The sequence below is a fragment of the Pinus tabuliformis genome, chromosome 4_2 (genome assembly GCF_031772625.1).
Source record: "Pinus tabuliformis cultivar Carrire ecotype Pingquan chromosome 4_2, CPIR1, whole genome shotgun sequence".
Classification (NCBI taxonomy): domain Eukaryota; kingdom Viridiplantae; phylum Streptophyta; class Pinopsida; order Pinales; family Pinaceae; genus Pinus; species Pinus tabuliformis.
Genome location: NC_142304.1, coordinates 432,808,160 through 432,952,338, shown reverse-complemented (window position 1 = coordinate 432,952,338; position 144,179 = coordinate 432,808,160). Strand labels below are relative to the sequence as shown.

At 36.6% G+C, this 144,179-nt stretch overlaps 2 pseudogenes; both read right to left on the bottom strand.

Moving 5' to 3' along the window:
- Positions 1 to 35,529: 35,529 nt before the first annotated feature.
- Positions 35,530 to 46,943, bottom strand: LOC149169817 (alpha-galactosidase 1-like; annotated as a pseudogene).
- Positions 46,944 to 54,472: 7,529 nt separating this feature from the next.
- Positions 54,473 to 136,547, bottom strand: LOC149169816 (uncharacterized; annotated as a pseudogene).
- Positions 136,548 to 144,179: the final 7,632 nt, after the last annotated feature.

Below are 144,179 nucleotides of genomic sequence, written 5' to 3'. Positions count from 1 at the left end.
CTTCATTTGTTTTGGTGTGGTGAAAACACTGGAACAACACTCATAACCATATCTACTTTGTCACATTCATTCAAAGGTCTCTGCAAAGACAACTATCGGTTTATTGTTTTGATGCTCAAGGAATCAAGAGCACAACCACTCCCAAGGAATCAAACACGTGACTCATTTCATGCAATTTTATGCTCTCAAACCCTTCTCACCTTTTCCGATTTATAGCTAGAGGTATTTGGGACTCGCAATTGCCATGGTTTTATTGTTATCTCTTCTACCTATATATATTTGCATACTTGAATTCTCGTTTAACTGACACTCGCACCTTCCGTTCCTTCTTATTTGTCTTGAAGGTTATGGCCATGGTTTGGCACGCAGATAGGAGCACGCACCAAAGAAGACTATCATAGTGAGGTTAGAAGTAAGCTTTTTGGTGGTAATTCCTTTCTTGTTTTTGGTAATACTCGTTATCCTCTATGCTACTCACATTTCCCTTTTCCGATGTTTTGTAGGTGCGCACGGCCCCACATTGTAGTCTCTTCCCATATCTGTCCAAGTGACATGCTCAATGAAAATATATTGACTTTTTGAGCTCAAGGTAGGTTTAATTTATTTTTTTTCCAATTTGGGCCTGTTCAACTTCACGATGGCACTCCTAGGTGTTAGTGTGCAACCCTATCCAATGTGCACCCTTTGTGAATAACTCAAAAGATAATTTAATAAAGATTTAGTAAATTTTGTAGCTAACTCATTTTGAACCATTGTATGGTTGATCTCGTTCCAGTTACTCCTTGTTTTATGTTATCTTCAGGTAATTTCCTATAGCGTAGCTTCATCCATCTAGGCACAGTCTCCATGGTTTGGGATAGTAGGATTCAGATTGAGATATCTATGGAAATTTTGGACACCTATCTTTTTTGTATTTTGGATCTGAATAACAAAACCCTTGTTAGTTTTTAATTGGTGTTTTATGCTCCTTTGATTAATATAGTGTCAACTATAAATATATCTAATCGAGATCATTTTGTTGTAAAATTATAAAGTAGATAGGTCTTCATTACCATTGTGATTATATTTAGTTACTCTTATAATGAACGATTTAGTATAGAGTTTTTCATATAAATTATGTTCAGTGTATAATTCTTCCTCATCTCGAGAGTGCATACAAATTCACATGCATCCTTATTAAAATTCTAAATTGAATGTAATTGATTTTCTCAATATGTAATGACTCTTTTTAATTGTCGTTAGGCTCACTTAGTTTGGTCTGAATTGAATTAAGGTTGAATTGCATGATTTTTGAGTGCCTAATTTAGGCGATCATCCCTTCTATCTGTTCTTTTTTAAGTGGTGTAATTCTACCCAGGAAATTATCTATGTGTTCTGATGTACTCATTTCACTGTTTCCCATAGTTTCCCCTTTCTATATTGTATAAATGAAAAGATGGCTCCCATGTATTATTGTTAAAATTGACGATGATATTATAAGAGTTAACATGATGGCACCCATGTAATACTAGTAATGATCGTAATTTCATTTATATTATGTTTTCTTATCATTCTTAGTCATCCTTAATCACTAGAGAGTATGACATAATTTATGCTGCTTCTAATTTTTTCTTTTTATTTTTTTTAAGATTTTTCATGCTTTCTCCCTTTCCTTCCAAGTAATATTGGTCTTTTAAAATTATCCTTACTATTTAACTCAGTTAGTATCCTCTGTATAAATAGGTATAGGTGCTATAGATGTTGGGTTTGGTCCTTGGTATACGGTGCCAAGATATTCCTTACTAGCCTTACAGTTACGATTGGCACTAGATTATTAACTTGTTGCTCAAGTTAGTTAGGGAACTAGTAGGGAAGTAAGATTCAATTGAATACTCAGTAGGGATTTATTTATCAACCTTCCAACAAACTTATCCCTTTATATTACCTATCAAAGACTTCCCACTAAATATACACATGTATTTTTCCCATATTAATGAGAAAGATAACTATAACATTACAAAGTGCCACACCCATCACAATATCTATCACTTAAATTTATATCATATTTTCATTAATATAAACTAAACTACTATTAGAAGTTCACCTATGTTATGGAAAAAAATATGAATTCGCATAACTAGATAAACCATCATATTGTACATGCATTCAATAAAAATTAATAACTCATATTCCAACCGAATCGAATTTCGAATTACTAAATACCCCCATGCCCCTTTGGATTATATGCTCAAAATACATTTGTAACAGTGTCAATTCTGAAACTACCACCTCTTATTATATCCATAAATGTTAAATAGTAAAATAACATAGAGGTAAATGAAATCAACTAAAATAAAATGGCATAACATAGATAATCAAACTAGAGTAGCCGATAGAGAGTTACTTAGGAATCTCACATTATCGCCACCAAACCTTGAACTGTTATTCCCCAAGTTCACTCTTGTTCTGAGAAGCTCTTGCTTGGGTATCAACAACCTCTTGTTGAACCCTTCAATGGGTATTTAATTCTCTTCTTTCATGATAAGGTTTTGTTGACAGTGGTGGACTCGCCAACATTTAGGGGATCTACCCAGTATGAAGTCCCAACTCGACCTGGCACAGTTTGGTGTAGGTGTCTCATCTGGTATAAATTCCTGGTTGACATATTCCTAGAGAAATGACGTGGCTCTAGTTGTTAGCGCATGAGAGAAATGCAATGGAATCTTCAACCAAAAAGGTAAGTGTGCATGGTGATTTCATAACGTAACTTGTTTCTCGAGTCTCTTACAGCAAAGGGGGAGAGTAAAGTCAGCCTCTAAGTGAGAGATAATAGTGCCACCCAGGATGAGACACACGCGTACCGGAAAGGTATGTCTGCCATGCAATGGAATAGTCCACATCAGATGCAGCACTCATTAAAACCGACGTGGAAGGGAAAACACATACACCACCTAGTGGAGTACTCCACATGGATGTGTTGGTTGTTAGAATTGAAGTAATGGGGACATCATGTACGCCACCCAACACAGTAGTCCACACAGATGTAACGGTCATTGTAACCAGAAAACAAAGATGGTATGTCAAGTATCCCATGGAGTAATCCACAAGGATGTGATAGTGCTAGTAACCAATACACAAGGATGGTTTGTCTAGTATGTCGCGGGGTAGTCCATATGGATGAGATAACGATGATGGCCAATACAACACATTCCCAACAATGTAAGTACTAAAACAACCAAAGTAGTTCAAATATATTAGTACAGGTGAAACAAAAATGCATTACAAATGCCAAAAGAATAGTCTTACAAACATCTACAAAACATGCATGAAAACGTGTTGGCCTTAACAGGCTTCTGAACTAAGCAAAAGTCATAAGACACATATGTACACCATACATCACTGGTCCTAGTAGTGGGGCATTGTAGCCACTCCTTGCTCCTCAAAGAATTGATTTTCTACTCTCAAGGCTATGTGGGAGGATCCAAGGTGAAAAGTCCTTGATCATACAATGAGAGGGGTATATATAGCCAAGGGTGATGCTTGACCCTTATGACTCTTGGACTACACTCATGCCCATTCAAATTCCTATAAATTTTCAACTGACATGACTCTTCATCTTCATGTGTCTGTCCATTGGATGTCCACTTTACACTACATTTGATTACAACATATATGGCCCATAGTAGTGATGTGGCCATGACAACTCATGACATAACTTGACATGACACTATTGACATGTACTGGCTAGCTATGGTATCCATGTCAAGTTGTTGCACTGCTAAGTGATGGATGCACTATTGGGTAAGCTTTGTCTTCTCCTCTGCATGGCTTGATGTTGTGAGGTCTTCAATAGTCTTGGTCTTGCAGGACGATTGTATGCATGTGTTTCCTTCTCCTCCTCCTATATGTGCTTCCCTTGTCTGTCTAGCTACAAGTACATATTCTGGCTTGTGCACTTCTTCATCATACCGTTAGTCATATTGCCATGATCCATCAGTGTACCTGTTTCTCCAATTCACTCATGATGGGACAACATCAAATCCAAAACTCCTAGTCTGAGATGTGTGCATTATTCTCCATGTTCTAGGCCAAGGAAAAATGATAGGCTAGGAAGAGGGCCCACCAATTACATAATGCGAAATTTTATGACACAGAGAGGTGGATTGGTTACTAATATTATGCAGAACGTAACTCAGGCTTGGTTGGGAACTCCGAGGCACAATCTTCATTGTTAGTTAAAAATGTACAGAGGCCACTGGGAGGCAGGATTGTGTAGTTGAGGACACCAATGGCAGCTTGCAAGGTGGGATCTTGAGGGACATCTCTATGCAGTTTCTAGTGGGAAGACTAGGCTAGACAGAAGAGGGACCAAAGGACAGTTCTATGTAGATATTTTAGAGTAGTGAGTCTCAGCTAAGGGAGGTCACTAAGAGGACACGTCTGTGGAGTTTCTAGGAGAATTGTGAGCTCCATTATCTACACAATGTGGGGTTCTAGAAAGAAAAAAGGGGGTAAGATAATTGAACTTGCGAAGTGCGCAGTTCAGGTCAGGCTTTGAGGAAGTTTTTACGTAGTTACGGGTAGGAAGACATGTTGCTCGCCTATGGGATTGTGCAGTGCAACTGACCTGGAGGAAAACCTACAAAATTGCATAGTTCCACAAGGCATAGAAGTACCACTGACGGTTGAGACTACACAGTTTAGCTTAGTTAGGGTTTGGTGAAAGGGGGGTTGGTCTGGTCGGAAGGATTTTCAGGAAAATGGCTAAGTTTGAGAGGCAAGTGAATTTGTGAGGACTTCGAAATTGTGATCACACACTCAACATAGCTCAAAAACATGAAAAAAATGATCACCAAGACCACATATCAAAACATAATCCTCTGTGAAACTGTCTAGTGCTGAAAGTGACAACTGTGACACTTGGGATAGACCATTGGATGTATGTGATGACACTTACATGACAGTGGTAACAAATTTTAGTATGAGTACGATAGGTGTTCACATGTTTAGGATACTTGTATAAACAAATACCAACCTTCATGGTCACCAGAACAATTTGTAAACATGACATAGGAACAAAACATGTTAAAAGACAACAATTGATCCAATGGGTGAAAGGTAGAATGACATGTAGATGAAACACGTAGAAGGAATTTCAATGCTTGCAACCATGCATATCATTGAAGATGGAATGATATGACAATGATAAGTAGTCCTTCAAACTACACTAGCAGGTGTATTTCAAAAGATGTGCTTACTTTTCCATACCTGTCCTCCAAAGGGTTGTGCATCAGATGGAGTTTTCATGTGGTCCTGATATTCTATCATGCCTTGGGTTCCTTGGTCTGATTATCTTTGTTCTTATCTTCTTGAGAGTCCTCTAGCATGTCATCCTTCTTGTGATCACTGAAAGACACATTTGCACAGTTTTAGTGGGTAGTTACTATTGTGGGATGAGGCCCTAGGAGGACACATCTGCACAGGTTCAGGATTCAAGGAACACTGAGTAGTTGAGCGACGCACTGTACAGTCGTAGGATGCAAGGCACTATTTTCAGATGAGGTCCTATGGGGACACCTCTGTGCAGTTTCAGGAAGTACGGCAGACTGAGCAGCTAAGGGAAAACATTTCACAGTTTTAGGATGCAAGATACTGCTATGGGATGAGGTCCTAGGAGGATACATGTGTGTAGTTTTAGGATGTAAGGTAGCTTAGGCAGCTGAGGGACAACATTGCGCAATTTCTGGAGACAGTGGGTTCTAGATGAGGGAAGGTCACTCAAGGAAACCACTACACAGTTTTGAATGCTAAGGGAGTCTGGGAAGATTCCCCTTTGTAGAAAACAAAATTCCCTTTGCATAACAAGCGATAATCCCCATCCCCAAAGATGACACATATTGTGGAAAGATAAAAGCATGAATGAATTTTAATATTGGAAAGGGGATCTTGAGCTCATCAGCTTGGAAATACATAACTAAGGAAGGATCAATCACAGGTTCCATAGTACGCTCTGAAATTTGAATACAGGTAAACATTTTTGAGGGTGTTGTGGCCTCTACAGCACTTGGGGACACACTGGTTGAATTCTAACTTCTCTATCTTGGCTCCTTTTACTGTAGGGCCTTGGTCGATCAGGAAGAATTGATTCATTGTGTGGATTGCTTCGGCTTCCCCACTTACCCCATGGGAAGACATGGTCCCATTTGTACCTTCTCAGTTAAACACAATGCAAGATTCAGTTAGATCACAATGTTTTGAATTGGGAAGGGTAGTTTAGCTCGCGAGCTTAAGATTTTCATAGTATAGTTTTCATCTCTCGTATTGCTCCACTACCAACAGGGATGGACAATACCCCAATGGAGTCACATAAGAACACAAGAATTTCTCCACCACCATCGAGCCTGGAAAATACCCCGGTTGAGTTGCTTATTTCACCTCTCTGCGCAGGAATCCTTTCTCTTATGTCTCCTTTTTTTCTTAAAGAGGACTGTGCATCGACTCTTATTTATTTTTGGGGAAAAAGAGGGATTCAGACTTCTTGAGAGCACGAGAGGTTGTTGCTTGAGAGAAGCATGTAAATAACTCTAATTTAGGTTTTCTCATTTATATTTTCCCCTTCACTATTTCTACTAGTTGGATAAGCTTGAACACACCAAAGGACAAAAATTAGTATAGGCATGAGGTTCCCAGACTCAACACGGGCTGATGGTTGGACCAAATATCTCCTTACATATGGATCATATTTTCTGTCAAGACTTCATCGGCCGAAAGATACAACCAAACAAAAGGAAGTTGAAGACATGAGTAGCCAAGGGTTGCAGTGTCACAAGACTCTTTGAATTTCAGCCACATACACATTTAGAAGCCAGGATGCAGGTCCACGCACAACACTTATTCACATAGTCAAAACAAATGGAAGAATGAACAAGGAAGGAAACAAAGAAAAAAGAAAGAAAGCACATAACCAAGAAATCAAAATTGAAAGACAAGACAACAAAATTACTAAAGAAAACATGATGAAAGACTGGAATAAGAAAACCATAACGAACTACTACGAGTGAGTGCAAGATGAATCCAAGGAAAATAAAACTAAGATGCACCTAATTCTAATCCTATCATAACATCTAGACGGTCAAGGTTCTATGTAATGAAATCTCGAGCAAAGCCACCATAGTTGTTCCCAACCTACATCCACAAAGATACAAATGATTAAAATAAATAAAAGGTGATGTGCAATAGAAAATACATAAACTTGAAAACTTTTCACATGGGAAGGAAGGTCTTCCATGTGGGCAGAAAGACATGTCACAACCTCTACTTTTACCCAATGCACATGCTTACCTCTTCTGTGGATACCACTTTTCAGCAAACCTCAGAAGTTGCTTGTGGGTGCGTCCTTGTCTACTCTAAACTTCTTAGCAAGTGTGAGGAAGGATTGGAACTTGCTTCCTACAATAGAGCTTGCCAAGTAAGATTGTTCCATCCATTCAAGGATTGGATCGTAAAATTCCTAATGGATTTATGGAAAGCCTCATGATCTTTGAAAGGATAAATTTTTTATTGGAGAGACAGGACCACATTGGGAATATTGTAGAGAAAAATATATATGATCATTATTAGTAGTCATGATGAGACAGTGCGGACCTGCCATAGCCATGAATGAAGGTTGAAGTGCCTCACCTACTTGACAAAAGTCTATCGAGAGAGATGTTAAATGGTGAAGATCAGAGAGCATGAAGCCACTGTTATCAGATGTGTTGATGGGAAAAAAATAATTTGAATGACAGTCACCCATGATAGAGGAATAATCAGATGGGTAGTTGAGATGTGAGAGTCCCAGTTTGCAAAGAAGAAAGAAAAATTCATTCAAACAATCTTGCAAATGCTTTAAATAATCGAACCATGTTTGTTGTGAGCTATATTTGATGGACCACCTTCATACAACTGGTGACCAATTGGGAAAACTTCATACTCATCAAAAGAATTTTAAAAGGATGCTAACGTATTGAATGCATGAAACCTATTAAGGCATGGTGAATGGAGAGGGACTTGATTTGTGTGACAGCTTGTGTATTCATCATCATACAGGGAGATTTCTGGTGTGATGAGAGGACAAATTTCTAGTATAAGACTTGCAAGAAGAGCAAGGATTTGACCTTGAAGGGGAAAAATCATAAGTATGATTGCAGGCAAAGATATTCTTTGAGATAATCAACTTCGCAATTCCATGACTTCATGGGAGACAGACATTCCCAACACAATTTTGATGTCAAAAATTGGTATGAAGATGGATGCACTGTAACAGATTCATGGATTTGGTCATAAGTGAAATTTTAAAAATTTGCAAGATCACATTCAGAATACCAAACATTTTTTACATGGGAATTCACATTGAGTGCTACAATGTAGATAGATAAATTGTGCATAAGAAATCATATCTGGTTTGGTTTGGGGGGCTTACTAGAGTCGTGATGTCCTGACATAACCATCAATGGATCTTGAAGTGCCTCGACTCCATGGTACATCTCGGAGCTTTCAAGAATCGTAGAATTCAATTTTGAAACTTGAACCAGATCATGATGGGTTTAGGGTGGCTACTGCTGCTAATTTTAGAACTTCTCTCTTGATGGCATCCATCTCTGTCATAGGTTTTAACAAGAATCAGATTTCTCAATTGAGGAGGTTCTTATGATGGAACGTCCAAAGATAAATCAATTTGTGATCTCTCATGAGAAAGATGATTTGACGAGTTGTCTTCACGCAACATAAGACATGATGAGGGGTGGGAAGAGTCTTGTGAGATTATACTATTTTCGATTCTATCATGGATAACATCACCGTCTTATGTCAATTGAGGAGATAGCTCTTCAGATGAAGAAGAAAGAGAATGTGGAGTATATCTGCCACATGTAGATGCGTTGTGAATGGTAGGAGACAAGGGAAAGTGAGGTGAATAGGAAGTTTTGATATGGACGTCTTCCTTGATCAAAGCACATTCTAGATCTACTCTAGAGTCTTCATGAGAAAATAGAAGATTAAATGATGTGCTTGGGCATTTGTAATAGCACATGGGAGGATGGGAGTGATGATTTCCCAAGAGTTGGGGTTGATATAAAGGAGTGATTGTACAGGATGTTCCACCGAGATTAGGAGATTGAGATTCATTCAAGAATGGAAGCTCATTGTTTTGATGTGGAAAATTTTGAAACAGATAGGGAAAATTGATGGTGTCCTCACCTTTCTTCTCATCTTTCTCTGTAATGTGACTACCTTGCGTCTGATGAAAATTTGAGCCAAAAGCTTGAGAATAAAGAGAACACGAACAACCTGCTGGTGAAACACATTGATCAAGAGAGTCATGGTACAAGTATTCAAGGCTTGTAGATGATAGAGGATAGAAGAGATATAGATTAGATTCAAGACTTGAGTTATGAATGATGATGTCCTCTTACAAAATGGAGGAGTGAGTCTTCACTGCAAGCTTCCTGATCCATTCTAGAATTTCATCCATTGAAGTGAAATACTGATGAGGAGATGGGTTGGGTACATGCTACAAAGATTTCTTAGCTTCGTAATCACTGCAAAGGTGCACCCATATCAGGACTCGAAAAGGAGGAGGACAAGGAACAAATGGGGTAGTGGGTTCCTCCTCTACGATCTGAGGTGCCTCATGATTCACAAGAGTTTGGGAGGAAGGGACATCAGGGGTTTCATCGTGTTGGGAAGCATTAACCGAGTGTATAAACTCTTGTATCAAGAAATCTGGGTTCAAAAGTTGTTAAGGAATTTCACAAAAGAGGTGGAGGAAGTGATAAAAAAAGTCCTCAACTAATTGATGAGGCTCTATTCTTAAACTACATAATTTTTTTAGAGAGCACGGTGGCTATACTCATCGAACGTTTTAGTCATCATCGCTACAAGTTGTCTAAGTGAATCGATAGAGGAAAAGGGTAATGTATGACAACAATGTTTAACATGACCTTCGAATGTGAGGATGAGTAGTACAACCTAGACATCTTTGGACTATATTTGGTGACGATGACAAAGAGTCATAACTTGAAGCACATTCACATGAAAAGACAATTCACCCTAAGCATTGAACTTCAACTTCAACAGGTCATGAATAACTTCTGCAAGGATGGTACATTTAGAATTTTTAGAAAAAAATCCCAGTATTATGATTTCGGAAGGAGCCATTTCAAACTAAGAGATTCAACTTGTCATCTGGCCCTCCTTCTAGCACTAGAAATGTTGATGGTGCTGGACCCACCAACATTTAGGGGATCTCCGTAGTATGAAGTCCCAACTATAGCTCACACCTTTTGGTGTAATATTCCCATATGGTATAAACATGTGGTTTCCATATCCTTAGATATATTCCTTGGCTCTAGCTATCAGCACATGAGAGTGCTACGCTAGTATCTTCAAAAAATAAGGTAACTGGGCCTGGTGAGTGCATAACGTAACTTGTGTCTCAGTTCTCTTACTGCAAAGGGAGGGAGTAAAGTGAGCCTCTAAATGAGAGGTAATCGTAGAACCGAGGAAGAGACACACATGAACCAGAAAGGTCTATTTGGCATCTAGCGGAATAGTCCATAGCAGATGTGGCAATCATTGAAACCAAGGTGAAAGGGACAACATGTGCACCACCGAGCGAAGTAGTGCACATCGATGTGATGATCATTAGAACTGAAGTAAGGGGGAAAACATGTACACTACCTCCCAGAGTAGTCCACATGCATGTGACGATTGTTGTAACCAGAAAACAAAGATGGTCTTTCGATTATCCTGGAGAGTAGTCCACAATGATGTGAAAACAATGGTAACCAATACACAATGATTATCTATCTAGTATCTTGCGGAATAGTCCATAGGGATGAGACAGCGGTGATAACCAATACAACACATTCCCAACAATGTAAGTACTAAATCAACCAAAGTATTTGAACTATATTAGTACAAGTGAAACAAACATGCATTAAAAATGTCAAAAGAATAGTCTTATAAACATCTACAAAACATGCACAAAAATGTGTTTGTCTTAAGAGGCTTCTAAATTAAGAAAAAGTCGTAAGACATATTTGTACACCATAGATCACTAGTCTGAGTAGTGGGAAATTAGAGCCACTCCATGCTCCTCAAAGAAATGATTGTCTACTCTCAAGGCTATGTGGGAGGAGCCAAGGTGAAAGGTCGTTGTTGATACAATGGGAGGGATATATATAGCCAATGGTGATGCTATAGCATTGTGTTTGTGGACTACCCTCATGACCATTCAACTTCCTACTACTTTTCAACTCACATGACTATTCATCTGCATGTGTGTATCCATTAGACATCCACTTTACATTACATTAAGTTACAACAGATATGGCCTATAGTAGTGATGTGGCCATGACACAACTTGACATGACATTACTCACATGTACTGGCTAGTTGTGGTATCCATGTCATGTTTTTGGGCTGCTAAGTGATGGATTTACTCACAGGTGCACTTTGTCTTCTCCTTTGCATTCCTTGATGCTATGGGGTCCTCAATGGTCTTGATCTTGAAAGATAGTTGTATACATGTGTTCCCTTCGCTTGGTCTTAGATGTGATTCCCTTGTTTGTCCAGCTACAACTAAGTCTACTAGCATGTGCGCTCCTTCATCATCTCGTTCATCATCTCGCCATGATCCATCAGCTTACCTGTTCCTCCAATTCACTCATGATTGGACAACATCAAATCCAAAATATCCTATTCTAAGATGCGTGCATTTTTTTCCGTGTTCTAGGCATGGGAAAGATGACAGGCTGGGAAGAGGAACAACAACTACACAATGTGCAGTTCCAGGGAGGTGGACCAGTTGTTGAGACTGCACATAGTGTAGCTCAAGCTTGGATGGGAACTCTGGGTAATAGTCTTAACTATCAGGGAAAGCTGCAGAGAGGCCACTAGGAGGTAGGATTTCACAGTTGAGGACACTAGTGGCATCTTGCAAGGTGAGAACCTGAGTGAGACCTCGGTGTAGTTTGGAGAGGGAAGACAAGGCCAGAAAACAAAGGGACTAGGGGAGAGTTATGTGTAGTTTTTTAGAGCAGTGAGTCCCAACTAAGGGAGGTCACTGGGAGGACACCTCTATTCTGTTTATGGGAGAAATGTAGGCTTAGGTCTCTACAGGATGCAAGGTTCTAGTAAGCGAGAAGGATGCTTGATACCTAATCTTGTAGAGTGCAATGTTGAGGTTGTGCTTTGACACAGTTTCTATGCAGTTCTTGGTAGGAAGACATTCTTCTCACCTCTCGGATTACGCAGTGCAACTAACCCAAAGGATAGCCTCTAGTACTGTGCAGTTCCAGAAAGAAGATAAGCACCACTGAGGGATGGTATTGTGCAGTGCAGCTCAGTTGGGGTTTGGCAAAACGGGGGTTTTCCGGTCAAAAGGGTTTTCATGAAAATGGCTAAGTGTGGGAGGCAAGTGAACTTGTGATAACTTCAACGTTATGATCACACACTTAACATACTTTGAAAGCATCAAAACACTGATCACTGGGAGAACATATTGAAACATGACCCTTTGTGAGACTATCTAGTACTGAAAGTGTCAAGTTTGGCACTTGGGATAGACCTTTGGACGTCCGTGATGAGACTTACATGAAAATCCTTACAAATTTGTGTATGAGTGTGATAGGTGTTCACATGGTTAGGACACTTGAATTCACAAACACAAACCTTCATGGTCATTAGAATGGTTCGCAAACATGACATAACAACTAAACATGTCAAAAGACAACAATTGATCCAATGTGTGAAAGGGAGCAAGACACATAGACAAAACACATGGAATGAATTTCAATGATTGCAACCATGCACGTCATTAAAGACATAATGATATGACAATGATAAGTAGTTATTCAAGCTACACTAAGAGGTGTATTTCAAAATATGTGCTATGTTTTCCATGCTTACCCTCCAAAGGGTTGTGCATCAGATGGAGTCTTCATGTGGTCCCGATCTTCTATCATGCCTTGTGTTCCTTGGTATGCTTATCTTCATTCTCAACTTCTTAAGAGTCCTCTAGCATGTCATTTTTCTTGTGACCACTAAGGGTGTTGCACAAAATATTTTCACCATGACATTCTGCAATCAGTGTGCGTCTATCACCACTCATACTTTCCTCCTTTGCAAGTCTTAAACCTCAGTTCTTCATGTCAAGCCTTGAAAAATAAGAGAAAGCCCTTAAAAGTCTCTAAAACTCTAGTTCCTCACTTGCTCTTAGCATTACCTGCGGTCTCGCACCTACTAGTCATGTCCCCTGCGTACCTGACCGCTCCGTCTCTGTGTAATGGGTGTGGACCCCTGTAAAAGTTAAAAATGTGCAAATACATTCTTAAAAACTCACTTTGAGTAATTTCTGGAAGCTTCTAGAGGGAATCTTGAGGTGGCAAGTTCACTCCTTTAAGGTTCATGCATCCCATACCTTAAGGAACTAACCCCTTGATGTGAGGAGCTTATCCCTTTGAAGGAGGACTCTATCCCTTCATAGGTGGACCTGTAACCTCCTTCCTTTGCACTATAAAATGAGGCATTGGGTGTAGGAATTTACAGGGTAAGTTCCTCAGACAGAACACAAAAGGACACCACTCACAAACAGATCACAGATCAATACACCAGTGTTTTTGACGTGGTTAAAACCGTCAAAGAGGGAAACAGTCCACGGCCTGAGCCAACATGGCAACTTCAGGCAATTTATTAATAAAAGAGCGAAAATTTACATAAGCTTCTCTCATGGACGGTTAACCTACAGATGACCCTCCATGCTCTTTAAATAGAGATCATGGACCAATCGGGTGTTAAGCCACGGATCAAGTGTCGATAATACCGAGGAGAGAATGAACCATCGGATCACTACAAATCGTGACCGTCAGATTGCAAGTTACAAAAGTACATAGTAAAGAAACACACTTTACCTAACTCTATACTAGACCAAGTTATACTTAACTATTTCCTATGTGTCAGAATATCCTAACATCCCCCCTTAAGAACAACTTGGGATAGGATTGAAGGATTTACAAATATGACACAATAGGAGAAGGAAGGAGGCACTAGAGCTTATCCCCCCTTAGTGAAAACTTCCTGAACTCCAACCATAAATCGAAGTTTAGTAAACTTCGCCTCTGTGAGAGCCTTTGTAAAGATGTCTGCAACTTGATCATCTGTGGAACAATATTGCACTTCAATAACATGGTCATGAATCAGATTTCTAATGAAGTGCATGTGCAGTTCAATGTGTTTGCTGCGCTGATGTTGGACTGGATCTTTGCATAGTTGAATGGCACTTTGATTATCACACCAAAGTGTAGTCGAATGCTGCTGCTGAAAGCCAAACTCTGATAGGATCTGAAGAAGCCACAAGGCTTCCTTACTAGCTTCTACGGCACCACGATACTCTGCTTCTGCTGAAGAAAGAGAAATGGCACCTTGTTTCTTGCAAGCCCGTGTAATAGGTCCTGAACTAAGAGTGAACACATAACCTGCAGTAGACTTCCGATCATCAAGGTCACGGGCCCAATAGGAATCAGTGAAACCAACCAATAGAGGAGATGCTTTGGCACTGTAATGAATCCCAAAATGAACTGTACCTCGAACATAATAAAGTATTCTTTTAGCTGCTTTCCAATGACTTTCATGTGGGTTTTGCATAAACCGAGCGACAAGGCCAACAGCAAAGGAAAGGTCAGGATGAGTATGGGTTAGATACAAGAGTTTTCCTACAAGTTGATGGTATAAGGTAGCATCAACTTCAGGAGAAGTACAAGTGACTAAAAGTTTGACTCCAGACTGAAAGGGAGAAGGGGCTGGCTTACAGTCTTCCATGTGAAAATGACATAGAATATCACAGGCATACTTGGACTGGGAAAGGGAAATACCTTCCTTGGATTGCAAGACTTGAAGACCAAGAAAATAATGTAAGTGTCCTAAGTCTGTCATTTCAAACTTCCTTTTGAGGCTAGACTTCACATGGTTTATAAGGTTGGGATCACTACTAGTCAGGATAAGATCATCAACGTAAAGAACAAGAATGATAAGTGACTTGCCCACTTTCTTGGTGTAGACAGTATTATCAGAATGACACCTAGAAAAGCCAGTTTCTAAAAGAAAGTTATCCATTTTGGCATACCAAGCTCGAGGAGCTTGCTTGAGACCATAAAGGGATTTCTTAAGCCGACATACAAGGCTGGAGTCTGTTTGTATAAAGCCAATAGGTTGTTCCATATAGATTTCTTCATGCAAGTCCCCATGCAAGAAGGCAGATTTAACATCCATTTGAGGGACTTCCCATTTGAAAGAGGCAACAAGGGAAAGAACAAGGCGGATAGAGTTCATTTTGGCAACAGGGGAGAAGGTTTCAGTGTAGTCAATGCCTTCAACTTGTGAAAAACCCTTAGCAACAAGACGAGCTTTATGTTTATCAACTTTCCCATCTGGTCCATACTTGGTTATGTAAATCCATTTGCATCTAACAAGTTTTCGTCCCTTTGGTAGAGGAACAAGATCCCATGTATCATTTGCCAATAATGAATGATATTCTTCATTCATAGTTGCTTCCCAATCTGGATGGCTTGAAGCTTCTGCAAAGGTGTCAAGATCATAATTCACTGAAGCTTGAGCCAATAAAGAAGAGGCTTTATCAAACTGAGAGCGTGTACGTCGCTGATCTGTAGGATCACCGACAAGATCACCTGCTGCATCCTGAGTAGCACGAACCCATTTTGGAAGCTAAGGAGCTGAAGGAGGATCCTGAGAAGGTGGGGGAGGATTTTCATCCTCGCTTTCATCATCTGAAGAAGAAATATTTTCAAAAGTAGAAGAGATAGGGAGAGGTGGCACATCCACTGAACTAGGCTCGTAGGCCGATATATTTTCAATAAACTTTACATCTCTTCTAATGATAACATTCTTGGAATTAAGTGGAATAAGTCTATATCCTTTGACATCTTCAGAATATCCAACAAAAATACATTTTTCACTCTTAGGTTCTAAAGCTTTATGTTTCTCATTTGGAATATGGGCCCATGCTCCACTTCCAAAAACACGAAAATGACTTACATCTTGTTTAATTGAGCTCCATGCTTCTTCTAGAGTGATATTCTTTAAAACCTTAGTAGGAGTGTGATTTATTATGTAATTTTCACAGTTAATTGATTCTACCCAAAAATTAAGACCAAGTCCTTTAGATTGAAGCATACAATTAGCCATTTCCTTTAAGGTGCGATTCTTCCTTTCAACTACACCATTTTGTTGTCGACTATATGGAACAGTATGTTGCATTTGAATTCCATTCTTAGTGAAAAATTTGATGAATTTGTTGTTAACATATTCTCCGCCATTATCAGATCTTAGCTTAAGAATTTAATGTCCAGATTGTTTTTCAACAAAGGCCTTAAAGGCCAAGAACATGTTAAATACTTCACTCTTGAGTTTTAAAAAGTATACCCAAGTGCGTCTGGAGAAATCATCAATGAAAGTTAAGAAATACTTGTAGCCAGAGAATGAAACAACTGGAAGTGGACCACATAAATCACTATGCGCGAGTTGTAAAGGGGCTAAGGCGTGCCTAGAGGCACATTTTTCAAAACTATCCTGATGATGTTTTCTAAGTACACATCCGAAACAAATACCATCTCTGCAAGATAACATTGGAAGACCTGTCATCATATTTTCTTTACATAGATTCTAAAGGGAGCGATAGTTTAAGTGACCAAATCGTTCATGCCAAAGTTTGCTCACTTCATCATTATGAGCAACAAATACTGAGGGAAGATTTGATGACCCAAAGTTGTGAAACTTATACAACCTTGCAGAATCATCAACAATGCCAGTAGCTAAAATTTGTCTAGGATCTGTTAGGTCCTTAATTACAACATCGTGAGGTGAAAATTCAACGATTTTACCTTCACCTGAATGAGTTATCTGATATACAGATAGAAGGTTGCAGGATAAGGTTGGAACACATAATACATCATTAAATTGACCATTGTCTATATGAACAGTTCCAGACCCTACAACACTAAGAGATCTATCATCACCAACATATATATTTTTGGTGTTACAATCATTTAAAGAAGAGAACATGGCTTTGTTTTTGGCCATGTGATAAGAAGCTCCAGAATCAATGAGCCACTCATGAGAATGAGAAGAAGAAGATACATTTAGTGCATAGCCAGATTGACATGCTTGACAACCACATGCAGAAAGTGCTATTCCTGAAGATGAAGTCGAAGTTGAAGAGTGCTTCAAATGGATGTTGTGCTTCTTCATTGCTGCTTCCAAGGCTTCCATCTTCTTAAAGCATTTGGATTCTAAGTGGCCATCTCGATTACAAATGTTGCAATGTCTATCAGTCTTCTTCCCTTTGTTTTTATTTGTCTTATCATTTTGTTGAAATGATATTTCATTTTGAGGCTAAAATTTCTTAGGACCCTTGTTTGGTTTAGGACCATTCCTTTTAGGATAAAACTTCTTAGGATTCTTTGAATTTGGTTGCTACTGGGCGGCTAACGCTTTCTTAGAAGAGTTTTCAAGATTAAGAAGACCAAGGTGTAAGAGTTTTTCTTATTCTCTTATTAAAGAATCACAAAAGGAATCAAAGGAAGGGGTCTTGTAGGCTTGTCCTTGAGAAATGAAGGCTTCTCTTGTAGAATGGAAGGTGGAAACAAACACAGAATAGGCTGGTCCCAACTTAGTAAGAATGGAATAGATAATGCTACTATCTTCTTTCTTAACCTTAACACCTTCCAAGATAACTCTAAGGGTCTTGAACTTGGACAAAAAATCTTGAATGCAAGAAAAATTATTGGGGTCCAATGTAAGCAACTCATTTTCGAGTTGATGGGCTTTAATTTCATTTTTAATTCCAAAAACTTTAGTGATCTGTTTCATTGCTTCCTCAGGAGTATCAAGTTCTGCAATATGGAATCTAAGATCTGGAGAAATAGACATCCCTATCAACCCACGTGCTTGATCTTGCCTATTTTCCCATTTAGCTGCCCTATCTTCATCTTTCGGTTTGGTTTCTTGGCCTGAGGCTATTTTGTAGAGACCTTTAGTTCTAAGTAAATCCACAATGTAGGACCACCATTGGAAGTAGTTGGTGCTATCAAGAATAACTTGGCATGGACTTTCCATTTTAACAGAAAATTAAGATATAGATGCTGAAACTAAGTGTTCCAATGGAAATATCTCGAAAAATTAGACTGGTTCAAAAAAATGGCTCTGAAAACGGCTTCCGGATGAAGAAGTTATGGCTTTTTGAAGAAAAGTTGATGAAGATGCCGACGAAGTGCGGGAATGTGTGGAAATGAAAAGTCCACCCCCACAAAAAGGGGACTTGAACTCAAGACCTCTACTCTCATAAATTATCTTTGGACCAAGTGAGCTAAACTAAAAGTTTGAGAGAGAGAGAGAGGGGGGGTGGGTGTGTTTTTTTTTTAGTCACTGAAGCTTTGGGTTGCGTGCTTGCTTGAGAAAGCTTTTTTCCCTAGAAAACAAAAAAACACAAAACCCAAACACAGACATACAAACACAAACAAGCCTTACGGCTTGAGGTTAGCTTTACCTGGAAACTAAATATTTTCCTCAATGTTTCTGATTTTCCGAGATCACACTAAGGCGTAGCGGAAAAGAGCATACACATGAGAAAAATCCTTCCTCTCTATTTCTGATTTGCCCAAATCACACAGAGTTGCAGGGAAAAGAGCATACGCAAAAATGAAAGGTATAGATCCGGTAATAAAGAAGGTTAAATAAACCGAAATAATAAACAGAGAGAAAATAACTAGAAACTGTAAATAAACACTGTATACCTCCATATCTTAACAATGACGTAGCTAGGGCTACCAGAAACCTTTTCGCGTGAAATGAAAGGGGTTCCTCACTGAAACAGATGCTCCTAACACAACAGAGCAGTCCTCTTAGCTTGAAAGTAGTCAGATTCAGTAGATCTAGGAAACGGTAGTCGGATGCAGTTCTATCAGCTTCAGATTTGGATCACCAACGGACACGGCCCTCAAATAGCTCTGATACCATGTAGGAATTTACAGGGTAAGTTCCTTAGGAAGAACACCAAAGGACACCACTCAAAAATAGATCACAGATCAATACACCAGTGTTTTTGACGTGGTTAAAACCCTCAAAGAGGGAAACTCTCCACGGCCTGAGCCAATGCGGCCACTTCAGGCAATTTATTAATAAAAGAATGAAAATTTACATAAGCTTCTCTCATGGACGGTTAACCTACAAATGACCGTCCATGCTCTTTAAATAGATATCATGGACCAATCGGGTGCTAAGCCACAGATCAAGTGTCGATAATACCGAGGAGAGAATGAACCATCGGATCACTACATATCGTGACCGTCGGATTGTAAGTTACAAAGGTACATAGTAAAGAAACACACTTTACCTAACTCTATACTAGACCAAGTTATACTTAACTATTTCCTATGTGTCGGAATATCCTAACATTGGGCTGGTTACTGAGGAGGTTGAAAGCTGAATATTTTTGAGGTCAAATGCTATTGGAATTTAGTCTTCCTAATTGAGCTTGAGAGGAGAGATTACATACCTTGTTTGATCTCATTGGGAAGAGTGTGAGTCTTGTCAATGTAGAGGAGATTCCTACTTGGACCCTAGGAGGAGCTTGTACAACATCAAGGAACCAAAGGTTGTAAAGTTCTTCTATTTTCAAAGTTAATACAATCAAGTTTATTTTTCTCAATAAGCTATGTTTTATGGTTTATTTCATGGATTCCTTGATCACCATGATGAATATGATTTATTATATTAGCTATGCATGTGTTATTTGATGTGTGCTTGTTTGTGATTGCAAGTTCTCAAAAGGAAACTCATTTGGACGGTCGAAGCATGGTTGCCACAAACTAGCATTGGACTTAAGGTAGGGTCTAAAACACCTCTTGGCTTTTATTAATAAATCACAATATATTTAGAGAAAGGTAGATTTGCTTGTCCTGCTTGTCACTAGATATCTGTTGATACTAGGGAGATCGGTATTGTCCGCAAGAACGATTTATCCGGCTGACAAATTGGTGACTCCACTAGGGACTTGAATTTGGCTTTTTTGCCTTTCCTTTTTCTTTGACTTGAGAAACTTTTTCTTGTTTCTGGTTTTTTCTTGATGTGTGTGGGATTGGGTAGCTTTTAAGATCTGGATTATATTTTGTTTTTTCCGAAATTTTGAAGAGGACCACACTTTCTTTTACAAGACAGTGCGGACATCCCCGCACTGTTCCTTTAGTGCACAGAGTGGTATCACATCTGGTTCTACTGGAAGCCTACAGACCCTGTCAAAATTTTTGAAAAACCTAAATTGTTTTCGTCCAGTTAAGTTTAGTTTTTTATTTTACGCTTTTTAGTCTCTACCCAGATCTGCATGTGTCCTGTCAAAAATTTCTTGTAAGTAAGTTCCATTGGCATTTTGGTTTTAGGTGATTTTCTAGAAGTTTTGCGTGCCTGGATTGATTTTCGCTTGGTCTTTGTAGTGACTCAGAGATTAGAAGCCTAAGAAACCTTAGATTACCCTGGTCTTTTTGGTCTTCTTGATGAGTCTGACTGATTTGTGAAATCTTCCCTTGCTGAGAAATAGATCTTGTTTTCTCTTTGCAAAGCTTTGAACAAACTTGTTTGAAAGTTTTGAATTTCATTTTTTATAAAAGAAAACATAGCTGGGTGTTTTTTGATTAATTTGTTTATCTGAATGAATTAATCCTTAGTTTATTGAATAACTAAGTAAAATGTCCTCAAAAGATTTGAAGCTTTTATTTCCATTAGGTTTTTAGAAATTTTTAGATCTCAAGCTTAGATTTTTATAGTTTTGAGTATTTTCTAGAAATTGTAGAATCTCTTTTGAAAGAAATTGTTTTCTGTAGTTTTTGAGTGTTGAAAAAGAAAGAGATTTTTTGTGAGCATAATTAGTAGTCTCGTTTTGAGTTTATTGAAAAAGACAAAAAAAATTTCTTTTCATTTACATGTTGAAAGAAATATTTGTTTTTCAAAGAATTGCATTTTCAACTCTTTCTTTTAGCTAGAGATTCATTGAAGAAAAAGAATTGTTTATCATCTTAGGTGCATTTTTAGTGTTTTTGGAGTCAAGTCTTCACACCATAAAGTTTTATCTCCATTCCTATTGACTTAAGAAACAACCCATAAAAATAACGCTTAAATTAAAATTGATCTAGCAATCTTTTTATTTCTAGGGCTCTTATCACCAATATAGTTTAGGCTAGTATCTTGGAGTAGGGAGTAGTTAACTCTCCAAGATAGTTAAAACAAACAAGTAGCTATATCTTGCGGTAGGAAAAGTTTAAATTGTTTCATGTATGCTCTGGGAAGCTCCTCTTAAAGGAGTCAAGCACGAGATCATATCTGAATCAGTGATGTAATCAATCCTTCCTCATTTGGAACGATAGAAGATATACACGTATTAAAAACGGTAAATCTCGAATCGACCATTGTCGAGGAGCCTAGGGTCACTTGTTGGTAAACCTTGGATTATGTCAAGGAGCCTTCAAGGGGATTGAACTTTGTTACTCTGCCCTTGTGTGTGTATCAGATTGTAGACTGTTTCCTCAGGTATATTTGTTTCTGTTGGTAACCTTAGTGGCCATAATCTATAGGATTCTTTCCTAAGGCGGCGGTGGAGGGAATATCCCACTGTACCTGGAGCAGATGTCGAGTAGACTCACTTGGACTCTCTGGGGTGTTCTCTTCACTCGAGACGGTTTTGTGAAGAAACTTGTGCCAGTCTGTTTCATTAAGCAGGTTGTTGGGGTAACTGTTCCAAGCACCCTTTGTGTATTGAATTATGCGACGTTGGATTTCATCACCAACTAGCGTTTTTGGTACGGAAAGTTACTCTTTGTGTGTGGTTTGAACTCTTAGATTTTTTAGGCATGTGATTCAATTGTTTGTTTCTTTAGAGACTTTAGGTGATTTTATTGAGATTTTCTTTGTTTGCGTGTGAAGTAATTAAAATATTTAATCGTGGTTGAATTACCGATATAATCCCGTAGACTTCGGGGGCAACCTCCCGAGTATACACCAAGCCAGCTTGAAGGGCTACAAGCTCTTGTAACACCTAGTGACAGTAGAATTGGGTCACCGGAAGCCAGAGAGTCTCCTTTAATTGTTCATCTTGATTATCAAGTTCAAGCAATAGAGTATATTTCTGAACCAATTTCATTTTCCAAAGTTACTGGTAGTATTTCTTCTACTAGTGAATTAGCTGAAGAACCTAAAATTTCTGAGCCTGAAACTGAACCTGCTGCTACTCCATCCTCAGGATTTGCTTCTCCAACTTCTAGTGGTCCTGGTTCACCCAGGGTAGGAAGGATCATTACCCAAAATCTTCCTTCGGGACTCATTTCTATTGAAGAACTTGTTAGTCCGGAAGAAGATATAACTTTCCCTGAAAATCAACCAACTTTAGAACTTAGGGAGCGTGAATCAATTTTCTACAGTCCACCTAGGAGGGACGCTTGGTACGTCTCATTGACCAACTTTTTAGAAAATCTAGGTCTTAGTTTTTCACCACCTTGAATTCCTTTTCATCCAACACCTAGAGGTTATTATCCTCCTTTGAATATGTCGAGACAGTCATCCATGTTTTCCCAATCACTGGAAACATTTTTATATGGCAGTCCTTTTGTTTCTTCTGGGTATCAGTCACTCACTGGTACTTTTTCAGGAGCATCTCCTCAACCCATTAAATATGGGATATCAACTGGTAATAACGGAACTCAACCGTTGAGCGTAGAAGAAATTCTTATGATGTCTGGTACTATTCCAAATCCGCAACCTCAAGGTAGTCAGTTACCGCCTGCAGGGAAACCTCAAGGTACTCAATTACACCCTCGGGGGCAACCTCAAGGTAATCAATTACCGCCTGGGGGGCAACCTCAGGGACAGTACATACCTTTGAGACAGTACATACCTCAAGGTCAACCCCAGACTCAGTACATACCTCAAGGTCAACCCCAGTATCAATATATATCTCAAGGTCAACCCCAGTTTCAGTACATGCCTCAAGGTTATCAACCTCAAGGTCAGTAGCCAACCCAAGGTTTCCAACCACCTTCTGGTCAATCATTTGTACAAGGAGCTAGAAATGTACCTTTTAATTATCAGCCTTATGCTCAACTTGGTTATCGTCCTCAATATGCTCAACCTCCTATGGGTCCATACCCCGGAATGAACATGGTGTGGGATCCATCTCAATCTCAATAGATTTTGCAACCTAAGGTGCAGTTGTCATCTCAATCTAGACAACCTTTGGTTTCTGGTTCAACCCAGCAACCGGTCCAGCCTACTATTCAAATGTCTGCACCTGGTGTACCTCATCAGTTTGGGCCTAGTTCGCCTCGAACTCCCCCTCAAATGACTGCTGCAACCACTGCAGCTTTTGTTCAATCTACCCCACCTACTTCTAGAGTATCGACAGCTCTGGTTTCTACTGTTCCTGCATCAACTCCTCAAGCATCCTTACCTCAGTCAAGACCTATAATTCAGACTTTGGTTCAAATGCCTGTAGGGCAACCTGGTCCAAGTATGGTTGTCAGAAGTCAACCAAAATTCACTTATCAACTGTACCAGGGATAGTATCAATTCGGTCATGCTGTGGAAAGCCCAGTTTACTAGTATCAACTGTACCCTGGATATACTTATCAGCAACCTCGACAACCCCAGTTTGGTCCAGTTAATCCTGGTTTTCCGGGAGGATACAATATTCCAAATGTGATTCCAATTCCAAGTTATCCTGGATATCCTCCTCCTGGGGCTAGTCTTATGACCCAAGGTTTTTGTGACCCTAACCATCAGTTACTATTTATTGCAACTTTGGACTTGCCTAATTTGTCGCGCCTTACGAACGATCCAATTAATTATCTTCCGTTTTGGCCGCCAATGCTGAATAAGTTTCCCAGTGATATCCCAAATTTTGAAGGTAAATCAGGAGAGGAACCATCAAACCATGTGATGACTTATCACCTCTGGTGTGCATCTAATTCCATTATAGATGATTCAATTTGCTTACGTCTTTTTCAACACACTCAGATTGGTCTTGCGGCCAAGTGGTACATTGAGTTACCGCGAGCTTCTTTTTATAATTTTAGTCAGTTAGCCACTTCATTCTTAACTCATTTTCAGTTTCCTGTCAGATATGACAATGGCATGGAATTATTAACTTCATTAAAACAGTCAACATCCACATGTATTTTAGATCATATTCATGAATGGCGATGTAGACGACGTTTAGTGAAAGTTTTTATTCTGGATCAAATTTTAGCAGAATGGTTTGTTAAATCATTATTACCTAAAATCACTGAGGATGTAGCTAAGGCAGGAGTTGTTACTGAAGAGCAAGTAATTTCTCAAGCTCAGTACCTTGACCTTGTTTATACGTAGTTGGGTACTTTACATGAAAAAATCCCCGACTTTCCAAAACAAAATCAAATAACTGCAGCTTCTTCAAGGTCTCATGCCGCTGATGGTATGATTGGTTCAGTTAGAACCAAAAGCAAGAAGAAATCTTCAAATAATTCTTCAACTATTATAACTTTTCCAGATTCCCTGACAGGAGACTCTTCCGCTAAAATTCCTGCCGATATTCATTTCGTAGAATCATCTACAACCAAATCAAAATATAGTGGTAAAAAGAAAGGGAAGAAGAAAAATAAACAAAACTCAAAAGAGAAATTAGATAAAACTGAATCTACTGATGAGAAATGTAAACCTCAATATCCTTGTCTCATTTGTGATGAGGATCATTTTACAAGAGATTGCCCACATCGAGCTGAAGTTGCGAAAATCGTCAAAGGTTCTCAAACGCCTGCTGTCTTGAAGGATCCTTTTCCTAGTCAAGATAGTAAGATGATTGGTTCTTCCTCAAATGCCTCAAAAGAACCCATAATTATGATGTTTCATGTTATGATTGTGATGCGATCACAAGATTATGGTAGTAAAAGTCTTGTTGGTGGTAAGGAAGCAAAATCTTCTAATTCAAACCCATCAACTTCAACTCCTTCCGGTTCTGATCCACTATAGATCGAGAAACCTAACCTAGAATTAGTAAGCAAACTGCCTGCTAAAGGTATACTTCGAAAGTCAGCTTTCAATCCGCATGCGAGAGCTGCTCGGAATTATAACATTGTTGAAGACTTAGCTATTTCCCCTTCAACAATGTCGGCTTTGGAGGTGCTGCAATCATGTCCAGCACAGCGTAAATTACTTTTGTTGGCTATAGGAGTTGTTGATATTCAAGATTCGAACATTATAATCTTCGATTTAGAGAATAGTACACCTCGCCTACCTCATCAAATGGCCTTCCAGATTCCAGTGTTAGTCAAAAACAGACCTTGCTTTAGGACTGTAATTGATGAGGGAGCTTCAGCATGTATTATGTCGATCGAGTGTTGGAGATCGCTTGGTTCTCCTACACTCAATCAATCCCCGACAATTATACTTGTCATGACGATGAACCACACTGGTTGGTTCGAAACGCGTCGACAAATGATATTCCATGTGATTTTCACCAAAGAATCTTTCTCTAATTATAAAGGCTTTTGATGGCCATGGGTTCCATCCTTTTGGCATTCTATAGGATTTACCTATAGAGGTTGAAGGTAAAACTATTAATCTAGATGTGGAAGTGGTTGATGCCCCTTTAGATTACAACCTTCTTTTGGGTCACAGCTGGTCTTACGCTATGACTGTTGTTGTTTCATCAGTCTTTCAGCTTATAAAGTTTCCTCATAACAGAAATATCATAACCATAGACCAGCTAACTTATTTTTCGTCCAACCCAGCCTCTTCTGAAAGTATCCAACATGTCAGTAAAACAACTATCCCTTACAAGGATGTTGGGGTAGGATTGATTAAAGATTTTGGTTTACTAGGAACGTTTTCCTTTCCTCCTCCTAACATGTCACCTTCTACTGCAACTATTCATATGATTTCATCAAACACTATTGATTTTGATGATCCTTGGATCCTACCTTCCGAGTCTGAGATGGATTCATTTGGTGATGTGATCCCTCTAAGTTCCTATGAAATTGCATATCAGGCTATACAGTCATTTTCTGACCCTTCTTTAACCGAAATTGATCTAATGAATGTGGTCCATGGAGAATCACTTTCAATATCAACCTCATATTCAAAAACTCTTTCCGAGCTTGTTCATACTGATGAGCAGATTCATGAACTTTTGTCTCTTGATGATTTTCCATGGGAAGATCTTCATCATCGATCTTTGTTTTTACCTGAGCTTGATCTTTTAGAAAATGATTTTTCATCTATTTTTACTATTGATTATGTCAAAGAACCACAGAATCCATTGCAACATCCTGATTCTGAGTTAAATTTGGGAAATATCTCTCGAACGGTTCCTATTGACATTTTAGTTAAACCAGGAATTGTTGAAAACATTCATATAGGTGCTTCCTATATGGACAATGAACTCCAAACTTATAAAGCCCTATTTCAAGAATTATGTGACGTGTTTGCCTGGTCATACGAAGAAATTCCAGGAATCGATCCATCAATTGTTGTTCATGAAATTAAAACTTACCTGGATGCTAAACCTGTCCGGCAATGTTTACGTCAGATACATCCACGAAAAGCTGCTGCTATTAAAGCTGAAGTTGAGAAATTACTTCGAGTAGGTTTCATTTATCCAATCCCTTTAATGGACTGGGTATCGAATATTGTTCCTATTAACAAAAAGCAAGGAATGATAAGAATATGTATCGATTATAGGGATATTAATCGAGCTTGTCCTAAAGACAATTATCCAACCCCCTATATCGATCAAATCATTGATGATTGTGCCGACAGTGAAATATTCTCCTTTATGGATGGTTTTTCCGATTACAATCAAATCAACATACTCCCTACTGATCAACCAAAAACAACTTTCATTTGTCCATGGGGGACGTTTGCTTACTGCAAATTACCTTTTGGATTGAAGAACGCTAGAGAAAATTTTCAAAGAGCTATGTCTTACGCGTTTCATGACATCAAGCACATTGTGCAACCATATCTCGATGATTTACATGCCCATTCATTACGTAGAGCCGATAATCTCACTCATTTACGAGCAATCTTTATCAGATGTAGGCATTATCGAATTAGGCTGAATCCACACAAATGTGTTTTCTATATAGAAATGGGTCATTTACTAGGATTTGTTGTTTCAAAAGCCGGAATTCGTGTCAATCCATCGAAGGTTGAAGCTATTGTCAAATTGCCACCTCCTTCGACTCGTCGCCAACTCCAAAGTTTGCAAGGGAAAGCAAGCTTTCTACGTAGTTTCATTCCTAACTGCACCGAGATAACAAAGGGTTTTACCAAGTTGTTGAAACAGAATACTCCATTCTCTTGGGATGAGATAGCTGAAAAATCTTTTGATGCACTTAAACACGTGTTGACCCATGCACCGTTATTTCATCCTCCCAACTACAACCAGGATTACTTCTTATACCTCACCGCTTCTCATTCCACCATTGGGATGGTTTTAGTTCAGGAATATGAATTCAACAGTGAACATGTGATTTACTATCTTAGTCGAACTCTGAATCCTACTGAGCTTAAATATTCGCATGTGGAGAAATTGGCCTTGGCAGCTATTCAAGCTGTCCAAAGATTTTGTCATTACATCTTACTATGCAAAACTACCGTAATTTCTGACTGTAACCCTATGATGTATATTTTGACCAAACAATTGCTAGGGGGCAAGTATTCCAAATGGATAGTTATCCTGCAGGAATTTGACATGGAATTTGAGAGATCCAAGGCAAAGAAATCTTTGGCTTTTCTGGAATTGATGTGTGATTTCCCACGTGCTGATACTAAAACTGTGGCGGAAGAGCCCATTGCGGACGAATCCTTGTTTCTTATTAGTACTCTTGTTCCATGGTATGGATATATCATTGTTTATCTCCAAACCTAATCTTTTTGGCCTGAAATTTCATGATCTCAGCGACGAAAAATACATTTCCAATCCCAACAATACAAAATCATTGGAGATACACTCTATCGTTGTGGGGCGGATTCTATTTTCCGACGTTGTTTAACTCGTGAAGAAGCTGAAAAGGTTCTAAATGACTGTCACTCTGGAGCATGTGGCGGTCATATGTCTAGGTATGCCACAGCCCAAAAGATATTGCGCACTGGTTATTTTTGGCCGTCTTTATTTAAAGATTGTATCTATGCGGTCCGAAAATGCCACAATTGTCAAATTTTTTATCGAAATATGCATGCTCCACCTGCTCCTCTCCACCCTATAATTGCCATCGGTCATTTTACAAAGTGGGGTATCGAATTTATTACATGTAACCCTCCCTCGGTCGGGGGCATGCATATATCATCCTTGCGGTAGATTATTTTACTAAGTGGGTCGAGGCGATGCCTACATTTTCGGCAGATGGAAAAACTGCTACAATTTTCGTTTTCAATCATATAATTACTAGATTCGGTGTTCCTCAAGCGATTATTACCGATCATGGGAGTCATTTTCGAAACATCATGATGACTGAACTAATAGATCAACTTGGCCTGTGTCATGATAGTTCTACTCCATATTACCCATAGGCTAATGGTCTGGTTGAAGCTATCAACAAAGTTCTAGTCATTATGATCCGACGAATCATTGGTATTCATAGGTCAAATTGGCATAACATGTTATTTTCAACACTTTGGGTGTATCGAACCTTAGTAAAAACATCAGCTGGTTTCACTCCTTTTCAACTAGTTTACGGTTTGGAAGCTATGTTACCCATTGAATGCAAAATTCCATCATTGCAAATAGCCATAGAATTACTCCCAGCCACTTCCGAAGAGGAGAAATGTTTGTTGTACTTAACTTAGCTAGATGATAATCGGCTGATGCTATATTAGCAATTGAAACTCATGCCAAACAAATTAAGGCTCAGTACGATCGAAATGTTACACCTCGTAATTTTTCGGAAGGAGACCTAGTCTTACTATATGATCAAGCAAACGATAAGCTAGGGGCTGGAAAATCTGCGTTGTTTCAGTGGGATGTTACTACTACAGGATCTGGCCCTGGGAGGACACATATGTGTAGTTTCATGATGTAAGGGAGACTAAGCAGTTCAGGGGCACACTACATAGATTTATGATGCAAGGCACTGCTGCTGGATGATGTCCTGGGAGGACACCTCTACACATTTTTAGGATGCAAGGAAGACTGAGTAATTGATGGATAAAACTACATAGTTTCAGGATGCAAGATATATATGCGGGATTAGGTCATGGGAAGATACATTTGTGTAGTTTCCGGATGCAAGGTAAACTAAGCAGCTGAGGGACAACACTATGTAGTTTCTAGAGACACTGGGTTCTGGCTGAGGGAAGGACAATGGAAGAAATTACTGTGTAGTTTCAAATGCTAAGGGAGGCTTGAAAGATTTCCCCTTGAAGCAAAACAAACTTCCCTTTTCATAAAAAGTGATAATACCCATCCCCAAATATAACACATACTGAGGAAAGATAAATGTGTGAATGAATTTTAAGATAAAAAATGTAAGCTTGAGCTCATCAACTTACCATTACATCACTAAAGAAATATCGATCATAGAATCCACAATAGGCTCTAAAATTTAAGTACAGGCGAACATTTGGGAGGGTGTTGCAACTGGTACAACAAGTTTCTTTTAGCGGTGTCTCGCTTTCATGGATCTTTTTATCCACTTTCCTAGGATCTTCCATAAAATACATCCTTTCTCTCCTGTGGTGATTTTAAGCTTTTATAAGCTTAACATATTTCTCCAACTAAGAAACTTAATGGATCTTTCTCTTCCATCCATTAAGATTATCTAGTATTTCATTCTAGAATACTTATCATGAAGGAATTATCAAATCCCATTTATCAATGAGATTTTATCTTTATTTTATTCTGGAAATAATCTAGTTTCTAGGTGTCTCATTCCCAAGTACATACATTGATCAGCCTTGGTATTGCGACAAGAATGCTGCAGCTCCCAAGGCTACCGACTTTACTTATCAACCCGGGGTTCATAAGAACTTAAGAGGTATCAACACTATATGTGTGGCATACAATGTGTCCTTCCCTAGTTGTTATGATGTAATGGAGTGCATGCATTGAAGTCAAATCCTAAACTAATAGTTGAAAATGGAATGTTTGAAATGGAACTTTAACATATTGCAAGAAAGAAAGTACAAGGAAAGAGAATGAAATCAAATGTTAAAACACACCATTTTCTAACTAACTCCTAAGAGGTTTCACTTCAAAAGAATGTTAAGTTAACATGTATGCAATCTTAGTTTCCTAAGAATGTAGATTCAAACCATCAGTCCTTCTATTGATGTGCATGTAAATGAATAAAATAAATTTGTTTCTTTGTTTGTCCTTTTTTATGTGAGAGTGTGAAAGCTAATATCCTTTGGTGATGTGGGAGGTAGCTTGGAGATGATGATGAATGGTCAGAAGGCTTGGGAGACAAGTAGGGACCCTTTGCTAGCTTCTTAGAAATTTTTTCCTCAATTCGTCCTCAAAACAGGCTTTCCTACAGGGTTCTACAGTGATTTCCCACAGGATCCCCTAATTTCCTACAGGTGTACAAATTTAATATAATTCATCAAATGACCAAGAAAATAAAATCCAAATTGTATGAAACAAATTTTGGTAATAAATAGGCTTTCATATGTCCTCATTCCAAGTGGAATCACTCAAAAGGACCTCTGTTAACCAATGCAAAAAAAATAAAAAATCATTACTAGTCAAAAAATCTAGAAATTTGAGAACTAGTGAGCTAGTAAATATAAAAAATGGCTAACCAAATCAAGTGAAAATGAAATTGGGTAATTTTTTTATGAACTAGAATGATTTTTTGATCTAATGCAAGTGGAACCAACTTGATTGAAGCTTTTTAGAATGCTCTAAAAAATAGCAGAAATTTAATATTCTTTGTTAAAAAGGAGGTCCAACAATATAGATTTGGGACTAAGAAGACTAATCTAAGCATCTTAATTATTACTATGAAATTCCAAAGCTTTTAAAAGGATGAAATAATGCTTTTGATTCTGAAAAATAACTTACATCAACCATTTAACTCAATCCTACAACAAGATATTATTAATCTTAAATGCAGAAATAGAAAGGAATAAAACCTAGAGATGCATATGAATAAGCAATAAAAAGAAGGAAATAAAATGATACAAAAGGGCTCTGAGGTTACTAGGATGGCCAAGCCCAAGGACAGTCAGTGAACTATGGAGGAGAACAAGATTTAGAAGCTAAACATGACACCAATCTTCATTATTTTCATCAATATAATTACATCCCTACAAGAAAATACAATGGAGCTGCAAGAATACAAGCTCTCTCCACAATAACGCTAATGAAAAAATTCCCTAGAGGCAGATTTGACTTGGTACTTATACAAAATGATTCGGAATCATTCCCCATGAATGGAGGAAGCTTTTCCCACCAAAATCTCCTGATTAGTGGATCTAGTCCTCAATACTAGGAATTTGCATTAAATGGCAGGGAACACATTCCTAGATTTTCTCAATCATTCCCTACAAGCAAATTTGACTTGGTACTTATAGAAAATGATTAAGAATCATTCCCCATGAATGGATGAATATTTCCCCACCAAAATCCCTTAATTAGTGGAACACACTCCTAGATTTTCTCAATCATTGGAGTTAAACAATTTGTACCATAATTCCACAATATCTTGTTGACTTTATTATTTATTATTGATCCTCCCGTAGTAGGGAACAAGTCCCAAAATTGTCTCCTCCTCCAACTCTTCATAATCTGCCCAATATTCTCATAATATTCCACAAAAATAAATAATATTCAGCACAAATATTCAATTATTCATAAACCTTCCTAATGAATATTTTAAAGTTAAAAATAAATTATATCATGCAAAAAGAGAGGTTTAATGTGCTGAAGGATGGTCATAGGCCTTAATTTATGTTTTAATTTAGAGGCATGGGCCTTAATTTATTTCTAATTTAGAGGCCCATCACACCCCCCTACTGAAAGTGTTTCTCATCCTCTGAGCAACTTAGTGGCCTCATTGTGCTTCATCCATGACCCTGGTGGCATCTCTCTTGTGCATTAAGAATCTTGGTTGTTCAAAAACATATTTGTTCAAAGAAAAATCATTGTTTCTTCAGACCATTAGTTTTATTTCTTGCCCTTATTCAAGATGAGTACTTGAATATTTTTTTTAGTTTGTCAAGGTCTTCCACACCCTTATCAACCATTTGCTACCTTATTCCATCATTTATTTGCCTTAGGACTGCTTCCTGTAGGATTTCTAGGTCACTGTAATTCCTATAGGATTATCCTGTAGAAAATATAGTCCCTTTGTAAACTGAAGTAAGGGAGTGGAAAAAATGACAGAAATGGTGGAGGAATGAATGGTAATGAGTGTTAAAAAAATTGTGAGTGACATGGATCTCTTTGTGATCCTCCTTTGCTCTTTAACCGTCCTTCTTGCTGAACTGCAAATGGAAATTTAATGAAAATGGAGAGGATGCTCTCTTTATTTATTTTTCTGAAGAATGAAATGGGATGGATGAATGATGAATAGATAGTGAATATGAAGTGGATGGAGAGCTTGGAGTGCTATGGTGACCTTGGACTTTGCAAAAATTTCTTCTTTCAACTACTGTCCTCATTCCTTGAAATCATCACCCTTCATAATTTGACTTTTCAACATTACATGAGTGAAGGAGTGAGTTGCAATCAACTAACTGAGTGTGGTTGAGACTGCTGACCCATCCTTAGCTTATGAAACATCATCTTTCATGCATTGACAACAAATTTCTAACTATAATATGCCTAAGAGAAGAAGTCAAGAATATTTCATACCTTTCCCTAACTGATAGTTGTTGGAGAGACATGCATGTTGCTGCTGAGTTGATCGTGATGTGCAGGTGTTGGATGGTGATGCTGATCATCTTGATGCTACTTCTAAAGTTTGGAGGCGCTTCTTTGACCTCTGGATCTCCTTTAAAACTGCTCGCTACCAATCCTATAGGTGTTGTTCTGTATCGTGTAGGTTTATAGGACAACAATTTGTTTTTTCCATATCTCCCAAATGGTATACTCGATTTAGCTGAAATGTTTTGAGCATATTGCCATCATCATTATGCATCTCCCCATTAAAACATTTTGTTCTATGGATGCACGGATCTTGATAAAATCTAAAAATGGTTGAAGGTGATGGAGGCCAATTTCTTGGAAACCATGCACTCGAATTTGCTAAAATTGCATGGGCTTGTTACCATCATCCATGTGCATCTCCCCATGAAACCACTTTTTAAATGGATGCACGTACATTGAGAAAATTCAAAACTGGTTGAAGGTGATGGAGGCCAATTTCTTGGAAACCATGCACTGGAATTTTGTTGAAATTGATTGAGCATGTTACCATCATCCATATGAATCTCCCCCTGAAATAGCCTGGCAAGTGGATGCATGGTTCTCAAGTTATGGAAAAAATGAATTTCTGCTCTATGTATTTTTGTATCCTATAGTAAAGCAGAGCATCCTGTAGTTTCTTAGGACAACAAGGAAAATGAGTGGTAGAAGCTTTAGAATGATGGGTAGATGGTGAAAATAGGTGAGGGTGATGGATTGGCATGGTTGTGGCCTTGTTGGAGCTGTTAGCACCTAAATCTGCCTTAGGCTGAAGGAAGGCAAAAATTAGGGTAACCATAAACCACGCTCATTCTGGTTGCTAGCCCTACCAGAACAGGAGAGGGCTCTCTCCGGGTCACGCTCAATGAATAGATAATCAAAAATGGTCTGAGATGACTTACAATGAAATATTTACCTTAGGCTAGTAAGTGGATAGGGATTCAGGAAATGATTTTCATGAATGACCGAACTTCTGGGACGATATGGGACCAACAATCCGCTAAGAACAGAGAATTGAATATGAAGGCATAGATTATTCCGTGAGGCAAGGCAGGCGGAAAGTGTAGCAATTTTAGTTTGAGTTAACGCAGAATGAAAAGATTGCTGAAGAAAGTGAAAAGGGCATAGTCACATGAATCGTTTTCAACAGAAGGATAACACTGAACATGAAATTTTCTCATAGGCAAAGCAATAAAATTGAATTCTACCTAATCTCACTCTGAAAATTTCACTGGAAATGAGCGTGAATTGAATTATGAAACATAAAAAAATACATATGAAAACATAAGAAACACATTTGCTACACTCACAACCACAAGAATCTCATGAAACATAGCCACTGCCTTTCATTAATTCTCTATCAAAATACACAATGCAAAAATAGAGTTTCTTTCCCAAAGTCTCCCAGAACTTACAAGCCAACCAACCCCTTGAAAATAGCTTGCATACAATATATAGAATGTGTAATGAAGAGATATAATTCCCAAGGGTTGGGGAGTTACTCAAATCATTAGAAAATGGAGATGAAGAGCGAACCATCGGCTACAGGTGCAGTGTTACAAACATGACATTTGGCCTTGGTGACCTTTTGCCTTCCTTCACCACTTGGATAGAAGCCCATCTGGAGAGAAAATACTTTAAATGCCACCTTTGGTGCCAAAAGAACGAATTGTAGATGAGAGGGCCCACTTGGAGAAGTCACGAACCGAAATTTCGCGAAACGGAAGCAAATTGGCAATTTTTTCCTCTGTGCGTCGCGCCATTTTCTCTGTGCATTGTGCTACTTTAGGGCCTGTTTTGGGGCACTTGCAGTTGTCCAAAATGTGCCCAAGTGGGATTTCTGGAAAGCTTGTCCTGTCTACTTTCTAACCCAACTAGAATTTTCAAATTTGGTGCTAATTTGCCCCTCCAAATATCCATTCTCCCAAGACTGCTTTCTATGTGTCAAAAAAGTGGTAGAGAGGCCATTTTTGGGTGTTTTTTAACCTTTAGGAGACCCAGATATTGTCAAAATTTCTTGCCCAGACACCAGTAGTCGTGATTTTCCATTCTGAATCTGAAAATGCAAACCATTCCTCATTTGGAGCTCTAGAATTTTAGGGTCGCGCCATTGGTGCGACGCACAGGGAGAAAATCCCTGTTTTTTGCCCAAAAAATTACCATGCGACCAAAAATACCCCAAATTCCTTGAAATTTGGGATGGAGGTTCTCTATGGGGTGCTATGATGTGCTAAGCAAGCCTCAGCCAAGATTCAAAGCCGATCTTTCTCTTTTGCCTCTTTTTCCCTTTTGATGCCTTCCTTAAGTTTGCCTTCAAATTCCTTATTCGTGCCTTGCAAACCTTGTTCCGTGTCCAATAGTGATTTTTCATGTGCCTCAGCATGTCCCTGTCCTTGTTTGCTTTCTCCAACAGCTTCTCTAAGTGGATGTGGATGCTCTCGAGCCAAACCTCTCAATCAGCCTCTATCTCCTGTTGAATAGGTGCTCTTTCATTTAGGCTTCTTTTGGCAACCTATTGGTCTTCATAGATGTTTTGCCAGCTCTATGAGGCCTACTGGGTGCATGTACCTCTATTGGTGAATCACTGTGGGTCTCCTCCTCATGAGTGTAGATTTTTCCATCACCCATAGAGTCAACTGAGTTATTTGTTCATCCAAATTAAGGTTGCTAAAGCGATGTGGACCTTCTTTTACACCAAGGTCAGTTAACCATCCAGGTGGAAGCATGTCTAAAACTGGCCAAGACTTCCCCCTTAAACAATTTGCTCGTATCAAATTATATTTAGCAAAATCTCTTGACACATCGAAGTGGAACTCTGCATCGCTCCAGTTATCCCAATCATCATTTGTTATTCGATACATATTGACAAAAGAGTTTATTTGCATGGCCATTTGTGGTGTAGCATCACTTCCAGGTTAGAGAGAGTACACCATATGATGATCAAGCTCTTTTAATCTCAAAATCAACTCCCCATTCAACATATTGGGTATATAATGATCTGAGGAAAACCCTCCCAGCTCCTAGGTTAGTTTGAACATTCATGAACATGCAAGCATCCAGTAGCAAGTTTGACTGATTAGACCAATGTCTTTAGCATTCCAAATCTTCCCACTTTCTTCATAAGGGACACCCTAGTATCCCATGATTGGAGTATTAGCATTAACTACTTTGAGTAATAACTCCACGCTTGACATAAATGCCAAACTTGAGACCCATCTTATGCACATTATCTGCAACCTCCTTGAACCCTTTGCCTCCTTTTGAAGATGGCCATCTTGTGGGATTTGGGATTGGCCTTCCCCATTAATCTAAGATATCAAATCCTGGAGAATTTTGAGATGATACTTCTTTTATTTTCCGCATAACCATGTTGTAGCAGCTTTTGGGAAGCAATCTGCGCATTCTGTACACACTGTTCTTCGGAGGTAATCCATGAAAACGAGTCATATGAATTCCATCCCCTTGGTGGAATATTTGCCTGAACATCACCTGCTGAAACTTGTATCAATGTGAATTTAGGATATTTTTGAGTGAATTTATAATTTTCATGCTTTCCTAGCTATATGCGTCGTGCCTTCCATGTGCACCGCGCCAATGTAAATTTACACTGGAAAATCTCTCCTAGTGCGCCGCACTCCCTCTGTGCGTCACGCTCTTTTCCAGGTGACGTTTGGAGGCCTTCCCTGTGTCCCAATTGGGTGTAGGATAGCTCTTTGGAAAGGTATTTGAGTCCGATTTCGAACCCAATCCAAATTTTGCAATTTTGAGTTCATCTTCCCTATCAAAAGTCAAATCTCCCAAGACTGGTCAAAATGTGCCCAGTGAGGCTGCCTCAAGGCAGAGTGCTGTTACAGTCAACTTTTGAATGTCTTCCTCAACTCCAAATTGAGCTCATATCATCTCATTGGAAAGCTCTTTGTGTCTAGTTATCATTTGACTCATCAAGTAATTCATGTGGCCAACGTAGCTAGGAGAAAACTTGATTTTCCCAAGGTCACTTCAGAGGTGCATCAATTCTCCTGAGGCAATTGTATTTTTGACATTTCTCTAAAACCATGACACATGTGTAAAAATTGAAAGATTTGTTTCTTCCTTGGCCTATTTTGGACAGAAACCTCTCTTAGTTTTCATAAATTCATCTTTGATTGCTCAGAAACATCATTTGAGCGAAACCTACCCCGATGTGTGGAACAAGGGATTTGTCGAAATGAAGCGAAACGAAGGGGATAGGGAGCTTATAAATTCTTCAGGAAATTTTGGAAAGTAAGGAGGGATGTTAGGAAGTAGGTTAAAGTGGAATATCTGAAATTGAGTGAGGGGAAGGGGTCCAAAAGGCAAAACACAGGTCCAACCTAGAAAATTGCCAGGTTGTAGCAAGAAACTAGGGTTTGTGTGAAAATGAGGAATTTTGGGGATCTTAGTGATGGGAAGTGTTTGATAAGGTAATTTAAGGATAGGGGAAGGTGTATGAACATCCAGATACAATTTTTACCTATGATTTGGTCGTTCAAGAGAAATTGCCTTCAAAACCCTAGGAGAGGGAAATGACCTTACCTAGGCGCAACTGAAGCATGAACAAGGTGTAAAATGACCCAGTGGTAGTTGACATGATAATGAAAACTCTCTGAATGATGGTACACTATGCTGAACTATGACATGGACCGACATTTGGCCAACTTTGACAAGGGTAAAATCAAACCCTAGACCCAATGCCTAGTGACCAAATTTTGCTTGAAGACTCACTAAAATGACAAAATTTGACCTTGACACACTAAAATCACTTTGTAAGAGCATGTTTAATCACTGGAGGAAGGCTGTAAAGACTGACACTAACATTGGCTCGAATAGAGATGGTAGCTCCTTAGAGGTGCCAAGAACTACAGATTTTTGGGTGAGCAGACAGTGCCTTCCTCCATTGGGCTATGGAGTCCATTACTGTGATAAACCAACATGACTCAATTTATTGACTGAAACTTGAATCAAACTGACTCAATGTGAACTAAAATGATTGAAAAACTTGACTCTATGCAAAAGGAAATGACTCATGACTGACTTAACTAAAACAAGTGTTTACAAAGCTTGTTCAATGGCAGCAGTCCATCAAGATTTGAGGGTTTCAAATCAAGATGACAACCACCTGCATACTACTGCAGTATGTAAAATCATGTGTAATGTGTCTTCCATTGTAACCAATCAAGTAGATGTGTTGGGCCTTAGTTTTGGTCTTATTTTTGCTCAAAGAAACTTACTTATCCATCTATATCCCATCCATTTTCCCTTCATTTATCCCATTTTGATGTATATTTGATATCCATTCGGGTATTTAATTTTAATTTCTCAATTTCTAAAGTTTTTATGAAAATTTGGTTTTTAGTGCAAAATTGGCAGATTCAGAAATTCCCGTAATAGCTCTATGGTTGATATGGTTGTAGGACACTTGGGCACGAATGGAATGCATGGATGGATAGCTTGGGAACTAGGACTAAGCCAGCTATGCTTAGTTCGAACAGAACAAGCTTTATTAGGCCCATTTGGTGCTAGTCAATCATGACTAGTCATTCAGAAATCCCATAGAAATAGGGCAGTTTTGAGATTCTATAGGATTGGTCATCTTTCTTGGGATGGGAGTAATGAATTCGACTTAGATAGGTGGATGAGAGTAGATGGGTTTGTTTGAGTGAATATAGATCAGTTTGTTTCATGAGACTTCTTATTTAAAGCCAAAACTTTGATGGCTTATGTATTGACTTATTATACTTTTATGCTGTGACACCTTTGGATTGAGGAGTTAATTTGAAGACTCGCGATATTATTATTTTGCTGTTCAATTCCATGGATGTGTGACTAAATTTAAGCTTCTAATATCACCTCTCAAGTGTGCAAGGCAAGGGTGGAGGGCCCCCATTCCAAGCTAAGTACACTTCCTTGTTAACTAGTTTTATTTCCTTGTAATCTGGTTATTGTAGAACTGGTTTTTCAAAGCTTTATTTCAGATTGCTTTATGGTTCATGCATAGTGATTGATTTCATTAGTTAATAGCTTATTCATCACTTTATCGAGTTGGAAAAATAGGTGTTCAAGTTGAGCATCCCATCTACTAAAATGATGAATTAAAACTAGTTTCCTTTGTTTGCATGCAAGTAGTTTCTTATTGAGATTTTGATATTGAGATGAATGAATTATGATGGAATACCTTATGTGTCTCTTAAGTTGAGAGCTTATTTCATTAATAATTTATCCATCTTAAGTTCTTGGTTTTAATCTCTGATTCATTAAGTGGTAATTGAGGTGAAAGTGAACTTCTTGAGTCAAGAACCATTTCAATGTTTTTCCTCTTTTTAAACTGATTGAATTAGAATTATAGAATGTATTACTTCTAGCTTTTGAATAACTTATCTTTCAAGGTTTGATTACATCTAATCTTCACATATAGTGAACTTGCCTCAAAGCATAAACAACCTGGATTGATAAGAAATAATTGTGTTAATTTAGGTACACAAATTAGCTCAACATTTTGGCGCCGTTGCCAGGGAGGCAAATATCGGCATAGTCAATAGAAAGATAAATTTCAAAACAACAAAAACATTAGTTACATTCCTTTTTAGTTATGTTTCTTTATGCCTAGATATAGAGATCCTCAAGGTAGATTTATCAAAAAGCCCCCACAAATAGAGATAGGATCATCAAACACCCCAGTTACTGGAAATCCAATAATTGAGGAATTGGCAGAAAAACAAAGAACTGGACAAATATTAACTTTGATTGAGAGGCAAACTTTGTTAGCTTGGGAAGCAAAGCAAAAACAATCTTCAACTTCCGGAAAACAAAAAGAAATTATCAAAGGAAAACAACCTGTCTTTCCATCCATAAATCCTCCTATCTTCCAACAACCTGAAACTCCACTCAAAATTGAAACAGATCAACCAATGGCAGAAGAGGGACATGGATCTATTATTTTCACTCCTGAACAAAGAGCTGAATATGAAAGACAACAAAGAGAATGGAGAAGAAAGAGAGAGGAGGAGGCAAAACAAGAAAATGATAGAAAGATAGAAAATGATCGGAAAAGACAAGAAGATGGTAATGATCAAGAGACTACCTCTGGCTTTCCAATAGTAGACACAAGTGCAATATTAGGAGAAGAAGTGAAAATGAAAAATATTCCACCTTCTGTATTGCCAAACTTTCATGGAATGTCCACGGAAGATCCTGATGCATTTATGTTTGAATTTGATATTCTATGTAGAACATATGGATACACTGATGACATTTATAAACTTCATCTTTTCCTTGCAACATTAAAAGCAGCAGCTTTGAAATGGTTTATGGGTTTAGGAGAACAAACAATAGCTTCTTGGGATGATATGAGATCCATCTTCCTTAAGAAATATCAAGCTTATTGTAGATCTAGAGATTCAAAGGAAGATGTTTTCAGAATGACACAACAAGAAGATGAAAGTTTAGAAGAATATTTGGAAAGATTTGCATATAATCTACAGAAATCTAAACAACACTCTCTAAATCAAGAAATCGTTTGAACAATCTTTCTCAAGGGTGTAAGGGATGAATACGTTGACATTTTGAATGTGATGGGTAAAGGAGACATTTCAAACCTACCATTCGATGAAATTGTTGAGTTATGTCAAAAATATTCTAGAGGAAGATCAAAAACAGGAAGAAGAGAAGCAAGTTCAAAAGCAGCAAAGTCAGCTGCAGGATAGATAACAAGAGCTGAAATAGGAAGTTTATTGGAAAACTTCAAAACAGATCTCTTGAGTACATTAGGGACACAAGTAGATGTGCTAAAGGCAAACAAGAAGAAAGAAGAACAAGAACAAGCTCTAGCAATCTTTTGTTCCAAATGTAGAAAGAAACATCCATTGAGAGAATGTCCTTTGGATAGTGTTCAGGTTTGTGGTCTTTGTACAGAAAATCATTCCACAGAAAATTGTCTAAGATTGAAAGAATTACAAATGAACTCAATGGAAGAAGTGCCAGGAATAGAAGGTTTCTATTATGTAGCACCACGAAGACCATGGCAACCTAGGATGCCTCAACAAAATCAACAACAATTCCCTCAACAAAATTACCTCTACCCACCTCAAAATCCTTGGACCCCTCCAATGCCATGGCAAGCTTGGCCTCCACAACAATATTCACAACAACCTGTACAAGGTTGGAGAGGATATGGTTATGGAAACCAGCCACCTCAACAGTATCAACAACAATACCAGCAACAATACCAACAGCCATTTGCATATCCACAATATCCACAATCCATACCATTTCAACAACAACATTCTGCATATCCACAATCCATCCCATTTCCACAGCAGAATCCACCGCCATTGTTGACCCAACCACAACAGTTACAGTTACCCACAAATCAACCCAGACCAACTCAATTACCAGCCCAACCAATGGCAAATCCAAATAATAAGGTGGACAAATCCGCATACACTGTAGAGGAAGCAGCATGTTTTCCCACATATTCGATTCTTCATCTTAATGATGTCCATCTAAGGTCTGGAAAAGTGCTTAAAAAGGATTCTCGTCCAATCATAGAAGAACCAAATGAACAAGGAGAATCACCTAAAACATCACAAACTGAGATACAAATTCAGAAAGGAACAAACATTACAACACAAACACCACCTTATCCTGAAAGGTTAATGGAACAACAAAACAAAATAACCCTTCCTGAATTTGATATCTTGGATGAGTTAAAAAATGCTTATGTAAAAATTCCTTTGTTGAAGGCAATTAAAGAAATACCAATATATGCTAAAACAATAAAGGAATTGTGCCTTAAGAAATCAGAGTAAAAGAAGAAGGATCCTACTACAATCCAAGTCATTGGTAAACTAGCAAGTCTCATGTCTACACAAACCATAGTAGAGAAATATATTGATCCTGGTATCCCTATGGTTACTATATCAATATATAATTTCTCAGTACCAAACACATTAATAGACTTGGGAGAAGCTATAAATGTAATGACAATGGAGACAATGAAAACTTTGCATTTAAACAACATTAGATCAACTTCTACAATCTTAGAACTAGCAGATAGATCTAAAGTTGTTCCTGAAGGAATATTAGAAGATATCATAGTCTCTTTGGATTCATGGGAGTATCCAGTTGACTTCCTTATCTTGCAACCAAAAACAAATTTGGGAGGACATCCTCTAATCTTAGGCAGACCATGGTTAGCTACCGCTGATGCCTTCATAGGATGCAGATCAGGAAGCATGATTATTTCACATGGAGATGAAAGGAAACACATTGCTCTTTATTCACCTGCACAATCAACTTCTTTAGAATCAGTGCTTGAAAATCAAGAGAAACAACAAACTAAATCAGTTTTAAGTATAAATCAATTCTTTGATTTTAGAGAAGAAGAAGAGAATGGAGACTTAATGGATCTTTTCATTTCAGAACCAAGTATTTCAGAGCAGCTTAGAGAAGTCCAATATGAAGCTGCAAGTAACCTTTTGAATCAATGATTTTAGGAAACTTGTACTACTCAAACTCTGCAGAAATCTTTTATAGACATCTTTCCTGTAAACACAATCTCCAATCCAACAATAAAAACAATTGAGGTATATCCTGGAAAACATTTAAACATTGGAAACGAGTTGCAATCAGCACAAGAGCAAGAGGTAATTGCATTATTACAGAAATATTCAAAAGATTTTGCCTGGGATTATACTGACATGCAAGGAATCCATCCTAGCACATGTATCCACCACATCTATACAGATGATCAACTTAAACTTGTAAGACAACCTCAAACACGAATGAATCCCATGATGAAAGAAATAGTGAAAGAGGAACTGCAAAAATTGTTAAATGTTCGATTCATCTATCCTATTTCAGATAGTCAATGGGTTTCTCCACTGGATATTGTACCAAAGAAAAATGGAAAGTGGAGGGTATGTGTGGACTATCGGGAACTAAACAAAGCTACACTAAAAGATCATTTTCCTCTACCATTCATTGATCAAGTGTTAGACTCATTAGCTAGAAAGAAATTTTTCTCCTTCTTGGATGGGTTTAGCGGATACAACCAGATAAGAATAGCCACAGAAGACCAAGATGAGACAACATTCACTTGCCCATGGGAAACCTATGCATATAATGTTTTGCTATTTGGTTTATGCAATGCACCTGCAACTTTTCAACGAGCAGTTCTTGCAATATTTGCTGATCTAATTCATGAATGTGTAGAGGTTTACATGGATGACTTCACAGTCTATGGAAACACATATAATGATTGCCTAAACAACCTTGAGAAAGTTTTGAAACGATGCATTAAAACAAATTTGTCATTAAGCAATGAGAAATGCTATATGACGTTGACAGAAGGAATAGTTCTGGGACACCATATTTCTGCTTCAGGAATTAAGGTGGATCCAGCAAAAATCCAAGTCCTAGTAAACTTAATACCTCCTACAACACAGAAAGAGGTAAGAAGCTTCTTAGGCTATGCAGGCTATTATAGACGATTCATTGAAAACTTCAGTAAAATAGCCCAACCTTTGTTCAAACTATTAGCAAAAGATATTGAATTTCACTGGACAAATGATTATCAAAATGCATTTCAAATTCTGAAAGAGAAATTATCAGTTGCACCCATTCTTCGAGGGCCAAACTGGTCTTTGCCATTTCATATATCAACTGATGCATCTGATACCATGATAGGTGCCTCTCTTGGACAGAAAGAGAACTTGTTCAATTATGAAATATACTTTATAAGCAAGAATCTAACACCTGCAGAATTGAACTACACAGTCAGAGAGAAAGAAATGTTAGCCGTTATACATGCAGTAAACAAATTCAGGCACTATATAACATGATATCAAGTTTTCATTCATACGGATCATTCAACAATCAAATACTTGATGAATAAACCCATCACCAATGGAAGAATAACAAGATGGTTATTGTTATTGCAAGAATTTAATATCACAATACAAGATCGGCCAGGCAAGGAAAATCAAGTGGCTGACTTTCTATCCCACATACATTCACCCAACGATCCAAACCCGGTTGCAGATAACTTTCCAGATGAACACCTGTTTGCCATCACAGTAAAAACACCATGGTTTGCAAACATTGCAAACTATTTATCTTCTAGAAAGTTTGCAACTCAATTCACTAAAAAGCAAAAACACAAAATTTTTAGAGAAAGCTCTAGGTATAGTTGGGTAAATGGTGATTTATTTTATACTGGTTCAGATTTGATAATTAGAAAATGTGTGCGAGAAGATGAAATATTAGACATTTTAAGAGCATGTCATGATGAACCATGTGGTGGCCATTTTGCAGATAAACGAACAGCATATAAGGTGCTGCAACTGGGCTATTACTGGCCATCCATCTTCAGAGACTCTAAGAAATATGTCAAGCAATGTGACAGCTACCAGAGAACAGGGAGACCAATCATAACAGATGAGATGCCGCTGAAGCCACAGGTCCTCATAGAACCATTTGAGCAATGGGCACTTGACTTTGTTGGACCTATCAATCCACCATCAAATAGAAAGAGGTACATCTTAGTATGTACAGATTATGTAACCAAATGGGCAGAGGCTAAAGCAGTGAACAGAGCAATAGAAGATACAGTGGTCATCTTTCTTTTTGAAGAAATCTTTGTCAGATATGGAGTACCTAGACAAATTGTAACAGATCAAGGAACACATTTTACATCAAAGCTGGTACGAGATCTAACAGAGAAATACAAGATCAAACACAGGAAATCTACACCATATCATCCTCAAGCAAATGGGCAGGTTGAATCAACAAATAAAGTCCTAAAAAATATCATGACAAAAACAGTACAAATGAACAGAAAAGATTGGTCTAAAAAATTAAAAGATGCACTATGGGCCTACAGAATCACATGGAAGAATATAACTGGTTTTAGTCCATACCAGTTAGTATATGGGAAAGAGGCCTTATTACCTATAGAGTTTCAGATACAAACACACAGACTAGCAGCTGAACTAGGACTAGACTTGACAGAAGCACAACAGCAGCGGATCATGGAACTGAATCAATTGGATGAGCATCGTCAACAAGCCATGGAACATACTACATTGGTGCAACAATAAAGAATGAAGTGGCACGACAGATATATCAAAACAAAGACATTTCGCAAGGGAGACTAGGCATTACTTTTTGACTCCAAATTAAAAGACTTCAAAGAAAAGTTCACAACACACTAACTAGGCCCATATGAAATTGACGAAATCTTTGACAATGGAGCAGTCAAGATCAGGACAATCGACCAGGACTCCACCTCATTTATAGTAAATGGACATAGGCTCAAAATTTATAATAGGCCTATCAGTAAAGAAGCATTTATGAAACAACTGATAGAAGATACAGAACTGGAAGTCATGGCACACCAGGCTCAGCCATCTTCCAGTATTATAGTTGAATAAAAATAAATAAATAAATAAATAAAAACAAAAACAAAAACAACATAAAAAAAACGTAAAAAATAATTTGTTTGCTAGTGAAAACTAGGCAACTGGCACTTAGCAAACATGAATTCATAGGGGAAAACCAGGGAAACTTGGACTCTATGAATTCCTTATTCTTGTTCTATTATTCTCACATAATTTCAATGCAGGCACTCTCCACCAACAACTGACTTGAGGACAAGTCACATCCTAAACAAGGGGGAGACTTGCATCAGATCTTTAGCTGGAAAGCTGAAGTATAGAAGGAACTTGTATTGTCAACAGAGGGACCTGAAATAAGGAATCATTACCGAAGGACCTGAAAGACCTACCAATGTTAAAACAACATGTGCATATTTTGTAAGCAGTGTAGAGGGACCTGAAACAAAGAATCATTACAGAGGGACCTGACTAACAATTCAAGAACCAAAGCATGAAGAACAAGGAGCAGTAATAAAGTTTAATTTTTGATCCATCTACAACATCTGATCAATTGATTTCATCCCACTTGTACAGCCATCATCCAGGGGAGTATATGCATAGTCATTTTGTGCTTGAAAATTCAAATTTTTCTTAGAAATTTTTAGTTTTTGTTAAGTTGAAATTAATACCTGAGGATATTCATTATCATTCATATCCTATATTCCCTATACATATCCTATAACCTTTATACATCATAACCCTATTCCCTTTCATTTCCATACATATTCCCTATTTTCATTAACCCTATTACCCCTAAGTATTTTTCTTTAAGAGCTTAAAAAGACCAAACTGAGACAACTTTCAACCGGCACATACAACTCAAGCATTAGTGATGGTGATAATTTTAAAATATGACCCAAGATGGTCATTTTAAAATTATAAACATATGCTATATAATTCAAACAAAACTCATGCGCTATATGGAAATCAAAGTTAATATATACCATATCAAACCATATACCATAGTCCAAATGGTGTGAATGCGCTATAGTCATATATATATATATATATCATAACCCAAAGCGCATATGATATAAGGTTAATACATATGGTATATGAAACAATGGTACAAAACATATGGTATATGATATAAGTGAAGGCATATAAAAAAGGTGCATATGATATAAAGAATGGTGGACGGCCGCGCGCAAACCATATGGCACGACTGTGCATATAAGCATTGCGGCGGGGTGTTGTCAAATGGTAATTGCATACACATCATTGCAATACAAACAATGCTTGAATATCATTGCACGCACACGACGGTGGCAATAATGTTAAACGCAGCAGCAATGAATAAAACGATATAACCAAAACGACAAACGGCCAGCACACAGGTACGGGTTCAACACGGTGGCATGGCAACCGGTTGTCATTGGGCAGTGCACTGTGCAAGGGTTATGCGCATGCCATTCAAAATAAAACGATGATTTGGCCATCCTCATGACACAGTCGGGCGACTGGTCAAACAGGACGGCCATACCAACCACGCACTGTAACACCAATGAATAAGAAGCACACAGTACACCCATGAAACGGTCATGAACCGACTGAGTTCTTGCGCTGTTTAAACCTCATTCCTCATTGCCAAATAGCTCAGAGAGATGGTGTTTGGAGCTGCAGACTAGTGAAAAGGAGGGTGAAGTGAGTTTAGGCGAATTTAAGAAGGAAATCATCCTGGTTCTAACGTCCAGTGATCACCGATTTTCGGGATTCAATCAGGTAATGGAATAATTGTTTAAGCTCGGCACACAGTGGAGTATAAGTTATGAATTATCTGTTATTAATGGTTACGTTACTCTGCCCTTGCCACCAGTCAATTGAATGGTTGAACAGGGATTTGGAGCGCCGGATATTCCTCAAGCACTCATTGATAACAAGTAACGCCAAAACCACCACACTAAATCAGTTGATTCACTGCGTAAATCTTGGCATAAACTACTAGTGAATCGCGCTGTATTTAAATGTGAATGCATTACATGCATAACACGTTAGGGTGGAGTTTTAATGACGTGTCGTGTTCACAACAAATTCTATGAATAGAGGAGTCACAAAATATGATTGTTATGGCGTGTTTATGTTGCATGGCAGTGATTGTTGATTGAATTGTACACGCTGTTGGTTGAATGCGCACTGTGCCTTGTTTTGCTTACACACTTTGTTTTGTTGTGCGCCGTTCCATTAACACTTCAAACAACAGTCAATCCAATATATCATATGCATGAAACGACATAAGTCTCTGTTATGAACCCTTGCTGCCTATGAGTTGTTGTTTTCATTTTAACTGAAATAGGGGATTGAAGTTTCTAAGGGCTGAACGAGCCATGCCATGTGAAATTTTTGGTTGCCAAAGGGAGTTTGATTGCCGAGCCATTTAAAACTCAATTTAAATGCGCTGTGTTTTTTCTTTATCATTTGTGTTTTGAGGCCAAGAGTATGTTTATAATCTTCAAACTTTCATGCTGAGGCCGAGAGCCTTTTTGCAAATTTTTATGATATAGCCAAGAGCATTTTTTAAATTTTTCATGATGAGCCCGCAAGCATGTTTACAATTTCCAAAATTTTGTGATACAGTCAAGAGAATTTTTGCAAATGTTTTTTATTAGGCCGAGAGCATTTTGGAAATTTAAAAAGCTTTTATGATGAGACCGAGAGCCATATGCATGCGAAACACTCCTTAGTTTTCTTGGTTGTACATATACAGTAAAATGATGGTTTGATTTTGGCAACAATATAAGGCAATGAGCATACATGGAACATTGTTTGCATATGTATTTTGTTTTCAAGAACAGAGATTAGCATATTGACAGGGGTATACAGGTGTTTGCTTGCTTAAACACGGAACTAAAATAGTGCTGTTGCAGAGAGAAGAGTAAATAGAGGTTAAGGAAATCAGAGTTAAGTTGTTGAGAGGAGGAAGGTAAGCTTCTTTGCTATCAAAATTTCATTTTTAAAATGAACAATAGTTATATTTTTGTTGTCAAAATGAAATTAGTAACAGCAGAGGAATTCATTCACTGGTTTTCAGAAACAATGTCAGTCAGAGTAGAGCCAAAATTGCAGATAGAGAGCTGGGGGAAGGAAACTATAGAAAAACTTTACGAAACAGGGATGATAAGCTTTTTACAAAAATTTGATGGCCACTCTGAACAGATAACCAAGGACTTTATAAATAACTTCAGTCAGGACCAGACACGGGTAGGAGATGTCACTATTCCTGTAACCTAGGAATATCTTTCCCAAGCTGTAGATCTACCCATGATAGGTGAGAAGTATTACAAAGGCCTACACTTCAAGGAGAAAGCTTAGACTTTCTTTCTTGAGAAGAACCGGAAAGGGACATTTGATAGAACAAAAGGGATACCCAGGGAATGGTTCAATGAACCATGGGGTGAGTTGGTTTTGGTCATCCAGAAATTTTTGACTTGTGATAGAGGATATAGCGTTGCCCACTTGTATCATGTCAAACTTCTATAGCATATTAAGGGAGAGGATAGGATTAACTTGCCTTATTTCCTATATAGGAGCCTCTTGAGAATGATTGAAACAGTAAAACATGAACACAGGCCTAAAGCAGGACAGATTTACCACCAAGGATTGATCAAAATCCTAGTTGAGTATCAGGTGAGGTCACAGGGCACAGTGTGGAGAGAGTTCATGTCTAAAAATCAGTTCATTGAATAGGTTAATGAAGTACAGGATAAAACAGAGCAGGAAAATAGAGGATTGATGAATTCACCCTTGTATCCCAGAACAAGAGCTAAACAACATAATAACATGGCCATGCAGGAAAATGAAACATCTGTTATGTCTATTCCTAGAAGATTTAGCAATAAAAGTCCCATTGACTTAGACAAGGAAGTAGAAACATATTCCCCAAGACAACAAGAAGAAAATGATATTGCACAAGAAGTATTTGAGAGGGATTCTTCATATAATGATGGAACAGCAGCATCACTAATGAAAACAACACAAGGTTTTGAGACATAAATCAATTTGGGAAGAATCAGGGACTTAACTGACCAATTGGAAATTAGCAAAATCTTGGAGAAACAATTAAAAGAAGAAAACAAGGCAAATAAGAAAGATAATGCTAAATTGGTTAAGGAAAATGAAAAATTAAATGAAGAATTGGGGAGACTGAAAAGGAAAAATGATCTACTTTCTAAGCAAGCATTTAAATGGCTAAAGGAAAAGAACATGTGGCAGGCAAAGTATGAAAAACAGAAGGTCAAAGCAGCTTTGTTCAGGGAAAGACATGACACAGGTTTCGATTGTTAGGTCAAGGCAGCACAACAGGAAGCATCTACAGGTACAACATCTACTACAGAGAGAAGAAGGTCAAAGAGGAGTAAGAAAGCATGGGGACATGCTTGATGATAAGCAAGGGAGAGATGTTGGGTGTTAGTTTTGGTCTTATTTTTGCTCAAAGAAACTTACTTATCCATCTATTTCCCATCCATTTCCCCTTCATTTATCCCATTTTGATGTATATTTGATATCCATTCAAGTATTTAATTTTAATTTCTCAATTTCTAAAGTTTTTATGAAAATTTGGTTTTTAGTGCAAAATTGGCAGATTCAGAAATTCCCGTAATAGCTCTATGGTTGATATGGTTACAGGACACTTGGGCATGAATGGAATGCATGGATGGATAGCTTGGGAACTAAGACTAAGCCAGCTATTCTTAGTTTGAACAGAACAAGCTTTATTAGGTCCATTTGGTGCTAGTCAATGATGACTAGTCATTCAGAAATCCCATAGAAATAGGGCAGTTTTTGAGATTCTATAGGATTGGTCATCTTTCCTGGGATGGGAGTAATGAATTAAACTTAGATAGGTGGATGAGTGTATATGGGTTTGTTTGAGTGAATATAGATCATTTTGTTTCATTAGACTTCTTATTTAAAGCCAAAACTTTGATGGCTTATGTATTGACTTATTATACTTTTATGCTGTGACACCTTTGGATTGAGGAGTTAATTTGAAGACTTGTGTTATTATTATTTTTCTGTTCAATGACATGGATGTGTGAATGAATTTAAGCTTCTGATATCACCTCTCAAGTGTGCAAGGCAAGGGTGGAGGGCCCCCATTCCAAGCTAAGTACACTTCCTTGTTAACTAGTTTTATTTCCTTGTAATCTGGTTATTGTAGAACTGGTTTTTCAAAGCTTTATTTCAGATTGCTTTATGGTTCATGCATAGTGATTGATTTCATTAGTTAATAGCTTATTCATCACTTTATCGAGTTGGAAAAACAGGTGTTCATGTTGAGCATCCCATCTACTAAAATGATGAATTAAAACTAGTTTCCTTTGTTTGCATGCAAGTAGTTTCTTATTGAGATTTTGATATTGAGATGAATGAATTATGATGGAATACCTTATGTGTCTCTTAAGTTAAGAGCTTATTTCATTAATAATTTATCCATCTTAAGTTCTTGGTTTTAATCTCTGATTCATTAAGTGGTAATTGAGGTGAAAGTGAACTTCTTGAGTCAAGAACCATTTCAATGTTTTTCCTCTTTTTAAACTGATTGAATTAGAATTATAGAATGTATTACTTCTAGCTTTTGAATAACTTATCTTTCAAGGTTTGATTACATCTAATCTTCACATATAGTGAACTTGCCTCAAAGCATAAACAACCCGGATTGATAAGAAATAATTGTGTTAATTTAGGTACACAAATTAGCTCAACAAGATGCCTCCTTGATTGATTCTCCTGATCAGATCTTCTGGTCAACAATAGATAATTTTAACTGAGCATCCAAAAAACTAATTGACCCTGATCTCCTTCATCATCGAATACTGCAATAATCACCTTCATGGCTGACTGCAATAAATCTGCCATTGGATCTTGAAGAACATGAAGATTTTCTTCCTGCTGAAGAAACAAGGTGTCCTTTGCTTCAAATTCTGATCTTCCTTCATCATGTGCTTCAGTAAAACTATGCTCCTGGGCTTCAAAAAACTCTGAACAGGTAGATGAATAGATATCTTCTTGGAAAAACATTTCAACACATGAAACATATGAAGAGGAATCTGAATGGAAATCTTGAATGTTTTGATCTTCTGTGGTGTGAATGTATTGAATGAAGGTCTGATCTTGTTTTTCATACACTGACTGGATTACCTCCTCATGAAGGCTGTATTCTAATGAACTAAGAACATTTGGATCCAAAACATTGTATTCTTCATCCCAGATGATTTCAGCAGTAGAGTTCTCTTTCATAGGATTCCGTACTAGGAATTCTTGGTCATCACAGTCTGAATCTGAAACTGAAATAGCTGTCCTGACATTATCACATTCTGAAATTAGAACTGAACTTACTTGCATGCCGTCTTCTTCTATTGACAAATCTGAACTGACACTTTTTCTTTCATCAACTTCAGCCATATGGAACTCTTGAACCTGCTGATCTATTTCATATAATTCATGTTGACTGTCAAGATGCAGAATTCTTTCATCTTCCACCGTACTACAATCTTGATCATGCTGCAAATTTTCATGATCGTCTTTACGCCGCTGAAAGGGATTTTCATACAGGGCTTCCATCGTCTCATCATCCATGAAATTATCATCTTCATAATATTTTTCAAGGCTTTCAATAAAAGTAGAAGCATGTTTGCAATAGTCATGAACTATATTTAATGATGGATAAGATTCTTTATACTTCTCAAAGGATATTGAATTAAAATCCTTTAGACAATAAATGGAAGCAGGTAGCAAACTTTCATACCAGGATCGGGCTTCGTTTTCCGGAGTAGCCATAAACATTTTCATCAAACAATCTTCAGGAAAATCGATCTTTAATTTATGCATGTGAATGTGAAATTTCACCAGATGAAGAGCAGCGTCATTACCTTCCACATTTCTGAACACAAGCAAATTCTTTGACCAATCTACCTTGGGCATTTTATTTGGAAAACTGGGGATGTGATCTCGACTCATGGGAGCATATCTTCTTACAATCCGATCCATCTTAAGAAATCTCAAAAGCTACTGATCCCTCTACAGTGGAGTCACCATGAAGGACTAATTGCATGGATTCTTCAGTGAATGGAGTCGCCAGGTGAATGATTTCAACCGTCTTCTTATGTCTGATCGTTGTTCACCATCAACCATCAGATCTAAGCTTGACAGATGTATTGGGAAAAAACAATCTTCAAGAAAACCATTTTCCTCCCCAGTGGAGTCGCCACTATGTTAGCACCTAAATCTACCTTAGGCTGAAGGAAGGCAAAAATTAGGGTAACCACAAACCACGCTCAGTCTGGTAGCTAGCCCTACCAGAAGAGGAGAGGGCTCTCTCCGGGTCATGCTAAGTGAATAGATAATCAAAAACGGTCTGAGATGACTTACAATGAAATATTTACCTTAGGCTAGTAAGTGGATAGGGATTCGGGAAACAATTTTCATGAATGACAGAGCTTCTGGGACGATATGGGACCAACAATCTGCTAAGAACAGAGAATTGAATATGAAAGCACAGATTATTCCGTGAGGCAAGGCAGGTGGAAAGTGTAGCAATTTTAGTTTGAGGTAACGCAAAATGAAAATATTGCTGAAGAAAGTGAAAAGGGCATAGTCGCATGAATCCTTTTCAACAGAAGAATAACACTGGACATGAAATTTTCCCACAGGCAGAGCAATAAAATTGAATTCTACCTAATCTCACTCAGAAAATTTCACTGGAAATGAGCATGAATTGAATTATGAAACATAACAAAGTTCATATGAAAACATAACACATTTGCTACACTCACAACCACAAGAATCTTATGAAACATAGTCGCTACCTTTCATTAATTCTCTGTCAAAAGACACAGTGCAGAAACAGAGTTTCTTTCCCAAAGTCTCCCGGAAGTTACAAGCCAACCAACCCTTTGCAAATAGCTTGCATACAATATATAGAATGTGTAAGGAAGAGATAGAATGCCCAAGGGTTGGGGAATTACTGGAATCATTAGAAAATGGAGATGAAGAGCCAACCATCAGCTACAGGTGCAGCGTTACAAACATGACATTTGGCCTTGGTGACCGTTTGCCTTCCTTCGCCACTTGGATAGAAACCCATCTGGAGAGAAAATACTTTAAATGCCGCCTTTGGTGCCAAAAGACCGAAGTGTAGATGAGCAGGCCCACTTGGAGAAGTCGCGAACCGAAATTTCGTGAAATGGAAGCAAATTGGCAATTTTTTCCTTTGTGTGCCGCGCCATTTTCTCTGTGTGTCACACTAATTTGGGGCCTGTTTTGGGGCACTTGCAGGTGTCCAAAATGTGCCCAAGTGGGCTTTTTGGAAAGCCTATCCTGTCTACTTTCTAACCCAACTAGAATTTTTAAATTTGGTGCTCATTTGTCCCTCCAAATATCCATTCTCCCAAGACTATTTTTTTTGTGTCAAAAAAGTGGCAGAGAGGCCATTTTTGGGTGTTTTTTGACCTTTAGGAGACCCAGATCTTGTCAAAATTTCTTGCCCAGACACTAGTAGTCATGATTTTCCATGCTGAATCTAAAAATGCAAACCATTCCTCATTTGGAGCTCTACAATTTTAGGGTCGTGCCAGTGGCATGGCGCACAGGGAGAAAATCCCTGTTTTTTGCCCAAAAAATTACCATGCAACCAAAAATCCCCCAAATTCCTTGAAATTTGGGCTAGAGGTTCTTTATGGGGTGCTATGATGTGCCAAGGAATCCTCAACCAAGATTCGAAGCTGATCTTTTTCTTTTGCCTCTTTTTCCCTTTTGATGCCTTCCTTAGGTTTGCCCTGAAATTCCTTATTCGTGCCTTGCAAACCTTGTTCCGTGCCCAATAGTGATTTTTCATGTGCTTGAGCATGTCCCTGTCCTTGTTTTCTTTCTCCAACAGCTTCTCTAAGTGGATGTGGATCCTCTCGAGCCAAACCTCTCAATCAGCCTCTATCTCCCACTGAATAGGTGTCCTTTCATTTAGGCTTCTTTAGGCAGCCTGTTGGTCTTCACAGATGTTTTGCCAGCTCTATGAGGCCTCCTGGGTACATGTAACTCTATTGGTGAATCACTGTGGGTATCCTCCTCATGAGTGTAGACTTTGCCATCCCCATAGAGTCAACTGAGTTATTTGTTCATCCCAATTAAGGTTGCTAAAACGATGTGGACCTTCTTTTACACCAAGGTCAATTAACCATCCAGGTGGAAGCATGTCTAAATCTGGCCAAGACTTCCCCCTTAAACCATTTGCTCATATCAAATTAGATTTAGAAAAATCTCTTGACACATCGAAGTGGAACTCTACATCACTCCAGTTATCCCAATCATCATTTGTTATTCGATACATATTGACAAAATAGTTTATTTGTATGGCCATTTGTGGTGTAGCATCACTTCCAGGTGAGAAAGAGTACACCATAGGATGATCAAGCTCTTTTAAGATCAAAATAAACTCCCCATTCAACATATTGGGTATATAATGATCTGAGGAAAGCCCCCCCAGCTCCTAGGTTAGTTTGAACATTCATGAACATGCAGGCATCCAGTAGCAAGTTTGATTGATTAGACCAATGTCTTTAGCATGCCAAATCTTCCCACCTTCTTCATAAGGGACACCCTAGGATCCCATGATTGGAGTATTAGCATTAACTTCTTTGAGTAATAATTCCACGCTTGACATAAATGCCAAACTTGAGACCCATCTTATGCACATTATCTGCAACCTCCTTGAACCCTTTGCCTCCTTTTGAAGATGGCCATCTTGTGGGATCTAGGATTGGCCTTCCCCATTAATCTAAGATATCAAATCCTGGAGAATTTTGAGATGATCCTTCTTCTATTTTCCTCATAACCATGTTGTAGCAGCTTTTGGGAAGCAATCTGAGCATTCTGTACACACTGTTCTTTGGAGGTAATCCATGAAAACGAGTCATATGAATTCCATCCCCTTGGTGGAATATTTGCCTGAACATCACCTGTTGAAACTTGTATCAATGTGAATTTAGGAGATTTTTGAGTGAATTTATAATTTTCATGCTTTCCTCGCTATATGCGCCGCACTTTCCATGTGCGCCGCGCTAGTGTAAATTTACACTAGAAAATCTCTCCCAGTGCACCGTGCTCCCTCTGTGCGTCGCTCTCTTTTCCAGGTGACTTTTGGAGGCCTTCCTGGTGTCCAAATTGGGTAAAAGATAGCTCGTTGGAAAGGAATTTGAGTCTAATTTCCAACCCAACCAAAATTTTGCAATTTAGAGTTCATCTTCCCTGTCAAAAGTCAAATATCCTAAGACTGGTCAAAATGTGCCCAGTGAGGCTGCCTCAAGGAAGAGTGCTGTTACAGTTAACTTTTGAATGCCTTTATCAACTCCAAATTGAGCACATGATATCTCATTGGAAATATCGTTGTGTCTATTTATCATTTGACTCATCAAGCAAGTCATTTGGCCAACTTAGCTAGGAGAAAACTTGATTTTCCCAAGGTCACTTCAGAGATGCATCAATTCTCCTGAGGCAATTGTATTTCTGACATTTCTCTAAAACCATGACACCTGTGTAAAAAGTGAAGTAGTTTTTTGTTCCTTGGCCTATTTTGGACAAAAACCTCTATCATTTTTCATAAATTCATCATTGATTTCTCAGAAACATCATTTGAATGAAACCTACCCCAATGTGTGGAACAAGGGATTTGTCGTAATGAAGCGAAATGAAGGGGATAGGGAGCTTCTAAATTCTTCAGGAAATTTTGGGAAGTAGGGAGGGATGTTAGGAAGTAGGGTAAAGTGGAATCTCTAGAATTGAGTGAGGGGAAGGGGTCCAGAAAGGCAAAATACAGGTCCAACCTAGAAAATTGCCAGGTTGTAGCAAGAAACTAGGGTTTGTGCGAAAATGAGGAATTTGGGGGATCTCAGTGATGGGAAGTGTTTGATAAGGTACTTTAAGGATAGGGGAAGGTGTATGAACATCCGGATACAAGTTTTGCCGATGATTTGGTTGATCAAGAGAAATTGCCTTCAAAACCCTAGGAGAGGGAAATGACCTTACCTAGGTGCAACTGAAGCATGAAAAAGGTGTAAAATGACCCAGTGGGACTTGAAATGATAATTACAACTCTTTGAATGATGGTACACTCATCTGAACTGTGACATGGACCGCCATTTGGACAACTTTGACAAGGGTAAAATCAAACCCTAGACCCAATGCCTAGTGACCAAATTTTGCTTGAAGACTCACTGAAATGACAAAATTTGACCTTGACACATTAAAATCACTTTGTAAGAGCATGTTTGATCACTGGAGAAAGGCTGCAAAGGCTGACACTAACAGAAGCATTTGGGCGAAGTAGGAGAAAGTAAAAATTTGACTTCTTTTGACTAAGCTTGACCAATTTTCCTTTTAGCACCAACTTGTTCTTGTTGCTTGTAGATGTTGGAGAGTACATGCATGCATGGAGCAATGATTCTTTTATTTTTTCTCTTTTTTTTCTTCTAGGCCTACTAGCCGCCCCAATGAGTTTTTCAACTAGTAGGTCTGCCTAGGCTTCTCAAAGGAGGTTTTCACCTTGGATCTTCTTTCTTTTTCTCCTTTTTTTTCTTTTTTATTTTTTCAACCCATTGATTGCCATATGGAGGTTTTCAATAAATGAGCTAATCTAAGGGACCTCCAAGGAGGTTTTCACCTTAGATTTTTATTTTTTCTCTTATTTTTCATTTTTTTTCTCTTCTACCGTACCTTACCTGAAAAACAAAATCAATTTCAAGCATAAGAATATTTCCAATGGAGCCATGTGCACATGAAGATTATAGACAAAATGATGTGGAGGCTTGAAATGTATGCTTTGACATGTACTTGGATTTCAGAGACAAAATTATTTGACTTTGAAAGGATCAAGCATAGTTGAGGAAGAGAGTGACGCTACAACTTAGTGATTGTCTTGAACCATATTTCAATATAGTTGTGATGTCCTTGGTCCTTTTGCTGATCTGGATCATTCTTCATGTCTTGTTCTACTATGACCTTCAAATCTTCCTCTTTTTGTTGATTTTTCTCTTGAATACATGGAGGATTTGATGGTAATCATGAGAGAGTTCTCTCGATCTTTGATTTTGATGTTTTCTCTCCATCAATCGTAGCCCATCATTCTATGGTCTTCTTATTTGAATTTTATTCTTTTGGATGTGGTCCTTCAATGATATTAAGATGATCTCCTTTTTTCAAAACTCTTCCTGAGCTATGTTGAATACCATTGAGTTCAAGAGGATTTGTTTGGAAGTGTTGTACCTCAACATTGTAAGTGGGCTAAGCTACTTCAATGTGTGGGTTTGGAAATGGTGGTATAGGTAGTTGAGTGGGCGTGTATATTTGAGATGGATGTGAATGGGGTTGTGGTTGTGGTGGAGGTGAATTCTAAGGATAACATGGAGTTTGGTATGGACGATATTAAGGAAAATACGGAGGATATCGTGGATGGCTCCCATCAGTTCCTTGCCAACCTTATTGCCAAGATTAGTTTTGGGGTTGAGATGGCCAATGTTGCCAAGGAAAGGGTGTGTTCCAATTATTCTGAGGTGGATATGCATAAGCTTGAAATTGTGAATTAGGCTCTTGCATCATATCAGGCTGAATAGGCTACCATGGTCCTCTTGGAGCTACATAACATTGTTGAATTGGCAATTGACTTGCTCCATTGCCCTCTTGGTGAACTTCATTCAACCCTAGTAATGAAGAGAAACATTTAACATCATGTGATTGTTCATGGAAAACACAAACATAATATTTTTTCTCATTTTGTATGCTTAACATTTCTACTTGTTTAGTTAGTTTTCTAAGAATTTATGTTTTAAAGTCATCAAAAAAATTTCCATGTTTAGTTCGACTTATCGATCTTGATGTTGATTTACCTACTCTTGTTTTTCCTCTTGATATGTGTTTGCATGTTTCACAAATTTCCTCGAATGATAATTGATATACATCACCTCTACTTATGAGATTAAGGAGATCAATCCACTAATCCTTAATTTTTCTAAGTGAGAGGGTTTTTAGTGTGCCGGATCCTAAATGATGTAGTTTTTCCATCTTAAGATTATACATGAACCTCTCTATTAGATCCTCTGGACTCTCATCTTCTCCTTGATTCATTCTAAAGATTTAATCTTTAAGTTCATGATCTTTATATTTTTCTATAAATATATTTTGCATATCATTCCATGATCTTATTGAATTAGTCCTTAAACTCATGAACCATTTAAGAGTTCTATCCTTCAAAGTTGTCGGAAACAATCTCAGTTCTTGAGTTTTGAATAAGTAACCATAATATCTTCAAATAGTCTCAAGCAACTTTGTCCTAGAATTTCGGTCTCGCAACTACTCCTCAGAATTTTGGCCCTGCAATTTCGACCTCCTACAACTGCAGCTGCACAAAAACCCTAACTTCGCACGTGTGAACAAGGGGAGAGATAGAGAGAGATTTAGCCTAAGAAGCTTTGATTCTTCCTTGCTTCCTTCGTCCTTTAGCTCTTCTTCGCCTTTGCTACTGCAGAACAAACTTGTGATGAGTGATTGATCCAAATGAGGTCCAGCTCCTTGTATTTATAGCCTTTTTGAGGGGTCGAATAGCCCTACCTTAGGCCGACTTGATCTGCTCTTGGGCCGACTTGGTCTTGGGATACAAAATGGCTTTTTCTTGATAAAATAAATATCTTTCTTTATTACAATGAGTCCAATTGGGACTATGATACATGACCAATATTATTCTATCCTAGAAAGACCTAGAAAACCTAAAAGCACGAAGAACATGTTTTTTACTCAAACTTGAGTATGAAACCCATACTCCAAAATAAAATATAATTTCTTTTTCTTTCTTTAGAAGGAATATACAATGACATGATTACAATCAAGTCATTATGAAGACCAAACCTAGTTACAATTTTCAACACACCATGTTTCCAGATCCTTTGACCTTAGACCATGAAATTTTGAAGAAAATATGGAGGGATTTTCTTCATGTGCATATTGATATCCATATCTTGAATGGGAAATCCAAGAGGATCTTCCTCCTTGTCATCTTCTCCATATGTTTCTTCTACGTTCTTTAGCATCTCTTCTTCTTCTTCTACCTACAAAAGTGAATGGTGATGTGGCTCTTACTGCACCACATGATCAATTGGGGGGTGGGTTTGGTGTTGGAGATTTCTTTTTTGTTTTTATGATTGAATGAAAACACTAATGCAATGCATTTTTCTACTTTTGAAATGAAATATGGATAATGAAAATATCTTCCTTTTTTTTTCAAAATGTAAAAAGAAATGAATTAACTAGGGAGGAAAACAATGCATACTTTGACACTTCCTCGGAAATGGCACCAAAAAATGATGAGCCTCAGTATTGCAACAAGAGTGTTTCAACTCACAAGGCTACCGGCTTTACTTATCAACCCGGGGTTCATACAAACATAAGAGGTATCAACCCTATATGTGCGGCATACAATGTGTCTTTCCCTTGATGTCATGATGTAATGGAGTTCATGTACTGAAGTCAAATCCTAAACTGATTGTAGGAAATGAAATGTTTGAAATGGAACCTTAACCTATTGCAAGAAAGAAAGTACAAGGAAAGAGAATGAAATCAAATCCTAAAACACACCATTTTCTAACTAACTTCTAAGAGGTTTCTCTTCAAAATAATGCTAAGTTAACATGTATCCAATTCTACTTACCTAAGCATGCAGATTCAAACCATCAAACCTTCTACTGATGTGCATGTAAATGAATAAAATATTTTTTTTTCTTTTTGTCTTTTTTCATGTGAGAGTGTGAAAGCTATTATCCTTTAGTGAAGTGGCAGGTAGCTTGGGGATAATGCTGAATGGTCGGAAGGCTTGGGAGAAAAGTAGGGACCCTTTGCTAGCTTCCTAGAAGATTTTTCCTCAATTTGGCCTCAAAACAGGCTTTCTTACAGGATGCTACAGTGATTTCCTACATGATCCCCTCATTTCCTACAGGATGTACAAATTTAATATAATGCATTGAATGACCAACAAAATCAAATAAAAATTGGATGGGACAAATTTTGGTAATAACTAGGTTGTCTTAGGTACTCATTCCAAGTGGAATCACTCAGAAAGACCTCTATTGACCCATGCAAAAATAATAAAAACATTACTAGTCGGAAAATCTAGAAATTTGAGAACTAGTGAGCTAGTAAATATAAAAAATTCCTAACCAAATAAAGTGCAAATGCAATGGGGTAACTTTTGTTATGAACCAGAATTTTTTTTTGATCTAATTCAAGTGGAACCAACATGATTGAATCTTTTAGCATGCTCTAAAAAACAACAGAAATTTACTGTTCTTTGCTAAAAAGGAGGTCCAACAATCTAGATTTGGGAATAAGAAGACTAATCCAAAAAGCGCAATGATTTCCATGAATTTCCAAAGCTTTTCCAAAGATGAAATACTTCTCATGATCTTACAAAATAACTTACATCAACCATTTAACTCAATCCTACAACAAGAAATTATTAATACTAAATGCAGAAATAGAAATGAATACAAATTAGAGATGCATGTGAATAAGCAATGAAAAGAAGGAAAGAAAATGATACAAAAAGGCTCTGAGGTTCTTGGGATGGCCAAGCCCAAGGAAAATCAAAGACCTATTTAGGAGAACAAGATTTAGAAGCTAAACATGACAGCAATCATCATTATTTTCATCAATAGAATTACATCTCTACAAGAAAATACAATGGAGTTGTAAGAATACAAGCTCTCTCCACAATAACACTAATGGAAAAACTCCCTAGAGGAAAATTCCACTTGTTACTTATACACAATGATTAGGAATCATTCCCCGTGAATGGAGGAAGCTTTCCCCACCAATATCTCTTGATTAGTGGATCTAGTCCCCAATACTAGGAATTTGCATTAAATGGGAGGGAACACATTCCTAGATTTTCTCAATCATTAGAGTTCCAAAATTTGTGCCATAATTCCATAATATATTGTTGACTTTATTATTTATTATTGATCCTCGAGTAGTAGGGAACAAGTCTCTAAATTATCTCCCCCTCCAGCTCTTCATAATGTGCCCAATATTATCATAATATTCCAGAAAAATAAATAATAATAGGCACAAATATTCTATTATTCATAAACCTTCCTAATGAATATATTAAAGTTAAAAATAAATTACCCAATGCAAAAAGAGAGGTTTAATGTGCTGAAGGATGGTCATAGGCCTTAATTTATGTTTTAATTTAGAGGCATGGGCCTTAATTTATGTCTAATTTAGAGGCCCATCATACATCTCATTTCTTAATTTATTACTAAATAACCATTTATTACTAATTTATGGCTTTTCCACCATTATTTCTAACCCAACTTAGTCTACTTAGAGTGGTTTTACCGCAACAGAGGGATGTTACATTATTGCATATAAATATGGTTTAAAAGGTTACACACTTTCAAACCCAAATAGAAAGGAGGTTGTGTAGAATCACGATGTGGTATTTAAAGAAGTGAAGGATGTCATGAAATAGGAATTCCTACCAAGGAGAAAGAATTGAACTTTACGAAAGAATAGGAATCAGAAGGGGAAGAGGTGCACACTCCAATTTTGAGGAGATTAGTTTGGGAAACAAGGTAGATAGTGAGGTATTCACCATCTAATTTCTGTTCAATTTTTTCTTTATCTATTCCTGATGATGATCCCAGAACTATCTAGGTTCATTCGACTCAAAGGATGACAACTCTAGAAAGAAGCCACGATTAATGAAATATAAGCCTTAGACAAAAATAAGGCTGGGAACTCGTGAAGATCCTAGCTAGAAAAATGCCCATTAGCAATAAATGGGTGTTTAAGAAGAAGAAGAAGAAGAATACATAAGGAAAAGTGGAGAAATACAAAGCTTGATTAGTAGATAAACGTTATTCCCACATGACAGAAACTCATGATGGGGACATTTGTTTCTCATTTTTCCATGTTATATTCCAATATATTAATTTTGTCATTTGTTGTTAATTTTTTTTTTTGAGGTAGTACAGATGGTTGTGATGATAACGTCGCTTCATCAGGATTTGGAAGAAGAGGTCTACATGAAGCAATCAGAAGGATTTTCATTGAAGGGTAAGAAATAACTAGTATACAAGTTAAAAAAGTATTTGTATGGTTTAAGGAATTCAAGAAAGATGTGGTATCAAAAAATTAATACATATATGCTAGGACTTACATGTAGAAGGAGAAAAGTAGATCAACACATTTATTTTGAATTAATTGGTGATCATGTTACATATTTGGTCTTGTATGTGGATGATAGGTTGCTGATTGGAAATGAGAGAGAAATTATTCACGATGTGAAGAAACCATTGTCCCCTAAATTCAACATGAAGGATCTTGGTGGTACAAACTTCATTTTGGAGATAAAATTAAATGAGATCATGAAAAGAGGAAGATCTAGTTAAACAATAGGAATTACTTCGAGAGAATATTGTACATGCCTAATATGTATGATAATAAACCAGCAAATATTCCTATTCCTATAGGTCTAGGGTTATATGTAGAACTGTGTCCCAGGACATAGGAAGAGGAAGAACATATCCTATGTTTCATATGTGAGGGAAGTTGGTATTTTGATTTATTCAATGATCTATATAAGACCAAACATTACACATGTAGTGGGAGTATTGAGTAGGTTTATGTCAAAACCAAGGAAGGAGCATTAGACAACAGTAAAGTCAGTTTTCAGGTATCTACATGGCACTAATGATTATGGTTTATGCTACCAAGGAATGCCATGATTAGACAAAGCATTGACATATGTGGCATTGTTGATGCTAACTAGGCTGGAGATTTAGATCAAAGAGTATCTACAAGTGTGAATGTGTGTAACCTATTTAGAGGAGAAATCAATTAGATTAGAAATAGATAGTCTATAGTGGCACTTTCAATTATAGTGGTTGAATAAATTGTAGCCACTCATGAAGGAAAGGAAGCAATTTGATTACAAATATTGTGTTCTAGTATGGGGTTGAAACAATGAGGTATAAGGATAGATTGTGACAACTAAGGTATTATTTTGTTGTCAAAAACCTACTTATCATTCAAAGAAAAATCACATTGATTTTTGGTACCACTCTATGAGGGATATGGTTGAAGACAAAAGTATGTTGTTGGTAAAGGTGCACACTTTGAAGAATGTTTAGATGGATTGACAAAGTCTACGATAATCGATAAGTTTTCTTGGTGTAGAGAAGCAATGGGCATTGTGGCCCTAGAGTCGCGACTATGTACTCCAATGGTCCCCAATGTGAAAAGGAAAAAAGAAGTGAGAGAATGTTGGGTATATATTATATTGTTTGAAAAAATAGCTTCTTGTGTCATTACAATGTGTCGAGCGTAGTTGGGGGTCAAAGGGCGGGTGGTCCCAAGGATGGTATGGGTGGACCCAAGGATGTTTGGGTAGACCCACCCATGGTTTTACGCATGATGGTTTTTCCCTTGCTATTTGACAGATCTAGTTAAGGAAACTATGATTATGTTCTAATCCAGGGTTAATGGATTGGGGTTTTATGAATGCTTCAACATGTATATAATCTATTGCATCATTGAAAGGAATATAATGAAAAAGAAATCTAGCTTTCTTGACTTTGGGTTACAGGGGAACATTCTCTGTGAATATTTTCTATTCTTGTCATTATATATTTTCTATTTTTTTCTAGAATTCATTTGTAGGTAATTTTTGTAGAATATTAAAACCTACAAATTATTTTCTTGTAAATATGCATATCTTAGCTATTGAAATATTATCATACAACAATATTGTCTCCATCCACAAAACAACATTTTGTTTTGGGCATTTCATCAAACAATTTCTATGCAATGAATCATTAAATCATTTAATCATTTATTCAATCACTTTGCACGGAAAATAATATATCAAATTCTTTAGGGTATATCTCCTAAATGATCACATTTCAAGTTTGAAAAATTAGAACAGATGATTAGTGGGAATTCCCCTTACTATGGTGCATGTTTCAACATTTTGAACCGCTGAGATGAAAAGTTGTAGCATAAATTATACCATGACCTATTGATGAATGATTTTAGGAGTATTGAGGATGCATGACTTCCTCTAGTTATATATCCTAAATTAAAGTTGGACCAGATGATCAATGAGAATTCCCATCACTGTGGACTAAGTTTTAGCATCTAGAACATAAGAGAAGAAAGTTATAACATAGATTCCAACATGAAATATTTAAAGATGCAATTAAGTAAAACATACTCTTATCATATCTCCTAAAATTTCACAACCCAAGATCGAAAAAATGGACCAAAGGATCAACAGGATTTACCATGACTATGGTCCAGGTTTCAACTTCTAGAACCTCCAAGAAGAAAATCTATGAGAAATTGTCATCAAAGATATTTTTATGTCCACATGCAACATATTAACTTGCACAAAATATCAAAATATATCTATTACAACCTCAAGGTATATTTCCAATTTAATCCACAAAAAAATTAATGCATTTTATCCTATTAAATTCACGCAAGAGTTTCCTACATACATGCAAGATTTCTACATAGTTATACATCAATTCAATAAATAAGTAATCATCATTTTCATAGATCATAATTAGTAACACTTATCTAAAGTATAAGAATAGTTGAAACATAAGGTGGGATTTATATTTTCCACCCAACTATAGATGAGCTATAAACTCTATTACTTGCAACAATCAACCCTGAGCTGGATCCACAATCCAAGGGGCTTTCTAAAGAAAACTCAGCTGGAAATCCTGCTCATAAGCTTTCCTCCTTACAAACAATCTAATTCCTCCAACTTCTTTCATTCAACCAAATTCCAACCCCTTTGTCTATTTGAATGCATTTTTATCCCTTTTCTCATGTGTCTCTTAATGTTTCTTCATGGAACATTCTTCAAGATCAAGATATTTTTTTCTAGTTGCACATTTGATTAAGTATTGCTGAAATCTAACAACACTTGGGTTCTTCATTTCTGTTAGGAAACTAGCTCACAAAAAGATCGAAAGGATAGATCAACACCTTACAATTCAGCCTCTTCAAGGGGGCAACCTCCTTTACATTACACAAATGCACAATTCTTGGATGATACAAATGACTAAACCTCCATTCTATATATAGGAGTCCAAGGGGTCACAATATAATCAAGCTGACATAACAGTAATAACATAAGGGCACAAAAATAACAATAGTAGGTTTCTATGGGGCGTACTAATAACATATGGGGACAATAGGGGCACAATAATAACAATAAGAGATAAAATGACAATAGTAATGGGGGAATCACTACTATAATAGGGGCCTAACATGCCCCACCCTGTCCAAAAAGTGTTGTCCTCAACGCCTAAGTAGTTATGGATTCTTATGTATAAAATTCTCATCCTCCCATGTGGAATCATTAGCAGATAAGTTCTTTCACTTGATGAGATAGTCAGATATTGATCAATTTCATAGTTATCGAGTTCTTATTTCTGTGATTGCTTCCGGTTCCAATATGATTTTTCATTCCTCGTCAAGTTCTGGAAATATTCTTTGAACTGGGAGCTTGTCACCCATAACCTTATTTAAACATGGAACATTGAAAACTGGGTGCACTTGAGAAGTTGCAAGAAGCTCCAATTTGTATGCCATAATACCAATCTTTTGCAACACCTTTTATGGACCATAATACTTTGGTGATAATTTATTATCCTTCTTAGCTTGCTTGAGGGACATTTCTTTATATGGTTATAGCTGTAGGAATACCCAGTCACCTACATCAAAACTTCTTTCATTGCGATGTTGATCTGCCTGTTGTTTCATTCTATTTTGCGCCAATGTGAGGTTATCCTTTAAGAGTTGGAGAACTTGTTGTTGATGCTTGATGTGATGTTCCACTTCTTAAACCTTAGAATTTTCTCTTAAATATAATGTGATGGATGGTGGATGATATCCATAAAGTGCCATAAATGGGGTCATTTTTGCTACAATATGGAAGGAAGTGTTATACCACCATTCAGCCAGAGGTAACCATTTGACCCATTGTGTCTATTTATCAGATACAAAGCAATGAAGATATCCTTCCAAACATTTGTTTACTATCTCAGTTTTCCCATTAGATTGAAGATGATAAGATGAGCTATGAGCTAACTGAGTATCGAGACAAGAAAATAATTATGTCCAAAAATTTCCAGTGAAGATGGGATCTTTATCGCTTACAATAATCTTTAGGTTTCCATGTAACTTTTGAATTGTTCCCATAAATGTAGTAGAAACTGTACTGGCTTTAAATGGATGTGATAATGAACAAAAGTGTGCATACTTGGTAAATCTCTCAACTACCACCATGATGACACTCTTTCCTTCAGACTTGGATAAACCTCGGATAAAATCCATTGAAACCTCCTCCCAACGTTGGCTTGGAATGGATAAAAGTTGTAACGGACTTGGGGTCTTAATTGTTTCAACTTTATTTTGTTGGCAAACCAAACATTTCACCACAAACTTTTGAATATCCAATTTAAGGCCATCCCAAAAGAATTCCTTCTTAACCCTCTGGTAAGTTTCTAAATATCTCGAGTGCCTTCCCAAGGGAGAAGTGTGCAATTCCATAAGAATCTTTTGTTTGAGTTTGGAATTTTTACATAGGTATAAGAGATCTTTGTACCGTAACAAACCATTTTTCCAGATAAATGCATCAGATGTACTAGGATCCTGTTGTAACTTTTGAATGAGTGCCCACACTTCTTTGTCATTCTTCCATTCCTCCCTTGTTTTGTTTATCCAATCTGGTTGGATAATAGAAATGGCGCACAACAATGCTTCCACAGCCTCATCCTTTCTTGAGAGTGCATCTGCCACAAATTTTTTCTTCCATTTTTTGTAGAATATTTCAAAGTCATAACCCAACATTTTTATGACCCATTTTTGTTTATCTTCAAAGGATAATCTTTGTTCTAAAAAGTATTTAAGACTATCATGATCTGTTTTTACCTTCAAGTGTCTTCCCATTAGGTAGGGTCTCCATTTCTTAAGTGCGTGTAGTGTTGCCAACGTTTCCTTCTCATAAATAGGTTTGTGTAAATACTTTCCCTTAATTCGACAACTTTCGAAGAAATGGATCTTTCATCTTGCATTAAAACAACACCAATTCCATTTCCTGAAGCATCACATTCCACAATAAATGCTTTTGTGAAGTCCGGTGTAGCTAAAACTGGTGCTTGGTACATTGCCCCTTTAATATGTCAAAGTCCTTTGTTTCTTCTAGAGTCCATGAAAATGCATATTTCTTCAATAATGTTGTTAGAGGTGCTGCTATTCTCCCATAATTCTTAACAAACTTTTGATAATACCCTGTCAACTTGAGAAATCCTCACAGATGCTTTATGGATGTGAGGATTTTCCATTCCTAAATGGCTATAATTTTGCTAGGGTCTACCTTAATACCTTCATGAGATACAATATGACTGAGATATTCCACCTTTTGTACTCCAAAGAAACATTTGGAGCTTTTTGCATATAATTGTTTCTCCTCCAATAGTTTGAGCACCATGTCAACATGTTCAACATGATCCTTCCAAGACTTGATGTAGATTAGTATATCATAAAAAAATTCTAACACAAATTTTCTAAGGAAGGGTTTGAAAATGGAATTCATCAAACCTTCAAATGTAGAATGTGCATTGGGAAGGCCAAAAGGCATCACCAAAAATTCATAGTGACCCTCATGAGTTCTAAATGTTGTTTTCGAAATGTCTTCAGTTTTCATTCTCATTTGATGATATCTTGAATGAATATCCAACTTGGTGAAGTACACTGATCCATGCAATTCATCAAATAATTCGTCAATGACAGGAATGGGAAATTTATCTTTAATAGTGAGCTTGTTGAGCTCCCTATAATCCAGACACATGCACCATGATCCATCCTTCTTCTGCACCAATACTACTGGAGTAGAGAAAGAACTTTGACTAGGTTGAATTATACCAGCCTCTAGCATTTATACAACCATACATTCAATTTCACTCTTTTGGGCATAGGGATATTTGTACGGCCTGATGTTTAGAGGAAGACTTCCTGGAATCAATTGAATAGCATGATCATGATCACGAATAGGTGGGAGGCAATTGGGAGTCTCAAATGCCTTAGAATGATTGTCCAAGAAATTTTGGAGATCTAGAGAAATAGATGATTTCGATGTGGGAACCTCTAGCGGACATAATTGTGAAATTACACCTCATTGTTCCTTCTTTAGAAGCTTTGTCATACTATTAGAGCTTATTATCTTTCTCGGTTTCCCTAAAATACCCCTTAATTTAACTTCCTTTCCTTCCGCACAAAATTTCATGAAAAGTTCTTGAAAATTAAAATTTATTGTACCCAATGATTGTAGCCATTGGACTCCTAGTACAACATCAACACCACCCATTGGAGTGGAAAGAATTGGGCTATTCAACACATATTCTCCCATGGATAGCTTGATATTATGCCACTTTCTAGAGCAATTTATGGTTCCTCCACTTGCAACCATCACTTGACACTCTGGTGCTAGATATAGGAAGAAATTCAATTCCTTTGCTATCTTAAAATGAATAAAATTATGGGTACTTCTTGAATCAATCAACACTATTACATTTTTCTTATTGATATGTCCTTCTATCCTGATAGTTTGAGGAGTGGTAATTCCAGCCAATGCATTATAAGATATGGTTGGATTAATTTCTTTTTCAGCCAAGGGTTTGTTCGTGGAGTATATCCTCTTCTTTTGACATTCTTGTTCCTTTTCTTCCTCCTCTTCGCAATCTATGTAGAATAATTTATTCTTGGCACACTTATGACCTTTAGTGTGTTTTCTATCACAACCATAACAAAGTCTTTCTTCTCTTTTTTCTTCCAATTGTTGTGGTGTCAAACTTGGAGGTTGTGGAAGGCTAGGGGTGACAACACTTCCATCTTTATATTTGTCAATGGTAGGCGTCTTGGTTGCCATAATTTTGATTACCATTTTCTTGCTAACCTGAATGCATTCTCCAATGCATCAGGTTCCCAAAGGTGAATCTCATGTTGGATATTATCCTTTAAAGTCCCTATGAACACAACAATCCTATGCTCCTCTTGAATATCTTTTACCCTTATGTTCAGTTTTTGGAAGTCCTCAATGTGCTCCATCAATGAACCCTTTTTGCTTGAGATTTATCAATTGGCTAAAAAAGGTGCTTCCTTTTGTATCCTCATAATGTGCTATCATTTCTTCCATTAAAATTGCCCAAGTGACAATTGTTTTATGAGAGAGAAGCCATCGATACCATACAAACTGATTTTGTTCCAAATATAAAGTTGCAATATGTACCTTTTGTGTGTTTTGCACATTATGGAGATCGAAAAATTGCTCCATCTGTAGTATCCATGTTGTGAGATCCTTGGCATCAAACTTCCTCATATCGATTTTTGGAACGTGGTGGGTCCTCAATCCAACATTAGAGTCTATGCAATCTTGACTAACATTTCATTTTTTCTCATCATGAGATTCCTTTACTACCCTTTCACCATTAGTGACCATTTCTTGTAGCAACTTATTCAAATTTATCTTCTATTCTTCCATATTATTGACCATGCCATTCATCCTAGCATCCATGCCATTCATCTTAGCTTCCACGCCATCCATCTTAGCTTCCACGCCATACATCTTAGCTTCCACGCCATACATCTTAGCTTGCATGACATTCATATTAGCTTCCACACCATTCATCTTGGCTTCATTTACCTTTAGTGAGAGTGAAATTTCTTGTACTTGGTCTTGTAATTTTGATATATCATGTTGTGTTTCTTCCTCTTCTTCACGAGTCATGCTAGAGGTTTTAGCTTTCTCTCTAGGTGTTTCCATTTTATTTCTTTGGGGAATTAATTAATGCTAATAATTCTTCACTATTCACTTTGAATTCCTTCAAACTAATTTTTCAAATCAATCTTATGCAAAATTTAAAAAAAAACCTACACACCTTTTTTTCACTTTGTAAGAGCACGATATTGAATCTATTGTATCTTTGTAACTGCAAACCTCGAATATCTAAAATCTTGTCCTGTAGTAGCCCTATGAGTCCTCTTTCTAACCCTGCAATTCTGATCAAGATTGTATTCTCTAAGGAAGATTTATGCCAAATCTCCCAAAGTGACCCGATTATAGACTAGTTCAATAGAGCAAACTTGTACGACATCCCACGTGTCAATATTTCGACCTTACTATCTGAAGCTTATACACAGACAATTATCGACCATCTTTTTTCTAAAACTTTTGACGAAATTTCAATCTGATGCTCAAGAAAAAAGTTATGACGATTTTCCCGAGTTCACCTATTTGGAATGTAATTTGGGAGTTTGCAAAAATCCCTAACTTCCTCAAATCATATCTCTACAAATATATGGGACAAGCTCTGAAATTCGGACCCGAAGTTCAGAATGATTTCAGCTCAAATGGGTTTTTTTTGTAGCTTCTGAAGCATTGTAAAAAACAAGTTATAGCGAAAATTCCATGATGAACTCTTTGGAGCAGCGAAACCCTAGAATCCAAAGCTCTCATACCAAATGTTAGGAAAAAAGCTCACAAAAATATATAAAAGATAGATCAACACCTTACAGTTCAGCCTCTTTGAGGGGGAAACCTCCTTTACATTACAGAGATGAAAAATTCTTGGATGATACAAATGACTAAACCTCCATTCTATATATATTAGTCTAAGGGGTCACCATATAATCAAGCCGACATAACAGTAATAACATAAGGGCACAAAAATAACAATAGTGGGTTTCTATGGCACATACTAATAACAATATGGGGACAATAGGGGCACAATAATAACAATAAGGGATACAATGACAATAGTAATGGGGGAATCACTAGTATTATAGGGGCCTAACAATTTTCCCCCTAAAATCGTGGATTTGTGGTCCCACTCTTAAGCCCACTCAATTAAATCTATAATCATATTGCATTACAAAAATCAGGGGGATTATAGCAAGGGTATCACAAGGTCATTTCCCTTAAGTTGGAATGCATTTTAAGAAGGAAAATTTAATCAATTTGCCTTCTTTTTCCAACATCATAGTTTTTTCTCTTTTTTCATAGACAATGGTCTTAATTTTTCAACTCCACAAACAAACATCTAGGTGTACATACAAATTTTCTACAAATATGTAGGTTTTGACATTTCTTGTGGGCATACAAATTAAACCATCAATCAACCATGTGGATTCACAAAGAAATTTGTTCAGACACCCAAACATTCAACCTCAACTTCCTGCATGCTTGTATATGCAATAAATATATATGTAGTTGAAGAAATTTCCAAAATACACCAACAATGGACAACATCATACCATGCTCTTTCATAATCCAACATACATACATATATATTTGTAATAGTCTAAATCTAGTTAATGTGTATTTTTTCAAGATATTGTATAGCACACGAATATATAATTTTCAAAACTAATAGGGAAATGTGCTTTCACAAATACAATTCTCATCATACATGATACTTTAGTTGCATCCAATTTCCATTTTGACACCCATGTATAGGTGAAATATGTTCCCCAAGGTTGCACACAAGCTTCCAACACACATTAACACCTTAGTAGGAAGGGCACACATAATGGATCATAATCTCCTTTAATTCCATGAACCTCCACCTCTTCATTTAGGTCGTATGACCCATATTTTCTAACCATGTTCAAGACCCCACAATCCATCCTTATTATGAAAAATATCCTATAGTTTCTTATATCCCACTTGGATATTAAATGTCCCTTTTATAGAGCATATCTAGTGATTTGAGACTATATTCATGCAACAAATCCTAAAGCTATTTATATACGACTTTAGGTCGTTCATTTCAGCTCCTTACCATGTTAGAGACCCTGAGCACCATACTTGGAACATGAAACTTCCCAATGGAACCCAAATATGAATTAGAGGGAAAATATCCTCTGTAAAGGTCCACTATAGGCATTCAAAGGATCATTCACTACTAAAGAGGCTTATAAGATTTATTTGGGTCCAAAGAAACTTTATTTTATCCCATGACTATAATCAAGGTTTCAAGACCCGCCAATTATGTCTAAATCTTTCTAAGGGTATTCATATCTTATTCAGAAAGAAATGATGATGAACCTAAGCAAATTAATTTATATCATGTATCTCTTTTTTCTTTTTAATGGTTGTGGTAAAGACATGAAGAACCATGCTTAATCTAAAATATATGTTGATGATGCCCATATTCCAACAAGTGGTCAATTCCTAGGTTTCGTATGAGAGCTATTTTAATGTCTATTGTCCTAGAAGCTCCAGTTAGGGCCAAAGGGTGGAGATCTCAACAGCATACATGTCCCATTTGAGGACAAAGGATATTTATAGAATGATTTTGTTTTGGTTTGAAGAACCTTTCATATCTCATGGCATCAATAAATTAATGTAGATTTTAAGGATCTTGTGTTCCTCCCCCAATTGGTGAAGGCCCTAAAAGCCTTCCTTGCTATAAAAAAACACATAATTCTACTCATGTCCTATTCATATTCAAAGAAATCCCCTTTAGAGGGGTTTTATTGTATGTAAGGCATTAACAATATACAACAATCCCATAAATATTCATTTCAATTTTTTCCCATAGGTGCGCCCCATGCCATTCTTAAGACCATAAGATCTTAAGGCACAAAATATCATAATTGTGCCCATATATCATTTGAAGTACAAAATTCACTAGATAAGACATGTTGTGTGATATATGGTATTGTATATGATCATCAATTCCCAAAGGATTCATCAAGAATTCAAACCGCTTGTTTTTATCCATTGGCCTTGTTCAATTCCTTGAGGTGTCATTACTAGTCCACAACTCTTCTAAATAGTACATGTATTCAATTTAGAGGAAAAACATCACCTCTAAAGTTAGGTGTTATGGTTTGAGATCACTTTAATAGCTAATGAACCATGGTGATCCATTTATCATGTAGGGCCCTTATTTGTTTTTCTTTGATTATAGCTAAGGCCCTAAAACCCATCCCTACTATGCAAAATCTATTGACTTTGCCCATATCCCACTTGTTTTCCAAATACCCTCTTTAATTAGTGTATGCCATTGATTGAGGCTTTGATCATGGGCTATTAGCTCAAGAATCTTAATTTAGGAACTACTCCTGAAATCTTCCCCAACTATGTCTAAGGCCTTACCACACACCCTCACTTCAAAAAAGATTCTAATGTACACTTATCCCACTCTAAAGGATAATCATATCCTATACATAACATGATTTCTACTTTATTGGCATACTCATTTCCCTTCATTCTAAGAAGCTTCATCTAAGCTTCATCTAGGGATTAAGGATCTTATTTTCTTCCACAATAATTGGCAAAGTCTTAAGGTCTTAAGAGCTTTTCTCTAATATTGAAGGAATTATAAGAAAAACCATATTCCAATGGAGGTTGAATATCCCTTTATATGGTTCATATGGTGGTTTATTACAAGAAAAATCAAAAGCCAAAGATTCCTGTATATTACAGAAATATACAGTTGATTTTAAGTGTTATCGCTGCGATTTCCAATCAAATTAATATAAGAAATTATTTTAAGAGTATACCTTCTGATTAATACCTTATAACTAACTAGTCTACACCTTAGGGGAAATATCGTTAACAGTCCACTTGGTAGCTGGTGTACAAAGATAAATGTTTACATTAATATTAGATGCAAATTTTGCATTTAGAAATGTTTTCTAAAATGTACATAAACGCTTTTTATTTAGGTTGTAAATTCTACATTTGCCAAGTCCAGTATATTTTATTTATTTTTTCGCATTTTAGTTTTTCTTTTACGAAGTAAGAGAAAGATCGTGCCTCGTGTCACTTCTAACTGATAAATTTTTCAATTAATTTACAGAAAATCACAAAACGAGACTTCTGCGTAGCGTGTGTCAATTGCTGAGAATAATCAATTGAAAGTGAGAGAGATCAAATTAATAGTGTTGATCTGTGAAGGAAAAAACTTAAAAATGAATTTAGATTCTTCTAAAAGTTATATTCAATTATTCAGTTTTAAATGTTTTACTTTGAAATTATTATCTTTTATAATCCAGTAATACTAAAATAGTTTCCAAAATATACTTTGAAGCATGCCTCATGATGTAAATTTGAGGGGCATTTCTACTTAATTAAATTTTATATAATATATCTATTTTTGAACAACCAAGTAATAAATAAACTGATATTTTATATAATATATATATTTTTGAAAGGTCGTGATTATATTTGTTTTATTATATTGATTATATTAATTTGATTATGTTTTTTACCATAGTAAATTTTATTATATAAGTTTTGTATTTTATTTTATTAATTCTATCCATATAAAGTAAAACTCAACTAAGTAAAATTATAGATATATACTTAAAAAAAAATATATCTGTTAATTAGTGTCAAACTAATCAATGATTTGGGCAAATTATATATATTAAAAGTTTATGTACTTTCAAGAATTTTCATGTTACTCTTAAAATGTTAAAATGTTCTCAATTAGTATGCTAAAACTCATCAGTTGTAATGTATTTTGAAGAGGAATAATGATATTAACTTTTAACTTGATGAGTTGAATTGAAAGAGTATTTAATAAATAATAAAATGAATTTGATTTCATTTTTACTTCTAAGTATTTGAGAGGATACTAATATTGAAGAAATAGTAGTATAAATGGAAAAGAATAATAATATATAAGTCATATTGTAACACCTTATGATGTGCAAACATTTACCTTGTTACTAGTTTTACTTATTACTTCAATCCTTTACCTTGTTTAACATAGATTTCTGACAATTAAGGCTGAAAGGGCAAAACTTATCTTGTTATTTATTAATTAAGAATTTAAATGTGTTAAAAGAACTCATAGAAAATGTTAAATAACTTTTGAAGCAGTTACAAAACAATTTTGCTCATTTGATCCTCACAAGGGGGAAAAGAACAAAAGGGGAGACAAGAACAAGGGGGAGAGCAAGAAAAATATTGCCGAGAGTTTCCTTGAGCTAGACGAAAATAGCTAGTGGGAAAAATTGTTGACTGCAGTCAGATAGTATGGGACTTGAGGTTGGACTACATCCTTAGGCCGAAGGTACCTCAGTGCAACAGACTTATTGATTATCAGGAGCAGAAAGAGCTCGGAGGGGGATTGTTGATGTAATTTTGAGATCCGAGGCTAGGAGGAGAGAGCTTCCACGAACAAGAAGGAATTACGTGATAATAAATAGGAAAATAAAAGATAAGTAAATAATATTGTGCTTATTACATATTGACTCACTTACGTGATTATAAATAGGCAAGGAAAGACAAGTAACTATTGTTGTTCTTCTTAAATAATGATTGAAAGGATTAAAATTCATAAACGAATACATGAACAAGTGAATAGTAGAATAGTGTTAGATAAATATTGTGTTTCTTATTTCTATACATATGTCTTTGAGTGATTACAATGTACACGTTATAGTTTGCATATTTCTTCAAAATTCATATGAATCCATGCTAGAGTAATAATATACTTATGGTTTAATAGAATGAGATAGAACCTTTTGTTACAAGTAGGTAATCTATGTAGTATCAGCGTGATAGTTTAAGTCATGGATAGCATTTGAGATATACAATGCATACATTGGAATAAGTAATCATTATTCATAATCAAATATAAAATGTTTTAAAGAAATTAAATGTCATTCAAATCGACTAATAAATGCAACTAATAGGAAATCCATCGATATGAATTGATAAAGAAAAGCATCGTAACTAGATTAGGCTGAAACTGTAACATTCCTTGAATAAAAATGATAGTCAAATCGTAAAGGTTCTTGTGGCACTTAAGTGGTTTTTGAAGGAAAACCCAACAGTCATCCATCCTAGATTTCAACCATTAACATTGAGAATTCATAACCATTAACAGAACTCAAAAAACAAAGTTAAATAATTAAGTTACAACATGGAAATTGTAAAAAAGGGATAAACCCTTAATATTTCATGTCTTATTGGTTCAGAGAGCCATTAATTCTCAAAATAATAAAACAAGAAATAAAATCCTCGCCCATCATGGCCTTTATGGATTAACGTTGGTCTGAATCGAGGCCTACATCCATGCCTCCTCCAGATAAAACAAGCTAAAAATCAAAAGATGGAAGCCCCTCTCGGATAAGCGGAATCTGAATGAATTAACTTCGCTAGAAGACTTGATTTTAGAAACCAACCTGAAAGCAGAGGACAACAACCCATGTAAGGAATACCCCTTATACTCCAAATCCTTTCGTGGAAGCAGTTTTTGAGACCCTACCTGCAATGCATAGATACTGTTTTTATAAAACTATAGGGAGTGCAGAAAAATGAACAATTTTAGTAGAGATTACTTAAGGGTTCCAATCTTACCTGTGATGAAGGAGCTCTGCGTGGAAAGAAGTTGTGGAAACCTGGAAACACTATAACATTTGTTTAAGTGGCTCATGACAGTCAAAATCGAGTTAAAAACCTCCCTAGTAATTGCTTTGGGACAATACCTTTAATAAGGCATGGGTTTTTCATTGTCATATCTACGGGGTGTGTATTCCAACAAGCCCATGATCTATCTGTCACCAAAAACTAGCAATGTTTAAGAAATTGCCTCAACAAAAAAAGAAAAAAATAAGGGACACGATTCAAGGCAATCACTAAAATGAAATTTTTCCATGTTTTCTTACGTGTGTTTTTGCTAGACCATGCCGAGATATAAGGAGTGGGTCAACACCCGAGTTTCACTTCGAACCCTTGTTTGGGGATGCAGAGATGAACCTCTAAGTTTCATAAAGCATCAAATGAAGACCATGTATAGTGAAAGACTAGAAAACGACTATGCGACTAGCATCTGACGAGGAGAATCGTCGGATCGTTATGCTTTGATCCTATTGCGAAAGAACTTCCAAGTGACTGAAGGCTCTGGATCATTCCATTGAGATAACCAAAGCGTATAATAGTCAATAAATGTTGAGCTACGGATGTCATCTCATGCTCCAGTCTTCCCTCCAGCATTAAAGGTTTACATATATCGATGGTGCATGCCAATGAAGAGTTATCCAAGGCAAGGGTGATTTGTGGATATGAAGTATGACACCATAATGAACTCTTAAACCATTGTATTCTCACATTAATTAACTATGTTATTTCTCAGTAATTATGTCGGTTTCTTGTCAATAGTGATGTTGAAGGGATATAATAAACTTTTTATTTTTACTTTCATGTGTTAGGTTGTTATAGGAGGTATGAGAGCACGGTTCGCACACTGAGACTTCTGGGATCAATATATATAAATATAGTTAAAAATAAAAATAAAAGATTAAAAAATATAAATGTATATATATATCTATATATATATATATATATATATATATATATATATATATATATATTACATCGGTAATAAGTAACTGAGTAAGTGTGAATGTGAACACAGAGACAAGAATTAGTACCCAATAGGCAGAAATGCAGAGGAGTCCCACACCACTGAACTAGCTAAAAGCAACTTATGTAGAGACCAACCCAGACATATGGATACCGCTGGGAGAAGAATATTGCCAAGCCAATGCTGCTCTACTCAAGCGAGTCCAACAATTACGTGTAGAGATGACCAACCTGAGAATGGACAATGAATGACTAAGGCGGGAACAAGAAATCATCCTTAAAAGTCTGTCCGATTGACAAAGTCAACAGGGACCCGATCCGAGTGTAGAGGATAGGGAAAAAACTCCAACCATCCATCATGGCGAAGACAATGTAGAGTTAGCCAAAGGGAATGGAGAAGATGAAGAGGGGCATTCAGATAATGTCTCTGACCAACATAAGACAAAGAGACAAAGGATGGAATTGCAAGGTGAGTTTAAAAAGATAAAATCATCACTCTTTGAGGGAGAATCTGAAGAAGAAGCTGAGGCATGGTGAATTGACATGGGAAAGTATATTCATATTATGACTACGCTGATAAACTTAAAGCATGGCTCACAGTTTATCAACTAAGGAGTAAGGCCACCCTTTGGTGGGAAGAAATCAAAACTGTGAGAAAAATTGATGAGGAACAAGTTAGATGGCAAGAGTTTCAAAAGAATTTCAAGGATAAATATCTAACTGAGTGGTATTATGATGAAAAGGCAAAGGAGTTCCATGATTTAAGGTTGGGAACCTTGACCATGGATGAAAATGAGAAACGGTTTACCTCCTGTTTACGATATTTCCTTTATATGCAAGAAGAGAAGGCAAAGATTCAGCGATTTATCAACATTCTTCTCAACTTCATGAAGGAAAAGCTAGAAATTGATTATCCAACAATGATGGATGATGCATGTGAAAGGCCCGTATTTGTTATCAACAAATGAGAGAGAAAAATGAAGTGTTCAAAGGAGTGATAGGCAAGAAAGGGAGAAATTTACCCCTAAACACACAGACAAAGATCACTAATGGAAGGAATACACCATAAATAACCTTCAGTAAATTTTCAAGAAACCAGCCAAAGGTTCCAACCTACACTGAAAATAGACAATCGCAGGGAGTTAATAAACCTATCAATGATCAATAGCCAAAACAACCTTTGCAATGCTCGAGATGTGGAGAATCCCATTACTACAAAAACTTCCTGCATAGGGCCAGAACAAAGAATATTTCAAATATGAAGGAAGCCTCCATCGTTGGAGATGTACCTAGGAGTATGCCTAGGATTATTACTGCTCTCGACGACCATCAAGTAGAATTCCAGCCCACTATGATCGAGTGTGAAGGTATGATTGTTGATCAACTTGTTTCTGTTTTTTCTACCTAGATGCTAGCCTAAGTTATATTAGTCCTAAAGTGGTAGATAAATGTCAGTTGCAAAGAAACAAATTTAAGAAGCCTTGGTTAGTTCAACTAGCCATAGGGAAAAAAGAAGGGTATCAATGAAAACAGAGCACTGTCCTATAATAGTTTTAGGATAATCAATCCATGTCAACCTTAATATACTTCCTTTGGGTTCATATGATGTACTAATAGGAATGGATTGGTTGGAAGGGTGGTGGTCCCTAGTTGACTGTAAGGAAAAAATTGTGAGCTATCTCACGGAATCAGGAAAGAGGAAGGAAATACAAGGAACCAATAAAAATCTTAAGTTACATATATCACCACTAACGAGTTGGGAAAACATATTAGGAAGGGTTGTCATATTTATGTTGTCCAAGTTGGATACACCAATTCCAAGAGTAAAATGACTTCTTTCGAAAATATCCTTGTGATTCACGAATTCTTTGATTTGTTTCCTGAATCCATTCCTAGATTTCCACCTAAGCGTGATATTGACTTCACCATTGAATTAATACCTGGAGTAGCTCTTGTTTCAAGAGCTCCTTAATGCATGAGCATCCTTGAGGTAACAAAACTCAAAATGTAGGTTCAAGAACTTATGGATAAAGGATACATTCCCCCGAGTGTATCCGCTTGGGGAGCCCTCATGGTATTTGTGTGAAATAAGGATAGAACTTTGACACTATGCATTGATTCTCGTCTACTAAATAAACTGATTGTAAAAAAAAATACCCTTTGCCACGTATTGACGATTTATTTGATCAAGTGTAGGGAGATAGTGTGTTCTCAAAAATTGACCTGAGGTCCAGTTATCACCAGATAACAATAAAGGAAGAAGATATTTGCAAAACTACATTTCGAACTTGCTACGGCCATTACAAGTTCGTCGTATTGTCTTTTGGCCTTACCAACACTCTAACAACTTTTATGAATTTGATGCACAATATTTTTGAGCCATTTTTAGATAAGTTTGTACTGATTTTTATTGATGACATACTAATTTATTCTAAGAATCAGGAGGAGCATGAAAAGCACTTGAGAATAGTATTGCAGATTTTGCGGGATAATCAGCTATATGCTAAGTATAGCAAATGTGACTTTTTCAAAAGTCAAATACAGTATCTGGGTCATGTTATATCAACAGAGGGAATAGCGGTGGATCCAGAAAAGATTAAAACCATTATGGAATGGACCACCCCGAAGAATGTTGCGATATTAGATCCTTTTTGGGTTTAGCCGGCTACTATCGTTGGTTCATTAAAGGTTTTTCAAAAATAACTTTTCCTATGACCTCATTACAGAAAAAGGGGTGCACCTTCCAATGGATAGCTGAATGTCAACAAAGTTTTGAGCAGTTAAAACAATTACTTACTACTCCACCTGTACTAAAAGTAGAAGATACAAAGAAATCTTTCGTGGTTTTCATGGATGCAAGTAAGGAAGGTGTTGGTGGGGTATTAACTCAGGAGGGGAAGGTTATAGCCTATGAATCACGCAAATTGAAATAATATGAACACCGATACTCTTCTTATGATCTCGAATTGATAGCAGTGGTACATGCACTCAAAATGTGGCAACACTACCTACTAGGAAAGACATTTCTGTTACTAGTTGATCATAGGAGCCTTAGTAATTTCTTTAACCAATCTAGTTTAAACGTTCGGCACTCCAGATAGACCACATTCTTGAGTGAATTTGACTTTGACTTGAAGCACCTTAAGGGGAAAGAAAATTGGGTTACCTGATGCATTAAGCAGAAAATTACATTGCATTTATGAAGTACAATTCATTCAAGTACAATCTAACCTTTTGGATGTTATTAGAGAAGCATCTCTCAAAGACCGAGAATATGCCTTCCTTTGGCAGCAAGCCTTGGAAGCTCAGGAAAAAGGGGAACAATCTAATTATGGTATTAATCTTGGCAACATGTTAACATTCAGAAACATAATATATATTCCTAATCAAAATTTTGTCAAGAAATTATTATTGGATGAGTTTCATAGGAAGCCTTACACCACTCACTCAGGATACCAAATTTTTTTTTCTACCATCAGAAAAAGTTATCTCTGGCCAGGTTTAAGGAAAGATGTTGCTAAGTATCTATCCAAATGTTTGGAGTGCCAATTGGTGCAGGCAAAACATTAGCATCCCGCTAGTCTATTGTACCCATTACCTATTCCTGAGTGCAAATGGGAAATCATCACTCTATATTTCATCACCGGTTTACCTCATACTAAGAAACAACATGACTCAATCATCGTGGTGGTGGACAAGCTAAGAAAAAATGCTCATTTCATACCCATAAAGTCCACCTACAAAACTATGGAAATTTCACACATATTTATGAGGGAAATCTTTTATTTTCACAGGATATCCCGAGTGCTAATCTCTAACAAGGATGTAAAATTCACATCTACATTTTGAAAAACCCTCTTCTCTAGGTTGGGTACCCATATTCAATTTAGTACGGCTTACCACCCACGGACGGATGGCGAAACAAACAGAGTAAATCAAGTTCTAGAGGACATGTTAAGAATGTTTTTGATGCCGCATAAATGGGAGGACTACCTCCACCTAGTGGAGTTTGCCTACAACAATGGGTATCATGAATCACTGGGCATGAGCCCTTTTGAGGTATTATATGGAAGAAAGTGCAGGGTACCCACAGATTAGAATAGTCCCAACAATAGATTAACACTGGGTCCTGATATGTTAGTTGAAATGGAAGACACAGTTAAAAAGGCCCGTAAGAATTTAAAATTTACCCACGATAGGTAAAAGATTTATGTAGATAAGAACATATCACATAAGGAATTTTAGTTGGGGGATCACGTATAACTGAAAGTCAAACCCTATAAAAGTACCTTACAATGGAAGGGTTGTGCTAATTTACCACCCCAGTACAGTGGACCGTTTCAAATTTTGGTACAAATTGAACTGGTAGCATACAAGTTAGCACTCTGAAGCCATATTCGGGTCGACAATGTTTTCCATGTCTCTTTGTTAAAAAAATATGTGTACAACCCTCAACATATTATTAACTTGGAAAATATACAAGTAATAAAAGAATAAGAATAGGTAACATATGAATTGCTATTTTGAAAATTTCTGACAGCAGATTATAATGTAAGTTGAACCCGAGGGAGAATTTCTGTCAGAGCCTCTTCATATTCTCAATCAGAGAGAAACAATCTTACGGAAATGAGCCATCACTCAGGTTAAAGTGTAGTGGAAGCACCCTGGCCTGGAAGAGGCTACTTGAGAAGAGGAGGAAATTATGCATAAAGCTTATCTAACACTATTTTCTTGAAAGAACACCAGGGACATTGTTCCTCACAAGGGGGGGAAGTTGTAATACCCTATGTTGCACAAACATTTACCTTGTCACTAATTTTTACTTATTACCTCAATCTTTTACTTTGTTTAACATAGATTGTTGAAGAATTAAGGCTGAGAAGCAAAACCTTATCTTGTTATTTATTAATTAAGAATTTAAACAATTTGTCAAAAGAATTGATAGAAACTTTTAGATAAATCATGAGAGAGTTATAAAACATTTTTTCTCATCTCTTCCTCACAAGGCGGAAAAGAAAAGAAGGGGAGAGAAGAACCAAGGGGAGAGGAAGAAAAATGGTTCACATAGTTTCCTTAAGCTCAAAAAAAATAGTGAGTGGGAAAAAATATTCACTACAGTCAGAAGGTATGGGACTTGAGGCTAGACTACACCTTGAGGCCCAAGGTACCTAACTACAATAGACTTATTGATTGTCATGAGGAGGAAGAGCTCAAAAGGCAATTCTGGACGTAATTTCCAAATCCGAGGCTGGGAGGAGATATCTTCCAAGAACAGGAAGGATTTACATGATAATAAATAGGAAAATAAAAGATAAGTAAATAATACCGTGCTTATTAGATATTGACTGACTTACATGATTATAAATAGTCAAGGAAATACAAGTAACTAATGTTGTGCCGCCTCTTAAATAATGATGGAAAGGATTAACATTCAAGAATGAATACATGAGAAAGTGAAAAAAAAATAGTGTTAAATAAATATTGTCTTTCTTATTTATATACATATGTCCTATATAATATGTCCTTGAATGATTACAATGTATAGGTTACAATTTTCATATTTCTTCGAAATTCATATGAACCCATGCTAGAGTGATAATATACCTATGGTTTAAGAGAGTGAGATATAACCTTTTGTTCCGAGTAGGTAATCTATGCTGTAGCGTTGTGATAGTTTAAATCATGGATAACATTTCACATATATAACACATGCATTGGAATAAGTCGCCATTATTCATACTGAAATATAAAATGTTTAAAAAAAAATAAATGTCAATCAAACCCACTCATAAGTGGAACTAACAGGCAACCCATCGATATGAACTGATAAAGCAAAGCATCTTAACCAGATGAGGCAGAAACTATAGCATTCCTGGAATAAAAATGATAGTCGAATCGTAAAGGTCCTCGCGGCCCTCGGGTGGTTTCCGAAGGCAAACCCAGGTGTCATCTTTCCTAGATTTCAGCCATTAACATTTAGAATTCAGAACCATTAACATAACTCCAAAAACAAAGCTAAATAATTAAGTTACAACATGGAAATCGTAAAACAAGGATAAACCCTTAATAGTTCATGTCTTCTCGGTTCATAGAATCATTTCTTTTCAGAATAATAAAATAATAAATAAAACCCTTGCCCATGATTGCCTTTATGGATTAACGTCTGTATGAACCAACGCCTACGTCCATGCTTCCTCGAGATAAAACAAGCTAAAAATCAAAAGACTAGCAGATTTTTAATGCATTAATTTCGGTAGAAGACTTGATTTTAGAAACCAACATGAAACGAGAGGGCAACAACCCATGTAAGGAAGACCCCTTACACTTCAAATCCTTTTGCGAAAGCCGTTTCTGAGACCCTACCTGCAATGCATACATACCGTTTCTAGAAAATTGTAGGGAGTGTGATAAATAAACAATTTCATTAGAGATTACTCCAACATTAAAGGTTTACATATATCGATGGTGCATGCCAACGAAGAGTTATCGAAGGCAACGGTGACTTGAGGATATGAAAGACAGCACCATAATGAACTCTTAAACCATGGTATTGTGACATTAATTAACCGTGTTATTCCTGAGTAATTATGACGGTGTCTTGTCAACAGTAAGGTTAGAGGGCTATAATTTCTTTTTGTGTTAGGTTGTTACATATGTTTTGAAGAAATTCATGATTGTTTAGCATCTTCAGATGTGAAAGACCCAAACTTAGTCATGCTCAAATTCAATTATGATTTTATGGAATGTATAGGAGCCATGGTAGCCACTCTCATTTAATAAAAAATGAGATTTTTCATAAGCATACTAGTATTAAAAATACTACATCAAAATTCTAAAAATGAAACAAAAAATGAAATGTCACTTGAACAACTAAAAGACCCTTAATCTAAGTACCCTATCATGATAGTTTAGAGTTTAATATATCATACATATCACCCATCCATGTGCAAGTGAGTCTCAACCTTCAAAGTTTAAGCTTTATTGTGTATTGTATGGAATTGCATGATGGGACTTAGGTTGGAGACAAGTACCATGCTCAAAGACCAACACTAGGTATAGTGAGAATCATATCCTAACCAAGTCTTGTACTTATGTAAGATTTTGTAAGAAACATGCAATATGTCATTATCTTGAGTTTCAACTTATGCATAACTTCTTTTATTGTCTCTAATCCAATTTTGAATTCCTATATCTAAGATATAGAGTTAAAAATATATATGTAACATATATATTTCTATCATGCACAAAGAAATACACACACACACATCACAAACATATATACACACAAATGGATACCAATAAGTTTTATCAACCCCTATTAACTAGAAATATATATATATATATATATATATATATATATATATATATATATATGTGTGTGTGTGTGTGTCAAATTTGACCACTACGAGGATATATGTGTGTATGTCTCAAATTTACCACTACCAAGAGACACATATATATATATATATATATATATATATATATATATATATATATATATATATATATATATATTTCAGATTTGACCCTATTTGAAGAAATGAGTTATTTTTATTTGTGAAAGTCAACAATCTTTAAAATAATTTTTTTTCTCAATTTTATTAATTTTTGTTTTAAATTTTGATTTTCAAAAAATATATAATTTATTGAAGTAATTTTTTTTTTATAAATACCTCATTGTGAGAATTTTTGAAAACTATATAAATTGTTATTGAGTTTGAAATAAAATGGTAAAAATATCCTTACCGTGAAATTAAATTTGAAAAAGGGAATTACATTTAGATTAGAATCATTTACCATGTTTTCACTCATTTATATTTATCCATTAAAAGTAAATTATTTTTTAATAATTTATTATCTTAACATGAAAATAATAAATAATTTCAAATTTGAAATAATTATCTTAGAGTTTATTAATAATAAAAAAAATATGGATCTAAATTAACCATTATTTTCACTTAAAAAATAAATAAACAGTATATATTCAATTAACCATTATTTTCACTTAAAGAATGAATAAACAGTATATATTCAATATGAAAAGAAGTGAATATGATTAAAAATGTGAAAAGCTTTTTAATTAAAAATTGGCTTTGTAAAACTATTTCACCATATTTACCTTTCACAGCAATAGTCTGAAGCTTATACATTTTTTCCTTTTTACAAGGCATTTTTTCTATATAATTTACTCTACCTTTTAGAGCACTAAATCTATTTATACATTAAAAAATAATGCATTTTAAACAACTAAACAACATGATGGGAAAAATGCATTAAAAAAGAGAAAAAACATGTAACTCTTACACTCCTCCCATTTCATAACCCAAAATATTAAGCATAATGGTTTACATGGGTTCTTTATATGCCATCATTTTAATTTACTATATTTATAGTCCTAATATATAATCAACTTTTATTATTCAACTTTGAAAAGGTATCTAAATCAATGTTAACATTCAACATAGACTATATTTCCCTGTCATAGTTTTCTCTCCAATGGCCAATATCATTTTAGTATGTATATTAAAAAAAAAAAAAAAAAAACAAATGCATTTATATTGTCTAAGAAAAATATGCACTAAAGGAGTAAGAGATAATATAATTTAAACAAAAGTTGAAGTGGACCACTCTTAAATCAAATGCATGAAGCTCCACAAGAATAGATATGTGTCTACAATGTAGGAAAAAAATGTTTTTAAGGAATTTTTCTTATTTGTAAATTTTGGATTTTTTAATTCAAATTCAACCTTCCACTTAAACTAATCATTAATCTCTCTTCCAACCTTTAATCATAATAATAGAAAATTTGAATGTCTCTTCAAATCTTTACTGAAATAAGTGGTTCAATTATGATCTGATATGAAAAAACAATCAAAACCTAAAAATAAATGCATATTGAATTAAATTTAACTTTTAAAATAAATAAATGAGAAATACATGCATACAATAATATTGATACGCACAAAAATAATTACATGCAAAGTGACGATGGACTTTTACTATACAAAAGTGTTCACATTCTTTTTCTTTTTTCCTTTCCAACTCTTACCAAAGAAATATATTTTTTCAATAATCTGAAAAAATATCAAAATAATAGGAATTTAAGTTTTCAATATAAAAATTTATAAAATATTTACTTTAAATATGAGCAATAATTTTCTAATTTAACTTTATTGTATATGGAGAATACTTATAACCAGAAATTTCGAGACAAACCATGACCGGGTAGATTTTTATTCCAAATTTTAGTTTTTTTGAGAAAGACATATAACACTTTTTCTTCTTTCATATCAAGTAATTTAAATAATACTACTTTAACAAGTAGTTAGTTAGATTGATTTAGTAATTAAATTAAAAACATATACCAAATATAATAACATCTATAGTAAACATAAAAATAAAATTTTATCTAATTTTAAAATCTAATTATATCCAGTTAATTTTTATTTGTTGATATTTTTTTAATATATATCAACACTTTTCACAATCAAATTAAACAACTTCCTTGCACAATCAAAACACATATTACACAATCAAAACATATACACATATATACCATAGTTACCAACCAAATTCCGCCAAATCAATTGAAAAAATCTGAATATTCATCAATCTGTTAGATTGAGCTAAATTCCGTTTTACCATACAAAAATGACATAGAGCGGAGACATCAAGCTAGAGGATGAGATGATCAAAAACTAGTTTCTCGTTTGTCTAAATCATAAAAACATATTAATGGATTGTGGCTTATATTCCTGGTAGGTCAGCAGGGTAAGCCAAGCCAATAGCCATTCTTACCTAGATTACAATAATATTGGGTAAATTTTGAACATATGAAGAAAAAATGAAGAAAATTTTTTTGAAGTATATTAAGAAATTTTCCTGTTTTTGAATGGAAAACTTTTTTTTTTGTTTTTGAATGGAAAACTTTTAAATATAAAACTTTTCAGTATCGTATTAGAATCCAAATTGGAATTCAAACTTGGTAACTAGCATATCATACACACCTGTATATAACCCATAACCCATACATATACAGACAGTAAAAATAAACACATATATTAACACACATGTATATACGTCATATAAATATTAACGCAACTATATAAACTAGCTGACTACGTGGTTGTAGCAGCGATCAACACAAAATTTTAATTACAGGTGGCAATTCATGCCCATGGAAAGTAAAACAAAGGAGAAGTTGCTATGCGAGCTCGTCCTGCTCTATCATCATATACCTATTTGTGTCTCCTGTGCCGACCTGCAGAGCGGACATGTGGGCTTCAGCACTTAGTAATCCAGCCATTTCGTAATGCAAGATCTATGAAACAAATGGATGAATGGAAGCTCTTTGATGTCAACCCCATCCACCAAAACACACAAACAAACTGCACAATCTTCATTGCGAGAGGACGAAGAAAAAGTACATGGAGGGCTTTTGCTTATTATCTCATCATCATCAACGAAAGGCAGGTTAGTTAGTTGAGAGGGTAATGATATTTTCATTCCACCATAACCATGTTCATCATCATGTATCTGTTGGATGGTGCAGTCTGAAGCCAAGAGGCCGAACGATCTGCAAAGAGAGCATAGCCTCTGCTTAATGGCAGCGACGAAAATAATTGCATTTATTATGAGCATGGGCAGAAACCCTGATGAGAAACCTGAGAAGCTCGAAATCCCCATGGAGCTTAACTTAGTTAAGGCTACGTTATTGTATCCAGACTGAGAATATTAAGTAAGAAGAGCAGAATATAGAAGGACAACACAAGGCTCGTGAACAGCCAGCATAGACTGGGAATATTATGTAAGAAAAGCAGAATATATAAAGAAAACAGAAGGCTCGTAAACAGCCAGCATAGCAAGAGATGTCGACGATAGAGATGTTAGATGCTTTAGGGTATTACATCTCATGTGATCCCACATGAAACAATTAATATGTACTAAAAGTGATCCCACATGATTGTATAATGTGACAAATAATACGTACTAAATGTCATAGTAAGGCTCACACGGCACAAATTATAAGTTGTAAATATATATTATATATTGTAATATGTTGTAAGTTATAAATATGTATTATATAGTTTGAGGTTTTCTAGTATTTATTTAAGTGGTTTTAGGGTGGATTTCAAAGTGTAGTTAGTTCATGTGATAGATTTTTAACGAGATGAGTTTGAAAATCCAACATCCTCTTCAAACCTAAAGCTAGTGATCCATCTCCAATGAGAAAAGTGTAAAAATCTAACATCCCCTCAAACCCAAATTGAAAATCAAACATGAGTCAAGTCTAAAAAGTCAAGTATATCATACCATGTTAAGTTTTGGGTTACACCAAAATCCTAGACATTAATAACTTTCCAAATCATTATCATTCTTTTTTTTAAGTGATCTGAGAATAGATCCCAAAATAGGGAAGTTATATATATACATATATATATTATATACTATTGTAAATTAGATCTATTCTCTTATAAACGTTATTATAATATCTTCTAAGTTTATTATTATCATTTAATTTATAATTAAGTTTAGCAAAAATCCAATACATTTTAGATATACAGCTTTAATTACTCTGCTGGTAAATAGGTTTGTTGATATTTCCTACACAAAATACACAGAAAAAAAGACACAGTTAAAGTGCAGTCTGCCGAGATGGAATCTGCAGATCCAATTAGCGTTCGTAGTAGAGGGTGCACTTCCAACGTGGGCTCCTCCCAAAGCTGCAAGTGTCATTGATTGCCATTTGCGACCTCCAAAATCTGCGCTTTCTGTCACATCTTCAAAGTATAGGTACATCAGAAATCTAGTACTTGGGATCTTTTAATACCCGAAAGTGCTATCCGCCGAACCTGATCGTCCAATCCCATCTCCCTGTCGTGATGAGGTGCCAATTCACGGACCTTCAAATTTTGACACCTTCTGTGTACAACTGAGTGAAATAAGATCTTTGGAATATTTTGCATACCTGTATGTGCTATCCACCCAATTTGCTCTTCAAATTTATCTTGTTTGTCAAATGGTCATTTGATTAAGGTTGTTTGTTTTTGAGGCTTGTCTCTCTTTAGATATTATGTAGATTCGTGAATTTCAACAATTTTAATTTTTTGGTTAAATGTAAATTTTGTAGGATAATTGAGATGTACGTTCAAAGTAATTATTTTTAGAAGAAGAAAGCATAACAACTCTACTATTTTAGCTTTATAAATATGAGGCATTAGTTTCTATTTTATTTCATGATCTTATTTGCAGTTAAAAACTATTAAAATAATATAATATATTTATTAAAATAATCAATGACATAAGTTAATTTTTACATCTTTACATATTATCTAAAATATATTTACTTATTTATAATTATTTAAAACATCAATATAAAAATGGAAAATACTTCTTTCACTACCGTGATGATTCTTATTACAGAAATAATGGATAAAAGGGGTTAATCATTAAATATACATATATACAATAAATTTTTATTTTTGATAAAAATAAATAAGGAGCATTTTCAAAATCTTATAATTAATAATGACAATAAATGGTTTATCAAATGTATATAAGCAATGAGTAACTAGAGACATAACACTACTAGAATCTTATTTCCAACTAATATAAAAAAAAATAAAGATAAATAACTAGATAATAACACTATTAGACTCCCATTTCCAACTAATCTAAAAAAATAAACACAAAAAATAAGTGCTACAACTAAAACAAACACATATTGTCATCTGAATCTTTTGAAATAGTGAAGAGTTTTATATAAACCAACTTTTAGGACTACTAAAATGAGTCTATCTTCATGGGAACACCATCTCTCTCTAGAAAATTGATATGATACGAAGAGCTAAAATCATAATATATAAGTATGCTTGTGGGTAAAAAAAAAATGCTTAGTTGATGGGTCCCTAGAATGATAATCCAAAATTTGATATTATAATATAATTCTATCTCTATATTATTAAAATTTATTATAAATATTATTTAATTAATTATTAAATTTATTAAATTTACTTTAATAAATTATATAATTAGTTAATGATATTATAATATAATTTAGCCATTATATCATTTAAATTAAATTAAAATCTATTTAAATTAATTATTAAATTAATTATAATTTTATTTTAATAAATTAAATAATTAGTTAATGGTATTATAAAATAATTTTGCCATTATATTATTTAAATTAAATTAAAATTTACTTTAATAAATAAATTAATATTAAATTTATTTTATTAAATTCTAATTAGTTAATAATATTATTAGATTTAATATTAAATTAAAATATATTTTGATAAATAAATAAATAAATTATTAAATTAATTTTATGATTAGTTTAATAAATTTTAATTAGTTAATGATATTATTAGATTTAATTAATGGATTCCAAGTGTTATTTAGTTTTAAACTATTATCTTTTTTTTTTTCAATTTCAATTTCTTTTTTAATTTTTCTTTTTAAATAATGGTCTTTTCTTTTGATAAGTTAAGTTTTTTCCATGCAAATGTAGTGTGAGGATGAGTAGGCATCTTCAGCTAAGTAACTGTTATATACCTAACCCAAAATTATATGATAATAGAAATAAACCCAAGAAATAACACTAGAAATAACAAGATCTGAATATAGATAGAAATGATTCTTTATTGATATCAAACCCTTAAGGTAGGACAACACCATACATTCACTCCTTAAGGAAGGAGAACACTCCACAAGCCATATGTCTGTCCATACAATATTTCTTGACATCTCTCCATGTGGAGTCTCTAGCCTCTATATAGGCCTCATACATACAATACCATGGGTCATTACCATGGTTCCCTCATACCATTGAACTAATACCATGGGACCATTACCTTATTACTAACTACTTGTGGTCCCTTACATGATACGGATTAACCACGTTAATTATTACTATGGCCCATCCCATTATTACATTATTCCCTTGGGTACCTCCTTTTGTACCCCATATTATCCCCCCTATGTATATACATTCCACCCCCCTTAGCATGTTTTGTCCCCGAAACATGGGAAAAACATAAATAATAAGATCTACTCAAAAGAGTAGTCCACTGGTACCATGCACGTGCATCTAGCCATCTAAGAGAAAGGTGAACCCTCGATCTCATTGGTGCCTCGCTCGCTTGAGATGGAAGTTGACCGTGGCACCTCTTCTATGTTGATGTGTAGTAGGTGGATCTTCGCTCCACACTATCTGTCATGCGGGGGTTGTTGTCTTTGTGGCTAATTGGTTGCCATCTTGTTGGTTGTTGTCTTGTGGGGTGATGTGGATGATGATATGTTGAAGTTTTAACCCACAGTGTCTTTTTCTTGAATTCACCTTTTACTAGAGCCTGATTGTTATCTGGTGCATGTTGGGGTGCTTGTTGTGGTGTCTTATCTTCCAATATTAGTTCAACCACTGAGCCCTCATCTGATGGATCAACACATGTAACATTTTATGCTTCAGCCTTTGTTTGTGTTTGATTATCAATCATCACTGGCTCATCATCTGATATGTCAGTCCCTGGAACATCTTCTGCTTCAGCTTCCAATAATGTATGTCTTCTGCATATTAATATTCTGAACAATGTATGTCTTCTGCATATTAATATTGATAGTACCCACAGATTTCATCCAAGGATATCCCAAAACAACATCCATATTATCCATCTCTGAAGTATAAAAATCACCATGCAACACATACTTATCGATAGAAATCTTCAAATCCTTATACACTTGAACATCCTCATCATCCACCTGTGTGTTTTCAATATGTTTTGCTGAAACTTGCAATTTTTCTGCCAAATTAACATTGATAAAATTATGCTTGCAACTAGGATTTATAGAAACAATGATCTTCTCCTTTTGAATCAATCCATGAACCTGTAATAAGGATATACTAGTAGAAAATAACCCCACATGTTTTCCCTTATCTTGTTTTCTAGCCTGAGACCATTTGTCCATAAGGAGCTTTTCCAATTCTTCATTCGAAAATTTGGACAAGTCTTTGATGCCAAGTGAGTTCCACCATATGGCGGCCTCTTCTTTCAAACCATTGCTACTATAGGCTTCCAAAATACTCCATATATGCTCTTTAATTTTTGTATGAATTCTTCAATAGTAGGGCTATCATCTTTTCCCGTAAAATTTTCCATGAAGAGGGTTTGAGAAAAATTCACTTACTTGGCAAAAATTTGAAATGGCCACAATTTCGTCATATTGTTCAGAATCTCTATCATGACCTGTTTTCGGAAATGGAACAACCATTTTGCATCTGCCCATGTGATAGAAATCTTGAGCTAGGCACTGGAATTTCATATTTGCGCTGCAACTCTCCCGTCGTTACCAAAATTTCTGAAAGAAGAGCTGATTTTAAATCAGTGATATCTCCCTCATCCGGACTCCAATTCGACTGATTTTTTTTTTTGAAATCGAGTATTTTTTCACAAAAAATTGAGATCAAAAATTAGATTTTGCCCCAAAATGTATAGATCTGCGCCACCAACTCGCTGCCTTGAAAAAATGTCTGCAACACCACTGATTTTTAGATCAGTGATATCTCCTTCATCCGGACTCTGATTCGGCCAATTTTTTTTTGAAATCAGGTACTTTTTCGCAAAGAATCTAGATCTGCAATTAGATTTTGTAGATTTTGCCCCAAAATGTATAGATCTGATATGCAAACTTGCCGCCCTAGAAATTCTCCACTTTTGCTCAAGAAAGTGCTCGGATACCACTTGTTATAGCTCTGACCTGAAAATATATGAAAACATACCAATATACCCAATAACTGCAAATAATCACCAAAAATAACAAGATCTGAATATAGATAAATGCTTCTTTATTAATCAAACCCTTATGAATCATTTCTATCTCTATTCGATCTTGTTATTCTTGGATTTATTTTTATTATCATATATTTTCATATCAAAGCCATAACAAGTGGCATCATAGCACTTTCTTGGGCAAAAGTGGAGAATTTTTCTTTTATGTTTTGCAAGATTTTTGGGGTAGCGAGTTGCATATCAGATCTGTACATTTTGGGGCTAAATATACAAAATCTAATTGCAGATCTGGATTCTTTGGAAAAAATACCCAATTTCAAAAAAAAATCGGCTGAATCGGAGTTTGGATGAAGGAGATATCGCTGATCTAAAAAATCAGCGGTGTTGCAGACATTTTTTGGGGGCAGCGAGTTTGTGGCACATATCTGTACATTTTGGGGCAAAATCTGCAAAATTTAATTGTAGATCTGAATTCTTGTGAAAAACCCGATTTCAAAAAAAAAATCAGTCGAATTAGAGTCTGGATGAGGGAGATATTGCTGATTTAAAATCAGCTCTTTTTTCATAAATTTTGGTGATGGCGGGAGAGTTGCAGTGCAAATCTGAAATTCCAGTGCCTAGCTCAAGATTTCTATCACATGGCCAGATGCAGAATGGTTGTTCCATTTCCAAAAACAGGTCATAATAGAGATTCTGAGCAATATTGACGGAATTGTGGCCGTTTCAAATTTTCGCCAAGTGAATTTTTCTCAAACCCTCTTCATGGAAAATTTTACAGGAAAAGATGATAGACCTACTATTGAAGAATTCATGAAAAAACTAAAGAGCATATATGGAGTATTTTGGAAGTCTATAGTACCAATTGGTTTGAAAGAAGAGGCCGCCATATGGTGGAATTCACTTGGCATCAAAGACTCGTCCAAATTTTCGAATGAAGAATTGGAAAAACTCCTTATGGACAAATGGTCTCAGGCTAGAAAACAAGATAAGGGGAAACATATGGGGTTATTTCCTACTGGTATATCCTTATTACAGGTTCATGGATTGATTCAAAAGGAGAAGATCATTGTTTCTATAAATTCTAGTTGCAAGCATAATGTTATCAATGGTAATTTGGCAAAAAGAATTGCAAGTTCCAGCAAAACACATTGAAAACACACACGTGGATGATGAGAATGTTCAAGTATATAAGGATTTGAAGATTTCTATGGATAAATATGTGTTGCATGGTGATTTTTATACTTCAGAGATGGATAATATGGATGTTTTTTTGGGATATCCATGAATGGAGTCTGTGGGTACTATCAATATTAATGTGCAAAAGAAATTCTTGAAGCTCTCCACCCTTTGTACCCCATATTATCCCCCCTAGGTATATAACAGTGAGATCTTCTGGCTCTATTTCTAGAAATATGAGCAACCTCTTCTTTTAGTATTATGTGGAGGGATCTACCTTTTTCTCCTATGTATTAACAAGGCATTGTGTATACTCCTTTTTACTCATTAAGGTTTATTAGATCGTTAACTGAATAGTTCTTTCTTGAAAGGTATTGGGGGGTGAAAGCCAGATTGATATTTTGATTATTTAAAATTTTAGTTGTTTTGTTAGTGGTACCTTTTATGTATAGAAAGGAGATCTTTCGTGTGTTTATGGGCATTTTTATGATTTTTCTATTTAAAGTTTGAAGTATAGTTTTGTTAATGGTGCTCCTATGATATCTATTCTCTTCAAAGACTTGGTGAAGATAGTTCAACTCTTAATTTAGGTCATCAAGATCCTCTCATATTTTAATGATATTTCCTTTTTGAGATAGTGATGAGAGTTAGCATGCATATATCTTTTTTAAGAATTTTTTTTTAAGACTTGAAAACTCTTCAACAGAATATTTCACACTATTTGAAAATTATTTGTGCCTTTGTACAAAAAAAACTCGATCTTTATATGAAAACTACTTATTAGAATTTAAACAACTTATTAAAATTGATGACAAGTAGCTAAAATATTTGTATGTCAAATTTACAATTTAAAATTATTTTTACCGGGTATAATTTTTTGGTTTACTCTTAAATACCTTTAAAAATTAAAAAAAAAACGTTCTTTGACAGGTGAAATTCCAGGCCTGCTTCGAATCTCACCTCCCTTTCATGGTGACGATGTCAGTACCGCTATTGGAGTTATCTGCTATCTTTCTAGAAGCATACCTCCACAAGCTGGGGCCCTCGCAAGTCTCGCGTATGAGAGTAGCTCAAAAAAAATGATTCCAGCTGTTATAAATTCAATCTTATATGCGTGCTAACAAAGTAAATGTTCTATAAAAGTATTATATATAGTTAAATGTTCTATAAAAAAAAATTATATACCTATCGATTAAAAGGTATTTTTTAACAAATATAATTTTATATATAGTTTTAACTTATATTTTTTAAGCAACAAATAAATATATATTATGTATGGAACAAAATATATTTATATAGTGTTGTTATATATATATATATATATATATATAATATATATATATATATAATATATTTCTTTCTTAGTGTAATGATTGTGTAATGAAAGTTAGTTATGAAAAATAATTATGGTAAAATAAAAAATAAGAAAGTGGAGAAATAGTTAGAAAATATACTTATATATATATAGATAAAAGAAAAGAAAATTTATTGTTTTTATCAAATATGAACATAAAGTATAGATATTTCAACCTATCATTATTATTTTCTATAAAAGGTTGAAATGAGGATGAAAATGAAAATTCTTTTCTATTCCCTAGGAATGGTCATCTTATAGAGAAGAATTCAACCTTTTAAGTGAATACATTCCTAGGGTTGAGGAGGGGGTTGAGGAGGTGAAACTCTGAAAATTGTTAATTTCCTCATAAAAAAGGAGCCCACACCTAGGGGGAATTGTTGGGACACCAATTCATCATTTGGTTGAAGCTTGGTAACACTTCTTAGGGTTCTAAATGTTTTATGATTGAAAGACTCTGTGAAAAAGAATATGAATGTATGTGTTTAAAAAGGACTAGAATGGTGGAGATGTATTAAAAAAAAAAAACTAATAATATCTTCCTGAATCTTGACAATCCCTAATTCATGGGTTTCCCTTTTAAGTGGGGAAATGATTGACAACTGATGAACAAGATCCGAGCATCAACTCCTCTTAGCATAGAGAGAGAATGAGAGTTATTCGACTCAACAATATAACCAAAGGAATAAATATAGTAGTACTAGAATGACATTAAAATACATCTGAATACTTAAAAGAAAAAAGGGCTTATGGTACAACCATAATGATGTATATTAATATTCAATGAAATCTACGTAATATAATATGTCAACAAAAGGATGTATAGGAGATAAAGAAATCATGTGTATATGTTGGTGATAAGAAAAAATATTTTTGTGCTAACCTCTAAATGCATACAATCATTATCTATTTAGTAATAGCTTTGTAGAAAACTAATGTAGAAACTAGATTATAGGAGTCAGACATTGATAATATATATATATATATATATATATATATATATATATATATATATATATATATACTCCAATATATATACACATATAAGCCATGAAACCATAAGATATAAAGAAGTAAGACTATAAAAAAAATTACAAATAAATTTAAACACATCTATGTATAAATGAAAAAAAGGGAGTATTATTTCCAAGCCATGATGAAGAAAAACATTTTACTATATTCCTATGTACCAAGGGAAGAAAATTATAACACAAATTTAGTATTTAGAGTTTACATTGTTTGTAAATGGAGTTATTGCTAACTTCTTTCCAGTCATATCCAAATCGAATGAGATGCTACAAGTGATATGGAACCCTTAATAAATATGTTTGAATCATCTACTCAAAATACAGGTATTTAATCATGTTCTTATATGAAAATACAAAAAAGAAATAACTCAAGGTAGTATCCTTTTGGCGACACAAATTTTTCACCAAAAATCAATCAAAATTGACTAAAGCTCAATATGATAGAGGACTAAATTTAAAGAGCACGTGTAATCTTCTAAAATAGAACGAGCGACAAAAACATTGCACAATAAATTAAATACCTTGAAAATGCTAGTAGGTAAAATAAGAAACCCATGATAAATTCATTTTCCACTGAGTTACCAAGCAGTATAATGGAACTAACCTGCAACATTAGTGTTGTTAGCTCAGGAAGAAGGAAAACCCCAAATTATTTTAAAGAGAAAAGGTACTAGCATATGAACTGCAGGTTACCTAGAAGAGATGTGACAAAATCCTTTCTCCTATCATAGCATGACAAGGGTTTTTACTCAGTAACCCTTTCAGAAAAAGAAGAAAATTTTGTTGAAAATGAAGAGGAACTATCAAGGTTAATAGTGTTTGAAGAACAAGAAAAAATAATGATACTTAAATGACCCAAGAGGGTGTATCATCGAAGCCATGGAACTTTGAAAAGCAAGAAAAGGTTATGATACTTAAATGACCCAAGAGGGTGTATCATTGAAGCCATGGAACCTTGTAGCCAAATTTCGTGACAAAGAGGAGAAAATAAAATCCCTATGAATATTTGGAAATAGAAATGAAGTCAACTTAACTTAGAATTTGTAACCCAAAAGAAAAAGAAGAAAAGAAAATTAGTTACCTAACAAGAAATTATTTAATAAAGCAAATGATAAAAGAAAATATCTTAGGAAAGGAACAATTTTTTTTTAATTAAAACCTAGAATGCAGGATCTTGTCTCTTTTAGTATCAGCAGGCATAATAATCAGAGAGGAACTTTCATTCTTTGATAAGAATATACCACAATAGCATGCTCGATAGAAAGAAAAAGCATAGTAACAAGAATTTCCTTAGATTTGCAGAGTTCCACTCATAGGGAATAAGTGTGCAAATGATAGAGACACTGAAGGAGGGAGAGGAGAATAGTTACCCTAAATACTAGGTAACAAAACAGCACAATCGAATTCACAAAATAAATCTTCACCATCCACATTCTTCCCGAGGTGATCAAGGATGGGTTGCATCGAAGTTTACAAGCCATGTGCCCTACGCCACATTAAGGGTAAGATAGTTGGGACCACCTCAGTAACCATGGAAATATGCCATAGACCAAATACTAGAGTGATATAAAGTTCACATACAACAATGTATGATAGCATAATGTATATCAATTGTTTCTTAATCAATAGTTTAATTGAATATGAATTCAACACTTGTTTTTCTATGTATAATTATTTTATGGTAATGTCTTATTACTATTTCAAGTCAACAATAACACTCTCACCTTTATAAAGTATATATGAAATTATAATAAGAGTGGGTTTGAGTACCATAGTTAAACCAAGAAGCTTGAAGTATAATAATCATTTAAAAATGATAGTAAACAATGTCTCATAATATGAACAATGAACTTGATATAGTAAATATGAATGATCCGGAGTATTATTATAGAGAAATGGATGAGAATAATAATAATGAAGGATGATATAATTAAAAAGAAAAATCTTGGGTGTAACCTTTAGGTGTTTCATTCACTTAAATTCGTAAATTTTGTGGCATGTTACATATGGTATCAAAACAATAGGTTGCAACATTGTGACTTATGAGTTCAATCATGATTTTATTTAATAAAATATTTTTTTTGTTTTCCATAGAGAAGTAATAGAAGTGAGAGACATAGGCGAAGAACAAGTCTAGGTATATTTAGGGGATTAGACACATCTATGTACATTGGAATTACTGAATATGTTTAGAGATATGAGAAAGAAATTAATAAATGTTTATGCAATCAATGGTAAGACACTTATGTCCAACAATGAATAGGAAAGACTTATTAAGAATCTAATGGATACATCAAATCCAAAAATTGTTGAACTAGTAGTGGAAAAGGAAGATAGGGGAGAAGCTTCCAAATGAAAGAATCTTGATAATGTAGATGAGAATAGAGATGAAAATTTGAAAATGTAGAGGAACATAGTTCACTTAAAATGCCTCTCAATCAGGGAAGCAAAACAAAAATAGAGTTGCACTGGGAATTCAAGAATATTAGACCTCTAACTTATGATGGAGAGTAACATGAAGCAATTGAAACATGATTATTAAATATTAACCAATATTTTCAAGATGATGGCTACCTTAATAATTTGAAGGCTAAATTAGCTATACATTAGCTTGAGGGAAAATATTTCATGTTCTGGGAAGAAGTCAAAATTGTACATAATTTGGAAGAAAATAGTATTAACTAGGAAGATTTTTGAAAGTTTTTGAGGGAAAAATACTTAAGTGAAAAATATTATGATGATACGGAAAACAAAAAATAAAAAAAAAAAAAAAAATCATGAATTAAAACTTGGCCAAATGACAATGCGTGAACTAGTGATCAAATTCTCTCACCTTTTGAGATGTTTACCCTATATTTATGAAGAAAAAAGTAAGGTACATTTGTTCATTGGTTTCTTTCCTCTCTTATTTAAGGAGAAAATTGAATATGATAATCCAAAAAAAAAGGATGAATCCATCTGAATGGAAATAATCTACAATCAATAAGCTAAAAAAAAAAACTGAAACAAAACAACTTGGCCCCAAAAAAAGAAGGACAAATGTGCACAAGGAGGAAAATAATTCAAATCTACCTCTTTTAAAAAAAAATGATAAGGGTAACTAGAGTCGAAATTTCAGCAAAATACTATTCACACACAAAAGACCTTGACTCAAATTGGATTTAGATAGTTATATTTGAATAAAAAAGGTTTTAATGGGAGGGGAAGGGAAACATTAAAGTGTTGGGGATGTGGGGAGCCTCAACTTACACAGAGATACCCTTATAATACAAAAAAAATTCAAAATATATATCAAAATATTTGAGAGGCTTTCATAGTAAGTGATATGGCTAGGAGCATTCCCTAGATTAGTGCAAGATTGGAGGAATGCCAAGATGAACATCAATCCACCATGGTGGATACAAAAGGTAAAATTTTGAACTAACCTATTTCTTTTTTAATCGATACTCGTGCTATTTTGAGTTAGATTGGTCCTGAGATACTAGAAAATTGTAAATTGACTTCACAAGAATACAATATATCTTGGATGGTCTAATTGACTACCGATACAAAGAGAAAATTACTAATTGGTTGAAGACATATCCTATTGCTTTAAATGTAAGTAAGACCATGATGAACCTAAATATTCAAGCCTTGGGTTATTATGGTATACTAGTTTGGATGCATTGGTTGGAAGGACATAGACTGATTGTTAATTACTCAGATACAACTATTACTGACACCATGGATATTGTAGAGATACAAATTATAAGAGGCATACCCGAACCCATCTATGTTTGGAAGATATCTTCCCTATAGTTACAAAAGTGTGCTAGAAAATGGTGTGAGCTATTTGATGGGCCTTTAAATTAGACATAAATTAAGGCCCATGCCTCTAAATTAAACATAAATTAAGGCCTATGACCATCCTTGAGCACATTAAACATCTATTTTTGCATTAGATAATGTATTTTTAACTTTAATATATTCATTGGGAAGGTTTATGAATAATTGCATATTTGTACCTAATATTATCTATTTTTCTGGAATATTATGAGAATATTGGGGACATATTATGAAGATTTGGAGGGGGAGATAATTTAGGGAATTTCTCCCTACAAGAGAAGGATTAATATTAAATAATAAATCAACAAGATATTATGGAATTATGGCACAGATTGTGGAACTACAATGATTGAGAAATTCTAGGAATGTGTTCACTCTCATTTAATGCACATTCCTAGTATTGGGAATGAGGTCCACTAATCAAGGGATTTTGTTGGGGAAAGATTCCCCCTCTCATGGGGAATGATTCCTAATCATTTTTTATAAGTACGAAGTCGAATTTTCCTCTAGGGAGAGATTTTCATTAGTGTTCTTCTGGAGAGAACTCGTATTTTTACAGCTCCATTGTATTTTCTTGCAGGGCTGTAATTGTATTGATGAAAATAATGAATATAGGTGTCATGTTCAGCTTCTAAATATTGTTCTCCTCCATAGATCTTTGAGTTTTCTTGGGGTTGGTCATCTGAGGAGCCTTAGTGCCCTTTTGTATCATTTTCTTTCATTCTTTCACTTCTTATTCACATGCATCTCTTGTTTTATTTCTTTATATTTCTGTATTTAGTATAAATGATTTCTTGTTGTAGAATTGGGTTAAATGGTTGATGTAAGTTCTTTTGTAGGATAAAAAGCATAATTTAATCCTTGAAAAATATTTGGAAGGTCATAGTAATCATTGAGCTACTTGGATTAATTTTCTTATTCCCAAATCTAGATTTCTCGAACTCCTTTGAGGAAACTAGCACTAAATTTATGTTATTTTTTAGAGAATTCTAACGAGCTTCAGTCAAGTTGATTCCACTTGCAGTAGATCAAAAAAACATTCTATTTAATAGAAAAATTAACCCCATTATATTTTCACTTGATTAAGTTGGGCATTTTATAGGTTTATTAGCTCACTAGTTCTTAAATTTCTAGATTTTCCACTATTAATTTTATGCTATTTTTTTAGCATGGGTTGACATAGATATTTCTGAGTGATTCCATAGGGAATGGGGACCTAAGACATACTAGTCAATAAAAAAAATTGTCCCATCCAATTTGGATTTGATTTGCTTGGTCATTCGATGAATTATAATTTCGTATAGTAAATTTGTAACATGTTGTAGTAAAACAAGGGATCCTATACGAGAACTAGGAGATCCTATAAGAGAACTTGTACATCCTATAGGAAATCCTATAGTGACCTATTTTGAGCCCGAAATGAGAAGAATCATCATTGAAGCTGGGATTAGGCATCTACTTGTCATACATGCCATCAAGACAATTTTAACCTTCTTCCCCCATACATGTCTCCCCTGCCAAAGAACAAGTGAGGATTAGCATCTTCATTTATAAAACAAAAATATTAAAAAATGAATTCTTTTATATTCAGACATGCACATAATAGTTAATACTCCCTAGATTAGACAACATGCTCACTTGTTTTAAATCATGACGTGTGATAAATATGGTTAAGTTAGGTTTCTTTTACACTCAGCTCATGATATTTATGAAATTATAATATGTTTCTTTTCCTTGTACTTTATTTCTTGCAATAGGTTAAGGTTTCCATTTTGCGCATTTCGTTTTCTGCAATTAGTTTAGGATTTGGTTTCAGTACATGCACTCCATTACATCATGACAAAAAGGAAGGACACATTGTATATTGCACATATAGTGTCGATACCTCTTCAGTTTGTATGAATCCCGGGTTGATAATTAATCGGTAGCCTTGGGAGTTGAGGTATCCTTTGTGGCAACTAGCAGTAAATATATGCTATTTTTTAGAGCATGCTAATGAGATTCAATCAAGTTGATTCCACTTGCATTAGATCACAAAAACATTCTATTTAATAACAAAATTTACCCCATTACATTTTCACTTGTTTAGGTTAGGCATTTCGTAGATTTACTAGCTCACTAGTTCTCGAATTTCTAGATTTTCGACTAGTAATTTTCTACTATTTTTTTAGCATGGGTTAACAGAGGTCTTTCTGAGTAATTCCACATCGAATGGGGACCTAAGACATCTTGGTAAATAAAAAAATTTGTCCCATCCAATTTGGATTTGATTTTCTTGGTCATTTAATGAATTATAATTTCGTATCGTAAATTTGTAACATCGTGTAGTAAAACAAGGGATCCTATAGGAGAACTAGGGCATGCTGTAGGAGAGCTAGTACATCCTATAGGAAGTACTATAGCAGCCTGTTTTGGGCCCGAATTGAGAAAAATCATCATTGAAGTTGAGATTAGGCCCCTACTTGACCTCCAAGCCATCAAAATCATTGTACCCCTCTTCCTCTACACCTCTATCCCCTCCCAAAGATCAAGGAAAGATTAGCATTTGCATTTATAAAGAAAAAAGATTAAAAAATGAGCTATTTTATATTTACACATATGCATAGCAATTAGTACTCTCTAGATGATATTTCATACTTAGATTAGTTAAAACGTCACTTGTGACAAATAAGGTTAAAATAGAGTTCTTTTTCAAGAAAAGTGTGTTAATAAGTAGGTAGAGGATTTCATGTTACTTTAGAAGCATTTTTAAATTTAGTCTTCCATTCCTGCAAATAAGCAACATTTTTTTTTTGTCATGATAGAAAAGGAAGGACACATTGTATGCTACACATGTAGTTTTGATATCGCTTAAGTTTATACAAACCCCTAGTTGATAATTAAAGTTGGTAGCCTTGGGAGTTGCAACATTCTTGTTGCAATACTGACGCTCAACACTTTTTAGTGCCTTTACTTAGGAGGTGTCAAAGTATGCATTGTTTTCTTCCTTAGTTGATTAATTTATTTTTAGTTTTTGCAAAAACAAAAAAATATTTTCATTAGGCATATTTAATTTCAAAAGTAGAAAATTGCATTGAATTATAGTTTTCATTCAATCATGAAGACAAAAACAAAAAAATTCTCCAAGACCAACCCACCCCTCCATTTTATCACATGGTGCAGTAAGAGCCATATCACCATCCACTTTTGTAGGGAGAAGAAGAATAAGAGATGGAAACTAATGTAGAAGAAATGGATGGAGAAGATAAGAATGAGGAAGATCCTATCGAATTCTCCATTCAAGATACTGATATCAATGTGCACATGAAGAACATCCCTCTTTCTTTTCTTCAAAAAATTAATGGTCTAAGCTTAGAGGATCTAGAAACCTTTCTCTTTGAATTTAAATTGTTTGTAAATCTTATGGTTACTTATTAAAAACTCAAAAATTGAGATTCTTTCCGGCAACATTGAAGGATAGAGCTCTTAAATGGTTCGTGAATTTAGGGACTAATTCAATAAGATCATGGAATGATATGCAAAAGATATTTCTAGAAAAATATAATGATCGTGATCTTAAGGAAGATATCTTTAGAATGAATAAAAAAGAAGATAAGAGTCAAGAGGATCTAACAGAGAAGTTCATGTATAATGTTAAGAGGGAAAAACTACATCATTTAGGATCTGACACACTAAAAACCCTCTTACTTAGAACAATTAGGGATGAATGGATTAATCTCCTTGACCTCATGAGTAGAGGTGATGTATACCAATTATCATTTGAAGAAATTTGTGAAACATGCAAACACATATCAAGAGGAAAGGCGAGAGTAGGTAAATCAAAATTAAGATCAGTAAGTCAATCTAAAATTGGAAATTTGTTTGATGATTTTAAAACAGAAATTCCTAGAAATCTAGCAAAACAAGTAGAAATGTTAAGAATGCAAGATGGAGAAAAAGAATATGTTGATATTTGTGTTGTGCATGCAGAATCACATGATGTTAAACATTGTCCATCATTACCAAGGTTGAAGGAAGTTTACCAAGAGGACAATGGAGCAAGTCAATTGCTAATGCAACTATGTTATCTAGCTCCATGAGGACCATGGTATCCTATTAAACCTAGTATGATGCAAGAGCCTAATTCACAATTTCAAGGTTATGTATATCCACCTCAATGTAATTGGCACACACCCTTTCCTTGTAAAAATTGGTCATCTCAATCCCAAAACCAATCTTGGAAACAAGGTTGGAAAGGAACTTATGGCAGCCATCCACAATATCCTTAGTATTTTCCTCAATATCATCCATACCCAACTCCATGTTATTGTACCATTCATCTCCCCCACAACCATAACCCCAACCACATCCATCTCAAATATCCACTCCCACACAACTACTTGTACACCATTTCCAAACCCACACATTGAAGTAGCTCAGCCCATTTACAATGCTGAGGTACAACACTTCCAAACATCTCCTCTTGATATCAATTATATTCACCATAGCTCAAGAAGAGTATTGCAAAAAAGAGATTATCTTGATATCATTGAAGGACCACATCTAGAAGAAGAATATTCAAATGAGAAGACAAAAAAATCATGGGTTGCACTTGATGAAGAGAAAACATGAAAATCAAAGATTAAGAGATATCCCTCGTGGTTACCATCAAATCCTCCATGTATTCTGTAGGTTTTAACCCCATACAGAAATTACATGCATACGAATTCTAAAACATAGAAAATAAACAATGCAAGAGCATAACACATAAAAAACATATACATAGAGATTTTCCCCTAGATCCCAAAACCGGGACTACCAGCTTGATTTTTCATTATGTTCCTTTCAATTTTACAATACATATTTATACATGCTGAAGCATCCAATACCATGGACCGAAAACCATCGTGTCCAAAACCATGTGCGAAAATCATGCACAAAACAATAGGTAGGTCCGCCCAACCTAATATAGGGTCCAAAAAACAAAATTTTCTGGGTCACTACCCTGGACCCCATAGAGGTGGGTTAGCTACACCCCTAAAACCCCTTGTGACTCCCCCCCCCCCCATGCCCGCTACGTAATCTGCGCAACAAAGGGGGGGGGGGGGGCTCTGCCCCCCTCTAACCCCCCCGTTAACTACATGGGCTAGTTGTGGAAAGAATATAACACAACCCAACATTCTCCCACTTGTTTTTTTCCTTCCACAAGGGGCCATAAGAGATCTTAGTCATTTATCCAGACCTGTAATGCCCATTATTTCCCTAGACCAAGAGAATTTCTTGGAGCTCACAGATTTTGTCAATGCATTTGCAGTATTCTTCAAAGTGTCCACCTTTACCAGCAACACCTTTTCGTCTTCTATCACATCCCTCACAAAGTGATACTGAACATCAATGTGCTTTGTCTTTGAATGATATGCATTGTTCTTTGACAAGAAAATTGCACTTTGGATGTTACCGTCTATCCTTATAGCTCCCTATACTAACCCCATACTTGAACACAGTCTCTACAACCAAACTGATTCCTTGCTTGCATGAGTGGCTACCATGTATTCTGCCTCTGTAGTTGATACTGCCACTACAGATTGTTTCTTACTCATCGAGCTCACTGCACCTCCAAATAGGTTAAACACATACCCACTTGTAGATCTTCTTTGATCCAGATCTCCATCCCAATCTACATCAACAAAGCCACAAATATCCAACACTCTCTCCAATCCTGGTCTTCCTTGGTAGCACAAACCAGAATCACTAGTGCCATGCAAATACCTGAAAACTCGCTTCACTGTTGTCGAGTGCTCCTTCCCTGGTTTTGACATAAACCTACTCAATACTCCCAATGCATGTGCAATGTTTGGTCTAGTACAGACCATTGCATACATTAGGCTATCGACTGCACTTGCATATGGAACATGGGACATGTCCTCTTCCTCTTCTTGTGTCTTGGGACACTGTTCGATAGCTAACCTCACACCTATAGGAATATGAACCTTCACCGGTTTAGTATCATGCATATTAAACCTCAGAAGTATTGTCTCGACATACGTCCTTCAGTTTAACCAGAGCTTCCTCTTTTCTCGATCTCTTATAATTTTCATGACCAAAATATAGTTTGCAGAACCAATATATTTCATGTTGAATTTGGAGGATAGTTGGGTCTTCAAATCCTGGATAATTTATTTGTCATTTCCAACAAGCAACATATCATCCACATATAAGACCAGATAAATAACATAGTCACCAACTAATTTAAAATATACACAGTGATCTTCTTCGCTTCTAGTGAAGCCAAGTCCCCATATAAATGTATCAAATTTCTAATACCACATCCTTGGTGACTATTTTAACCCATACAAAGACTTCTTTAACTTTCATACCAGTTCTTTCTTACCTTTCACCACGAAACTTTCAGGTTGCTTCATGTAGATTTCCTCTTCCAAATCCCTGTGAAGAAATGTTGTCTTCACATCCATCTGTTCTACCTCAAAATCAAAAGCATCAACAACAAATAAAAGTAATCTAATATAAGTTACCTTGGCAACAAGAGAAAAAATATAACCAAAATCAATTCCTGACACCTGGGAATAACCTTTCGCTACGAACCAAACTTATTATTTCTCCACCTTTCCTTCTGCATTTGTCTTTTTTTTGAACACCCATTTTCTACCAATGGGTTTCCTTCCAGCTGGTAACTCCACCAGATCCCAAGCCTCATTTTTGTGCAAAGATTCCATTTAATCAACCATGGCCTCTTTCCAAAGTTTACCATCCTCTGAATCTACTGCTTCCTTCACAGTTCTGGGATCATCATCAATAATAGATAAAGAAAAATTTAAACATAAAGAAGATGGACTATACCTTTCTGGCTGCCTTCATTCTCGAACTAAGCTTCTCACTCCCGGAGTTTGTGGCTCTTCATCTTATGATTCATCCTCTATGGTAGAGTCTGATTCTTCCTCCTTAAGCTCAAACTCTATCTTCTTAGGTTCCTTTGGCTGGACTTCATGTTTAATAACATCTTTCACCTATCTGAGCACCACAACTCCGTTGTACACAACCTTCCTTGTTACTGGGTTCCAAATCTTAAAAGCCTTTAAACCATCCTTATACCCAATAAAGATGCAGTTTTCAGATTTACTATCCAACTAGGTTCTTTTCTCCTTTGGAACATGTACATATGCATCACATCCAAATACCCTTAGATGTGAAGAGAGGGTTTCTTACCAGTCCATACCTCTTGTAGAGTCTTATCCTCCAACACTGATGAAGTTGATCTTTTGACCAGGTAACATGCTATCTCCAATCCTCTCCCCAGAATTCCTCTCCTAACTTTGCACCAATGAGCATGCTTCTTTCCCTTTCCATCAACATCTTGTTCATTCTTTCTATAGCTCCATTTTGCTCAGGTGTATATGGAGTAGTCTTCTAGCATGCTATACCATACTTATTCCAGAATTCTTCAAATTCTTTGCTGCAAAACACTCCACTATTATCTGTCCCCAACATCTTTATCTTCTTCTCTGTCTACTTTCCTAGAGCCTTAAATTATTTAAACCTGTCAAAGACCTCTGATTTCTTCTTAAGGAAATATATCCATGTATTCCTTGAAAATTCATCTATAAATGATACATAATACATAGACTTACCTAGTGATGGAACCTTCACAGGTCCAAACACATCACTGTGCACAAGTTCTGGTATATGTTTTGCCCTCTTACCACTAGAGGGGAAATTCACCTGATTCTGCTTCCCATATACATGATTTTCACAGAAATCAAAATCCAAAGAGATGTTACTCATACCTTCTACCTTACCTTTATCATGAAGTATTCAAAGGCCCTTCTCTCCAATATTTCCAATCCTTTGATGCCACAACACGGTCTTCTCTTTAGAGACCACTAGATTTTCTGCTCCACTTTCAAGAACCACAGAACTGTTGCACCCATCAATAACAGTGCTACCTTGCAGCTTCTACAAAGTTCCAATCCGAACTCCCCGCATCAATAACAGTGCTCCCCGAACCATTTTGCAGGTATCCTTCTCGAAAACTATTTTTACACCTGCGTCATCCAGCTTGCTTACAAAAATCAAATTTCTAGCCAATGCAAGAATATATAGAACACCCGGAAGTGTTTTAACCCTTCCACCTTGCAACTTAAACTTTACTTTTCCACGACCAATGATTCTAGCCTACCTATCATCTCCCAAGAAGACATCACCACCATCATATTCTCATACTTGCAGAACCACTCTCTATGGGAAGTGAAGTGAAAGGATGCACATGATTCAATCAACCATACCTCATTATCTACATGTGTACTTGAAGAATCCAAGTAGAAATCCCCACCTTCATCTGAGGTGGTTTTCACCTATGCAGATGGAGCATCATGAGATCCCTTTCCTTTGTCAGGAGCTTTGGATTTAAAATCCCTTTTGTAGTGTCCTTCCTTTCCGCATTTCCAGCACACCACCTTTACAGGTTTTCCTGGAGATTTAGATCTCCCTCTAGATTTAGATCTCCCACTCGATGACTTATTTTTGTTTCTATTCTGGGACCGTCCTCGTACAGACAAGGCATCACCATTCTAGCTCTCCATATTTTTCCATCTCATCTCCTCCATCAGCAAGGATGGGACTATTTCATTAAACTGCAAGGCAATTGTATTGCTACCTATTGTAATAACCAGACTATCCCAAGAACCTGGTAGAGAACACAACAAATTGATGAAATTATCTTCATCTAAAATTTTAATATCAACAGATAATAACTGACTTACCACAATATTAAATGCGTTTAGATGCTCTGTCACCAAGTCTCCATCTTTCATCCTCAGGTTATATAACTTTTTCCATAGGAACTGTTTATTCACTAGAGACTTAGATTGGTACAAAGTCCCTAACTTGTCCCACAAAGCCTTTGCCGTAGCTTCCCCTGATAAATTTAGCAATACTGAATTTGAGACACACAATTGTATTGTGCTCTTTGCCTTCCGATCCAACTTCTTCCATTCTTCATCAGACACTCCCATTGGTTTAGTACCTAGATCTACCATGATCCACTGATCTTTATTCACCAACAGATCCTCCATCTTGAGTTTCGACAACTCAAAACTCTGACAATTAAATTTCTCGATCTCTATCTTTCCACTACTCCCCATCTTCTTTCACCACCAGAATCGATCTTTCAGATTTCCCACTGAACAGGGCCTACCACAGGCCCGAGCGAAACCCCTCAGCAACAAAGGTGTCCCATTGAAGCAAAAACCAACTCTAATACCAAATGTAGGTTTTAACCCTGTACAGAAATTACTTGGATACCAATTCTAAAACACAGAAAATAAACAATGCAAGAGCATAACACATAAAACACAGAGATTTTTCCCTGGATCCCAAAATCAGGACTACCAGCTTGATTTTTCATTATGTTCCTTTCAATGTTACAATACATATTTATACATGCCGAAGCATCCAATACCATGGACCGAAAACCATCGCGTCCAAAACCATGTGCAAAAATCATGCACAAAACCATAGGTAGGTCCGCCCAACCTAATATAAGGTCCAAAACACAAAGTTTTCTGGGCCGCTGCCCTAGACCACATAGAGGGGGATTACTTGAACCCCTCAAACCCTGTGTGACCCAACTCACTATGCAATTGGTGCAGCGAAGTGGGGGCTGCACCCCCCCTCTAACCCCCTGGTTAACTACGTGGGCTAGTTGTGGAAAGAATATAACACAACCCAACATATTCAAGGGAATGGTCAGCAAAAAGAGGAAGATTTGAAGGTCATGGTAGAAGAAGAAATGAAGAATGATCTAGATAAGCAAGGAAACTAAAGGCATCAAAGTTATATTGAGGTTTGGTTCCGAAAGTTCAACAAGATGGGGCATCACTCTCTTCTTCAACTATGTTTGATCCTTTCAAAGTAAAATCATTTGGTCTCTGAAATCTAGGTACATGTCAAAACATACATTTCAAGCCTACAAATCATTTTTTTTATCATTTTGATGTGCGCATGGCACCATTGGAAGTATTTTGATACTTGAAAGTGATTTTGTTTTTCAAGTATGGTAGGGCAGAAAAAATAAATAAAAAATGAAAAATAAGAGAAAAATAAAATCTCGGGCGAAAACATCCTTTCAAGCACCTCAAATTGGCTCATTGATTTAAAACCTCCATAAGGTGGTCAATTGGTTGCGAAAAAAGAAAAGAATAGAAAAAAAGAAAAGATCCTAGGTGAAGACCTCCTTTGAGGCCCCTAGGCAGACCTACTAGTTGAAAGCCTCACTGAGGCGGCTAGTAAAACTAGAAGGAAAAAATATAAAAACATAGAAATCCTTGCGCCATCCATCTCTTTGATGAATGTAGGTTCTCTCCAACATCTACAAGGAACAAAAACAAGTTGCCACCAAAGAGAGAAAAAATAGGTCAAATCTAGTAAAAAAAAGTCAACTTTTGACTTTCTTCTCCTTTGCTCAAATGCTCCAACAAGGGCATGCCCATCCATCACCCTCATCTATTTCCACCATCCACCCATCATTCTCAAGCTTTTCCCATTCATTTTTCTTGTTGTCCTAAAAACCTACAGGAAGGCTCTATTTTAATATAGGAAACAAAAATACATAGAGAATAAATTTATTTTTGCCATAACTTGAAAACCATGCATCCATTTAAAAAGTTGTTTCATGGGGAGATGTATACGGATGATGGTAGCATTCCCAAGCAATTTCAGAAAATTATAGTGCATGATTTCCAATAAATTGGCCTCCATCACCTTCAGCCATTTTCAATTTTTCTCGAGATCTATGCATCCACTAACCAAATTTTCTTTATGGGGAGGTGCATAATGATGATGGTAACATTCTCAGAATTTTTTAGGTCAATCCATTCTACCATTTGGGAGATATGAAAAAAGAAAAGTTTGCTACAAGAGGTTGTCTTGAATTACTACAGGAGTTTCCTGTAGTACTACAGGAAGTTCTAAAAATCTATAGGAAAGGCAATCTGATGGAAAAATTATGATGTGGGCCTGTTTTGGGATAGGGAAAAAGGAAATTGACTTTACCACATCTCAACCAACACCCATCATGACCATATAACTCTATGGTCACACATTCCACTCATTCCAATACCTATTTATCCTCCAACAAAGAAATGACACAAACATTAAAAAAAAGGGTAGCTACACTAGCCTGTTTAGAAGTAACAATAGGCTCTAGGTGTAACCTTCAGCACCATGATTGAAAGACAAGAAGCATAACTACAAGCACAATGAAACTCCTCCAGAGCTCAACAAAAACACAGGAAACCATCACCTACACATCAACAAGAAGACAACCCATCAGCAAAATAAAAGAAAAAGGCAGTCAAGAGGATGTACCTGAGTCATGAGAAGCACAACAACATCAACTTTGTAGTAGCATGCATGGCTCTCCAACAACCATCAAGTAGGTATAGGTATGCAATATTCTTGACCTTTTATCTTAACCATATTATAGTTAGAAATTTGTTTTCAATGCATGAGAGACGAGGTTTTATAAGCTAAGGATGGGTCAATAGTCTCGGCCGCCTTCAACTAGTTAATTGTAGTTCACTCCTTCACTCATGCAATGTTGAAAAGTCAAATTATGAAGGGTGATGATTTCAAGGAATGAGGACAACAGTTAAAAGAATAACTTTTTACAAAGGCCAAGTCACCACAACACTCCAAGCCCTACATCCACATCATATTCACTATCTATTTATCATTCATCCATCCCATTTCATAATTTCAAGAACAAAACCTATCTCACCCTGAAAATTTCTTGTAAGAGCTAACAGAGCATCCTCCCCATTTGTACAAACCTACACCATTTCTCATCATTCGCATACAGTTAGAAGACTATGAAGGAAGTAGGAATGACTACTACAAGAAGGCAGAATACTGCTACAAGAAGGAAGAAAGAAAAATTTGTGCTAAAACCCAAAATGATAGTGCCTAAGTGACACCTAATCAAAACAGAGAACTTGAAGGCTATTAGGCAACCATCGAGGCCACAAGAGAGAAGAAGATGGCGACAAAAGGAAATTAGGCATCCACCATCAAAACATAACTCAAACTGCAGTGATGAAAAGGGACTTTCCAAGAGGTCTCTACTCTCTTTCTAAATTTTGTCCAAGGACTAAAATATGTTGTATAAATAAGAGAAAGGAACGGGAGTCAAGTTGACGGCCTTTCCTATGCTTAGACTATCATTTGTGCTCAAAAACAGTTTCTTGTAGTTTTGACAGGAATTACTACATGATGTCCTAGTTCTCATCTAAGGGAATTTTGAAAGTTTTAAAGGTTTCCAAATGGTGGAACAAGGTAGTAGAACATTGATAATGGTGTGGAAGACCTTGCGAAACTAAAAAATATTCAAGAACCCATCTTGAATAAGGGGAAGCAAGAAATCTAATGGTCTCCATAAATAATGATTTTTCTATTCACAAACATAGTTTTGGGCTTGTCCTTGAAGAAATTACAGCCAAGGTTATTAAGATAAAGGACTCAGGAATGCACAAGAGAGAGGCAACCAAGGCCATGAATGAGGCACAATGAGGTCACTAAGCAAGGGGGTATGATGTGCCTCTAAACTAGACCTAAATTAAGGCCCATGCCTCTAAATTGAACATAAATTAAGTCCTATGATCATCCTTCAACACATTAAACCTATCTTTTTGCATTAGATAATGTATTTTTAACTTTAATATATTCATTAGGAAGGCTTGTGAATAATTGCATATTTGTGCCTAATTTATTTTATTTTGTGGAATATTATGAGAATATTGGGCAGATTATGAAGATTTGGAGGAGGAGATAATTTAGGGACTTTCTCCCTACAACAGAAGTAGTAATATTAAATAATAAATCAACAAGATATTATGGAATTATGGCACAAATTATGGAACCCCAATGATTGAGAAAATCTAGGAATGTGTTCCCTGCCATTTAATGCATATTCATAATATTGGGAACCAGATCCACTAATCAAGGGATTTTGGTGGGGAAAGCTTCCTCCTTTCATGGGGAATGATTCTTAATCATTTTTTATAAGTACCGAGTCAAATTTTCCTCTAGGGAGAGATTTTCATTAGTGTTCTTGTGGAGAGAGCTCATATTTTTGCGGTTCCACTGTATTTTCTTGCAGGGATGTAATTGTATTGATGAAAATAATTAAGATTGGTGTCATGTTCAACTTCTAAATCTTGTTCTTCTCCATAGATCTCTGAGTTTTCTTGTGCTTGGCCATCCCAGGAGCCTCAGAGCCCTTTTGTATCATTTTATTTCATTTTTTTCACTTCTTATTCACATGCATCTCTTGTTTTATTTATTTTTATTTCTGCATTTAGCATAAATGATTTCTTGTTGTACAATTGGGTTAAATGGTTGATGTAAGTTCTTTTTCAGGATCACAAGCATCATTTAATCCTTGAAAATATTTGGAAGGTCATAGTAATCATTGAGATACTTGTATTAGTCTTCTTATTCCTGAATTTAGATTTCTGGAACTCTTTTGTGGAAACTAGCAGTAAATTTATTCTATTTTTTGGAGCATGATAGTGAGCTTCAATCAAGTTTATTCCACTTGTAATAGATCAAAAAACCATTCTATTTAATAAAAAAAATTACCCCATTGCATTTTCACTTGATTAGGTTAGGCATTTTATAGATTTACTAGGTCACTAGATCTCGAATTTCTAGATTTTCGACTAGTAATTTTCTGCTATTTTTTTAGCATGGGTTAACAAAGGTATTTTTGAGTGATTCCATTTGGAATGGGGACCTAAGACACCCTATTCAATAAAAGAATTTGTCTTAACCAATTTGGATTTGATTTTCTTGGTCAGTCGATGAATTATAATTTCGTATAGTAAATCTGTAACATTTTGTAGTAAAACAAGGGATCTTATAGGAGAAGTATGGGATCCTATAGAAGAACTAGTACATCCTGTAGGAAATCCTATAATGACCTACTTTGAGCCCGAATTGAGAAAAATCATCATTGAATATGGGTTTAGGCCCCTACATGACCTCCAATCCATCAAAATCATTGTACCCCTCTTCCTCCGCACATGTCTCCCCTGCCAAGGAAGACGAGTACAATGAAAGATCAAGGAGGAATTAGCACTTGCATTTATAAAGAAAAAAGATTAAAAAAATGAGTTATTTTATATTGACACATTCACGCAACAGTTAGTACTCTCTAGATCAGATTTCATGCTTAGATTCGTTGAAACATCAGATGTGACAAATAGGGTAAAAATAGGGTTCTTTTGCAAGCAAAGTGTGCTAATAAGTAGATAGAGGATTTCATGTTACTTTACAAAAATTTTTAAATTCAGTATTTCATTCCTGCAAATAGGCAACATTTTTTTCTCTCATGATAACAAAGGAAGGACATGTTGTATGTTGCACATATAGTGTTGATACCTCTTAAGTTTGTACGAACTTCGGGTTGATAATTAAAGTTGGTAGCCTTGGGAGTTGCAGCATTATTCTTGCAATACTGAGGCTCATCACTATTTTCTACTTAACTATAAGATCATTTTGAAGAAACAAAAAGTAGAACTTTAGATGACATAGAGGTGATTCGAGAATACAAATATGTGTTTCTAGATGAGATTCTCATACTACCACCTAAGGGATTTTTGACAATGTTGGACCCACCAACATGTTAGGGGATCTACCCGGTAAGACGTCCCAGCTAGACCTCAAACCATTTGGCATAGGAGTCCCACCAATGGGTAGTAAAGGTTATGCCTTGACTGTGATAACGTGTAGAGGTAACAAAGATATCCTTGTAAGAAGCAAGTGTGTGATCTTGCAGCAAGTCAGGAGAGATGCACGTGGAAGTTTTAACACACATAGGGTGAAAACAAGTGTATCCCTTAAAAGCATGTAATAATACGCAACCTAAAAGGAACACATGAGTTGAATGATATCACAAATTGGAAAGCATAATAGTTGACAATCCAAAGTGATTAGTTAAACCAACAACACGCTTGAATAAGATTCATACAATTACATATCGAATATTCCATACATCAATGCATAAGTAAAACTACACAGATTACTAAAGTAAACAGAATAGTCAAACTACAATAACAACATATGCATGCAACATGTTGGCTCTGTTATATTATATAAAGTGATATTTCCATCCATACACATAACCATGACAATCACTAGCCCCAATAATAGAACGTTACAGTCAACACCACTTTCTCCTCAAAAGAGATGTGCTCACTCTACACTACGGAGAATCCAAGGCTTGTCACAATACTCTCCAAGCCCTCTCTAAGAAATATCTAGAAAAAGCCTATCTCCAAAAATCCTCTTCTATGAGTTATGAGTTCTATTTATAACAAATGGTTGGGCGACCCTTGACATTCCCATTTTGAGACTCTTGGACTACCCTACAAAATCTTTACATTACAGATTACTATTTTATTCCACTAATGATACTTGAAATTTCACTTTACTTCATGTTTACAAAAATTATACATTTTCCACATATATCCATGTGGGACAAAATTGGCTTGAGTCAGCTAGGCAAGACAATAGTAAGAATTGGATATTTGTCGAAAGACCAACTCATAAACCTTCTCTCTATCATCCTTAATGAAGAAATGATGTCATGCTTGATAGTGCGCAATGGTGTCTACATACACTTTGATGACATCCTTTTGGGAACAAACTCTTGCCTCCAATGCTTCTAGTTATACTGATTTGGAACCTCGGTCCAACTCATCCTGTAACATGCGCAACTTAGTCCTAACCAAGTTCGGACTGGTCATGTACATCCACATGTTATCTACATTGACTTACAAATCTACGTTGGTGGCTATGAGCATCAACTGATAAAAGTATGCATCGAGCTGCAGTCTGACTTGGTTCTTCTCTTTGGCCTTGGTGAGTGTACCAATTGAAAAGGTGACATACTTCCTCACCATGAAATAAAAACTCTTGTACAACCATGCATACGAAGCCTCCACACTGGTCATGAGCAGTGGGAGTTACTCGTAGCTCTGGATCTGACTTTGGATGCGTGCTTTGTGCAACTCTTTGTGTGGATTCATTATCTTGTGCAAGTGAAGTGGGGCTCCCGCATACCTAATTGTCCATATCTATGCGTTATCAACTATGAAATGTATGTATGTGAGTGTTTGCACTATCTTGGTGCAGCTCTGATGATGACCATGTAGGTGGAAAACTTCCTTGTGAACGGTGACAAACCTGTCATACACTCTCTGCGTGACTATCTCAAGAGCTTATGCTTCAGAAAGTATAGACATCTTCTTCTCTGCTTTGGTGGATCTTGTTGATTGTTCCTCTCTCTACTTGGCTACTTGCGATTCCTTAGCCATGCACTCATTTTTTGCTATCAAGAACTTAACACTTGAGCTCGTGGCTTCGACATAAGAATTTGTAACATTGACCAAGGTGGCTAGATGTATCTATACATATAACACAATCACTTGTTTGTCTAAGTGCATAGGTGATGCATGCTCATCCAAAGTGAGTGCTCTATGTTCTTGTATAATTATGTGTTGTGACTCTTTAAACGCCATGTTGTACATCTTTGTTCCCGAATGGTCCTCAAGGAGAATGGTATCACATTGTTCACTCGAGACTTACCCTGCTATTGGAGCTGGTGAAGCCTATGGAGTCACCTTGGTTGCTTTTGGCATGAGGTCAGCATCCTATTCCTCTTTTGGCTACTCCATCTCCATTTCCATTTGTTCTACTATTGGTTCATCCTCCAGAGCAAGATCTTGTTCCTATGGCTACTCACCCTATTCCTCATTTGTTTCTGGTTCAGAGTCTTCACCTTGTGTCAGTACATATTGTGTTCTTTGTGCTCCTTGCACTTCCTCCTATTCCTATTCCCGTGCCTTCTCATGTTGTGCTTCATTATCTCTTCTGTGCAGATCGTGTTCGTCCTTGAGCTTTTGTTGGATTTCCTGCAAAATTCTCTATGTATCTTCCAACCTTTTCCTATCTCTCTTTCTTTGCACTATCCTCCTGTTGTGTTATCGTCTCTCCAGATATATCTCTAATGTTATCTTTTCCACAAGTGAGTTTTCCTTCAATTTTTATCTTTCCTTGGTCTCTATTCCTTTTTCAATCTTCCTCTTGCCTTTTCCTTGCACATGTTTTTTGGTTGTTGCTGCTGTTGTTGCTTCTCCTTGTGCTATTTTGGCCTTGAGTGCTGCTAGTCACTCCATTGCAATGCTTACCGGTTCATTGATCCTAGAGGAGTTATAAAAATATATCTATGGGTCTTCCTCTAGCCAATAACATGCCCCGTGGATCCAAGGATTTTACACTCTCGAACAGTGGCCCCTGCATAAACCATTTGGGTCATACGGGTTGAAACTCATGTTTTCGAACTTAAACTTCTTGAAGTCTACCACCCCGACATCTTCTTCTTTCAAACTCTTGATTGCATACAACCCAATTCACATAGGAAGCATGGTCCATTATACTTTCTTCTTCTTCTACAATCCAGCGACAACCTTGTCGAGATGTGATGTGCAACCTCCTACATGACTAAGTTATCAATGACAAACCTCGAAAACACATATAGAGCTTTCTCTGTGCTTTACATCCCGATGAGGATTCCCTCAAGTGAGGCATACGAATCTGCAATGTTCAGGAACGCCTCCATTGCCGCCTAAGACATGCAGGGAAGATCTTCTTCAAATATCATCGTGTACAGAGGTGTGATGAAATGGTCGCATATTCTAGCCATGACTCCTCAGAAGGTGCAATCTGAGAGCAACTTCCAGTATATGTTCACAACACTTCCTTAAGTTTTCCATCCCCAACCCATGCCAGGAAGTTGTTGATGAGCATAGATTGCATCAGGCAGGTAAGAAAACATGAAGAACATTGATTGTTGATCCTTGGGTGGAATCTAAGCATTGTATATATGCACTTTCAACACGAAAGCTAATATGTTGGACTAGTTGAATGTTTTCCTTCCTTTGTTAGTTGAATCAACATAGCAACCAAACTCTATGGGAAAGTTTCTGTAGTCCCTTGCTGATAAAAGCGGCATGTGAAGATAACCAAGAAGTGGTATACCTTCCTAAGTGTCTTCGTCCTATATATCTTGTTGGGTGTCATCTTGAACTTTGTTGGCTCCTTTACCCAATGCATCAAGATGTTTCTTGTGTTCGTACTACCATTGGGAGTGTAGAACAATGCATCCATCCTGCTCACTAGGAATGGAAAATGATATATCTCCTGATAATCCTCCATCCTAAAGGAAGCAAGCCTTGATCCCTCTGACATTGTTTAGTATCATTGTCTCAAGATCAGTGTGTGAGACAATCTAGTGGATCATTCAGCAATAGCTTCCCCTGCTGTAGCTTCCCCTAATAAATACAGCAATACTGAATCTGAGACACACAATTATATTGTGCTCTTTGCCTTCTGATCCAACTTCTTCCATTCTTCATCAGACACTCCCATTGGTTTAGTACCCAAATCTACTGTGATCCATTAATCTTTATCCACCAACAGCTCATCCATATTGAGTTTCCACAACTCAAAACTATGACCATTAAATTTCTCGATCTCTATCTTTTCCACTGCTCACCATCTTCTTTCACCACCAGAATCGATCCCGCAGATCTCCCACTGAACGAGGTCTATCACAGGCTTGAGCAAAACCCCTCAGTAATAAAGGCATCACCCTAAAGCAAAAACATCTCTGGTACCCAATGTAGGTTTTGATCCCATACAAAAATTGCCTGTGTATGAATTCTAGAACACAGAAAATAAACAATGCGAGAGAATAACACATAAAACACATATACATAGAGATTTTCCCCTGAATCCCAAAAATGGGACTACTAGCTTGATTTTTCATTATGTTCCTTTGAATGTTATAATACATATTTATGCATGTTGAAGCATCTAATACCATGGACTAAAAACCATCGCGTCCAAAACCATGGACCGAAAACCATCACGTCTAAAACCATGTGCGAAAATCATGCACAAAACCATAGGTATGTCTGCCCAACCTAATATAGGGTCCAAAAAACGTTTCCTGGGGCGCTGGCCCAGACCCCGTAGAGTGGGGCTACCCACCCGCCTTAAACCCCTTGGACAGGGGGGGCTGCCTCCCCCCCTGTCACCCCCCCGCTACGCAATCGTTGAAACGAATGGGGGCTCTGCCCCCCTTCCAACCCCCCAGTTCACTACGTGGCCTATTCATGGAAAGAATAACACGACCCAACATTCTCCCACTTGTTGTTTTCTTTCCACAAGGGGCCACAAGATAGCTTAGTCATTTATCTAACCCTGTAATGTCCATTGTTTCTCTACACCAAGAGAACTTCTCAAAGCTCACAGATTTTGTCAATGCATCTGCAGTATTCTTCAAAGTGTCCATCTTTACTAGAAACACCTTTTTCTCTTCTATCATATCCCTCACAAAGTGATACTAAACATCAATGTGCTTTGTCTTTGAATGGTAGGTAGGGTTCTTTGCCAAGAAAATTGCACTTTAGTTGTTACAGCCTATCCTTATAGCTCCCTGTACTAACCCCATACTTGAACACAATCTCTGCAACCAAACTACTTCCTTGCTTGCATGAGTGGCTTCCATGTATTCTTCCTCTGCAGTTGGTACTACGACTACAGATTGTTTCTTACTCATCCAACTCATTGTACCTCTAAATAGGTTAAACGCATACCCACTTGTAGATCTTCTCTGATCTAGATATCCAGCCCAGTCTGCATCAACAAAGCCATGAATATCCAAAACGTTGTCCAATCCTAGTCTTCCTTGGTAGCACAAACCATAATCACTAGTGCCATGCAAATACTTGAAAACCCACTTCACTGTTGTCCAATGCTCCCTCCCTAGTTTTGACATAAACTTGCTCAATACTCCCACTGCATGTGCAATTTTTGGTCTAGTATAGATCATCGCATACATGAGGCTACCGACTGCACTTGCATATGGAACATGGGACATATTCTCTTCCTCTTCTTGTGTCTTGGGACACTATTCAGCAGATAACTTTACGCCTACAAGAATAGGAACCTTCACTAGTTTACTATCATGCATATTAAATATTGTCTCGACATACTTCCTCTGGTTTAACCAGAACTTCCTCTTTCCCGATCTCTTTTAATTTCCATGCCCAAAATATAGTTTGTAGCACCAAGATCTTTCCTGTCAAATTTGGAGGATAATTGGGTCTTCAAATCCTGGATAATTTCTTTGGAATTTCCAACCAGAAACATATCATCCACATACAAGACCAGATAAATAACATGGCCACCAATTAATTTAAATACACATAGTGATCTTCTTTGCTTCTGGTGAAGCCAAGTCCCTGTATAAATGTATCAAATTTTTGATACCACATCCTTGGTGACTGTTTTAAGCCATACAGAGACTTCTTTAACTTGCATACCATTTCTTTCTTACCCTTCATCGTAAAACCTTCAGGTTGCTTCATGTAGATCTCCTCTTCTAGATCCTTGTGAAGAAATGTTGTCTAAATATCCATCTATTCTACCTCAAAATCAAAAGCAGCAGCAATAGATAAAAGTAATCTAATAGAAGCTACCTTGGCAATAGGAGAAAAAATATCACCAAAATCAATTCCCGACACCTAGGAATAACCTTTTGCTACCAACCAAGATTTGTATTTCTCCACCGTTCCTTCTTCATTTGTCTTCTTCTTGAACACCTATTTGCTTCCAATGGATTTCCTTCCAGCTGGAAACTCCACCAGATCCCAAGCCTCATTTTTGTGCAAAGATGCCATTTAACACATATTTCATTAAAATTGGAAACATTTTATTACAAGGGCATCACTAAAATTGAGCTTTTTTGGTTATTTTAAAATTCCATATCCACTCTTTAATTCCAAATTTAATGAGATATGTGTTATTTCATCAACCATGCCCTCTTTCCATAGTTTTCCATCCTCTAAATCTACTGCTTCCTTCACAGTTCTGGGATCATCATCAGTAATAGATAAAGAAAAATTTGAATAGAAAGCAAATGGACTATACCTTTCTGGTTGCCTTCTTTCTCGAACTAATCTTATCACACTCGGAGATTCTGGCTCTTCATCTTTTGATTCCTCCTCCGCTGTAGAGTCTGATTCTTCCTCCTTTAGGTCCAACTCTATCTTCTCAGGTTCCTTTGGTTGGACTTCATGTTTAATAACATCTTTCACCTCTCTTAATACCACATCTGGGTTGTACACAACCTTCCTTGTTACTGGGTTTCAAATCTTATAACCCTTTAAACCATCCTTATACCCAATAAAGATTCACTTTTCAGATTTACTATCCAACTTGGTTCATTTCTCCTTTGGAACATGTACATATGCATCACATCCAAATACCATTAGATGTGAAAGAGAGGGTTTCTTACCAGTCCATACCTCTTGTGGAGTATTATCCTCCAATGCTGATGAAGGTGATCTATTGACCAGGTAACATGATGTCTCCCTCTACCAAGAATTCTTGTCCTAACCTGGCACCAACGAGCATGCTTCTTGCCCTTTCCATCAACGTCTTGTTCATTATTTCTGCAACTCCACTTTGCTGAGGTGCATATGGAGTAGTCTTCTAACGTGCTATACCACACTTCTTACAGAATTCTTGAAATTCATTCTGCAAAACTCTCCACCGTTACCAGTCCTCAGCACCTTTATCTTCTTCTCTGTCTGGTTTTCCACCAGAGCCTTAAATTATTTAAACATGTCAAAGGCTATAGATTCTTCTTAAGGAAATATATCCATGTATTCCTTGAGAATTCATATAATGATACATAGTACACAAACTTACCCAGTGATGGAACCTTCATAGGTCCAAACACATCACTGTGCACAAGCTCTAATATCTGTTTCGCCCTCTTACCACCAGAGGGGAAACTCACCCGATTCTGCTTCCCATATACACAATTTTCACAGAAATCAAAATCCAAAGAGCTATTACTCATATCTTCTACCATACCTTTACCATGAAGTATTCGAAGACCATTCTCTCCAATATGTCCAAGCCTTTGATGCCACAACATGGTCTTCTCTCCAGAGACCACTAGATTTTTTGTTCCACTTTCAGGTACCATAGAACTGTTGCACCCATCAACAATAGTGATAACTCGCATCTTGTACAGAGTCCCAATCCAAACTCCCCACATCAATACCAGTGCTCCCTGAACCATCTTGCAGGTATCCTTCTCAAAGAGTGTTTTTACACCTGCATCATCTAGCTTTCTTACAAAAATTAGATTTCTGGCCAATGTAGGAATATGTAGTACACCCACAAATGCTCTAGCCCTTCCACCTTGCAACTTCAACTTTACTTTTCCACAACCAATGATTCTAGCCTTCCTATCATCCCCTAAGAAGACTTCACCACCATCGTATTTCTCATACTCGCAGAACCACTCTCTACAGGGAGTGAAGTGAAAGGATGCACCTGAGTTAATCAACCATGCCTCATGATCTACGTGGGTACTTGAACAATCGAAGTACACATCCCCACTTTCATCTGAGGTGGTTTTTGCCTCTACAGAAAGAGCATCATCAGATCCCTTTCCTTTGTCAAGAGCTTCAGATTTACAGTCCCTTTTGTAGTGCCCTTCCTTTCCGCATTTCCAGGACACCACCTTTACAGGTTTTCTTGGAGATTTAGATCTCCCTCTAGATTTAGATCTCCCACTCGATGACTTATTTTTGTTTCTGTTATGGGACCGTCCTCATATAGGGAAGGCATCACCATTCAGGCCCTCCATATTTTTCCGTCTCATATCCTTCGTCAGCAAGGATGAGACTATTTCATCAAACTACAAGGCAGTTTCATTGCTACCTATTGCAATAATCAGACTATCCCATGAATCTAGTAGAGAACATAACAAACTAATGCACTTATCTTCATCTGAAATTTTGATATCAACAGACGGTAATTGCCTTACCACAATACTAAATGCATTCAGATTCTTTGTCACCGAGTCTCCATCTTTCATCCTCAGGTTATACAGTTATTTTCGTGGGAAGAGTTTATTCACCAAAGACTTAGATTGGTACAAAGTCCCTAACTTGTCCACAAAGCCTTCATTGTAGCTTCCCCTGATACATTTAACAATACTAAATCTGAGACACACAATCGTATTGTGCTCTTTGCCTTTCAATCCAACTTTTTCCATTCTTCATTAGGCACTCCCCTTGGTTTAGTACACGGATCTACTGTGATCCACTAATCTTTATCCACCAACAGATCCTCCATCTTGAGTTTCCACAACTCAAAACTCTGACCATTAAATCTCTCGATCTCTATCTTTCCACTGCTCATCGTCTTCTTTCACCAGCAAAATCGATCCCATAGATCTCCCACTAAACGTGGTCTATCACAAGCTCGAGAGAAACCCCTCAATGACAAAGGCGTCCCCTTGAAGCCAAAACCGCTCTGATACCAAATGTAGGTTTTAAACCCGTACAAAAATTCCCTGTATACGAATTCTAAAACACAGAAAATAAACAATGCGAGAGCATAACACATAAAAGACATATAAACAGAGATTTTCTGCTGGATCCCAAAACCGAGACTACCAGCTTGACTTTTCATTATGTTCCTTTCAATGTTACAATACATATTTATACATGCCGAAGCATCCAATACCATGGACCTAAATCCATCTCATCCAAAACCATGGACTGAAAACCATCGCATCCAAAACCATGTCCGAAAATCATGCACAAAACCATAGGTAGGACCGTGCAACTTAATATAGGGTCCAAAAAAAAATTTCTCGGGGTGCTGCCCTGGACCCCGTAGAGGGGGGCTACCTGCCCCCCGACAAGGGGGTTTTGCCATGCCCCCGCTGCGCAATCAGTGCAACAAGGGGGGGTTCTGCCTCCCCTTTAACCCCTTGGTTCACTATGTGGGCTAGTCATGGAAAGAATAACACAACCCAACATCCATCCTACTCACTAGGAATGGAAAATGAAATATCTCCTGATAATCCTCCATCCTAAAGGAAGTAATTCTTGATCCCTTTGACACTGCTCAATATCATTGTCTCAGGATCAGTGTGTGAGACAATCTAGTGGATCACATCTGCATATGGAAACATGGGAAACTTGGATGAAACCTTGTACAGTCTTGACTTATGGATGTTCAAATAGACATGTCAATCCTCCAGATTCTCCTCAAAGCTACCTGAGAAGATGATGTTGATGTCTTGCCATGTCATTTTGATGTCTGTCTCGATGAAAAAGTGTGTGTCTGTGTACACGAGAAAACTCATTGACCCCTATTCAACCACGTCCATAGTACTACTTTCAACTGTGTATTTTGATCTATCTCTCTTGGATGTCGTGATAAATATACGACCAAGAAGCTCCTCAAAACCTATGGTACCTGGAGATAGAGAAGACACTCATGGCAAGATAATGTCAGCTAAAACATCAAACAACTTCGAGAATCATTCAGGAAATAGACTGGTGATTGTTGAGTAAGATTATGCAACACTCACTTTAGGAAGCTCGGAGCTTGTCAGGTGGATTTGTGCATTGTTCAATCCTAGCTACCAGTGAGGCTGACTATTGGTGTTATGAAACCAACTCACAAAATAGAAGAAAAGATAGGTCAATGACATCAAAATCAACCTCTTTGAGGGGAAAACCTCCTTTACATTACACAAATGAATAATTCTTGGATGATAAAAATGACAAGACCTCCTTTCTATATATAGTAGTCTAATAGGTCACAATATAATGAAAGACAACATAAAAATCATATTCTAAGGGCACAACAATAAAAATAGTGGGCTTCTAAGGGGCAGAATAATAATAATATGGGGACAACATGGGCACAACAATAGCATAAGGGGGTTGCAATAATAAAAATAAGGGGCTACAGCAGTAGTATAGGGACCTAACATGCCCCTATCCTTGAAAAAAGTTTTTTCCTCAATGATTGAGTAGTTCTGGATGATTCTGTATAAAATTCTCATCCTCCCATGTGGAACCTTCAGCAGGTAAGTTCTTCCACTTAATGAGATACTCTGAAATTGGTCAATTTCATAGTTGTTGATTTGCTATTTCCGTGATTGCTTCAGATTCTAATATGATTTTTCCTTCATCTTCAAGTTCTAGAAGTATTGTTTGAACTAGGGTCTTGTCACCTATAACCTCCTTTAAGCATGACACATGAAAAACTAGGTGCACTCATGAAGATGTAGGAAGCTCCAATTTGTATGCCATAGTACCAATATTTTGTAACACCTTGTACAAACCATAATACTTTGGTGATAATTTATTATCATTCTTAGCTTGGTTGAGGGAAATTTGTTTTTATGGTTGTAGTCATAGAAATATCCAGTCACTTACATCAAAAATTCTTTCACTTTGATGTTGATCTACACGTTGATTCATTCTATTATGCACCAAAGTGAGCGTATCCTTTAAGAGTTGGAGAACTTTTGGTTGATGTTCGATGTGATCCACTACATGACCCTTAGAATTTTATCTTAAATATGATGTGACTAACAGTGGATGATATCCATAAAGTGTCATAAATCGGCTCATTTTTTTGCAATATGGAAGGAAGTGTTACACCCCCTTTCAGCCAGGGGAAACCACCTGAACCATTGTGTGTGTTTATTAGATACAAAGAAACAAAGATATCCTTCCAAAAGTTTGTTCACTATCTCATTTTCCCCATCATATAGGGGATGATAAGATGAGCTATGAGCTAACTGAGTACCCAAACAAGGAAATAATTTTGTCCAAAAAATTCCAATGAAAATGGGATCTCTCTCGCTTACAATAATATTTGTGTTTCCAAGTAGATTTTGAATTGTTTCCATAAATGTTGTAGCAATAGTAATGGCTTTAAATGGATTATATAATGCACAAAAGTGTGCATACTTGGTAAGTCTATCAACTACCACCATGATGACACTCTTTCCTTCATACTTGGGTAAACCTATGATAAAGGTTGTAACAGACCCGAGGTCTTAATTGTCTCAACTTTATTTTGTTGGAAAACGAAACATTCCGTCACAAACTTTTGAATACAGATTTAAGGCCATCCCAAAATAATTATTTCTTAACCTTGTGGTAAGTTTTTAAAAATATCGGGTGCCCTCCTAAGTGAGAGGTGTGCACTTCTAGAAGAATCTTTGTTTGAATTGGGAATTCTTACATAGGTATAAGCAATTTTTGTACCATAACGAATCATTTTTCCAGCTAAATGTATTAGAAGTATTGGGATCTTACTGCAACTTTGGAATATGTTCCTACACTTTTTCATCATTCTTCCATTCATCCCTTGCCTCGTTTATCCAATTTGGTTGGATAATATAAATGGCACAAAACAATGCTTCCACATACACATCCTTTCTTGAGAGTGCATATGCAATAACTTTTTGCTTCCCTTTTTTGTAGACTATTTCAGAGTCATAACCCAACATCATTGTGACCCATTTTTGTTGCTCTTCTAAAGATAATATTTGTTCTAAAAATTATTTAATTCTAACAAGATCCATTTTCACCTTGAAGTGTCTTCCCATTAGGTACGGTCGCCATTTATTAAGTGCATGTAGTATTGCCAACATTTTCTTCTCGTAAATAACTTTGTGTAAACACTTTCCTTTGATTGGATGACTTTCGAAAGCAATGGGTCTTCCTTCTTGTATTAAAACATCACAAATTCTATTTCCTGAGGCATCACATTCCTCAATAAAGGTTTTTGTGAAATTTGGCGTAGCTAAGACCGGTGCTTGGCACATTGCCTCTTTAAAATGTTCAAAGGCCTTCATTGCTTCTAGAGTCCAAGAAAATGCATCTTTCTTCCATAATTCTTAAAAAACTATTCTCCCATAATTCTTAAAAAACTTGCGATAATACCTTGTCAACCCTTGTAGATGATTTATGGATGTGGGGATTTTCCATTCCTTAATGGATTTAATTTTTCTAGGGTCTACCTTAACACCTTCATGAGATACAATATGACCCAAATATTCCACCTCTTATACACAAAAAAAATATGGATCCTTTTGCATATAACTATTTCTCCTCCAATAGTTTGAGCACCCTGTCAACATGTTGAGCATGATCCTTCCAAGACATACTATAGATTATTATATGATAAAAAAATACTAATGTAAATTTTCTAAGGAAGGGTTTGAAAATGGAATTCATCAAACCTTGAAATGTAGAAGGTGCATTGGTAAGGCCAAAAGGCATCACAAAAAATTCACAATAACCCTCATGAGTTCTAAATGATGTTTTCGGAATGTCTTCAACCTTCATTCTGATTTGATGATATCTTGAATGAAGGTCCAACTTGGTGAAGTAAATTGCTCGATGTAATTTATCCAATAATTCATCAATGATAGGAATAGAAAATTTATCTTTAATAGTGAGCTTGTTGAGTTCCCTATAATACAGACACATCCATCATGATCCATCCTTCTTGTGCACCAACAGTACTAGAGTAGAGAAATAAATTTAACTAGGTTGAATTATACCAGGCTCTAACATTTCTGCAACCACACATTCAATTTCACTCTTTTGGGAATATCGATATCTGTAAGGCTTGATGTTTGGAGGAACACTTACTGGAATCAAATGAATATCATGATCATGATCATGAATAGGTGGTAGGCCTTTGGGAGTGTCAAATATCTTGGAATGATTGTCCAAAACTTTTTAGAGATCTGGAGAAATATACGATTTTGATGTGGGAACCTCTAATGAACATAATTGTGCAATTATGCCTCGTTGTTATTTATTTATAATATTTTTCATGTTTTTAGATATTATTATCTTTCACAATTTCCCTACGATATCCCTTAGTTCAAATTCCTTACCCTCCCAAAAAAGCTTCAAGAAAAGTTGAAAATTAAAAGCTATCATACCCAAAAATTGTAGCCATTGGACACCTAGTACAACATCGACACCACCCATTGAAATGGAAAGCATTTAACTATTCAATACATATTCTCCAACATATAGATTTACTTTTTGTATTCAAACTTTTATGATCCATAATGAATTAAACAAAGTCATTTGGTAGAAATCACATGAGATAATTTTTTGGCTGACATGTTTCGAACCAACAAGTGTGGTTCAAGCTTTATATTATGGTACTTTCAAGAGAAATTTATGGTTCCTCCATTTGCAATGATCACTTGACACTATGGTGCTAGATATAGGAAGCAATTCAATTCCTTGGCTATCTTACAATGAATAAAATTATGGGTACTACCCGAATCAATGAACACTATTACCTTTTTCTTCTTGATATGTCCTTCTATCTTGAGGGTTTGAGTAGTGGTAATTCCTGCCAACGCATTACAATATATGGTCAAATTCATTTCTTCTTTCTTTAGGTTTGGTTCCTAGTGTATATCCTCTTCTTTTGACGTTTCTTGTTCCTTTTCTTCCTCCTCTATACAATCTATGTAAAATAATTTCTTCTCAACGCACTTATGACCTTTAGTGTATTTGCTATCACAACTGTAACAAATCCCTTTTGCTCTTTTTCTTCCAATTGTTTTGGTGTCAACCTTGTAGGTTGTGGAACGCTAGGGGCAACAAAACTTACATCTTTATAGTTGTGAGTGGTAGGCTTCCTTATTGCCATAATTTTTCTTTCAAATTTTTGATGGCTTGTAGGGGCCTAACCGAGGTTTAGAGGTGATTTAGCCAAACAAATCCCGATCCTATTGGCCGTTTCGGCAATAGCCCATGGAGTGTGGATTGAGGTCTCACCGGAAGTAGTATGGAAGGGTGCTAGAACCAGGTTTTCACACCCTAGAGATGTTCGATGATTTTCGGTGGTTCGCGGTTTGACCCTGCGTGCACATCGCTACGCGCACCTATCAGTACTTCGCAATGAGTGATGCTATCTTCACGCAGACCTACTTGGGGCTCGATCCACATTAGTACCCAATCCTTTATTATTAACCCAATATTAGTTTATCACTTAGCTTATATGCAAGTGTTTAGTTATACTTAACAGCGTTCACCATTCATACCAGTGCGTGCGATGAATAAAACAATATAATTGCAAAAGGTATCAACCATATAATAACTCAAAACATATACACAAGATTTGGAATCAAAATTCTCTTTATTATTCTTCTTCCTCGGTTACAGACTTGACTCTGCCCTATGCACTCAGCTGCAGGGGTCCACGCACTCAGCTGCGGACTCTATTAGGCCTTTGCGCACTCAGCTGTGGACTCTATTAGGCCTTTGTGCACTCAGTTGCATAGCCTCTTCCTACTACTACGACCCAAAGCACTTAGACCTTTACTCTATGCTCACTATCTTCTCAACTCCATTCATTTCTCTATCTTTTTCTAATTATGTTTACAACTTAGAGCATCGCTCTATTTATACAATCCCATGGTCCACAGACCATGGGTAGGCCGACACTACATTCAAAACTTAGGCTGGATAGCCCTATGACTCCAACATACAATTTTCACTCTGCGCCGGAAATTCGTGGAGTCTTTTCAATAGTAATACTAAAAACTTAGGCTTTGAGCCCCGAAACATGTTGTGGGATGATTCCATGCCCAACAGGCCCCCGACACAAACATCATGACTCGCCCTCGAGTCACTCTGTCGGCGTGGTGATCTTGGCATGGAGTCCCTCCACCTGGTCGTGAACGGCCTAAATGTCGACATCGCACTGAGCTACTGCCTGCTGAACCTGCTGCATCCGTTCTTCTAAGATCTCCGTGTCTGAATTGGGTCCTTACACCTATACCAGCATTTGTTGTGTATGTTTAAAGTCCCACGCCCTTGTCCAGCTCCTCAGGTTGCAATGACTGTGCTTTGGCCAGTTAGTCAGATAGTCGTCCCACCTGTGTAGGGCTTCAAGTCACTGTCGTTTACTTTGCCTGGGAAGGGTTCTCCATTTAGTTTGACTAGATGGACCATGCCTCTCTCTATGACCTCCTCAACCACGTATGGTCCCAGCCAGTGCATTCTAAATTTTCCTGGAAATTTTTCAAACTTACTGTCATACAGCAGCACTAAGTCGTTTACCTTGAAGGTGTGTAACTTGATATTGCAGTCGTGCTAGGCTTTTTCATGATGATTTTGTACCTGCTGATGAAATCCAGCCAAAAACCATTCCTCCTTGAGTTCTTCCAATTGTGTGAGCCTTTCCTCCAAAGCATCGCAGTCCGTCATCCTTGTGAGCGCTATTATTCGTAGACTAGGTACAATGTATTCCATCGTCATGACAACTTCCATGCCATAAAATAATTGGAAATGTGTTTGTCCCATCAATTTCTTGCACGTTGTCCTATAAGCCCATAGTACAAATGGTATGCGCATGTCCCAATCGTTTTGCTACGCATTGCACACTTTGGTCAGCGCAGCCTCTAGTATTTTGTTGAATGCCTCTACTGTCCCATTAGCTTGTGGGCGGTACGGTGTACCTTTCTGATGATACACTTAGAACTCTTTTGTGAGCACAATGATGGTTTCATTTAGGAAATTTGTTCCACGATCACTCACTAAGATTTTCGGATAGCCAAATCGGGTCAATACATTTTCGAACAAAATCTTCACAGCCATAATGGTCGTGCAGTCTTTGACCAGCTACGCTTCCACCCATTGTGTCAGGTACTCTGTCGCGATGATGATGTAGTGCATGCCCATATTTCCCTGAGGTTTGATCTGTCGCACAATGTCGATTTCCCATTTTTCAAACGACTGCAGTGTCATTTGTGGATTTAACAACATCTTGTCCCTCTACGAGGGTTTTCCAGTCCTTTGACATATATCGCAGGCCTTTCAGTGTGCTTTCAAATCCAAGTGTAGGGTTGGACACCATAACCATGTGCGAAGAATCTTCTGAGCGGTAAATCGTCATCCATAGTGTCCTCCTGCAGCACCCCCACGTGCTTCCATGAGAATCTGACCTCATTCAAATTCAAGTATGTATCTTCACAATATCTCAACATTTCCCATTTTGTATAGGTGCCCTGCAATGATAGAAAAGTTCACTGTGCACGCCACCAATTCCTTTTTATATTGGACTGAGTATTCCTTCGGTGTAGTCCCTATTGTCAAGAAATGGATTATATCTTCAAAGTGTCCATCTGCGATGCGCACTGCAACGAGTTGTGCATTAGGTAGTCCCTCCTCCAAATTCGTGGGTTCCTCTCCTGTCTGAATTCGTGACAAGTGGTCTCAAAATCATATTCTTGGAACAGTAAGAGCTATCTTCACATGTGCCCCCCAACATAGGCTTATTGACCAAGTATTTAAACGCAGAATGGTCGGTATACATCTTGAAATGTCCTCTGAGTAAATAGTGGCGATATTTTTGGAGTGCATACAACATCGCTAACCCCTCGTGCTCAGTGGTGGAATAGTTCTTTTATGCTTTCGACAATCTCTGACTTGCAAGCACGATCAGGGGATCCACGCCCTCCACGCTCTCCTGTGTGAGTATTGCTCCCAGTGCAATACACTAGGCATCAACATGTACATGAAATTCCACATCCCATTTTGGGAAGACCAAGATTGGAGCAGAGGCTACTTTCCCCTTTAGTACATCCAAACTCTTCATGCAATCATCATTCCAGTAATATGTAACATCCTTTTTCAATAGATTTTCCATCGGCACTATTATTTGGGCATAATTTTTGATTAACTTTCTATATTATCCGGTGTGTCCGAAGAGCGCGTAGTTGTTTAACACTTTGCGGTGCTTCCAAATTTAGAAAAATGACAATCTTTGTAGGGTCCATCATCAATCCTTGTTTGCAGACCACATGTCCTAGCAGGTTTCCAAAGGGAATGAGGAATGTGCACTTCTTAAGGTTCAGCACAATCTGGTGTCGGAGGCAAGTATCCAGCATCAAGCGTAAGCTTGCTACATGGTGCTTAACTAATCCAAAGACAGTCCAATCATCTAGATAAACCTCCAAGAACTTGTGGATGTATTCTTTAAATGCAAGCACAACGATGCGCAAAAATATGGCAGGCACGTTCTTCAATCCAAATGGCATAATGGTGTATTGGAAGTAGCCCCATTCTATTGCGAAGGTTGTTTTGCTCCTATCTTTTGGCACGATCTTGAACTAATGGTACCCTGAGAACCCATCCATGAATGAGTATGCTTCCTGACTGCCAAAATTCTTTAGTACTTCATCTGTGAACGGTGTTGGGAATGGATCATGTATATCGGCGTTGTTCAGCTTCCTAAGGTCCACGCAAATTCTTATTTCACCTTTTTACTTTTTCTCCTTTACTACCATAGGACTCACCCAGTCGGACTCTTCCATTGGCTCAATAATTCCGGTTGTGAGTATTTTTTCTAATTCTTTTTGGACCTTCTCCTTATATTTCGGATTCAAGCAGTAAGGCCGCTGCTTAACCGGCTTCATGTCGGGTTCCAGGGTGATGTTCATCATCCCTAAGTCACCAATGATCCCTTTTAAGTCCGTAATTTTGGTCGGGAACAAGTCTTGGTATTCGCGGAGTAACTCAACGACCTTATCCACCATGGCATCATCCCAATAGTCCCCAAGCGTTGCATACTTTGGCTCCGCCTCCGTTCCAATGTTTACCTACTTTGTTTTTAGCGGTGCGGTGATGTCGGGGTCCTCAATCGATGGTCCGTGAACCTTGTGACAACCTTTCATTTCTGGAATGTTAATATTTCATGGGTCCTCATCATCCTCCTCAACAGTTACATTATAACACTCGATCGCGCAGCTCAGTTGTGTCGCCGATTCTGGCTAAAGTACCTCCATTGGCTCCTGGGGTATTTTGAAAATAGCTTCTTTTACTGCCTGTAGCGCATCGTCAACAATATCCCACCAATGATCTTCAAACATGAAACTTAACAAAAATCCTTTGCACAAGATATCCCATTCGCTCGTACCATGGCGAAGCTCCGTCTTAGTATACCAATTCATCGGTATGACATCTAGGGTATGATAGAATAAATGTACCCATTCAGGTTGTGGCTCTTCCTCGTAGACCTAGGTCCATTTCGCGAGGTGTGTACGTGGACCATCCCGTTTGTCATACTTGTCTACTAGTCACATCTGTGGTTTCCCAAATTGTAGGCACATCATCCTTCTGCATCCGCGCCAGTCCTCAAAACTTCCCTGATCTGTACTCCACCACCTTGTGGGTGTTGCACACAGTGCCCATTTCAGAGCATCGAACTACTGTTTTTCTGGCACTGCACTTTCAAACTTTTCCAGGAATTCATCCATCGTTGTCAACCCATCGCACCTAAGAAGATCCCTTACCTTTATTTTCATGTAGCGTAGTGATCTAACCATCATGTTGCAATTAAGCATTTTTACTTCGTGCAGCCGACTCTGCCATCGCTCTATCTCTTCATCTGAATCCGAAGTGCAAGATCTTTCATGCTCCCACAAAATCCTACCATCTGCAGTTGGGTTCACCCATTAATATTGTCATGTAGTTATCTTGTAGATGCAATCGATATTGTCATCACTATCATTGTCGCACACCGGTTCAGTGTATCGCGCTCCTTTGACCGAATCTAGTGGTACTACTATGCATAGTGACTTTCTCTCGAAAACCATTTTGCGCTTCTTGAGATTTATGACTTCATTCATATCGGTGGCCCAGTCTATTCCTAGTAGTGTGGGATAGGGATTGTTGTCATCGACAATCTCTATCACTTCAAAACCGCCAACGCGCTCACACCTTCAATATCCACCATTACGCTTTGCAATCTCCCCATGGGGAGGATCTTCTGTTGGTTACCATTCACAATTGAATAGGAGACCATTGTAGTGTGGGTTTGCCCATGCGTTCCCATGTTTGTTTCAGCAGTACATTCACGTCTGATCTGAGATCCAATATTACTTGATCCATTTCATACTCGCTGAATTTCGTAGTCAACCTCATTTCCTTTCCTGTGCGCAATGAATGGTTTCCAAGTTTTTGGATGACACGCAGTTCTCTTAACCCTGCACACCTGATGATAATTTCCTGTAGTCCTTTTACCACCTTACTGTCATACAACAGTTTCATGCATGTCTCCAGAAAGGTAGTGAGCATTGAAGGATCCATCCCGGGCTCTAGTTGATCCTTACTACCTGAATTGGAGGCCTCTGTGAAGCCCTTCTTAGCTTCCGTGAATGTCTCCTTTGCGTGTTCTAAATCAAATTCAGGTTCCTTTGTAGGAGCCTTGTGAACCCATGCACTTTCCTCTGGTGGCTTCCCTTTATCATCTCCAGTGGTGATACCACTCCTAACCACTATGTTTACATTCGGGTCTTCTTCGTGCGGCTCAGACCTCATCATTTGTAAATTCTAAGTCAGAGGAGGCTGGAGTACCCCTTTTTCGCAAAGCCTTACTATCAATATAGGGCAGTGTTCTGCACCATGATCAAACTGAGTACTATACAAACATGATGTCCTCATTGGATTTGTACAATCACGGGCATAGTGTCCTAGTCCTCTGCAATTGTACTAAATTAGTTGTCTGCGACCCCTTCCTGGTCCCATTACTCCTCGGCGTTGTCCCCGCCCTTGAAATCCAACATGTGCCATTCTTGCATTTGGGTCTAGGGCTTGTGTTTCGGTTTGTACCCTGTAGGCATGAATCTGATCCATCATTAGTTTGTAGCTTCTGCAGGTGCGTTCATCATTGCCTACCGACCTGCAAAAATTACAAAACAATTGTTGGGACGTCTTTGTATACTTCTGCAATATATGAAAATTATCTATAGAGTGTTTTCCTCCTATCTGATAGATCACGCACCATAGTACAGGCATCGCGCTTGGTCCTACTTGTGCCTTAGGTCTTAATGGCATTGACCCTCCTCTCGCCAAGTAATTTGCGAATACTGGACAATGGTCCTTGTCATGCCCCTGGCCTTTGCATTTTATGCACCATACCTCCTCATGTGCCTCTGTGCGAGGTGTCATGTCCTGTTTCAAACTCTACATTTCCAGGCACAAATTTTATAATTGCACGTGGATTTGTTGGACTCCCAGACCAGGATCTTGTATAGGGGTCTCATGCAATCTCATTGCCATCTCCAAGGTTTCGGCCTAGGTGGAAAGATTTTGTTGTGACAACGTCATCCTTAAATGCGGTGTTAATGACGTTACAAACTAGGCATAGTGTTGTCCATCCGTCAAAGTCATGTTGGCTTCGCGAATCGTACTCTTCAGCCTTTGGTCTAGATCCCAGGGGGTCTCGCCCAGGAGCATCGGGATCTCCTTAAACCAGATAATTGATTGTGTCTCTAACTCTGGTCGGCTAAATTCCCTGTTCAGCATGACCTGGATTTCTATAATTCCTACGTTTGGATGGTCATTCAAATGCTTAATTTACCATGTTAATGCGCGATCCAGCAATGCGCTTACCAGCGTAGCATTCTTTATATTGTCATCCACGAATCCTTGTGTTACCCATACTGCCCTTACCATGAACCAGAATTGGTCCAGATCTTCATTCGCTACTCCTCTAAATACCGACAGTTTGATCACACTCACCATAATGAACTGTGGTTGTGGCGGAGGTGGGCTGGGTGGAGATGAAGGTGAAGAGGGTGAGATGGGTGGCGGTGTAGGTGGAGGTGGTAAGCGCGGAATTCCCTACCTTATCAGACTGACTACACTTCTCAGAGAAACTTTCGCGAGCTCTTCCTCGCTTTCCCGTGAGGGTGAAATTAAGGGACTAGTTTCTAGCTCTTCACTACTTCCATTTCTGTATATCTTCCCACTTCGCGTAGTCCCAAACATTAATTTATTCACGTAACCCGCTTTTCACACAATAACATCTTAATCCAGGTATTCAAAGATTTAATATACTTACCTTGTGGCCCTTTGAGGAAGTGTCATTCCACCTTGCCAAAGCTGACGGTTGTATCTACTGTGAACTCAGCAATAAATCCTCCTATAATCCGATTGAGCCAATGGTCCACAACTCGCGTGATATTGTATTCTGATGCTTCTAGTCTATGCACTAATTTCGGAGTCCACACAATTGGTTTGTGGAGCCTACACCTTCCCTGACTGTTTGTTAGCTTCGCGATCCACCCATACAGCTTAGAAGGAAAGGATGCAAAGAAATTTCATGGATTTCTGTATATAAGTAGTGCTCCAACGAATGTTCCTTAGATACTCACATATTCCTATTTTCTTGCGCCGCAAACTCGTGAATCTTCTTGTCCAACAACCCTTCATTTTCTTTCTTGGTTGGATTCCAGTGGCACAACATCAGACATCCCTTATCCAGATCCCAGTCCTGGAAACGGAACCATTTGTTGGCTTGTAGGGGCCTGACCCAGGTCCAGAGATGATTTAGCCAAACAAATTGCAGTACTACTGGCCCTTTCGGTAACATTCCATGGAGCGTGGACTGAGGTCTCACCCAAAGTAGTATGGAAGGGTGCTAGAACCAGGTTTTCGAACCCTAGAGATATCTGATGATTTTTGGTGGTCCGCAGTTTGACCCTGCACGCATGTCGCTATGTGCACATATCAGTACTTTGCAACCGGTGATGTTGTCTTCACGCAGGTCTACTCGGGGCTCGATCCACATTAGTACCCAATCCCTTATTATTAAGCCGATATTAGTTGATCACTTAGCTTATCTATAGGTGTTTAGTTATACTTAACAGTATTCACCATTCATACCAATGCGCACGATAAATAAAATAGTATAATTGAAAAAAAATATCAACCATATAATAACTCAAAATAGATACATAATATTTGGAATCAAACTTCTCTTTATTATTCTTCTTTCTTGGTTATAGACTCGACTCTTCCTTGCGCACTCAGCTGCAAGGGTCTGCACACTCAGCTGTGAACTCTACTAGGCCTCTGTGCACTCAATTGCAGAGCCTCTTCCTACTACTATGACCCAAAGCACTTAGACCTTTACTCTATGCTCGCTATCTTCTCAACTCCATTCATTCCTCTATGTTTTTCTAATTATCTTTACAACTTATAGCCTCACTCTATTTATACAATCCCATGGTTCATGGACCATGGGTAGGCCGACACTACATTCAAAAATTAGGGTGGACAACCCTATGACTCTAACATACAATTTACACTCCACGCCCACAATTCGCGGAGTCTTTTCAATAATAATACTCAAAACTTGGGCTCTGAGCCCTAAAACATGCTGTGGGGGGGTTCCATGCCCAACAATTTTCCTGCCAACCTGAATGCCTTCTCCAATAAATCAAGTTCCCAAAGGAAAACCTCATGTTGGATGTTATCCTTTAAAGTCACTATAAACACATCAATCCTATGCCCCTCTGGAATATATTTTATCCTTATATTCAATTTTTGGAATTCCTCAATATGCTCCACTATTTAACCTTTTTGTTTGATATTTATCAATTGGCTAAATATGGTGTTGCTTTTTGTATCCTCATAATGAGCTATCATTTCCTCCATAAAAATTGACCAAGATAAATTTTTTATGAGAGAAAAACCATCGATACCACACAAAATGATGGGGTTCCAAATATAAAGTTGCATTGCATACCTTCTGTGTGTTTTGCACATTGTGGAGATTGAAATATTGCTCCATTTGTATTATCCATGTTAGGGGATCCTTGCCATAAAACTTCATCATATAAATCTTTGGAACATGCTAAGTCTTCAATCAAAAGTTAGATTTTAAGAAATAATGATTAACATTAATTTTTTTCTCACCATGAGTTTCCTCTACTACCTTTTCACCATTAGGAAGCATTTCGTGTAGCAAGTTTGTCAAATCGCCTTTCAAACATTCCATGTCTTTCTTCAGATATTCAATGTTTTCTTTCAGTTTTTCTTCTAAACTATCCATATTAGCTTCCACGCCATTGATATTATTTTCCATGCCATTCTTTATAGCATGCATCTTAGCTTCTATTACTTTTTGCGAGAGTGAAATTTGTTGCACTTGGTCTTGTAATTTTGATACATCATGTTGCATTTATTACTCATCTTCATGAGTCATGGTAGAACTTTCAGGTTTTTTACTAGGTGTTTCATTTTCTTTCTTTGGTTCATCAATTAATGATAATTATGCTTCACTATGCTCTTTGAATCGCTTCAAACTAAATTTTCAAACCAAACTTATGCAAATTAAAAAAAAAAACTACGCACTTTTTTTCTCTTTGTAGGAGCTGGATATTGAATCTATTGTATCTCTATAATTTTGGATCTCCAAGGTAAAAAATTTCGTATTGTAGTATCCCTTTGAGTTTTCTTTCAAACCCCACCATTCCAATCAATATTGGATTCTTCAAGAAAGAGTTATGTCAAATCTCCCATGATGACTGAATTATAGACTAGTTAAGTAGAGCTAACTTGTATGACCTTCCACATGTCCCTTTTTAGACCTTTGTACCTCCAAACGATACAAAAACAATTAATTTCTGTCCCCTTTTTGTAAATTCTGACACAATTTCAATTCGATTCTCGGAGAGAAAGTTGTTATGAGTTTTCCAAGGTCACTTGTTTGGGATGTAATTCGGGAGCATGCAAAAACCCTAAATTCCTTGGATCATATATCCTTAAATATAGCAAGAAAATATCTTAAATTCAGACCCACGGTTCATCAAGGTTTCATCTCAAATGGGTATTAATTTCATCCTCTCAAACTTCATAGAAAACAGGTTATAGCGAAAATTCCACGATCATATGTTTGGAGTAGCAAAACCCTAGAATCAAAAGCTCTCATACCAAATGTTATGAAACCATCTCACAAAATAGAAGAAAAGATAGATCAACGACTTCAAAATCAGCCTGTTCGAGGGGGAATGCTCCTTTAAAATACACAAATGAATAATTATTAGATGATACAAATGCAAGACCTCCTTTCTATATATAGGAGTCTAAGGGGTCACAATATAATCAGAGCCAACATAACAATAATATTCTAAGGGCACAACAATAAAAATAGTGGGTTTCTAAGGGGCACAATAATAAAAATATGGGGACTACATTGGCATAACAATATAATAAGGGGGTTGCACTAATAACAATAAGGGGCTACACTAGTAGTATAGGGACCTAACAATTGGCTAGATATGCGCAATGTGCAGTCTAGAGAGGTTGACTATTGATTGAAACTGTGTAATGAAAAAAACAGTCAGATTGGGCTGCTAGTTGGAACTGCAGATTGCACAGTTCCAGTTGGAAACACTGGGAAATACCTCCTAGGATTTCGTAGAGCACAGCCTGGGGAAAATGTGGGTAGCCTTTTTGCAATTCCTGTAGGCAAGGTAGAGCCTTGACTACTAGGAATGTGGAGAGCTTGCTGGGGGACATAGGATTAGGGCCGAGACAACTCGGATCTACCCAATGGCATCCCGGAAACATGAAGGATTGAGTGTGTGTGTGTGAAGCTAGTGTAGATTTGAGTGAAATAAAATGCATGCAGTATAATCGAAGGACAAAACCAAGAAGCTCATGAAGTGAGTCGCCAAAACGATGACTATGAATGTTGAAACGGTGTTATGCGTGCAAGACTAAGGTAATGAAAAAATTGAAACAACACTTATACAAGATAAAATTCATTGAAACACAAGTGTTTGTTCAATAAAACCAAGGAAGCAACACTCATACAAGCCCAAAACTAAAAGGTGACATAAAAAGGGGCAAATGGCATGAAAATAAAAAGTTACCTGGAAAAGTTGTGACGGCTGTGTCGAAGGTTCCCAAATGGCTTGAGAATGCCAAATATCTAATATTAAATGTGAAGAATGAGTTATGAGGCATCATTTAAATAGATTTGGTCAAATTAGGGTTTATTATGTGCATGCCACAAATCTAGGAAAAAGCGACACTTGGTGGGAAGCTTCTAAAAATAGTTTTTCATGTAACTCCTGCTTCTAAAAATAGTTCCCTAAAATATAGGGATGCTCTTTCACTTTTTTATTTTTTCCTTTTAAGGAAAATATTCCTAGCATGTGATGAAGGATTGTGCAGTTGTCGAGGGAACCAAACAACCTACCGGCACATGCGATAGGCAATCTGTGGGGGAAACCTTCTGCACTGTTTCGAGGCTGAGAGGCCTTGGATGACTTGCTAGCTCTAGGTAATTTTCTAGAGTAGTGATGCTAGGTTACTCTGCACATTTCTGGATGGCAGTGCAACTGTATAGCTCTATACAATTCCAAATATCAGTGCAACTCGTTGAAACTGTGCATTTCTAGAGAGAAATGTCGGCTAGCTTTCTCTGCTCAATTTCTGAGTGCAAGACAATTTTTGGGTTACTCTGTGCAATTATTGAGGGGAAGACAAGTTTCCCTCTAGGTTTTCACATTTTTTCCCAACAGCTACTTGAACGCATGTGAGCCAAGTACTGGGTGCATTGGTGGTCGACCGATGGGATGAGTTAAACACAAGTTGTGAAATGATAGATGGAATCAAATAAGCACAAGTACCTAATCAGTTAAGGATACCTGTGATGATTTCAATGGGGGAGGCTCCAAAAAAAAGCTAAGGAAAAATTTTGGACGGTGGTTGTAGCCACTAAAACATTGGCAACACACTAGTAGAACTCCAACTCTCTGTGGGGACCTTTTTTGTTAAAAAAAAACTTAACTCCTCTTAAAGTATTGTTAGATTCTTCGATCATGATGGACTCAACACTAAACTTGAGTTAAAGATGTAGTCCCTTACCATTCTCTTAACCGCTCAACGCACATTCCAAGCCAAGTCAAGTGAGTCTTTTTGATTGGGGATGAGGGGTATATTGTTACACAAGTAATAAAGATTTCAGGGCCTTGGTTTCATCATTGGTGTTGCTCCACTACGAGTAGGTGTGGACAGTACCACGACGATGTTACATAGGGAGACAAACATTACTCCACTACTAGCGAGCCTCGTCAATGCCCTAGCGAAGTTGCTTGCATCACCTCTCTATGCAAGAAGCTTTTCTTTTATTTTTCCTTATTAATTTCAATTTTTCATTTTTTCCATTTTTTAAAGAACTATGCATATGCACTTATTTATTTCAGAGGCAGAAGAGGGATCCCTACTTATTGAGAGTAGAAGAGGATGTCCCTTCAGATAATTATTTCATATACACCTATGACATTATTTTTTAAGGTTTCCCCCCTCACCTTCCTCTGCTTGACTAAGTCGATGAGAGTTAACCCAAAAGAACCGATTAGATTAGGTGGTAGTAGTTAAAGTGCAAGCATTGTGTTTTCACCAAGACTCACTCTAAAAAAAAAGTGTTTTCCATCAGGGTATCATTTACTGAAGACAAAAATCTCTTTCATAAGGAGAGAGGACAATAGATAAACAAGTGTTAATAACTATACAAGTCCTCTTGTACTTTAATTTTATTGTCTTGAGAGCCATGCACAGTTTCATGCGAAACTAAACCTATGGGTAAAAAAAACAAGCAAACAAACTCAAAGAAAAGGAAAAAAATAAAAGGAAAGCAAACAAAGAAAACAAAAAATGCAAATAAAGTAAACAAAGCAAGCATTCAAATAAAGAAAAACAAGAAAGAAAACACTACTCCTACTCTTAAGCTAAATAGTGCATGGGCATTTTCACGTAAAGCGATATTTCCAATGTAGCCATCGATGCATTGGTTTACCCATGTTGGTGAATGCATGGTTCACAAGAAAGATAAACTTGTAAACCAACAAACAAGAAAGATATAACAGTGAAGACTAACATGCTCTAAGTTTAAATATATTGATAGAAAATAAAAGAATAAAAGCACAAGACAAGGATTTTGCAGATGTATCTTGGTCATGATTCACACTATGTGCAGATGATAGATATCTACACTCTTTTGATCGTGACAAATGAGAAAACATGAGAAATAAAGACAGCTTACATAGGGCAAGAGTGCTCATTTTGTAGGATTCCTCTAGTGCATGAGCGATGGTGTCATGTGATTATGGTGGAGGATGTGAATTTTGTGAACTAGATTGATCTTCAATGTAAACATGAGAGTGATGAGGAACCTTGGGTGTTTCAAAAGATTTCTGATCTACAATGGAATCGACCTACAGATAGCGAGGACCTGACATAACCATCACCTTGGGCTAAACTGCCTCGACTACTTGTGTTGTTTCCACTTCATCGACAGTTAGATCATCAAAGAAGGGTTTCTTAGAAAGATCAACAGTGAACGAATCAACATCGTGGTCGAATGGAGGAGAAAATAGATCATGACAACCGTGATAAAAAAATTCTATATCTTCATCGACATCCTCATGATCTGATGAATCGTACAAAGGGATTGATGAGAAGCAAGAATGTTCATGCTCTACATTTTCGGAAATGACAGATGAAATATTGAGAGTATTTTTAAACACAGATGTGTCCTCTCCACTATGCAATGACAAATTGACATCTGATTTTCTTTTTAAATCATCAGAAGTAGATGCATTCGGCAATGTATTCTCACACAGAAAATAAACAATGGCAGAATCACCAAAGATGTCAGGGAAAAATTGATGAGGTGCAGTCAAAAGGAGTCCATCCTTCACTGCAGGATCCTTTTTAGATTCCCACACATACTCAACATAAATGATAGTGCAAGTTTGCTACTCAACACCAACTTCATCGACAACTTGATCCTCGTGAACAACAAGTGTGGAGTGTGGAATGGGAGAACACAACACAATACAATCTAGAGGATCAATAGAATGCAGGGATGGGGGTTGAGGAAATAAGTCCACGTGGCAACCAACAATATTGTTAGCTAAATTTGCATAGAGATCAAGAGCAGGTGGGGTGGGAGGATGTGATAGTTCAACAACTAGATGTGCACCTTCTCCCGCCTCACACTGCGGGGCCAGAGTTGTTTGATGAGATGAGGATGGAGAGTCACTTGTGATAGCAACTGTGTATGGCTTGGATTTAGAAGCTCTAACACCGGGGTATGATGGGGTCAGTTAGAATGATTCTAGGATATGTGGATTCTCAGACATGTGAAGAAGATAATGAAATATTTCATTGAGAAATTTCCATTCAATTTCATCCTCTCGGAATTGAAATGCGAAATTATGAAAGAGAAACATAATTTCACCACAGATTCATCAGGTGATTTCTGTAATCCAAAATTTTTTTTATTAAGTTCTTAATGGTCAAAATTATGGAAAGCATGAGATAACTCTAAAACAAAGTGACAAAATGAGGGAATAG